Source organism: Motacilla alba, chromosome 13 (assembly GCF_015832195.1).
Source record: "Motacilla alba alba isolate MOTALB_02 chromosome 13, Motacilla_alba_V1.0_pri, whole genome shotgun sequence".
NCBI lineage: Eukaryota > Metazoa > Chordata > Aves > Passeriformes > Motacillidae > Motacilla > Motacilla alba.
The window spans coordinates 2209327-2345552 of NC_052028.1; the positions used below are offsets into that span (position 1 = coordinate 2209327).

General features: G+C 55.5%; 20 protein-coding genes and 1 pseudogene across 20 annotated transcripts in view; all 21 read right to left on the minus strand.

The window, feature by feature from the left end:
- The window catches only part of LOC119706644 (protocadherin gamma-B5-like), a 2614-nt gene extending 2599 nt beyond the window's left edge, over positions 1–15 (minus strand). The window contains exon 1 of the mRNA XM_038150561.1: positions 1–15. This exon is cut by the window's left edge and continues 2599 nt beyond it. The gene's annotated coding sequence lies outside the window, so the exon portion shown is untranslated.
- LOC119706656 (protocadherin gamma-A6-like) overlaps positions 1–13025 on the minus strand; it is a 206834-nt gene extending 193809 nt beyond the window's left edge. The window contains exons 1-2 of the mRNA XM_038150573.1: positions 10515–13025; positions 6384–8846 (exon numbers count right to left, since the gene is read on the minus strand). Coding sequence (XP_038006501.1) covers positions 6384–8846; positions 10515–12968 — 4917 coding nt within the window. The 5' untranslated portion in view covers positions 12969–13025. The remainder of the gene's footprint in view (positions 1–6383; positions 8847–10514) is intronic.
- Positions 13026–19354: 6329 nt separating this feature from the next.
- Positions 19355–22815, minus strand: LOC119706657 (protocadherin gamma-A2-like). Its single transcript, XM_038150574.1, has one exon. The coding sequence runs from the start codon at positions 21857–21859 to the stop codon at positions 19355–19357; it is 2505 nt and encodes an 834-aa protein (XP_038006502.1). The 5' UTR covers positions 21860–22815.
- Positions 22816–22976: 161 nt separating this feature from the next.
- On the minus strand, positions 22977–26125 carry LOC119706726 (protocadherin gamma-B5-like). Its single transcript, XM_038150670.1, has one exon. It carries the CDS (start codon positions 26003–26005, stop codon positions 23459–23461), a length of 2547 nt encoding a protein of 848 aa, XP_038006598.1. The 5' UTR covers positions 26006–26125; the 3' UTR covers positions 22977–23458.
- A 6812-nt stretch (positions 26126–32937) lies between these two features.
- On the minus strand, positions 32938–56542 carry LOC119706658 (protocadherin gamma-A5-like). Its single transcript, XM_038150575.1, has 3 exons — positions 54002–56542; positions 33029–33122; positions 32938–32955 (listed from the first exon to the last, which is right to left on the minus strand). Exons 1-3 carry the CDS (start codon positions 56356–56358, stop codon positions 32938–32940), a joined length of 2469 nt encoding a protein of 822 aa, XP_038006503.1. The 5' UTR covers positions 56359–56542.
- LOC119706647 (protocadherin gamma-B5-like) lies at positions 35578–39747 on the minus strand. The gene is made up of 2 exons (XM_038150564.1): positions 36937–39747; positions 35578–35856 (listed from the first exon to the last, which is right to left on the minus strand). Exons 1-2 carry the CDS (start codon positions 39412–39414, stop codon positions 35578–35580), a joined length of 2757 nt encoding a protein of 918 aa, XP_038006492.1. The 5' UTR covers positions 39415–39747.
- LOC119706648 (protocadherin gamma-A10-like) lies at positions 44119–46897 on the minus strand. Its single transcript, XM_038150565.1, has 2 exons — positions 44218–46897; positions 44119–44133 (listed from the first exon to the last, which is right to left on the minus strand). The coding sequence occupies exons 1-2, from the start codon at positions 46666–46668 to the stop codon at positions 44119–44121; spliced, it is 2466 nt and encodes an 821-aa protein (XP_038006493.1). The 5' UTR covers positions 46669–46897.
- LOC119706652 (protocadherin gamma-B5-like) lies at positions 46732–51817 on the minus strand. The gene is made up of 3 exons (XM_038150568.1): positions 49209–51817; positions 47681–47760; positions 46732–47095 (listed from the first exon to the last, which is right to left on the minus strand). The coding sequence occupies exons 1-3, from the start codon at positions 51669–51671 to the stop codon at positions 46732–46734; spliced, it is 2907 nt and encodes a 968-aa protein (XP_038006496.1). The 5' UTR covers positions 51672–51817.
- Positions 56543–59150: 2608 nt separating the features above from the next.
- LOC119706492 (protocadherin beta-15-like) lies at positions 59151–87411 on the minus strand. Its single transcript, XM_038150269.1, has 2 exons — positions 85990–87411; positions 59151–63048 (listed from the first exon to the last, which is right to left on the minus strand). Exon 2 carries the CDS (start codon positions 62843–62845, stop codon positions 60404–60406), a length of 2442 nt encoding a protein of 813 aa, XP_038006197.1. The 5' UTR covers positions 62846–63048; positions 85990–87411; the 3' UTR covers positions 59151–60403.
- Positions 65889–68890, minus strand: LOC119706495 (protocadherin beta-15-like). The gene has a single exon (XM_038150271.1). It carries the CDS (start codon positions 68332–68334, stop codon positions 65893–65895), a length of 2442 nt encoding a protein of 813 aa, XP_038006199.1. The 5' UTR covers positions 68335–68890; the 3' UTR covers positions 65889–65892.
- LOC119706494 (protocadherin beta-15-like) lies at positions 73205–75734 on the minus strand. Its single transcript, XM_038150270.1, has one exon. The coding sequence runs from the start codon at positions 75703–75705 to the stop codon at positions 73264–73266; it is 2442 nt and encodes an 813-aa protein (XP_038006198.1). The 5' UTR covers positions 75706–75734; the 3' UTR covers positions 73205–73263.
- Positions 78526–81295, minus strand: LOC119706496 (protocadherin beta-15-like). The gene has a single exon (XM_038150272.1). It carries the CDS (start codon positions 80965–80967, stop codon positions 78526–78528), a length of 2442 nt encoding a protein of 813 aa, XP_038006200.1. The 5' UTR covers positions 80968–81295.
- Positions 81430–85781, minus strand: LOC119706493 (annotated as a pseudogene).
- A 2595-nt stretch (positions 87412–90006) lies between the features above and the next one.
- LOC119706708 (protocadherin beta-15-like) lies at positions 90007–93090 on the minus strand. The gene has a single exon (XM_038150644.1). The coding sequence runs from the start codon at positions 92536–92538 to the stop codon at positions 90097–90099; it is 2442 nt and encodes an 813-aa protein (XP_038006572.1). The 5' UTR covers positions 92539–93090; the 3' UTR covers positions 90007–90096.
- A 2064-nt stretch (positions 93091–95154) lies between these two features.
- Positions 95155–98034, minus strand: LOC119706705 (protocadherin beta-15-like). The gene has a single exon (XM_038150640.1). The coding sequence runs from the start codon at positions 97795–97797 to the stop codon at positions 95356–95358; it is 2442 nt and encodes an 813-aa protein (XP_038006568.1). The 5' UTR covers positions 97798–98034; the 3' UTR covers positions 95155–95355.
- A 4371-nt stretch (positions 98035–102405) lies between these two features.
- Positions 102406–105289, minus strand: LOC119706694 (protocadherin beta-15-like). The gene has a single exon (XM_038150626.1). The coding sequence runs from the start codon at positions 105134–105136 to the stop codon at positions 102695–102697; it is 2442 nt and encodes an 813-aa protein (XP_038006554.1). The 5' UTR covers positions 105137–105289; the 3' UTR covers positions 102406–102694.
- A 2687-nt stretch (positions 105290–107976) lies between these two features.
- Positions 107977–110468, minus strand: LOC119706709 (protocadherin beta-15-like). The gene has a single exon (XM_038150646.1). It carries the CDS (start codon positions 110416–110418, stop codon positions 107977–107979), a length of 2442 nt encoding a protein of 813 aa, XP_038006574.1. The 5' UTR covers positions 110419–110468.
- Positions 110469–114620: 4152 nt separating this feature from the next.
- Positions 114621–117176, minus strand: LOC119706707 (protocadherin beta-15-like). The gene has a single exon (XM_038150643.1). It carries the CDS (start codon positions 117135–117137, stop codon positions 114696–114698), a length of 2442 nt encoding a protein of 813 aa, XP_038006571.1. The 5' UTR covers positions 117138–117176; the 3' UTR covers positions 114621–114695.
- Positions 117177–119934: 2758 nt separating this feature from the next.
- Positions 119935–122425, minus strand: LOC119706710 (protocadherin beta-15-like). The gene has a single exon (XM_038150647.1). It carries the CDS (start codon positions 122417–122419, stop codon positions 119978–119980), a length of 2442 nt encoding a protein of 813 aa, XP_038006575.1. The 5' UTR covers positions 122420–122425; the 3' UTR covers positions 119935–119977.
- Positions 122426–125197: 2772 nt separating this feature from the next.
- LOC119706704 (protocadherin beta-15-like) lies at positions 125198–127711 on the minus strand. Its single transcript, XM_038150639.1, has one exon. It carries the CDS (start codon positions 127698–127700, stop codon positions 125259–125261), a length of 2442 nt encoding a protein of 813 aa, XP_038006567.1. The 5' UTR covers positions 127701–127711; the 3' UTR covers positions 125198–125258.
- Positions 127712–127990: 279 nt separating this feature from the next.
- Positions 127991–136226, minus strand: part of LOC119706659 (protocadherin-16-like) — a 9240-nt gene continuing 1004 nt past the window's right edge. The window contains exons 1-3 of the mRNA XM_038150576.1: positions 134689–136226; positions 132931–133011; positions 127991–131425 (exon numbers count right to left, since the gene is read on the minus strand). The exon at positions 134689–136226 is cut by the window's right edge and continues 1004 nt beyond it. Coding sequence (XP_038006504.1) covers positions 128750–131425; positions 132931–133011; positions 134689–136226 — 4295 coding nt within the window. The 3' untranslated portion in view covers positions 127991–128749. The remainder of the gene's footprint in view (positions 131426–132930; positions 133012–134688) is intronic.

Genomic DNA, 136226 nt, shown 5'->3' on the forward strand with positions numbered 1-136226 from the left:
GGCACCGAGCTCGGCGCGCCGCCTCTCGCCGCCGCTGCCGCTGCCGCTGTGGCCGCTGCCGCTGCCGCTGTGGCCGGCGCCGGGCGAGCGAGCAGCCTGCGGGGGCAGGACGCTGCGGCGGCGGCGGCGGCGGCTGCAGCGGCGCTCGGCGGCGGCCAACAGCGACACCCGGAGGCGCCGCCGCGCCGCTGCAGCCGCCCGATGGCCGCGCTCGGCGGGGCCCGGCTTTGGGCGCGGCTCAGGCCCTAAACGCGATTTTAAATACATTTAAAACTCCCGCACGCTGTTTAACGCTTTCATGTCGGCTTTTGCTGTACCAACGGATGTAGGGAAGCAAACGTTGACGGCAAATCAAGAAATAAAGGAACTCAGTTTGTCTTAACAATATCAAGACACAGCTAAGGAAACAGGAAACTGTATATAAGCCTATAGCCAGGGAAATCTATAAGTACTCTGTCATGTACCTTAAATTCTGCTTTGCTGTCCTGGGTCGAATTAAGTTGAGGTATAGTTTGGTCTAAAGCAATGCTTTTATCTTTATGCTAAGCAAAACATTTCTCTTTTGTTTCTGATTCTGAACAGTTGCTTCTTTTGCATCTCCCTATTTCAGGACCTGATGACAGAAATGCAAATCGAACGACAGTCTTTCATAGACCCAAAGAATTCTCTGGCTTGAATCGATCCTTTGAAATAATTGAACCCACTCATCAGTCACAGGCAGGGGCATCCTTCACTGCACCAGCTTACTGAAAGGCCCATCCAACCCATCCTTGAAGCCTTCCAACGGTGGCACATCCATAATATTTCTGGGAAACTCATTCCAGTGTCTCACCATCCTCATCCTAAACATTTTGTCTAATCTACGCCTAAAGAAATCTCCTTCAATCTTTCTTACAACGATTTTTTTAGAAATTGAAAAGACACAAAAATTCTCCTCAAAGCTTTATTTTCTCAAGCTTAAGGACCTGAGTTTTGTCAGAGCTTCTTCATGGCAGAGATGTTACAGTTGTTTGACCATCTCTGTGGCCAAAGAAGCGCAGAGGGAGATGACCACCTTCCTCTTCTTGCTGGTCATCCGACTGGTTATGCAACCCCAGGTGCAAGCGGGGCAGCAAGTGGACATCCCCAGCTCATGTCCCGTTCAGCATCCAGCAGTGACCCAAAGCACTTCTCTGCAAGGCTGCTCTCTATCTCCTACTCTCTGTTTGGACTGGAGATTGCCCTGAGCCACGTGCAGGACCTTGCACTTGGCCCTCTGGAACGCCGTGACGTTTGCACAGCTCTGCTCCTCCAGCTCATCCATAAACACCAGCCCTGACCTGTCACTAAGGAGCTCAGCTCGGTGTCCCTGCGAATTCACCAAGGCTGTGCCTGATCCCATTGCTGTGAGGGTACGGAACAGCATTGAACCCAGTGCAGACAGCGCACAGCACTGCTCTCCACCTGGACACGCAGCCACCGTCTGTAACTCTCTGCAGCTGCCTCTCCAGCCTGCTCCGCAGCCATCTCACAGCCTCCAGCTGATTGCCCAGCATGTTCCTCTGGGCCATGGCCTGGGGGACACTGCACACCTTCTCCCACTGGCCCCTGCTCTGTGCGTGGCAATCTGGGCTGGGCTGGGCGGCCACTCTGCCCTTTGATGACTCCAGCAGAGATGATTCTGCATTTTACAGCACAGACCAAATGTTCCTGGCTGAGCACACCAGGAGTGCTCATGAAACCCTTCCTCTGCACAGCTGCAACATCACAGGTGTCAGTGGGAGCTGCACCTGCACTCGGGCAGCTGGCACAGAGGAGACCTTCCACATGGGATCAGACACCCTGAGCCTGAGCTCATCACAACAGACAAGAGTTACCAACAGAGGGAATTGTACAGAGCAGGCGCAGCAACATTTTGTAGGCCACACTTACTGAGCAACAGCAATTCCAATTGCATGGCACTCCATCAGGCACAAGCACGTGTTACGTATGGCACACAGCAGCAAGGGAAATCACCATCCCTTCTTCTGTGCTCTCACCTACAGAGGTCTCCTGTCTCTCTCCAATGCTGCACAGCTGTTGCTTTGCTACCGCCCCTTAACATCACTGGCAAAATTTATCACGAGGGAATAAAGCACCATGATCACATCAGGAAGGAAGGTACATTTATCTGCTCATCAGCATCCTGAGAAGAAACCCAAGGATTCTGAACTGCATGAATGATAAACAACCAAACTAAAAGACCAGCAGTCATCCAACAGAGAATGGCTCATCCAACTAACGGCTCAGAGGAAGTCTCCTGCCCTCTTCTATCCGAGATGCTGCCAAGGTGATGTTTACCTCCCTTCCCCCCAACAGTAACAGAACTCAAAGGTGCCCTCACCTCTCCTGCCCTTCACACCTGCTGTAGCATGAACAAGAGGCACCAACGCAGGATGCATTGCTGAGTGAAGCAAGGCTGATAATCACAAGGAAGCTTTCAGAGAAAGAGCGACAAGAATCAAAAAAGCCAAACCAAAACACATCTTAGACAAGCAAGGCAAGGAAGCATTAGAAGACAAGGGCCACTTAGAGAAATTCACCAGGAAATCTTCTTGGTCTTTGCTGTGGGCGTTGGAATTCATCTCTGTGAACACCTGGCAGTCACTGAGGCCTAAAGGTGCAAGTGCAGCCCTAAAGTCTTACGCTCGACTGCGCTGAAGTGGGGTTTGTTACAAAAAAAGAGTCACCAGCTCGCAGCAATTCTATTATGCGACCTCTCAAAGACACAAAATATCTCTTTTCCCATGTCACCCGTGAAAGAAATTCCAACAGATTCAACTTTTCCTTTTCCTTCACATTCCTCGCACACTAAATTCTGTCCTTGGTGGTTGAATTAGGTATGTGCTGCCAATCCAGAGTCATAATTCCAAAAGAAGAAGCACTGGCCAGCAATGGGTAAAAAGACCAAGACCTTACAGGAACCAAAGACCTGAAAGTCTAATTGCACCTACAAAGACACAGTGCATCTCTGTGCTCCTGGCAGTCACAAACGAATGATGAAACTTTCGTACAGGAATTATAAGCCATTCTACACAAGCATCACCCGCACAGTTTCTCAGGAAACACTTTACTGCTGGAGGAGTGGCAGTGTCTTTCAGGACAGGGATACCAGGATGAAAGAAACCAGCATAGACCTGGGCAATGACCTTGGCACAAGGCCGAAATCAAACCATTTTCCAGCCAAAGCCTCACTGACCCATCGATTTTCCACATTCCAATCAATTTTCTTGGTCTCCCGGATCTGCATTCGCAGCCTGGTTTTTGCATCATGGACAACACCCAGATTCTAACCACATATCAGCCACAGGGAAAAGTGCATTTCAGTCAGTCCCAGTGGAGGGAAGCAGAAATTTAGCTGATGTCCACCTTCAAGGTACGGATGAGAACTGCTCTCCCACCCGGAAAATGATAAGACATCGTTGGGTGTTTCACATTATCACAGAACCATCAAAGTTGGAAGAGACCTTCAAAGTCATCTAGCCCAGATCACCACCACCATAATCACCCTTGAACAACATCTCCAAGCATCACATCCAGAAGCCTCTCAAACACTTTCAGAGACGGTGACTCCACCGCTCTGGGCCTAAGTTATTCCACTGCCTGACCGTTCTTTCAGAGAAAAATATTCAATTAATAGCTGCCCTGAACCTCCCCTGGCACCAATTAAGGCCATTTCCTCTTGGCCTTTCACTTGAGAAGTGGCAGAAGAGACCAACCCCCACCTCACTACAACCTCATTTCAAGTGGTTGGAGAGAGCAATGAGGTCCTCCCTGAGCCTCCTCTTTTTTGAGACTAAACAACTCCTGCTCTCCTCATAAGCTTCACCCGCTTTTATTTGCTTGCAGGATTGCCAGGCACAATGAGGTCCAGCTTTACTCCCTCACAAGAAACAAACAATCAAATATGACACAAAAAAGACTGAGAAATCACCAGAAGTCCATGAACCATGGATTCACATTTCAGATCATCTCAGCTGTCATCGGTACACAAATGAAATTAGTTTGTAAGAAGTATTCAGGATGCTCACACAGGAGCTCACATCATCCACCCCAGGCACAGTCGTGTCTTAGACCCTGAAAACAAAACACAGCCACAGCTGTGGGCCTCGTCTAGAATCCAGAACAAACTGGAGCTTTACGCCTTCCTTTTAGCCGCTTCACTCTCCTGCACGGGCCCTGGCTTGGACAGATGAAACTCTTGCCTTATCCCAAACTCCACACAAAAGGAAAGTTAAATCTGCAGACAAATTCTGATGAAATAAAAGCTGCACACATAACTTCTCAGATCCCAAGCATCACAACAAAGATTATTCTGTTCCTCCCAGTACTTAGAAGAAATAGAAAATGCTTTAAAGACCATAAGGTATTAGTAGATCTATTAAAGACTCAGTCATCATAGTATCAGCTCAAAGGAACCATCACACATGAGCTCTCTGAAGGCTCTTAATGCAAAAGAGTGCTGAACCCAAAACTAGGCCATTTGAGTCCAAACCACCCAATGTCAAAACCAATTCTCCTTCAGAGTTATTTTCAGAAAGCCACATTTCAATCCCAGGAATCAACAGAACACGTGCCGTGTTTCCAGCTGTGCCTCCTCATACAGTGCACACCCAACCATCCCCTCAAACTCTGCACAACTCACATGGCTATCACAGATCTTCAAAACTGGCAGAGAGACTCCACCAAAACAAAAACTGCTCAGATGCCTCTTCACCATCGGTAATATTTGAGTTTTCAGTATGTGCATGCGTAAGCAAGAGTATTTATTACAGAGCCGTGTTTAAAAAAGGCCTATGGAAGTCTTTTTACAGCTGTAAACGTGAAAGGTGTGTACAGGACAGCCAGGCAATGACAACAGATCTTCCACGCATTTGCAGAGAGAAAGAACCATCTGCAGACCATCAAAGAGCAAGGACGGGAACAAACAGCCACAGAAAGGAGGAGATCATGACACACCCTTCTTGATCAGGTGGCTGAGAGTAGTCACTACTACAGGTGTTTACTAAGCAATGAATGCACCGACTGCACTTCCCAAACTCCCACATGACCTTTTATGATTTATGCCGTGAGCACGTAATGAAGCTGGTAAGTTACACTGTAATGACCACCTCCAAACACACACAAAGAACTCCCCAGGGCATTCCATACGGCCAGAATTACACGTCTTCTTGCCAAATATTTGGGGAAGGAGGACATCACATGGAGTGATGCTACAGGCGGGTAATGAAAAGATAAATGAGAAAAGCAGTCCCTTCCATCCTTCAACAGATCCTCAGGCAGAACTACAGGACTCAAATCTCCAATCCTTTACAATCCCAGGGTGGTCTTTGACCCATCTAACTTACATGCACATGACATATAAGGCCCAGTTTCCCAGACCACTTCTTTTCCCACCACCAACTTCACACAGATGCCTTCACATCTCTGGATAAAGGAAGCTGCTTTTCTCTGCTCACTACTCTGCTCTGAAGAAACCTCAGACTTCTAAACCACAAAGAGAAACAGTGCTCCAGGAGAGACAGGGGCAGTGAATGGCTGTATAGGGGCAACCACCCTCTCCTTATGTCTAACTCTGCACCTTGAACCCTTCCCCTCCCACCCTCCCCAAGGCTCTTGCCATGACCTGCATTTCACAGCCAAGGCACACCCAGTTACACCTGACAGCGCTCAGCCTTTAAAGACACCAAACCAACAAAGCCCCTCTGCCCTTTCCTCCTGTATCTCTCCTCCACATTCAGCCCCCCACAGGACAGCGGCTCTCAAGAGGATCCTTCATCTCCATAACAGTCACACAGACATCATCAAGGGAGCAGCTGTTCCCGGCCCATTCCCCTGCAGGATTGGACAAATGCAAAGACATTTCCTCCTGACCTCCATTTATCCACGAAGGCAGAGAAGGGTACAAACCATGAGCAGTGGAATCACACTCGGAGCTGTCAGTATCACACTAGAGAGGACTCTCACCCCAACCAAACACACGCAGGCTTGGCAAGACACCGGAACCAGCAAAGAACAAAAACTACTTATGCAACTCATCCATTCACAACAGCTGATACTGGAAGGATCATGGTGTTACACACGTCACGGCACAGAAGCTACTTGGTGCCTGATGAAACCACAAAGACCCACACGAACTTCTAGCCACCATCAACCTCACCAGATCTAACTCCCCAACAACTCCGAAAGCAGAGCGAGGAGCCACCGTCCACCTCCCTGCAGCAACAGGCACCAGCACATCGCTCAGCGACGCTACACCTGACTTGGAAGAGTATTTCCCAACTCAGGACAGAGAGGAGAGGGGAAAAGCGCAGGGATGCAACAGGAGGAAGCGTCGCGGACAGAACTCGACCGAAGAAACTCACCGAAGGAGGAGCGGGATCCGCGGGGAGGGCGCCGGTAGGGTCCTCGTCCCCGAGCAACGGCGCGGGCTCGTCGGGCGGCGGCCGGGCCGGGAGGGTGTCGCAGCAGGCGGCGGCCGAGAGGCGCAGCTGGCTCTTGCGCGAGTCGGCCGTGAGCGACACGTCGTGCGAGTAGGACTGCAGGAAGGCGCGCACGCCGTCGATGCCCACGAAGTGCGACACGGGCACGCCGCGCAAGGCGCCGCCGTCCGGCGGCAGCAGCTGGCGGCGGTGGCAGCGGCGCAGGCGCAGCGCCAGCAGCAGCAGCAGGAAGGCCACGAAGAGGCACGACACGGCGGCCACGGCCAGCACGAGCCAGCGCGTCAGGCTGGCGGCCGGCTCGCCCGGCGCCGCCGCCTCGTCGGCCGCGCTGCCCAGCTCGGCCAGCAGCTCGGCCACGCTCTCGGCCAGCACCACGCTCAGCGTGGCCGTGGCCGACAGCGCCGGCCGCCCGTGGTCCCGCACCAGCACCACCAGGCTGTGGCGCGCCGCGTCGCGGGCCAGCGGCGAGCGCGCCGTGCGCACCTCGCCGCTGTGCAGCCCCACGCGGAACAGCCCCGGCTCCGTGGCCTTGGCCAGCTCGTAGGACAGCCACGCGTTCTGCCCCGCGTCCGCGTCCACCGCCACCACCTTGGCCACCAGCGCGCCGGCCTCCGAGCGCCGCGGCGCCAGCTCCACGCCCGACCACGCGGCGCCCGAGCCCAGCGCCGCGGCCGCCGGCGGGTACAGCACCTGCGGCGCGTTGTCGTTCTCGTCCAGCACCTCCAGCCGCACCGACACGTTGCTGCCGAGCGCCGGCGCGCCGCCGTCCTCCGCACGCACCCACAGCTGCAGCTCGCGCAGCTGCTCGTAGTCCAAGGAGCGCAGCGCGTACAGCGCGCCCGTCTCCGCCTGCACCGACACGTACGACGACAGCGGCGCGCCCCGCACCCGCCCCTCCGCCAGCCGGTAGCGCACGCGCGCGTTCTGCCCCCAGTCCGCGTCCGTGGCGCGCACCGTCAGCACCAGCGCGCCCGCCGCGTTGTTCTCCGCCAGCCGCGCGCTGTAGCGCTCCTCCGCGAACACCGGCGCGTTGTCGTTCACGTCCAGCACCCGCAGCGCCAGCACCGCGCTGCTCTGCAGCGCCGGCCGCCCGCCGTCGGCCGCCCGCACCGTCACGTTGTACTCCGACACCTGCTCCCGGTCCAGCTCTCCCGCCGTCACCACGCTGTAGTAATTGCCCTGCGACCTTTGAAGCCGGAACGGAATATCTTTGTCGATCGAGCAGCGCACCTCGCCGTTCGCCCCCGAGTCCCGGTCCTGCACGTTCAAAAGGGCTACCACAGTTCCCGAGGGGGCGTCTTCCGAGATCTCGCTTAGTGCTGACCTCACGGAAATCTCTGGCACGTTGTCGTTGACGTCGGTCACAGTGATCACGACTTTCGTTATGTCAGAAAGGTCCCCGCCGTCTCGTACCTGTATCTCCAGTTCGTAGGCGGTACCTTCCTCGAAGTCTAAATTACGCATCAACGTGATCGCTCCCGTTTCAGCGTCCAGATGGAATATCTTTGATGCTTTCACAGAAACCATTTGATAGGAATATTGTACTTGTCCGTTCAGCCCTTCGTCGGCATCCGTGGCCGTCACGATCACAAGGGTGGAGCCCACGGGCACGTCCTCGGGCACACGCACCGTGTACTCCGCCTGGCTGAACACCGGCGCGTTGTCGTTCGCATCCAGCACGGTCACGCGGATCCGAGCCGTGCCCGTCCGTGCCGGATCGCCGCCGTCCATCGCCCGCAGCACCAGCTCGTGAAACGCCGCCTCCTCCCGGTCCAGCGCCTTCGCCAGCACCAGCTCGGGACGCTGATCGCCGCCGGGGCCCGCCTGCACGGCCAGCGAGAAGTGCTCGTCACCGCTCAGCTCGTAGCTCTGCAGGGAATTCCGGCCCGAGTCCGGATCGTGAGCCCGGGCAAGGGGAAACCGTGCACCGGGGGCTGTCGTCTCGCTCATTCTCAGCTCTGTTTCTGCCTCTCGAAAGCTGGGCGCGTTGTCGTTAATGTCCGTGATTTCCACTTCTATTTCATAAAACTTCATTTCCCCCTCCACTACCAGCTCACAGCGCAGCACGCATTGCTGCACGTCCTCGCACAGCTGCTCTCTGTCGATCCTCTCTGCCGTCACTAAATGTCCCGTCTTCCCGTGCACAGCGAAATACTGCGTCCGACCTTTGTTCAGGATGCGCACTCCGCGATCGCTGATCTCCGGCAGCTGCAGCCCCAGGTCCTTGGCCACGTCGCCCACGAAGGAGCCCTTGGGCATCTCCTCGGGCACCGAGTAGCGCAGCTGCCCCCACGCCGCCTCCCACGCTGCCAGCAGCACGGCCCAGAGCAGAGCTCGCTGCCGCCGGCCCCTGCGCCTCCCCGCCGCGCACATCGCCGCCGCCGGCTACTCTCCACCGCCGATCACCGATGACCCTCACGCTTTCAGGCTCCGCCGCCGTTGTCTCCCCTTCTCTGCAGGTCGGTTCCGAGCTACCGGGACGATCGCAGACCGCTCGGCCGCCGAGCTAGGAATCCAGCAATGGAGAGATCGAGCCGCTCCGCAGCGGGCGGTGCTGCGGCGCTCCGAGCTCCCTCTCGCTCCTCTCGGTCAACAGCGGCGCCCGCAGCCTCCTCCCGGCACTGCAGGCACCGAGCGCTGCCCGGCGCTGCGATCCTGCCCGGCCCACGGGCAGCTCGCGGCGTGGGGACACTCGCCACGGAGACGTCCACCCTGCTTCGCCTTTTCTCCAGCCGATTCCCGACCCTTAGTTGATCTTCACGGGGAGAAATACAGAGTTTCCCTGTCGTTATGCTTTTGCTACCGCTCGGGAAAAGTCACTTACTAACGTGCATATATCTTAAGTGAAAAAAATTCTCATAATACGACGCGCCTAGTATTATGAATCTTATCTTACGACCCCAAAAGTACAATCTCCATTACGAATTTTTGTAGCAATCATCATTGAATTCAACAGAGAAACGGGCTCTGAAGGAGGAAAAGTGATATTCAGACCGTCCCCCGGAGATCCACAGCTGTTAGACTCATTAACACGTATCTGCCTTAAGCAATTGACACGTATTGCTTTAAGTACTTCGTTTCTATCCCACTCCGCTGGTTTCAGCGAATCCAAACAAAAAAACCCCACCAAACAACTGCAGATTAAAACGAATGCCTGGGATAATTCACCGGTCTCTCTGGGCCACAATCCTTGCAGACACTTTATCTTAAAACATGACCTGCATTTTCCTCCTTCAGCAGGGAGGAAAGACCAATAACTTCCCTCTCCCGAAGAGAACATGAAAATTTCATAAAAGAAAAATAATAATGCCAGCACTAAGCATCAATTCCATTTTCCCTGTTCTGTCATTCAAAATCATCGTACCTGATTACACAGAATTAGTGAGCAAGATTAGAATGAGAAGCTGTAGGAAAAATACAAAACTCATGTCTTGATAAAATCTATCCAGCCATTAACGCTGCCATCTACATAGCAGCCTTATGCAAAGCATCAGAAGACACATGGTGGAACAGGAGAACATTGTCTAGGGAGCAGCAGCCTGTAATATTCCTTCTGGAAACAGCAATACCAACGATTTTGCTTTAGAGAAAAAATGCCTGGAAGAAAACAGCCGAGTGCTACCATTTGTGAATCAGCTTTCCAGCAAAACATGACACACCGTGGAGTTTTGATAAGGATTCTCAAGTAACCTCCAAAAGGACAAAAGCATTAGTCAACATTTGTTCAACTGCAAAACAGGTCCAAGTAAAAGAGTTTAGGGAAAAGGGAATTCGAAGAAAAAATTTGAAACACGAAGCATCTATACTAGTTTCTACAATTTATCGCGTTCATGACTCAAAAGGAGACCTCTGGTCAATACCTCTCATGTACTACCACCAAAAACCCAAATGCCACGACTGTCTGCTTGCTGAGAGGGGAAGGAGGATACAGTACATCATTCATTCCAGGACTAAAAAATTACCCGAACAACATCAGGGGGAAAAAAACAGAGGGAAAAGGGGACCATGCCATTGAAAAGCAAATGGAAAACAAGAGTATTCAGGTTTACAGACCTGCGGTATGTCTGGATTGGCGGGTTCTCCATCGGCGGCGCTGCTGCTCAGGCTCGGCTTGTCGCAGGAATCCCCGGCCAGAAGCTCCTCCGCCGACAGGATGGGCACCGGCGGCGGCGGCGGCGGCCAAGCGGCCTCGGGCGGGGCGCGGGCCGGCGGCGCCACGCACAGGTTGTAGGAGTAGGGCAAGGTGCCCTCGCAGAAGTCGGCCGGGAAGGCGGCGCCGGCCAGCGAGAAGCGCTGCGCGCCCAGGCAGCGCAGCACGGCGGGCGGCCCGGCCCGGCGCAGCCGCGCCAGCACGGCCAGCGCCACGCTCAGCACCAAGAGCGCCGACAGCAGCGCCAGCGCCAGCACCAGGTAGAACTGCAGCTCGGCCGCCGCCGCCGCCTCGGCGCCCGCCGGCCGCTCGCTCAGCTCCGGCAGCGCCTCCTGCAAGCTCTCGGCCAGCACCACGTGCAGCGTGGCCGTGGCCGACAGCGCCGGCTGCCCGTGGTCCTTCACCACGGCCACCACACGCTGCTTGGCCGCGTCCCGCTCGGACACGGCGCGCGCCGTGCGCACCTCGCCGCTGTGCAGCCCCACGCGGAACAGCGCCGGCTCCGACGCCGCCACCAGCTCGTACGACAGCCACGCGTTGCGCCCCGCGTCCGCGTCCACCGCCACCACCTTGGCCACCAGGTAGCCGGCCTCGGCCGAGCGCGGCACCACCTCGAAAGGCGCCGCCGCCCCTCCCGCCGCCTCTCCCGCCGCCGCCGCCGCCGGCCACAGCACCCTGGGCGCGTTGTCGTTGCGGTCCAGCACGAAGACGCGCACCGTGGCCGTGGAGCTGCGCGCCGGCGAGCCGCCGTCCTGCGCCCGCACGGCCACCGCGAACTCGCGGCACCGCTCGTAGTCCAAGGAGCGCTGCGCGTACAGCGCGCCGCTCCGCGCCTCCACCGACACGAGCGGCGCCGCGCCCGCCGCGCCCGCGCTGCCGCCCGCCAGCCAGTAGCTCACGCGCCCGTTGGCGCCCGCGTCCGCGTCCCGCGCCTGCACGCGCAGCACCAGCGCGCCCGCCGCGTTGTTCTCCGCCACGTACGCGCTGTACGCCGCCTCCTCGAACACCGGCGCGTTGTCGTTCACGTCCGACACCTCCAGCACCAGCTCCCTGCTGCTCCGCAGCGCCGGCCTGCCCCGGTCCCGGGCCACCACCGTCACGCGGTGCTCGCACGCCTGCTCGCGGTCCAGCGCGCTCGCCGTCACCACCTTGTACGAGCCGCCCGACGACGCCACCAGCGACAGCGGCGCCTCGCCCGACAGCTCCAACGACACCTGACCGTTCTCGCCCGAGTCCCTGTCCCGCACCTTCAGCAGAGCAACCACAGTTCCTACCGGAGCGTCCTCGGGCACCGGGCTAGACAGTGACAGAATGGTGATCTCCGGTGCATTGTCATTCACGTCCAGCACCTCCACCTCCACCTTAGAGTGTGCCACCAACCCCCCTCCGTCCTTTGCCTCCACAGCCAGGTTATACGTACTCGTCTCCTCAAAGTCTACTGCCTCCTGCAGCGTGATAGACCCACTCTCTGCATCGAGCACGAACTTCTGAAGCACCTTTGCCGGCATTTTCCCAAAGCCGTAGGTGATGTGGGCGTTGGTGCCTGTGTCGGCGTCTGTGGCCGACAGGTTCACTACTGCTGAACCTGGCGGCGCGTCCTCTCGCAGGCTCACGCGGTACCGGTCCTGCGCGAATATGGGTGGGTTGTCGTTGGCATCTGTCACGTTGACCCGAATCTGGACAGTCCCGGACCTCACAGGGTCCCCGGCATCAACTGCCGTCAGCACCAGCTCAAAGGAGCTTTGGCTCTCTCGGTCCAAGGCTCTCTCCAGAACTAATTCCAGTTTGTTTCCGTCCGGACTGTCCTTCATGGCCAGGGAGAAGGACGGGTTGCTGATGAGTTGGTAAGTCAGCAGCGAATTGCTGCCCACGTCTGCATCATGAGCCATCTCCAAAGGAAAACGAGTCCCGGGAAGAGTCCATTCACCAATCTCGAGATCCAGTACAGCTTTGCTGAAGACTGGGGAGTTGTCATTCACATCTTCAATGGACACCTCGACCTGGAAAATGTTCAGCGGGTTGTGCACCAGCGCCTCGAAGCTGACGGAGCAGGTCGCCGAGTCGCCGCACATCTCCTCCCGGTCCAGCCTCTCGTTCACGTACAGGTTCCCGTTCTCCTCATTCACCGTGAAGTATTGCTTCTCGTCGCTCAGCCGCAGCTTGCGCGCCGGCAGCTCGTCGGCGCTGAGCCCCAGGTCCCGCGCCAGCGGCCCCACGAGCGAGCCTCTGCCCAGCTCCTCGGCGATGGCGTAGCGGACCCGCTCGGCCGCCGCCCGGCAGCACACGCACAGCAGCACCGCGGCCAGCAGCGCTCGCCCGCCGCCCGGCCCGCGCCTCTGCCGCCGCCTCCCCGCCATTCTCTGCCCGCCGCGCTCGCCGCGCTCCTGCCTCCTGCCGCCGCCCCGCCGCCCTTCCAGCCGCTCTCGCCGCCCGCGGCCGACACCGCCGAAAGGCACCGAGCTCGGAGCGCCGCCTCTCGCCGCCTCTCCCGCCGCTGCTGCGGCCGCTGCCGCTGTGGCCGGCGCCGGGCGAGCGAGCAGCCTGCGGGGGCAGGACGCTGCGGCGGCGGCGGCGGCGGCTCCAGCGCCGCTCGGCGGCGGCCAACAGCGACACCCGGAGGCGCCGCCGCGCCGCTGCAGCCGCCCGATGGCCGCGCTCGGCGGGGCCCGGCTTTGGGCGCGGCTCAGCGGCTGCACCGGCCCCGGGGCCGCTCCCCGCTGCCAACCGCCCGCGCAGAAGAACTTCCGTAACTCCACTACGAGCCGTTTCTCTCTGAAATGTCCTGTCGCGTGCTTTCAGGGCATTCTTTGCAGTCACATTCTACAGTCAGAAGCAAATATTCATGGCAGGGCAGTATAGAATGGAATTCAGCCGCTCTTAATATAATCATGGGCCATTAACACCAGCAACAACCGACCATATGGGGAAGACTTCAAGAGCTTTTCCACACTTTTCCTGAATTTTCTTTTCATTATCTGGGGTGAATTATTTTGAGACATAGATCAGCCTAAATCAATATAAGCATCTCCTATGCCAAGATAGCAGAAAAATATTTACTCTTTTCTTTCAGACTCATTAAAGTTGGTTCATCTGCATCTCCATATCTGAGTGCCTGGCAATAAAATGTGTAAAGAATAGCTGTGTCCCTCATAGAGCCAAAAATATTTTGATTTCCAACTTCAACTTTTTTCTAAAGGCCATTTAACACACAGATCTGACATGAGCAGGAACCCTTTTGGCTAGACTTGAACGTTGGAGGCATGTCCAAAACTCCTCTGGGACACATCTTCCACTATCACACAACTCACACTAAAAAGCTTTCTCCTAATTAAAACCTCCTTTCTTTTAGTGGAAAATAACAGTCTGCTGTCCTAGGAGCACCAGACCTCATAGAAAGAGCTTGCCCCATCTTTCCTATAGGCTCATTTCTACATAATTATAAAAGTCTATGCAGAGGTATCATTTCTCTGTACTTCAAGAAACAAACTCCTTCAGTCCTTATGAATTGCAGAAATGTTCCAATCTTCAGAGCATTCCCATGATCCTTCTGGGAACTCTGGCCTGTCCATTGGGATATTGGCCCAACACCTGCATGCAGTCTATGTTCTCACAAAAAGAGTTCAGAGGGGGGGAAGAACCTCCCTGGACCTGCCGGGCAGAGTGCATGTCATGCACTGCAGGACACACTTGGAGGGAGCAGCAGGTGCCCATGGACAGCTCATGTCCCACCTTAGCACCCACCAATCACCCAAAGCGCTTCTCTGCAAAGCCCTTCCCTATCCCCCACTCTCTCTGGAAACTGGGGATTGCCCCAGCCCCGTGCAGCACCTGGCACTTTGATCCATTCCATGATGCTTGCACGGGGCCCCTTCTCCAGCCTGTCCCTGGCTGCCATCTCTGCCCTCCCGAGAATCAGCTCCAGTCGGTGTCAGCCGCCAGCTGCCTGAAGGTGACTCAATGCCATCGGCCACCAAGCTGCGGAACAGAACTGGGCCCAGTCAGGCCCTGGAGGGACAGCACAAGTCACTGCTCTCCACCTGGACACGCAGCCACCGTCTGTAACTCTCTGCAGGTGCCTCTCCAGCCTGCTCCGCAGCCATTTCACAGCCTCCAGCTGATTGCCCAGCATGTTCCTCTGGGCCATGGCCTGGGGGACACTGCACACCTTCTCCCACTGGCCCCTGCTCTGCGCGGGGCAATCTGGGCTGGGCTGGGCCCAGACTCTGCCCTTTGATGACTCCAGCAGAGATGATTCTGCATTTTACAGCACAGACCAAATGTTCCTGCGTGAGCACACCAGGAGTGCTCATGAAACCCTTCCTCTGCACAGCTGCAACATCACAGGTGTGAGTGGGAGCTGCACCTGCACTCGGGCAGCTGGCACAGAGGAGACCTTCCACATGGGATCAGACACCCTGAGCCTGAGCTCATCACAACCAGCATGGCAAGACTTGGAAACACATGGAAATGGACAGATGCAACAGCTTCTGGTAGGTCTCCCTTGCCCTACAGAAGCAACTCAAATCACACTGCCCTCCATCAGGCCCAGCCTGGTGTCATCCATGACATGTGACAAGCACGGCAATGACCGAGTTCTTCTCCAGCCTCACACACAGAGCTCCCCTCCCTGCTCTGTCTTCCACGCCAGGCCACTCTCAGGTTTTGCTTGTGGCCATCTCCTCCCTGCTCAAATCTATCATGAGGTGATCATGCACTGCAGCCACACCATGAACGGAGGTACAATTGTCTGCTCACCACCGTGAGGAGAAGGAGCTGAGGGATTCCAGAGCACACAAATGATAAACAACCCTACTAAAAGATCAGCAGTCATCCAACTGAGAATGGCTTACCACAACACTGGCTGAGAGGGAATCTGCTCCCCTTCTTTATCACATGCTCTGTTCCACAGAGATGCACCCTGTACTTATGTCATGTTTACATCTATTTCTCCCAACAGGAACAGAACAAAGTCAGTCTCACATCTCCTGCCTTCCACTCCCACTGCAGCAAGAGCAGGGGACATGAACAGAACATACATTGCTAATAAAACATGTCTTGTTGATAAATGTAAGTATACCCACAGAGTGAGTAAATCAAGATAAAATAAAAGAAGATTAAAAACCTGCAGAAATACTCAAGACATGAATCAGATAAGGCAAGGAAGCATTGGAAGACAACAAGAAGTCAAAGGTGCTCACACTGAAATGCTCTAAGCATTTATTGCAGGCCTTAAAATCCATCCCTGAGAGTACCTGAAACTCACTGAGATCTAAAACTTAAAGTGGGGCCCTAAAGATTTACAGAGCACAGCAGGATAGGGGGGTTCATTTGAAGAATTACTCCTCTCCTCAGCAACATTTTCTACTGCATGGCCTGCTCACCTTGCACAGCTAGGAAACTTTGCTATTCCCCACACACCGTTCAGCCCTGGGTGGCTGAAGAAAGGATGTCCTGAAAAACAACAGTCAGTGTTTCATATTTAAAAGTAATGACCAGAATTGTGGAAATGAGTTGCACCCTTCCTGGAAACTAAAGCCTGAAGGAAAGTGTAATTACAACTCCAAAGAAACTCTCTAGCACAGTGTGGCACAGAGATACACAAGGATAATGGAGAATTCAAACAGGATTAATTACCTCTTCCAGGAAAAAATTATTCTTATACACGAACAGATACTGTGGAAAATGTTACTGTTGGGGGACTGTCATTGTTGTTCATGACAGAAAAACCAGATTCAGAACAGCAATGGCTCTGCCCTTGGCACCAAGCACGAAATCAAACCATTCCTCTGCCAAACCCACACTGAGTCACCGATTTGCCCGGCACAGAACTGAGCTCTCACCCTCCTCACTCTGCATTCACAGCCTTCCCTTTCACCAGCAACACAAACCAACAGTTTGCCTCCACGTTGGCCACAGAGAAAGCAACGCCTTGGGCAAACATCCCTTCATGAAGTTGTATTTCTGGAAGGAAATATCCAAGGTCAGGCTGGCCGGGGCTCTGAGCAACCTGCTCTGGTGGAAGATGCCCCTGCCCATGGCACGGGAGCTGGAACAAGAGCAGCTTTAAGGTCTTTTGCAGCACAAACCATTCCATGATTCTGTGTTTCCAGGATAATATGATTACATGTACAGCTTCAAGGGATGGAGGAGAGATTCTCTCCCCACGGGAGAATTACATGGTTTGGAGTTCGCAGGATTGCCAGGAACAACTGGGAGGATCAGCTTTACTCTTTGACAAAAATACAAACAAACCAACAAACAACCCAAACCAAACCAAACCAAACAAATAATGAAAGAAAACCTCAACCAACCCAGCCAAGAATGGGAAAACACCAGGAGAGTATCAGTCATGGCCTCCCCTTGCAGATTGCTCAGCTGCAGTATATACACAGCCCAGGAAACTGGACTGGAACCAATACACAGGGGCCTCACACAGGAGCTCACTACACAGGCCCCAGACTGTCATGTCCTTGGATAGCAAGAGGAAGAAAAAGCTTGGAACCACAGCTGTGGGCCTCAGCTAACTCCTGGCACAAACAGAACTGGACACCATTCATTCCTGCATTTTGAACTGCAGCACAGTGAACTCCAGCACCAGCCCTGCCTCTGGAGACACAGACTTCTTCTCTCTCTCCAAACACAACAGGACAGCCAACTTTGCACACAGACACCACTGGAAGAAAACTCATCTGCACAGCTTCTCAAGCATCACAACTAGGAGTATTCTGTTCTCCCAGTTATTTGATCAAGTGGGAAATGTCATCTAGGCCATAAATTATTACCAGCTCTGGCACAGACCCACACACCCCAGTATCACCTCAAAGGCAACACCACCATGCTTCAGCACATGGACTCCTCACAGGATGTGTGACTACCACTCCCGATGCAAAGGAACATGGAGCCCAAACTGGGCCATTTCAGTCCAAAGCACACAACTGGAAATCATAAGGCTCCTCCTGACTCATTTTCAGAGGGCCAGCAATAGCCCTGGGCATCAGCACAACACATGCCATGTCTCCACCACGACCTCCTCCCACACCACACACCCAGCACTCCCTCCTAACCCTTCACAGCTCCCGTGCTCAGCACAGACCTTCACAATTTAGAAAGACTCCATCAAAAGAAGAGTTGCTCGGAGAGTATCTCCTTCCTATTGCTACGATTTGACATCTCACCATAGCCATGGGAAAAGAAAAGCATTTATTACAGAGACATTTTCAAGAAACATGTCTAGGGACGTCTCTCCCTTTTCACCTACAAACACGAAAGAACCATCTTCAGGTCATCAGAAGAATGAGACCCAAAGTCAACACCTGCAGAGTTGAAGAGCTCACAACACTCTTCTGGGTTATATAACTCAGAGTAGATGACCGACGACAGGTTAATAGCCATTGAATACGTAGCTCGCTCTTCTCATACACCATCCTACATAAGTACAAAATTAAACGTTGAAATGACACAATTATGTGAACATGCAAACACTGAGCAAGAACCTCACAGAGTTCTCCATACAGCTGGAATGCAGATCTTCTAGACAATTACTTTGGGAAGATGAACCTCACATTGCTTCATCCTAGAGATAGGAGCTGGACAGGGAATGGAGGAAAACATTCCCGGGAGTCTTTCAGCAGACATTCACGCACGGCTCACAGCACTCAGATTTCCAACCCTTCACACCATCCATGGTGTCCCTTCACCCAAATATCTCAAAAACATGTGACACGGGGGCCCAGCTCCACAGACCATTTTTCTTCCCACCACCAAGTTCAAACAGCTCTCTGTACATCTCTGTGCTGTGCCAGCTGCATTTGCTGCTCACTGAAGTTCTCTGAAGAGACTTCATGGGTCTCCAAGGAAAAGCCCAGCAGTCTCCAAGAGACACTGACTCAGGGAATATCTGCTCACAGGGAGCTATGACAACCTTGTATCTCCTGCTGCACCTTCAGTCTCTCCCTTCCCATCCAGGCAATTCTCTTGCCACGCTAAATCTTTTCTGGCCAAGGCTCATCCAGCCCCATCTGACAAAGCTCTACCTTAGAAAACAAGCACCAACCAAAGCAGTTCTGCCATTTCCTCCTGCAATTCCTCCTCCACATGCAGCCACCCTCAGGCTTTTCAAAGACACACAACTTGAAGAGGATCCTTCACCTTCATAACAGGCAGACACACATCATCAGGGACCACTTCTTGCCTGGTCCATTCCTCTCTTGAGGACAAAACCAAAGCATGGATGACGCAAACATTTTTCATGTGACCTCCACTGTGTATCCGGGACAGTGATGAAGGCTGAGAACAACGAGCAAAGAGGTTCCACACAAAGCCAACAGCATTTGGTTCGAGACACCTCTACCGTATTCGAGCACATGTGCTGTTAGAAAGACAAAGGAGCCTGCTATAAAGTTGTATTTCTATAAAGTCGTATTTCCTAATACCGTGGTCTGTCCGTTCACAACATCTAATACTAACAGCAACACAGATTCTACAGAGCACAGCAGACACAGGGGAACCACACCCGGAACCTCGTCAATATACAAACTTCCGAACTCAACAACAGCCTGGCAGGAACAGCCTTCTCCCTCTTTCATTCTGAACTAGCGGAAAGACTGAGGACCCACACCGTGTTCACATAACGACAGCAAAGTGCTCCAGCTTTCAGACCTTCACCGAAGGAAACTTTACCAAGGTTTTAGACAAAATCGCCTAGGAAAGGCAGAGAACAAGGCGGGGAAAGGGCACAAGAGCTTCAGAAGAAAGCGTGGTGGAGAAAATCTGCACCGAAGAAACTCACCGAGGGAGGGGCGGGATCCGAGGGCAGGGCGCCGGCAAGATCCTCGTCCCCGAGCAGCGGCGCGGGCTCGTCGGGCGGCGGCCGGGCCGGGAGGGTGTCGCAGCAGGCGGCGGCCGAGAGGCGCAGCTGGCTCTTGCGCGAGTCGGCCGTGAGCGACACGTCGTGCGAGTAGGACTGCAGGAAGGCGCGCACGCCGTCGATGCCCACGAAGTGCGACACGGGCACGCCGCGCAAGGCGCCGCCGTCCGGCGGCAGCAGCTGGCGGCGGTGGCAGCGGCGCAGGCGCAGCGCCAGCAGCAGCAGCAGGAAGGCCACGAAGAGGCACGACACGGCGGCCACGGCCAGCACGAGCCAGCGCGTCAGGCTGGCGGCCGGCTCGCCCGGCGCCGCCGCCTCGTCGGCCGCGCTGCCCAGCTCGGCCAGCAGCTCGGCCACGCTCTCGGCCAGCACCACGCTCAGCGTGGCCGTGGCCGACAGCGCCGGCCGCCCGTGGTCCCGCACCAGCACCACCAGGCTGTGGCGCGCCGCGTCGCGGGCCAGCGGCGAGCGCGCCGTGCGCACCTCGCCGCTGTGCAGCCCCACGCGGAACAGCCCCGGCTCCGTGGCCTTGGCCAGCTCGTAGGACAGCCACGCGTTCTGCCCCGCGTCCGCGTCCACCGCCACCACCTTGGCCACCAGCGCGCCGGCCTCCGAGCGCCGCGGCGCCAGCTCCACGCCCGACCACGCGGCGCCCGAGCCCAGCGCCGCGGCCGCCGGCGGGTACAGCACCTGCGGCGCGTTGTCGTTCTCGTCCAGCACCTCCAGCCGCACCGACACGTTGCTGCCGAGCGCCGGCGCGCCGCCGTCCTCCGCACGCACCCACAGCTGCAGCTCGCGCAGCTGCTCGTAGTCCAAGGAGCGCAGCGCGTACAGCGCGCCCGTCTCCGCCTGCACCGACACGTACGACGACAGCGGCGCGCCCCGCACCCGCCCCTCCGCCAGCCGGTAGCGCACGCGCGCGTTCTGCCCCCAGTCCGCGTCCGTGGCGCGCACCGTCAGCACCAGCGCGCCCGCCGCGTTGTTCTCCGCCAGCCGCGCGCTGTAGCGCTCCTCCGCGAACACCGGCGCGTTGTCGTTCACGTCCAGCACCCGCAGCGCCAGCACCGCGCTGCTCTGCAGCGCCGGCCGCCCGCCGTCGGCCGCCCGCACCGTCACGTTGTACTCCGACACCTGCTCCCGGTCCAGCTCTCCCGCCGTCACCACGCGGAAGTAATCCTCAAAAGACTTCTCCAGCCGGAACGGGATGTCCTCCTCGATCGAGCAGCGCACCTCCCCGTTCGTCCCCGAGTCCCGGTCCTGCACGTGCAGTAGCGCCACAACAGTTCCCGGCTGGGCGTCCTCCGATATTTCGTTAAGAGCCGACCTCACGGAAATCTCGGGTGCGTTGTCGTTGACGTCTGTCACAGTGATCACGACTTTCGTTATGTCGGAAAGGGAAATGTCCCCGCCGTCTCGAACCTGTATCTCCAGTTCGTAGGCGGTACCTTCCTCGAAGTCTAAATTACGCATCAACGTGATCGCTCCCGTTTCAGCGTCCAGATGGAATATCTTTGATGCTTTCACAGAAACCATTTGATAGGAATATTTTACTTGTCCGTTCAGCCCTTCGTCTGCGTCGGTGGCCGTGACGGTGACGAGGATGGAGCCCACGGGCACGTCCTCGGGCACACGCACCGTGTACTCCGCCTGGCTGAACACCGGCGCGTTGTCGTTCGCGTCCAGCACGGTCACGCGGATCCGAGCCGTGCCCATCCGGGCCGGATCGCCGCCGTCCGTCGCCCGCAGCACCAGCTCGTGAAACGCCGCCTCCTCCCGGTCCAGCGCCTTCGCCAGCACCAGCTCGGGACGCTGATCGCCGCCGGGGCCCGCCTGCACGGCCAGCGAGAAGTGCTCGTCACTGCTCAGCTCGTAGCTCTGCAGGGAATTGCGGCCCGAGTCCGGATCGTGAGCCCTGGCAAGGGGAAACCGTGACCTCGGGGCTGTCGTCTCGCTCATTCTCAGCTCTGTTTCTGCCTCTAGAAAGCTGGGGGAGTTGTCGTTAATGTCCGTGATTTCCACTTCGATGCCGTAAACCTGCATTTCCCCCTCCACTATCAGCTCACAGCGCAGCACGCATTGCTGCACGTCCTCGCACAGCTGCTCTCTGTCGATCCTCTCCGCCGTCACTAAATGTCCCGTCTTCCCGTGCAGACTGAAATACTGCGTCCTACCTTTGTTCAGGATGCGCACTCCACGGTCGCTGATCTCCGGCAGCTGCAGCCCCAGGTCCTTGGCCACGTCGCCCACGAAGGAGCCCTTGGGCATCTCCTCGGGCACCGAGTAGCGCAGCTGCCCCCACGCCGCCTCCCACGCCACCATCAGCAGCACGGCCCAGAGCAGAGTTCGCTGCCGCCGGCCCCAGCGCCTCCCCGCCGCGCACATCGCCGCCGCCGGCTACTTTCCACCGCCGGTCACGGATGACCCTCACGCTTTCAGGCTCTGCCGCCGTTGTCTCCCCTTCTCTGCAGGTCGGTTCCGAGCTACCGGGACGACCGCAGACCGCTCGGCCGCCGAGCTAGGAATCCAGCAATGGAGAGATCGAGCCGCTCCGCAGCGGGCGGGGCTGCGGCGCTCCGAGCTCCCTCTCGCTCCTCTCGGTCAACAGCGGCGCCCGCAGCCTCCTCCCGGCACTGCAGGCACCGAGCGCTGCCCGGCGCTTTGGTTCTTCCTCCCCCACGGGCAGCTCGCGGGGAGGGGACACTCGCCACGGAGACGTCCACCCTGCTTCGCCTTTTCTCCAGCCGATTCCCGACCCTTAGCTGATCTTCACGGGGAGAAATACAGAGTTTCCCTGTCGTTATGCTTTTGCTACCGCTCGGGAAAAGTCACTTACTAACGTGCATATATCTTAAGTGAAAAAAATTCTCATAATTCGACGCGCCTATTATTATGAATCTTATCTTACTACCCCAAAAGTACAATCTCCATTACGAATTTTTGTAGCAATCATCATTGAATTCAACAGAGAAACGGGCTCTGAAGGAGGAAAAGTGATATTCAGACCGTCCCCCGGAGATCCACAGCTGTTAGACTCATTAACACGTATCTGCCTTAAGCAATTGACACGTATTGCTTTAAGTACTTCGTTTCTATCCCACTCCGCTGGTTTCAGCGAATCCAAACAAAAAAACCCCACCAAACAACTGCAGATTAAAACGAATGCCTGGGATAATTCACCGGTCTCTCTGGGCCACAATCCTTGCAGACACTTTATCTTAAAACATGACCTGCATTTTCCTCCTTCAGCAGGGAGGAAAGACCAATAACTTCCCTCTCCCGAAGAGAACATGAAAATTTCATAAAAGAAAAATAATAATGCCAGCACTAAGCATCAATTCCATTTTCCCTGTTCTGTCATTCAAAATCATCCTACCTGATTACACAGAATTAGTGAGCAAGATTAGAATGAGAAGCTGTAGGAAAAATACAAAACTCATGTCTGGATAAACTCTATCCAGCCACTAACACTTCCATCTACGTAGCAGCCTTATGCAAAGCATCAGAAGACACATGGTGGAACAGGAGAACATTGTCTAGGGAGCAGCAGCCTGTAATATTCCTTCTGGAAACAGCAATACCAACGATTTTGCTTTAGAGAAAAAATGCCTGGAAGAAAACAGCCGAGTGCTACCATTTGTGAATCAGCTTTCCAGCAAAACATGACACACCGTGGAGTTTTGGTAAGGATTCTCAAGTAACCTCCAAAAGGACAAAAGCATTAGTCAGCATTTGTTCAACTGCAAAACAGGTCCAAGTAAAAGAGTTTAGGGAAAAGGGAATTCGAAGAAAAAATTTGAAACACAAAGCATCTATATTAGTTTCTATAATTTATCGCGTTCATGACTCAAAAGGAGACCTCTGGTCAATACCTCTCATGTACTACCACCAAATAACCAAATGCCACGACTGTCTGCCTGCTGAGAGTGGAAGGAGGATACAGTACTTCATTCCTTCCAGGACTAAAAAATTACCCGAACAACATCAGGGGGAAAAAAACAGAGGGAAAAGGGGACCATGCCACTGAAAAACACATGGAAAACAAGAGTATTCAGGTTTACAGACCTGCGGTATGTCTGGATTGGGGGCCACCTCTCTCTCGGCGGCGCTGCTGCTCAGGCTCGGCTTGTCGCAGGAATCCCCGGCCAGAAGCTCCTCCGCCGACAGGATGGGCACCGGCGGCGGCGGCCAAGCGGCCTCGGGCGGGGCGCGGGCCGGCGGCGCCACGCACAGGTTGTAGGAGTAGGGCAAGGTGCCCTCGCAGAAGTCGGCCGGGAAGGCGGCGCCGGCCAGCGAGAAGCGCTGCGCGCCCAGGCAGCGCAGCACGGCGGGCGGCCCGGCCCGGCGCAGCCGCGCCAGCACGGCCAGCGCCACGCTCAGCACCAAGAGCGCCGACAGCAGCGCCAGCGCCAGCACCAGGTAGAACTGCAGCTCGGCCGCCGCCGCCGCCGCCGCCTCGGCGCCCGCCGGCCGCTCGCTCAGCTCCGGCAGCGCCTCCTGCAAGCTCTCGGCCAGCACCACGTGCAGCGTGGCCGTGGCCGACAGCGCCGGCTGCCCGTGGTCCTTCACCACGGCCACCACACGCTGCTTGGCCGCGTCCCGCTCGGACACGGCGCGCGCCGTGCGCACCTCGCCGCTGTGCAGCCCCACGCGGAACAGCGCCGGCTCCGACGCCGCCACCAGCTCGTACGACAGCCACGCGTTGCGCCCCGCGTCCGCGTCCACCGCCACCACCTTGGCCACCAGGTAGCCGGCCTCGGCCGAGCGCGGCACCACCTCGAAAGGCGCCGCCGCCCCTCCCGCCGCCTCTCCCGCCGCCGCCGCCGCCGCCGCCGGCCACAGCACCCTGGGCGCGTTGTCGTTGCGGTCCAGCACGAAGACGCGCACCGTGGCCGTGGAGCTGCGCGCCGGCGAGCCGCCGTCCTGCGCCCGCACGGCCACCGCGAACTCGCGGCACCGCTCGTAGTCCAAGGAGCGCTGCGCGTACAGCGCGCCGCTCCGCGCCTCCACCGACACGAGCGGCGCCGCGCCCGCCGCGCCCGCGCTGCCGCCCGCCAGCCAGTAGCTCACGCGCCCGTTGGCGCCCGCGTCCGCGTCCCGCGCCTGCACGCGCAGCACCAGCGCGCCCGCCGCGTTGTTCTCCGCCACGTACGCGCTGTACGCCGCCTCCTCGAACACCGGCGCGTTGTCGTTCACGTCCGACACCTCCAGCACCAGCTCCCTGCTGCTCCGCAGCGCCGGCCTGCCCCGGTCCCGGGCCACCACCGTCACGCGGTGCTCGCACGCCTGCTCGCGGTCCAGCGCGCTCGCCGTCACCACCTTGTACGAGCCGCCCGACGACGCCACCAGCGACAGCGGCGCCTCGCCCGACAGCTCGCACGACACCTGACCGTTCTCGCCCGAGTCTCTGTCCCGCACTTTCAGCAGGGCCACCACGGTGCCCACCGGGGCGTCCTCAGGCACGGGACTCGAGAGGGACAGAATGGTGATTTCGGGCGCGTTGTCATTCTCATCGGTGATGTCGATCTGCACTTCACAGTCATCGGTGAGGCCACCGCCGTCCGTCGCCTCCAGCCGAAAGCTGTATTTACTCTGTTCCTCGAAATCGAGGGGACCCGCCGTCCTCACTTCGCCACTCTCACTGTCAATAGTGAACAGCGAGCGGATGCTCTCCGCGACGTTGCTGAAGGAATAAAAGACTCTCCCGTTAGCGCCCGCGTCCGCATCCTTCGCCTGCACCCGCAGCACCAGAGACCCCGCCGGCAGATTCTCTGCCACTCGCGCCTCGTAGACGCTTTTGCTGAACACGGGCGGGTTGTCGTTGGCGTCTGTCACATTGACCCGAATCTGGACAGTTCCGGACCTCGCAGGTTCCCCACCGTCCACTGCCGTCAGCACCAGCTCAAAGAAACTCTGCTTCTCCCGGTCCAGCGGTCTCTCCAGTACTAATTCCGGCTGCTTTTTTCCGCCTGCCTTTTCCTTCATGGACAACGTAAAAGACGGGTCGCTCGTCAGTTGATAAGTCAACAGCGAGTTGCTTCCTGAGTCTGCATCTCGCGCCATCTCCAAAGGAAAACGAGCACCGGTAGGGATCCATTCACCGATCTCGAGAGCCAGTACAGCTTTGCTGAAGACCGGGGAGTTGTCATTCACGTCCTCGATCGCCACATCGACTTGGAAAATGTTCAGCGGGTTGTGCACCAGCGCCTCGAAGCTGACGGAGCAGGTCGCCGAGTCGCCGCACATCTCCTCCCGGTCCAGCCTCTCGTTCACGTACAGGTTCCCGTTCTCCTCATCCACCGTGAAGTATTGCTTCTCGTCGCTCAGCCGCAGCTTGCGCGCCGGCAGCTCGTCGGCGCTGAGCCCCAGGTCCCGCGCCAGCGGCCCCACGAGCGAGCCTCTGCCCAGCTCCTCGGCGATGGCGTAGCGGACCCGCTCGGCCGCCGCCCGGCAGCACACGCACAGCAGCACCGCGGCCAGCAGCGCTCGCCCGCCGCCCGGCCCGCGCCTCTGCCGCCGCCTCCCCGCCATTCTCCGCCCGCCGCGCTCGCCGCGCTCCTGCCTCCTGCCGCCGCCCCGCCGCCCTTCCAGCCGCTCTCGCCGCCCGCGGCCGACACCGCCGAAAGGCACCGAGCTCGGCGCGCCGCCTCTCGCCGCCTCTCGCCGCCGCTGCTGCGGCCGCTGCCGCTGCCGCTGTGGCCGGCGCCGGGCGAGCGAGCAGCCTGCGGGGGCAGGACGCTGCGGCGGCGGCGGCGGCGGCTCCAGCGCCGCTCGGCGGCGGCCAACAGCGACACCCGGAGGCGCCGCCGCGCCGCTGCAGCCGCCCGATGGCCGCGCTCGGCGGGGCCCGGCTTTGGGCGCGGCTCAGCGGCTGCACCGGCCCCGGGGCCGCTCCCCGCTGCCAAACGCCCGCGCAGAAGAACTTGTTTTTTGTTGAGCGCAAAACCTAATGATTACAGCAACAACAGTCCTGCTATACCTAAAAAAAGGGGTTTTTTTGTGCCTGCAGGATACATTTAAACCAGTATTATGTATTGTCACAGACCTTTCCATCCTGTTGATGGAGGTGATATGAAAACAGAGAAGGAACAATTATGTGTGTTAGAACAATTAAGAAGCTTCTCTCTTGCTCTGAAAGAATTTAACTCCTAGCTCGAGTTTACAACCAGAATGCAGAGAGGCAGAATGAAATCCTGTCAACTTTAACCACTGCTTTCACCTTTTCCAAACCGATCAGTTTACACCAAAACTACAAATGCTTCATTTTCCTGTCCCCGTCTCTGCATCCCATTCAAAAGTGTGAATTCGATGGTACTTTATAAAGTCAAGGTTCAGTTCTGATTTAGGACAGGTATTAAAGCCGATAAGGAAATGTGAAACCCATTGTAAGTGGACCTGAACTCAAAGCACTATCACTGTCCATTCTTGCAGGAAAAAAGATACTGCAAATCATTAAACTGACTCCAATTCAGGAGAAAATCAAAGCCAGTGCCGGTGGTTGAAACTTCAAATTCTAAGGCCTGCCATAAGAATTGATTTTACATTTGTATTGGTTTAATTTTGGGAGCTGCTACACAAAAGTCCTATAATTGACCAACCCAGATGACAAAGGATAGTATGAATAGTAGTAAGTTTTTAAGAATTTCAAATGAATAGTATCAAAACCCCAAATCTCTATCTGACCTATCTTAGAAAGTTTTATCAGTCCTATGGTCTTCAGCTTTTTTGTCACAATTCTTCCTTAAAACGATCACCCCCACAGATGAGGAAAGGTCACTAAAATCTCAAGATTTAAGCTAGGTAAGAGGCACTGATTTCAAAGGGCTACTTCGTCTCTCTTGACTGCACCTAATGATTTTAGTAAATTTTAGACAATGCCTTTATTCAGAACAAGAAAAATGCTTCTAAGTGAAACCAAATCAAACACTTTCCACTCTCCCACGTGGAGCTGGTTATTCTCTGTTGTGCCACTTCTAGGCCTGAACTGTGTAGGAAGTCACAGAGGAACACACAGTCGGGTAGTCCTGAGAGACATAAGAGCAATCCCCAGGTAGGTGGGGTTGACCAGCAGCCCTCAACAGCCTGTACAATGTTCCAGAGCTTGCCAGAGTGAGATCAGAGGTGAGCACTGCTGTGCAATAAAGGTCCTTGACCCTTTTCTATGGTTATCACCCACTTGGAGTAAGCAGCAGGTAGGGCTGTGTGCAAGTGCTGTCCCCAAGGTTCTTCTTGCAAAGCAAGAACCTCAAATCTCTCACTCATTTCTGGTCCTTAAAAAACAAACCCAAAAGCTGTTACTGGCCCCTACAAGGTAAATACTGGACTCTTCTAAAGTACAGGCTGTTTTAGACATCTCTGCCTAAAAATGTAAAACTCCCAGAACACCCAAAAATCAGTAAGGTCTGAACCGAGGCCTGCAATCAAGGCCCATAGGTCTTACTTTGGACTACTTTGTAGGGGGGGGTCCATATCTGGAAATTCATCAGTTCTTATGAAATTTTCTACTCTGTGGCCTGTTAGCTTCCTAGAAATATGAAGCCAGAAGTCTAAAGGCAGTATCAAAGGCCTTTATGTGAATAGGACCATGGGAACCTCAGTTTTAGTTTCTGCATAATTTTACTCACATAAAATATTCTGTCTTGGTTTGGTTGGCAAGGCAGGTCAGTATTTAATGCAAAATAACACAAGCTACAGATGCAACAGAACAGTCTGCAGGTAGAAAACATGAACCATAACTTTCCAGGAAACAAAACCTGAAGGAAGATCCATGGTGGGAAAATGTCATTACTGCTTTCATGAAAATCTCCATCATAAAGTCCCAGAGAGGTATAAATGGAGAAAGGAATCTTCACACAGGAATTATAACCTGTTCTACTCATACATCAACATTCTCACGTCTCCAACTGTACAGAACTTGAAGGTCTGCTTCTGAGGCACATAACTGGCAAAAATAACTCATGAAATGATAATGCATCATGATCATGCCAAGGAAGAAGGTACATTTGTGTGCTTAGTGGTATTCTCAGAAGAATGACATGCAGTCATCCAACAGAGAATGGATCATCTTGTCAGACAATACCCTCTTCTTGACTCAGAGATGGGGTAACTAAGAGGCATTTTAAAAACATTTATTCCATTTGCAGTCTCATGAGAAGGGTGAGACAATACAGATGGTATAATTCACTCCATCACAATCAGAAGCCAACTATTTTTAATTACAATACACTGTAAGTGTTTCTTGGCCTATCAGCTTCTGCCACACCATGCTGTAGACATCTTAAAGCCAGTCATCTAAAACTACCCCTCGTGGGTCCTACTACAGTGCATCTTTCATAGTTCTATTTCTCCAAAGTGTCTCATCTTATTCACAAGGCCACCCTTTGAAACTTCTTTCTAGCTCCATTTCTCTCTCAACAATGTCTGTGCTATTCCATGGCATTTCGAAGTCAGCATTTCTTATCTCAAAGTTTGCATACGGATGCACAATGTGTGAGCCTTCTGTCAGGCCCTGAGAACTCTCTGCAAATCCATTTCCCACATTTTTTTCCCAAAGAAAAAAAGTTCTTTGATGGCTTTGTTCATTATTTGCTGTGTACAGTGAAGTACACAAGGCACTATCACTAATATTGTTACGATAACAATCCATGCATATAAACCCATCCTTTAGCCAAGATGCAAAACTCCATCCTTCAAACAAGTCATCTAACCATGATCTATTGTTTGTTTGAATTTGATTTGTTAAAATCTCTCCATTTTTGAAGTTGTTTGTGGAAGGGCCCTGAATGGTCAGATAAGTTCATACAACACAGTCTCTTAAAATCCTCACAACCTTGTCCATGTGCCAGGAAAAGAAAATCCATTGTGGTTTTGTTCTGTAAGGTTGCATGTGTGACAGCACTAACATCTGTCATCATGTCACTGATTGCAATGGAAGTAGCATTGAATTCTTGACTCAGCTAACACCTTAGTTGGTATAATTGTTTCAGTGCCTCATCTGAGGCAAGTTGAGGCAGAAATCAAGCTGATGCAACCCAATTTGCAGGGCCCCAGGGTCTGAAATTGCTATTACAGTTTTCCTCATAATGATGGGCAAACCTTTTTTCTCTGTGTCTTCTCTTGATGGCTTTTTAAACGTAGGTGTTATCACAGTGAGCTGTCTGATGTTACATGGGCTACTTTCAATTTTTGAAGGAATGTTTTGTTAGGTTCTATCACCACAAATGAGCCAGTGTCATTTTGGCAATTGCAGTGGGGACTCATCTAGGTCAGCATTTCACTTTTAGGGGGTACTGGGGTAGTACACTTGCACTACAAACTTGAGTTTCTGTACACAGGATGGTGGGGAGTAACATTCAATTGTGGATCTCTTTGGTACTGAAACTTAGCACAAAATTCTATTGCCAAAGACCTAAGAATTTTCAATTTCTGAGGTTTAGAAGGTGTTTTAAGAAGATTAAGGGTCCAATGATGCTAATTGGTTATGGGATTGGTCTTGTTGGCAGCCTTATGCTAATATTTGTCACAGTTGGGTATTGGCCACCCCTTAGGGCCTTCTGTCAGGCCCTAAAAACTCTCAACAAACTATTTCCCACATAATCTCATTATTTCCTTAGAGAGAATCTCTTCTCTCCTCTTACCCCGTGAACAGTTCCACGAAGATGCAGCTTCTTCTGAGGTCATGGGTAGGTCTATTAACCCATATCAATACTGAAACAGAAATGTACCCCCCTCTCCTGCTCTGCACACCAGCATTAATGTGACCAAAAAATACATTCCTAAATGAAGATATATCACTACTTTAACTAAATCTACACACACAGAAGATCAGAAAAGGGATGGGGGTGGGGCATGGGGTATGGGACAGGAAAAAAAAACCAAGACAAAACCAGATGATCAATGTAAAGAAGTGTTTTCAGAGGAACTGACAAGGAGGACACTCTAGTCTTCCCTGTCAGCATGGAAATTCATCCCCAAGAGCACCTGGAACTCACTGAGGTCTCAAGCTGAGAGTGTGAAGTTGAAGTCTTACTCTGGACCACACTGTACATGGTTGCAATTTTTTAAGCTGTCATCACCTCTCATTGATTTTTCTACTATGTGGTCTGCTCATCTTACACAAATAAGTAGCCGTAAGTTTAAAGGCCTTATTATAGGTCTCATTCTCAAAATAAATCTTCAGAGAATGTGCAATAGATTGTCTTTTACTTTCTGTTACTTTGTTCCTAGCATATGAAATTTTGTCTTAGTTCATTGAGGTATTTACTGCAAAAGAACATTCACAGCTTCTAACCCATTGTCCAGAAAGGAAAAAAAAAAGGAACCACAACATTCCAGGAGAGAAAGGCCTGAAAGAAAGCGTAATTACAACTGTGAAGAAGCTCTCCATCACAACATTCCAGAGAGATATAAGCTTACTTCACAAGGCAGAGATAATTTTACCAACAACAGATTTTGGATTAATTCAATTTGATCTCTCCCTGAAGTGCATCTGCCCTGCAATGTCAGGTGACTCTCCCCTTGAGCAGGGACAGGACAATGACAAAGCTTGCCATTCCCTAAAAAATACCTTGTATATTTTATCCATCTAGCAAGTAATAGAATGAACCTTACCATCAACCTTTGTTAAGATGCACTTCCATGAAGTCATATTGAAAACACTTTTTGAAAGTGTGAAAACACATATTGAAAACAGCTCGGATACTGATTCTTTAAGCAATTTAATTTGCTCATTTGCAATATCTGGACATGCATCATCCATCTAAATGCAGATTTATTGTACAAAAGCTATATTATAAGAAGACTACCATTGCTTTTCAGCACAGGGAGACCGGGATCATAGGGAAAAAATGGCAGAGGCATTGGTCATGGCGATTGATGGCGATTGATGAAAGAGACGTGGACTCCACGGTTTGCACACATGAAGCTGTTCAGCGATTTGCAAAGCTGAGTTGATATACCTTTCAGCAGTTATTAAAAATAGCACAACTATAACATGTAACTAGGTAACATTGCTTAATCCAAAGCCTAGTACTAACTAGTGCAGGTGTGTGTTATCCTATATGAGTTCTTCTGCCTACCAAGCACATCGTACCAAGCACGCTGCTAACTTCTGCCTGCCTGCTTCAAAGTTCTGCTTTCTGTTGCCAAGGCTTGTGACCTACTAATGCTAACATACACACTTTTGTCATGAGCTGTACAGTGCTCCCAGCTTGGCTTTCTAGCTGGATTCCTACACATTGGGACCAGAAATGATATCAAACCATTATTCAACCAAAACCACATTGATGCACCTGTGTATCAATGTCTTTGTCTTAGCAACTGCACAGCATCAAGGTGTAGATGGAAACTGCTCTGCCAGCCTTATAATTTGAATAAATACCTATTTTTAGGACTATCAGCCAAACAAATAACCAGTTTTAGAACACAGTAACAATGTGGAACAAAAGAAAGCAATGGGAAAGCCCCAACAGTGCAGGAGTCATAGCTTGACATTTATGGCTATGTCAAATAGTAGCAGTAGCAGCAGTTCTTTTGTAGTGGATAGAAAAGAAGATTATGTAACCTCTATAGGCAAAGATCTACAAGTAATCTTGTTGGAGAATAAGAATAGGAAAATGCACAGAAGCACAACAAAGGGAATAAAATACCAGGAAAATAATAAACATTTACAGCATTTCAAACTACACAAGAGCAAAGTCTTCCAGTTGCTCTGACTCTGTGCACACAGAATACCTCATCAGGCTGAAACACCATGAATCAAGGTAATCTATTTTGAAAACAGATACCACTGAAAGACATTTTCCACACAATATCTCCTTACGGAGAACAAGGATCCCAAAATAGATCCATGCACAGGACCTTGTCTGCTCAACACACTTCAAGTAACATGAAATGTTCTGAGCAGTATAAGCAATATGTAGCTCAGATAGAGACTCAATAATCGGAATATAAGCCTCAATAATCAGAATCAACACCGAGACACAATCGTTCTTCCTTAGCACATGGGTATTTTGGAAGATAACTCATTCTGCAGCCATTAAAACAATCTTTACACCTATGTCCAAAAACTACCTTTCATAGGGAGAGCTGTATAGGATACAACACTGGATAAAGTTGCGAGCACTGGTGATGAACAGCAGCAAACCCTTCTCTTGCATACTGCAAGAGACCCTCAGAGAAAAACTCCAAGGATTCACATCTATAGGCCCTGAAAAACACAAAGGATTTTAATGCAATTGGTAATATGCAAGCAATTTCTTACACATGTAAGAACTACCAAGTCTCAAAAGACGATAGAGGAGCTATCTTCCAGGAGATATTGGATGAGCGGACAGAATGAACAATAATAATGACGCGATTATTTAGATAATCCACGCCTTAAAATAGATCCAAGAACAAGCTGCATTATTTCTCCAGGCTCCGCCACCAGCAGAGTGAACACTGATTCTATGGGCATCTCCTGCCTAAGTCAGCGAAACTCCCTATGCACGACACAGACCAAAGAGGGGCAGAAGGGGGAATTGCCACGAAGGAAGTCTGGACAGAGAAACTCACCGGGAGAGAGGCGGAATCCGCGGGGAGGGCGCCGGCAGGGTCCTCGTCCCCGAGCAGCGGCGCGGGCTCGTCGGGCGGCGGCCGGGCCGGGAGGGTGTCGCAGCAGGCGGCGGCCGAGAGGCGCAGCTGGCTCTTGCGCGAGTCGGCCGTGAGCGACACGTCGTGCGAGTAGGACTGCAGGAAGGCGCGCACGCCGTCGATGCCCACGAAGTGCGACACGGGCACGCCGCGCAAGGCGCCGCCGTCCGGCGGCAGCAGCTGGCGGCGGTGGCAGCGGCGCAGGCGCAGCGCCAGCAGCAGCAGCAGGAAGGCCACGAAGAGGCACGACACGGCGGCCACGGCCAGCACGAGCCAGCGCGTCAGGCTGGCGGCCGGCTCGCCCGGCGCCGCCGCCTCGTCGGCCGCGCTGCCCAGCTCGGCCAGCAGCTCGGCCACGCTCTCGGCCAGCACCACGCTCAGCGTGGCCGTGGCCGACAGCGCCGGCCGCCCGTGGTCCCGCACCAGCACCACCAGGCTGTGGCGCGCCGCGTCGCGGGCCAGCGGCGAGCGCGCCGTGCGCACCTCGCCGCTGTGCAGCCCCACGCGGAACAGCCCCGGCTCCGTGGCCTTGGCCAGCTCGTAGGACAGCCACGCGTTCTGCCCCGCGTCCGCGTCCACCGCCACCACCTTGGCCACCAGCGCGCCGGCCTCCGAGCGCCGCGGCGCCAGCTCCACGCCCGACCACGCGGCGCCCGAGCCCAGCGCCGCGGCCGCCGGCGGGTACAGCACCTGCGGCGCGTTGTCGTTCTCGTCCAGCACCTCCAGCCGCACCGACACGTTGCTGCCGAGCGCCGGCGCGCCGCCGTCCTCCGCACGCACCCACAGCTGCAGCTCGCGCAGCTGCTCGTAGTCCAAGGAGCGCAGCGCGTACAGCGCGCCCGTCTCCGCCTGCACCGACACGTACGACGACAGCGGCGCGCCCCGCACCCGCCCCTCCGCCAGCCGGTAGCGCACGCGCGCGTTCTGCCCCCAGTCCGCGTCCGTGGCGCGCACCGTCAGCACCAGCGCGCCCGCCGCGTTGTTCTCCGCCAGCCGCGCGCTGTAGCGCTCCTCCGCGAACACCGGCGCGTTGTCGTTCACGTCCAGCACCCGCAGCGCCAGCACCGCGCTGCTCTGCAGCGCCGGCCGCCCGCCGTCGGCCGCCCGCACCGTCACGTTGTACTCCGACACCTGCTCCCGGTCCAGCTCTCCCGCTGTCACCACGCTGTAGTAGCTGCTGTGAGAGCTCTGCAAGCGGAACGGGACATCCCCGTCGAGCGAGCAGCGCACCTCACCGTTAGCCCCGGAGTCACGATCGTGCACATGTAGGAGAGCTACCACGGTCCCCGGCGGAGCGTCCTCAGAAATCTCGCTGAGGGCTGACCTCACCAAAATCTCTGGCATGTTGTCGTTGACGTCTGTGACAGAGATCGTGACTTTTGTCGTGTCAAAAAGAGCTCCCCCGTCATGTGCCTGCACCTCCAGTTCATAGGAATTGCTTTCTTCGAAGTCAAGGCTTCTCAATAACGTGATCTCTCCGGTCTCATAATCCAGATGAAAAATATCTGGTGCAATGTCCGACAGTTTTTTCAACGAGTATTTCACGTGTCCATTCAGCCCTTCGTCGGCGTCGGTGGCCGTGACAGTGACGAGGATGGAGCCCACGGGCACGTCCTCGGGCACACGCACCGTGTACTCCGCCTGGCTGAACACCGGCGCGTTGTCGTTCGCGTCCACCACGGTCACGCGGATCCGAGCCGTGCCCGTCCGGGCCGGATCGCCGCCGTCCGTCGCCCGCAGCACCAGCTCGTGAAACGCCGCCTCCTCCCGGTCCAGCGCCTTCGCCAGCACCAGCTCGGGACGCTGATCGCCGCCGGGGCCCGCCTGCACGGCCAGCGAGAAGTGCTCGTCACCGCTCAGCTCGTAGCTCTGCAGGGAATTCCGGCCTAAGTCTGGGTCGTGAGCATCGGCCAGGGGAAACCGCGACCCCGGGGCTGTCATCTCGCTCATTCTCAGTTCTATTTCTGCCTCTCGGAAGCTGGGCGCGTTGTCGTTAATGTCCGTGATTTCCACTTCTATTCCATAGAACTTCATTTCTCCCTCCACTATCAGCTCACAGCGCAGCACGCATTTCTCCACCAGCCGGCACAGCTGCTCTCTGTCGATCCTCTCCGCCGTCACTAAATGTCCCGTCTTCCCGTGCAAAGCGAAATACTGCGTCCGACCTTCAGAGACAATTTGAAAGCCGCGATCGCCTAGCGCCGGCAGCTGCAGCCCCAGGTCCTTGGCCACGTCGCCCACGAAGGAGCCCTTGGGCATCTCCTCGGGCACCGAGTAGCGCAGCTGCCCCCACGCCGCCTCCCACGCTGCCAGCAGCACGGCCCAGAGCAGAGCTCGCTGCCGCCGGCCCCAGCGCCTCCCCGCCGCGCACATCCCCGCCGCGGCACCGCAACACCGCGAGAAGCTCCCCACCACAGACTCGCGATCCGAGCTCCTGCACCGAACTGTTTCTGCCGTCCCCTCCGCCTCGCTCAGCACGGTTTCTCAGAGCGAGAACGATCGCAGACCGCCCGCCGCTGATCCTGCCAGGCCGGCAGAAACGGTTCGATCCTGCCCGCAGCGGGCGGGGCTGCGGCGCTCCGAGCTCCCTCTCGCTCCTCTCGGTCAACAGCGGCGCCCGCAGCCTCCTCCCGGCGCTGCAGGCACCGAGCGCTGCTCGTTCGTCTCTTGCTCTCGGGCAGCTCGCTGGGATGGCTCAGTAGTCGAACACACACTGCTTTTCTTCTGCTGAACTCTACTTGATCACCCAGCTGATGACGACCAGGCACAAGCAACACGCCTCCCGTGCTTATGTTATTTCCACCACAAGGACAAATGTTTTTATCGTGGTGATATCACATGCATATAAATCTCTCCTAATATTACGATTGAAAAACCACGATTTCTATTGCGCAAATCGGGAAACACAAATTCGCGCACAAAGCTTTTATACTACTCGTGTTTGAGGATCTCATTCCTTATTCTTTCCACGGATCAAAACAGTGTTACGGTCTAGGGAAACCACTCAAAGAGTCGCAAGCCACGAATCCCACACTGAAGGGACGGTGCTTACTTTGCACCCTCACATTAGACTACCATGAAAATTCTACATTGCTCCCCATTCACCGGCTACGAGTTCGGATTTTTTTGTTAAATCCTTACTTAGCGCAGAACCAACAGTGCTTTGACGACTCAGTCAAAGAAGACTTTTGAGATTCCAATTTCACCCAACTCAGCAGAGGAAGCTTTTCTACAGCAGCCATGACTCAAAAGATGGGAACAAACACAGAGAGGTGGAACTTTCATATTCAAGGAGCCACATGCAACTTTCCTTAGGGAGTCATACACCGAAAAATATTTACCAGCGGAGTTTTGTCCACCTACTAAGAGTGGAAAAACGGAGCTAAGGGATAAAAACATAGGGAAGGAAAGCTCTCCAATCCAAGCTCGTTATCTACGTCTAATTCTACACAAAAAGAATCCTCCATAGCTTACTATGACAAAGCTATTCATAGCACATGTTTGTCCCTATGGAAAGTCATTCATCTGATCCAGACTATCAGATGAATCAAAAGTACTTCAAAGGTCTACAAACATTTTAGGCACCAGAAATAGATAGGAAAGGACTTCCCACTGATCATACATGTCTAAAGGCAGATGCGGCTGCAACTGCCGCTTGTGAAGGCATGAAGGAAAAGGAAACACTACAGAAACAACTATTTATTCTTTTCATGGAAAGCGGAAACGGGCATTAAGGACCCAGAAAATAACAAACCATCCTCATGAGGGTGCTGCTTCTACCACGCCTTTGGGGAAAGGATCAAAGAGGAAGAGGGCGCAGACTTACTGACCTGCGGGACATCCCGGTCAGGGGGTACCTCCCCCACAACGGCGCTGCTGCTCAGGCTCGGCTTGTCGCAGGCATCCCCGGCCAGAAGCTCCTCCGCCGACAGGATGGGCACCGGCGGCGGCGGCCAAGCGGCCTCGGGCGGGGCGCGGGCCGGCGGCGCCACGCACAGGTTGTAGGAGTAGGGCAAGGTGCCCTCGCAGAAGTCGGCCGGGAAGGCGGCGCCGGCCAGCGAGAAGCGCTGCGCGCCCAGGCAGCGCAGCACGGCGGGCGGCCCGGCCCGGCGCAGCCGCGCCAGCACGGCCAGCGCCACGCTCAGCACCAAGAGCGCCGACAGCAGCGCCAGCGCCAGCACCAGGTAGAACTGCAGCTCGGCCGCCGCCGCCGCCGCCGCCTCGGCGCCCGCCGGCCGCTCGCTCAGCTCCGGCAGCGCCTCCTGCAAGCTCTCGGCCAGCACCACGTGCAGCGTGGCCGTGGCCGACAGCGCCGGCTGCCCGTGGTCCTTCACCACGGCCACCACACGCTGCTTGGCCGCGTCCCGCTCGGACACGGCGCGCGCCGTGCGCACCTCGCCGCTGTGCAGCCCCACGCGGAACAGCGCCGGCTCCGACGCCGCCACCAGCTCGTACGACAGCCACGCGTTGCGCCCCGCGTCCGCGTCCACCGCCACCACCTTGGCCACCAGGTAGCCGGCCTCGGCCGAGCGCGGCACCACCTCGAAAGGCGCCGCCGCCCCTCCCGCCGCCTCTCCCGCCGCCGCCGCCGCCGCCGCCGGCCACAGCACCCTGGGCGCGTTGTCGTTGCGGTCCAGCACGAAGACGCGCACCGTGGCCGTGGAGCTGCGCGCCGGCGAGCCGCCGTCCTGCGCCCGCACGGCCACCGCGAACTCGCGGCACCGCTCGTAGTCCAAGGAGCGCTGCGCGTACAGCGCGCCGCTCCGCGCCTCCACCGACACGAGCGGCGCCGCGCCCGCCGCGCCCGCGCTGCCGCCCGCCAGCCAGTAGCTCACGCGCCCGTTGGCGCCCGCGTCCGCGTCCCGCGCCTGCACGCGCAGCACCAGCGCGCCCGCCGCGTTGTTCTCCGCCACGTACGCGCTGTACGCCGCCTCCTCGAACACCGGCGCGTTGTCGTTCACGTCCGACACCTCCAGCACCAGCTCCCTGCTGCTCCGCAGCGCCGGCCTGCCCCGGTCCCGGGCCACCACCGTCACGCGGTGCTCGCACGCCTGCTCGCGGTCCAGCGCGCTCGCCGTCACCACCTTGTACGAGCCGCCCGACGACGCCACCAGCGACAGCGCCGCCTCGCCCGACAGCTCGCACGACACCTGACCGTTCTCGCCCGAGTCCAGGTCGTTCACGTTCAGCAGAGCCACCACGGTGCCCACCGGCGCGTCCTCGGGAACCGGGCTAGACAGTGACAGAATCGTGATTTCGGGCGCGTTGTCATTCACGTCCAGCACCTCCACCTCCACCTTGCAGTGCGCCACCAAACCGCCACCGTCCGTCGCCTCCACAGCCAGGCTAAACGCGCGCGTGTCCTCGAAGTCCAGCTCCTCCTGCAGACTGATCGTCCCCCTCAGGGCATCCACTCTGAACTTCTGAAGCACTTTAGCCGGCATTTCCCCGAAGCCGTAGGTGATCCGGGCGTTGGTGCCGGCATCCGCGTCTGAGGCAGACACGTTCAGCACTATGGATCCCGGAGGCGCGTCCTCGCGCAGGCTGACGCGGTACCGGTCCTGCGCGAACACGGGTGGGTTGTCATTGGCGTCGGTGACGTTGATCCAGAGCTGGGCGGTGCCACTCCGGGGCGGGTCTCCGCCGTCCAGAGCAGTCAGCGTCAGACGCAGGCTCGGTTCGCTCTCTCGGTCCAGCGAGTGGCGCAGCACCAGCTCCGCGGATTTGCTGCCGTCCTGGCCCTCTTTGACCTCCACTGTGAAGTACCCGTTAGCCTCCAGCTCGTAGCCTTGTAGGGAGTTACTGCCCACGTCCGGATCCTCTGCCATGCCCAAGTAAAATCGGGCGCCGGGAGAAGTAAACTCGTTGATCTCCAGCTGAAATTTCTCTCGCAGAAAGCGCGGTGTGTTGTCATTCACGTCCCGAATGTCCACCTCGACGCGGAAAATGTTCAGCGGGTTGTGCACCAGCGCCTCGAAGCTGACGGAGCAGGTCGCCGAGTCGCCGCACATCTCCTCCCGGTCCAGCCTCTCGTTCACGTACAGGTTGCCGTTCTCCTCATCCACCGTGAAGTATTTCAGCTGCTTCTTGCCGGCAGACGCCACCTGCAGCTTGCGCGCCGGCAGCTCGTCGGCGCTGAGCCCCAGGTCCCGCGCCAGCGGCCCCACGAGCGAGCCTCTGCCCAGCTCCTCGGCGATGGCGTAGCGGACCCGCTCGGCCGCCGCCCGGCAGCACACGCACAGCAGCACCGCGGCCAGCAGCGCTCGCCCGCCGCCCGGCCCGCGCCTCTGCCGCCGCCTCCCCGCCATTCTCTGCCCGCCGCGCTCGCCGCGCTCCTGCCTCCTGCCGCCGCCCCGCCGCCCTTCCAGCCGCTCTCGCCGCCCGCCGCCGACACCGCCGAAAGGCACCGAGCTCGGCGCGCCGCCTCTCGCCGCCTCTCGCCGCCGCTGCTGCGGCCGCTGCCGCTGCCGCTGTGGCCGGCGCCGGGCGAGCGAGCAGCCTGCGGGGGCAGGACGCTGCGGCGGCGGCGGCGGCGGCTCCAGCGCCGCTCGGCGGCGGCCAACAGCGACACCCGGAGGCGCCGCCGCGCCGCTGCAGCCGCCCGATGGCCGCGCTCGGCGGGGCCCGGCTTTGGGCGCGGCTCAGCGGCTGCACCGGCCCCGGGGCCGCTCCCCGCTGCCCACCGCCCGCGCAGAAGCTCCTCATTAACGACAAGCGGCAACCCTTGTGATTTTAGCAGCAATATCCGTGTGATAACGATCTAATTATTTGTAGCTGCAATAGACGTGGAAACAAGTCTTACACCTGTCATAGATTTTTGCACTCGCTGGTTTGAGATGGCACGAAAATCAGAAAAGAAATACGTGTTCCAAAATACGAATTGGTTCTCTTATGCACAATCAAAGAATTGAAGCCAAAAGCTATAAAGTAGATTGCTGAGATTCTTTACAATTTAATTGTTCCAGTGGTACCCGAGATATTTTTTGCCCATCATCTGTGATAAACTGGTGTAAATCAAAAGGACATTTGTCCGGTGAATACCACTTGCAGAGAAATGTGAAGCCCAGAAGCAGTGGATGTGCCCTCCAAAAATGGCAGTGCACATACATACCCGGCAGAGAATAAGAAAGTGCAAAGCAGTGCAGCCTCTGCCCTGTGTCCATCCTTACACTGACTCTCCTCCCATCCAGAAAACCTTCTCTGCTTTTGGTGGAAACTCAAAAATAAGGCCTGCTACAATAATTGATTTAATACTTCCATTGTTTTGATTTTCCTAACCTCTAGGCAAAAGTCCCAACCTCCCCACAATCCGTTTTAGGACTGCAAAATCGGCTGAATGGTTTTCAATGAATTCTGATGATTCATATACAAACCTCAAAGTTCCATCTGACCCCATCAGAGAGGGGGAGATTTCAGTGCTGTGATTTTCTGGTGCTTTACCACAACACAGCCTTAAAAATTCTTTCCCAGAACATGTGGAAACTCCCTGAGGCCTCAAGGTGCAAGCTAGGCAAGCTGCAGGAATATTAAAGGACTACGAGGTCTCTCTGACTGGACTAAAGGACTTCACTGAGCAGCAGAACAACAGAAATCCTTGGCACTCATTAAATCAAAGAAGCCAAACCAAATACCTCCCACTGCTATACACAGGGCCAGTCATTGTCTACGCTGACACACCAGGGCCTGTGCAGTGCAGGAAATCACAGAGAGCAGCACGCAGCTGTGTAGACCTCAGAGACACAAGGAGAAGCCCCAGGTAAGTGGAATTGGACAGCAGCATTTTACAGCTACCCACTTGAGTTAAGCAATTCTTCATTTTCCTCACGCACAACATTCTCTCTTCCTTTGGTTCTCAAGGGAAGGTACTACTTTCTGCAAAGCAGCACTCCCAAGTGGGAAGGAAACATGCACCATGGCCTTCCAGGAAACAGAGCCTGAGCTGAGATCCAAGGTAGAAAATGTAATTACCACTTTCATGAACTCTTTATCAAGCTATGCACTTCCCCTCTTCTATCACATGCACAGATCCACAAAGATGTGACTGCTCCTGAGGTCATCTTTACCTCTCTTAATGTATGACAAAATTAGAACACAGATGTACCCCCTCACATATCCTTATTCCACATCAGCTGTAATACCATGTCAAGAAAAGAAAACCACACAAGCAATGCAGGGATGCATCAGGAGTGCTTTCAGAGAAACTCACCAGGAGAAATCTCAGGCATCTCTGTGGGCAAGGAAACTCATCCCTGAGAGCACCCGGAACCCACCGAGGTCTCAGGCTGGAAGTGAGACCTTGAAATCTTGTTCTGGACTACCAGTGTCACTTCATTTCATCAAACACCCAAGAGCTCTCATCCACTTTTCTACTGTGTGGCCTGCTCATACCCCACAAATGTGAAGGCCTAAGTTTAAAGGCCTATGTTTGAAGGCCTAGGTTTGAAGGCCTAAGTTTGAAGACCTGTGTTTGAAGGCCTAAGAAGGTTGAAGGCCTAAATTTAGGGGCCTATGTTTGAAGGCCTAATTTGAAGGCCTATGTTTGAAGGCCTAGGTTTGAAGGTCTAAGTTTAGGGGGCTAACTTTGAAGGCCTAAGTTGTGTCAGCTGTTACAGGTACACAAGAACCATATCTAATATCTAGAGGTAAGGCACTCCAAGTAATTCCTGTAGAGAAAAAGCAAAGAAAAATGCACAGAACCGTAACTGTGTGATCCATATAACAGCTAGGGAAAACTGAACATTTACACCAACCCTTCAGATATTGCAGCAACTCTTTCACCTGCCCTGTCTCTGTGCAGTCAGAATGCTCAGACATCACCCAACAGGGACCCCTTTGCAGACAGACACCACTGGAAGAAGTTTGCCACACAACTTCTCCTTATGGAGAACAGGGATCACAGCACAGGTCCACACATCTGGACCCTGCTCATCACTGATACTTGAAGAAATGTAACATGTTCTAACAGTCATAGGCAATATGCAGGTCAGTTAAAGACTCAGATCAGGATCTACTCAAAGACATCACACATTCCTAAGCATTCCTGAGCACGCGGACAGTTTTGAATAGATGTCATTCTGCAACCATTAATGGGAAGTTTATGCCCACATCCAAGAGTTACCACTCACAGGGAAGAGCTGTATCAGACACGACAGAGGACAAAATGAGTGACTTTCTGGCACGTGCTGCAAATAAAAAGCCCCAACCCAGACTTTGCTGGTAAATTAGACTCTCCCCTCCCCGTAATGCTACCGATTTCAATACCAACAAAACGTCAGCAGTAACATCAACAAGCAAGAGCCATTAATAACACCTGAAGGCCTGGCCAAGGCTTGGGAAAGCTTAGTGCAAACACAGTGAAGCTCTACACCACAATTGTAACAAGGACATACAGCTGGGAAAATGACGTTTCCCACAGCACTTCTTAGACACAGAATCCCTGAAGCGTGCACTTCCCTGGCATTGCTTGCAGACAAATTCATTGGAGGATTGCCATCCTTCCCTGGACACAGGAAGAGGGCACGTGGTGTAAGTGGCACAGGCCTTGGCACAAGGCATGGCATGAAGGCACACCCAGATTAGTGGATCCTAGAACCCCCCTTTGCCTGCTTAGGGGCCAGTCTCTCCCTGGGGCCAATCGCTCCCTGACTGTTCACCCTGAGTATGTTCCAAGTAAGATCAGTGATTCTAGAGACATTTTCACACAGAGTTTCAGACACATACAGGACCATCTTTAGCTGGTCGTGACAAACATGTCAAGAGTTTAATTATCCCTTACAGAGAGCACCCCATTACAGGAAAGCAAACTCATGACTCCACAGCTTGGCTGTTTATAATCTGAGCATATTAATGTATTGCAGTCCAGCAATGAACCATGGAAGTTAAAAAAACATCTGCTTTCTCTCCAACAGTGCTTCCTCACACACTGCATCTGCAAGAGTCTCCTCAAACTTGTTACAGATTGTATGGGTCTCTCTGATCTTTACCATTAGCAGATGTACTCCACTGCAAGAAAAGTTGCAGAGACAACTTACCATGCCTAACATTAAACTTCTTAAAGTGTGCCAGTGAGAAATAAGACAATTTCTCCCATTAAAAATTAAGGAAACACATCTATGAATGTCTTTCCCCGTCGAGTTGTAAAAATGAAAGGCATGTATGGGACACCAGACAAACGTAAGAGATGTGATTGATACTATCAGATTTAAATGCCCAGCTTGAGATCAGTACAAAGAACAAGACAAGAAGATAACATATGCAGAAATGAACAGATCCAGCTCATCTAGATTACAGCTTTTGGAGAAAATAAATAATCTAGGTATTAAAAACAGGGATGTAAGGAATTTCCTTGTTGCAAAGCTCCCATAGTGACATTTCAGATTAGAATATATAAGGTGGTTAATTACATATATTTGCTATACATTAAAAACATTACAATAACCTGTAAACACACCTGTTCTCAATAGACCTTCAGTAATATCTGTTAAGCCACACATCTTTGGGAAGGAGAAAATTGCATTATATTACACTACAGATCAACACTGAAAACTTATCTTATCTCTTAACAGTCTTTTACACACAAGGCCCAGTATTTGCATCTCCTACCTCTAAATCTTGCATGTTGTGTCTCGACCTCAATACTTTGAAAGAAGTTTCCATCAAAATGCCAGTTTTTCAGACGGTTGCCCTTCAACATGCACCAGGATAACCTACAGCCTTCAAACAGGTATCTTTACACCTCTATACTAAGAGGGAAGAAATATTTGTCTGCCAAATACATCTGAGAGGAGAAGGAGGAAGGAGGAGAAACACCACCTGTCCTTCAAAAGATACTGAAGCAGTGAGGATCATATGGTACAGAAGCAAGTTCATTTGAAAAACTCTCCAGCCAAGAGCAGTCTCCCTTATCATGCATCCCTCAAAACTGGAAAGCCAAGACCCATCCTCAGGTCCACAGTTTTGTAGCAAGAAGCCACGTGACCAGCACGTCCCTAAAAGATACTTTGCCCTCATTGTCAGCAAACATCTTTCTGCAGGACACAAAAAATGCCGGAAAAGAGTAGAGAAGCAAGAGAAGAAATAATAGCGGAGAAAAATTCGTACGGGAAACTCACCGGGACGGAGGCGGGATCCGCGGGGAGGGCGCCGGCAGGGTCCTCGTCCCCGAGCAGCGGCGCGGGCTCGTCGGGCGGCGGCCGGGCCGGGAGGGTGTCGCAGCAGGCGGCGGCCGAGAGGCGCAGCTGGCTCTTGCGCGAGTCGGCCGTGAGCGACACGTCGTGCGAGTAGGACTGCAGGAAGGCGCGCACGCCGTCGATGCCCACGAAGTGCGACACGGGCACGCCGCGCAAGGCGCCGCCGTCCGGCGGCAGCAGCTGGCGGCGGTGGCAGCGGCGCAGGCGCAGCGCCAGCAGCAGCAGCAGGAAGGCCACGAAGAGGCACGACACGGCGGCCACGGCCAGCACGAGCCAGCGCGTCAGGCTGGCGGCCGGCTCGCCCGGCGCCGCCGCCTCGTCGGCCGCGCTGCCCAGCTCGGCCAGCAGCTCGGCCACGCTCTCGGCCAGCACCACGCTCAGCGTGGCCGTGGCCGACAGCGCCGGCCGCCCGTGGTCCCGCACCAGCACCACCAGGCTGTGGCGCGCCGCGTCGCGGGCCAGCGGCGAGCGCGCCGTGCGCACCTCGCCGCTGTGCAGCCCCACGCGGAACAGCCCCGGCTCCGTGGCCTTGGCCAGCTCGTAGGACAGCCACGCGTTCTGCCCCGCGTCCGCGTCCACCGCCACCACCTTGGCCACCAGCGCGCCGGCCTCCGAGCGCCGCGGCGCCAGCTCCACGCCCGACCACGCGGCGCCCGAGCCCAGCGCCGCGGCCGCCGGCGGGTACAGCACCTGCGGCGCGTTGTCGTTCTCGTCCAGCACCTCCAGCCGCACCGACACGTTGCTGCCGAGCGCCGGCGCGCCGCCGTCCTCCGCACGCACCCACAGCTGCAGCTCGCGCAGCTGCTCGTAGTCCAAGGAGCGCAGCGCGTACAGCGCGCCCGTCTCCGCCTGCACCGACACGTACGACGACAGCGGCGCGCCCCGCACCCGCCCCTCCGCCAGCCGGTAGCGCACGCGCGCGTTCTGCCCCCAGTCCGCGTCCGTGGCGCGCACCGTCAGCACCAGCGCGCCCGCCGCGTTGTTCTCCGCCAGCCGCGCGCTGTAGCGCTCCTCCGCGAACACCGGCGCGTTGTCGTTCACGTCCAGCACCCGCAGCGCCAGCACCGCGCTGCTCTGCAGCGCCGGCCGCCCGCCGTCGGCCGCCCGCACCGTCACGTTGTACTCCGACACCTGCTCCCGGTCCAGCTCTCCCGCCGTCACCACGCGGTAGTAATCTTCATAGGATTTCTCCAGCCGGAATGGGACATCACCGTCGAGCGAGCAGCGCACTTCACCGTTGGCCCCCGAGTCGCCATCCTGCACGTGCAGCAGAGCCACAACTGTCCCGGGCTGAGCATCCTCGGAGATTGCACTCACGGCGGAGGATATTGTTAGCTCGGGCACATTGTCATTTACATCTGTCACGGAGATTGCGATTTTCGCTGTGTCAAAAAGCTCCCCTCCATCATGTGCCTGGACCTCAAGTTCGTGGGAGGAGGTTTCCTCGAAATCCAGGTGGTCCTTAACAGTTATTTCTCCTGTCTCAGCGTCGAGATTAAATAGTTCTGAAGCTCGGTCTGAAATTTTATGAAAGCTGTATTTCACCTGTCCATTCAGCCCCTCATCTGCGTCAGTGGCATCAATAGTGACGAGGATGGAGCCCACGGGCACGTCCTCGGGCACACGCACCGTGTACTCCGCCTGGCTGAACACCGGCGCGTTGTCGTTCGCGTCCAGCACCGTCACGCGGATCCGAGCCGTGCCCGTCCGGGCCGGATCGCCGCCGTCCATCGCCCGCAGCACCAGCTCGTGAAACGCCGCCTCCTCCCGGTCCAGCGCCTTCGCCAGCACCAGCTCGGGACGCTGATCGCCGCCGGGGCCCGCCTGCACGGCCAGCGAGAAGTGCTCGTCACCGCTCAGCTCGTAGCTCTGCAGGGAATTCTGGCCTAAGTCTGGATCATGAGCCCTGATAAGGGGAAACCGTGCACCGGGGGCTGTCATCTCGCTTACTCTCAGCTCTTTTTCTGCTTGTCGAAAGCTGGGCGCGTTGTCGTTAATGTCCGTGATTTCCACTTCGATGCCGTAAACCTGCATTTCTCCCTCCACTATCAGCTCACAGCGCAGCACGCATTTCTCCACCAGCGGGCACAGCTGCTCTCTGTCGATCCTCTCTGCCGTCACTAAATGTCCCGTCTTCCCGTGCAGAGCGAAATGCTGCGTCCTACCTTTGTTCAGGATGCGCACTCCGCGGTCGCCTAGCGCCGGCAGCTGCAGCCCCAGGTCCTTGGCCACGTCGCCCACGAAGGAGCCCTTGGGCATCTCCTCGGGCACCGAATAGCGCAGCTGCCCCCACGCCGCCTCCCACGCTGCCAGCAGCACGGCCCAGAGCAGAGCTCGCTGCCGCCGGCCCCAGCGCCTCCCCACCGCGCACATCTCGGCCGCTTGCCGCTCCCTGCCGCCGCTTGCTGCTCTGCTACCCGCGCCTGCTGAGGTTTCCTACAGGACTCTCTGCTCACCGGCCCCTGTAGTAGCCTTTTTTTCACTCTCTCCTGCACGGATCCGCACTGTGAGGACGACCGCAGATCCGGGCGACCGACCCAGGAATGCAGCGAGCGAGCGACTGAGCCGCTCCGCAGCGGGCGGGGCTGCGGCGCTCCGAGCTCCCTCTCGCTCCTCTCGGTCAACAGCGGCGCCCGCAGCCTCCTCCCGGCACTGCAGGCACCGAGCGCTGCCCGGCGCTGCGATCCTGCCCGGCCCACGGGCAGCTCGCGGGGAGGGGACAGTCGCCACCGAGACATCAGGTTCCAGCCTGCGGCAATTTTCTTCTTTGGATTTTCTCCATACGGTCTCGTATTTGATCCTTCAGGTGATCCCAACCGACAGGAAGGCGGAATCCACCCTTGGTATCAGTATTTCTCCCGCGCCGAAAAATCACTTGCTAATATCAAAATACGTTCTGTAATAATTTTTTGTAACGCGCAGAATATACTAAATCTAATTCAATTAGGAAAATAAAACCTAAAATTTAGGCATTGTTCTTGAATTTCTGGCGCAGGGGAAGAAATAAAATAGCTGCTCTGAGACACATCACGGGATAATCAGATGCACAGTCCCGCCCTCAGAGAAGCAGAGCTCATTAACTCAAGTGGCGGATTTTCATTCAATACGGACCACGGTCTAAGTTATATTATCTACTCCATTTGCAGTGACTTAGATAAGACATTTAAAGGCGCAAGAAGATGGGGTCGATCCACTGAAACTGACCCCCGTAACACCGTGGAGCTGCACTGGATGTTGGTTGCTCTGCCACCCGCCCAGTGCTCTGCTTTTGCTCAGTAGAAGACTTTTCTTTTGGCCTCGTGCAGGAGGAATCTCCCCTGCTGCTCGAAAATCATTCTCCCCCACCCCGCGGTTTCTGGCTGTGAGTCACTTGACCGCTCCGCACTGACGGCACTGCAGCTGAGCCTGAGGCAGGAAGCACCTGCGGGGAACCTGGCCCGAACCATCTGCTCGTCTCACCGCAAACTGCGGGGCCAACGGTAAGAAGAACCACAGGTAAATCTGCCTTGGCTACTGTCCCTACTCTGCGGCCCACCATAGCAAAAGCGATGGGGACAGCAGACAGATAACAATTGTCTTTAATGTGTGATTTCCCCTTTCTTAAGAAGCCACGTAAATTTAGAGTTTGTATAGCTTATACACATTTAAATTTAAACAATAAGTCGATAGTTTTAACCATCTGGAAATTTTTTTTTCCTTTCGTCAGAAATCACGGTGCAATTGCTTCATGTTTCTATAAAAGTATTTGCCTAATCACTCAATCATCACTTTGGTTGAACAACTTTTAAACTAAATAAAGGTGCAAAAAGACTTTATTCTAATGCTCAGTTTCTGTAGTTTTGCAGACTTGCTTGTCATTTTTGGTATATGTAGAGGCCTGTCCTGGTAAACAGGCAGATAAAAGAACGAGAGACCTAATTCCTCGGTTTAGTATTCCAAGATCCATGTGATCCACCAGGTCCAAACACCTCCCTTAGAGAGGAAGGGATAGGATAAAAGAGAGGCTATGAAAAGAAAAAAAAAAAAAGAAGAAGAAAAAAAAAAAGATGCGGGGTATGGTTTGGGTTTGATGTGCTTTGATTTTGAGGCCCAATTCTCCACCATCACCAAAAAGAGGGATGAAAAAAAAAAAAAAAAGACAGAAGGAACTGCAGAGAAAAATAATGACTGGAATAAGTAACCAAACGCGCCTACCATTCCTGAAGAAAACTTATCCCCAAATATGCTCGATACTCTTCCAGGAGGGAGGAGCAACCTGTGATTTCTCCTTTCATGTTGAAAACGCACACAACTCAGGAAAAAAAAAACAAAACTAAACAAACCATACCGAACCAAACCAAACCAAACCAAATAATAAGGAAACACACGCCCCCTCCTCCCAACACCCCCGTGTGTTAATTCCCTTTTTGGAATTCTGTCATAGAGAATCAGCGGATCGCTTTCTGCAGAGCAAGAATCCGTGTTCTCCATCGAACTGACAAATAATTGTTCACAAACCTTTCTAAAATCATGAGTGAATAATATATACCCATCCCATCAATGCTGCCTTTTCTGCAGCAGAATTCCCTCAAAATATGGGACAATACACGGCAATTTTGGAAAAAGGATTGAAACCCTGGTTTGCATCAGACAAATAATATCAGGGGAAAGCAATAGTCAGCCGCACTAGACCTAGCCATATGTGAAGCAACCTTCTCTCAAAACTTGGGAGGGCCAACAGAAGAGGGTTAGAACAACGTGTAACTTCTCAACCATTAGAGCCAGATGCATGCTCCCTTTCGGAGTAAATACCGAAATAGTATTGACGTACAGAAAATGCCCAGGTCTTGACAAGCGTGTCAATGCCGAGAAAAAGAGGAAATGTGTTAAAGAAAGGCTAAAAAAGAACAGCAGGAGCTTAAGGTTTTACAGACCTGCAGGGCGTCGGGCTCAGCGGGCACCTCCCCCACCACGGCGCTGCTGCTCAGGCACGGCTTGTCGCAGGAATCCCCGCCCAGAAGCTCCTCCGCCGACAGGATGGGCACCGGCGGCGGCGGCCAAGCGGCCTCGGGCGGGGCGCGGGCCGGCGGCGCCACGCACAGGTTGTAGGAGTAGGGCAAGGTGCCCTCGCAGAAGTCGGCCGGGAAGGCGGCGCCGGCCAGCGAGAAGCGCTGCGCGCCCAGGCAGCGCAGCACGGCGGGCGGCCCGGCCCGGCGCAGCCGCGCCAGCACGGCCAGCGCCACGCTCAGCACCAAGAGCGCCGACAGCAGCGCCAGCGCCAGCACCAGGTAGAACTGCAGCTCGGCCGCCGCCGCCGCCTCGGCGCCCGCCGGCCGCTCGCTCAGCTCCGGCAGCGCCTCCTGCAAGCTCTCGGCCAGCACCACGTGCAGCGTGGCCGTGGCCGATAGCGCCGGCTGCCCGTGGTCCTTCACCACGGCCACCACACGCTGCTTGGCCGCGTCCCGCTCGGACACGGCGCGCGCCGTGCGCACCTCGCCGCTGTGCAGCCCCACGCGGAACAGCGCCGGCTCCGACGCCGCCACCAGCTCGTACGACAGCCACGCGTTGCGCCCCGCGTCCGCGTCCACCGCCACCACCTTGGCCACCAGGTAGCCGGCCTCGGCCGAGCGCGGCACCACCTCGAAAGGCGCCGCCGCCCCTCCCGCCGCCTCTCCCGCCGCCGCCGCCGCCGCCGCCGGCCACAGCACCCTGGGCGCGTTGTCGTTGCGGTCCAGCACGAAGACGCGCACCGTGGCCGTGGAGCTGCGCGCCGGCGAGCCGCCGTCCTGCGCCCGCACGGCCACCGCGAACTCGCGGCACCGCTCGTAGTCCAAGGAGCGCTGCGCGTACAGCGCGCCGCTCCGCGCCTCCACCGACACGAGCGGCGCCGCGCCCGCCGCGCCCGCGCTGCCGCCCGCCAGCCAGTAGCTCACGCGCCCGTTGGCGCCCGCGTCCGCGTCCCGCGCCTGCACGCGCAGCACCAGCGCGCCCGCCGCGTTGTTCTCCGCCACGTACGCGCTGTACGCCGCCTCCTCGAACACCGGCGCGTTGTCGTTCACGTCCGACACCTCCAGCACCAGCTCCCTGCTGCTCCGCAGCGCCGGCCTGCCCCGGTCCCGGGCCACCACCGTCACGCGGTGCTCGCACGCCTGCTCGCGGTCCAGCGCGCTCGCCGTCACCACCTTGTACGAGCCGCCCGACGACGCCACCAGCGACAGCGGCGCCTCGCCCGACAGCTCGCACGACACCTGACCGTTCTCGCCCGAGTCTCTGTCCCGCACTTTCAGCAGAGCCACCACGGTGCCGACCGGGGCATCCTCGGGCACGGGGCTCGAGAGCGACAGAACTGTGATCTCAGGAGGATTGTCATTCACGTCCAGCACCTCCACCTCCACCTTGCAGTGCGCCACCAAACCGCCACCATCCGTCGCCTCCACAGCCAGGCTGAACGCTCGCGTATCCTCGAAATCCAGTGCCTCGTGTAGTGTGATCATTCCTGTCTCTCCATCCACCATGAACTTCTGAAGCACTTTATCTGCCATTTCTCCGAATCCATAGGTGATGTGGGCATTGGTACCGGCGTCGGCATCGGAGGCAGACACGTTCAGCACCGTCGATCCCGGAGGCGCGTCCTCGCGCAGGCTGACGCGGTACCGGTCCTGCGCGAACACGGGTGGGTTGTCATTGGCGTCGGTGACGTTGATCCAGAGCTGGGCGGTGCCAGTCCGGGGCGGGTCTCCGCCATCCAGCGCAGTCAACACTAGGCTTAGGCTGTGTTCTCTCTCTCGGTCCAGCGCGTGGCGCAGCACCAGCTCCACGAACTTGCTGCCGTCCTGGCTTTCTTTCACCTCCACTGCGACGAACTTATTGGCCTCCAGCTCGTAGCTTTGCAGTGAGTTACTGCCCACGTCTGGATCCTCTGCCCTGCCCACGTAAAATCGGGCGCCGGGAGAAGTCAACTCGTTGATCTCCAGCTGGAAGTTTTCTCTCAAGAAATGTGGTGCATTGTCATTCACGTCCTCGATCTCCACATCGACTTGGAAAATGTTCAGCGGGTTGTGCACCAGCGCCTCGAAGCTGACGGAGCAGGTCGCCGAGTCGCCGCACATCTCCTCCCGGTCCAGCCTCTCGTTCACGTACAGGTTCCCGTTCTCCTCATTCACCGTGAAGTATTGCTTCTCGTCGCTCAGCCGCAGCTTGCGCGCCGGCAGCTCGTCGGCGCTGAGCCCCAGGTCCCGCGCCAGCGGCCCCACGAGCGAGCCTCTGCCCAGCTCCTCGGCGATGGCGTAGCGGACCCGCTCGGCCGCCGCCCGGCAGCACACGCACAGCAGCACCGCGGCCAGCAGCACGACCCGCCCAGCGCCTGCCCAGCCCTGCGCTGCCGATCTGACCTCCATTCCCTGCTTTCCTGAAGGGTATTCTGTGGACGGGTAAAAATTAGTCTTTCCGAGCAGCTCAACCAGTATTCGAGAGAAATAAATAGCAGAAATCCCTGTTGCCGGTCGGAGGACGGGCTGAGTCGAGCGGTTCCTGTTGTTCTCCCTGCACTGCGCAGTGCGGAGCAGCGCTACGCGGGCGCCGGGGAGGAGCCGACGGCCGAGCAGCTTCTCCGCCTTGGCCAACAGTGACACCCTGAGCCCGTGCCTGAGAAGCGCAGCGTCCAAGAAAAAGAACAGCCCGAAGGTCCTGCCCTGCATTCGCTTTCATCGGGAAGGATTGGAAAATACAGACATTGTCAGCAGCGAGAAACAGAAAGCCTATCCGCACTGAAACCGTGCATCTAGGAATTCCTGTTGTCTGAATTGCTTACACTTGCAAGTCTTCTGTCGGACAGATCGTCTCCCTTTTCTTGAGAGATGTGGGCAGGATCTTGGTCTCTGTGCCGCTGTCAGCTTACTGAGCTCTAGGGTGGGGTGCTCAGTGTTCCCTCTGCCATCGTGCCGCCTCCGTGAGGGAAAAGGCTAGGCGGATCGAGCACTGAAACACTGCTTCGGGTTTATTTACGATGGCTGAGAGACCCTCAGATAACACTAAGCCTTTCAGCTTTGAACAGTGGTCGTTGATGGACAAGCGAAACCGGGAATCCCAAGCTCTGAGAACACCACAGCGGTCACATCACGCCTGATCGACATTCAAAGCTCAGCATCATCTTATCAGTACCCATACAACCCAACCCCGAATTACTTTTATGTGTGTATCCCACAATCCACTCCCTGATATCCTAAACAGGCAGCTACTGTAGCTGGTCTCAGGTGTTAAAGAACATTTCCTGGGAAATGGCGGCGGCAGCTATGGTTGTTTGAACAACCAAGAGTAAACAGACAGATTCCTTGTAAAAAGCCTTTTTTATCTTACCTATTAATTAGATCCTGGTCTCTTTTACAGTAAAGAAAAAAATCTCAAGAGCCGCAAATAAAAAATAACAACAAAAAATCCTGAAGGAAGGCTGTGTATCATCACAGCCCCTTATGCAAAAGACAAGGAGAGGTTAGAAAACTCTCCACACTGTCTACTCCATAGAGTTGCTCTGGCTAGTTCTCCGGTCCTGGGTCTCTGAGTTGTCAATGTCAACCTATCCTCCCCGGATCAATAATGTCTCGTTAGAAAATATGTTTTGCTGCTAACGGTGGTAGTTCAGCTCGTGAAGGATAATTCCTTTCCCGACAGCTGAACCGATACACGATTTATAGTAACAAATTCTCATTCTGCCAGAACAAGACATGGATTTGGATTTGTAATGTTTCAGAAGCATGCAAGACTGTAAGCATCTCCAGAAGAGCTTGAGAGATGGAGGTGGTTGTTTACATGGGGGCAGGGGAATTCTGTAGAAATATGTCGCAGTCAATTCACTGCCTCCTACATGGTGAGAATTGCCTGCAACAACCCAGACACACATTTTCATGCATCACGCACTGAAACACTGTTCAAATCTGTGTTTTCAAGATTAATTCACATTCCAAAAGTAGCTTTACTATAAATCGATAGTGATGAATCATACTTTGCATTTAAGTATTGTTTCATCTATATTGTAGTAAATAGACTTGATTTCGATGACAATGCCTGCACAGTAATCGACCATTTGTATCGAATCCAAAGCTTAAGTCACGAAACCCAGGTGTGGTAAAAAAACTCGATCAGAAGAATTCTTAATCAATTAATACGAGTCTCTTCAAATGCACTTAAGAACGATTGAATAATTCGTTTGTTGAAGGAGGATATGGAAGAAATCTGGGACTTCAATGTGTCGGCTTTCAAGTTACAAGATCCCCGAATTCAAACGGAATTGGAGAGCTGATACAGGGAATTACACTGAATTGCTTGGAACCGGGGGCTAGCAAGTATTTAGACAATTTCAAAGAAGGGTTAGTAAAGGACCAAGAAAATGAGATTTCCTTATGAAATTAGACATGCAACAGAACCGTCCAGCCGGGGGAAATGTAGGCAAAGAGAGCTCTTGCAAGTGGTAAAGAACCTGGCAAATAAAACACACAAGGCAGACTCAGCACGCATTCAGGAGATGACATTCATGAGCGGGTGACTATCTTAAAACATGGTTTCTAAAACTGTGAATCATCTGTGGCTACCCTAAGAATCCTAAACACCGCATCCACTAAATACAGTTAAAAATTAACGTACCTGAAAGGCAACTGGCCCACTGCTTTCTGTAACTTGATCTCCTAAAGGGACGAGATCACCCGAAGCTTCATCCGGTGCTCTGGCCGGGAGGGTGTCGCAGCAGGCGGCGGCCGAGAGGCGCAGCTGGCTCTTGCGCGAGTCGGCCGTGAGCGACACGTCGTGCGAGTAGGACTGCAGGAAGGCGCGCACGCCGTCGATGCCCACGAAGTGCGACACGGGCACGCCGCGCAAGGCGCCGCCGTCCGGCGGCAGCAGCTGGCGGCGGTGGCAGCGGCGCAGGCGCAGCGCCAGCAGCAGCAGCAGGAAGGCCACGAAGAGGCACGACACGGCGGCCACGGCCAGCACGAGCCAGCGCGTCAGGCTGGCGGCCGGCTCGCCCGGCGCCGCCGCCTCGTCGGCCGCGCTGCCCAGCTCGGCCAGCAGCTCGGCCACGCTCTCGGCCAGCACCACGCTCAGCGTGGCCGTGGCCGACAGCGCCGGCCGCCCGTGGTCCCGCACCAGCACCACCAGGCTGTGGCGCGCCGCGTCGCGGGCCAGCGGCGAGCGCGCCGTGCGCACCTCGCCGCTGTGCAGCCCCACGCGGAACAGCCCCGGCTCCGTGGCCTTGGCCAGCTCGTAGGACAGCCACGCGTTCTGCCCCGCGTCCGCGTCCACCGCCACCACCTTGGCCACCAGCGCGCCGGCCTCCGAGCGCCGCGGCGCCAGCTCCACGCCCGACCACGCGGCGCCCGAGCCCAGCGCCGCGGCCGCCGGCGGGTACAGCACCTGCGGCGCGTTGTCGTTCTCGTCCAGCACCTCCAGCCGCACCGACACGTTGCTGCCGAGCGCCGGCGCGCCGCCGTCCTCCGCACGCACCCACAGCTGCAGCTCGCGCAGCTGCTCGTAGTCCAAGGAGCGCAGCGCGTACAGCGCGCCCGTCTCCGCCTGCACCGACACGTACGACGACAGCGGCGCGCCCCGCACCCGCCCCTCCGCCAGCCGGTAGCGCACGCGCGCGTTCTGCCCCCAGTCCGCGTCCGTGGCGCGCACCGTCAGCACCAGCGCGCCCGCCGCGTTGTTCTCCGCCAGCCGCGCGCTGTAGCGCTCCTCCGCGAACACCGGCGCGTTGTCGTTCACGTCCAGCACCCGCAGCGCCAGCACCGCGCTGCTCTGCAGCGCCGGCCGCCCGCCGTCGGCCGCCCGCACCGTCACGTTGTACTCCGACACCTGCTCCCGGTCCAGCTCTCCCGCCGTCACCACGCGGTAGTAATCTTCAAGAGATTTCTGCAGACGGAACGGGGCGCCTCCATCGAGTGAGCAGCGCACCTCGCCGTTAGCCCCGGAATCCCTGTCTCTCACGTGCAGCAGGGCTACCACAGTTCCCGAGGGTGCGTCTTCCGAGATCTCAGTCAGTGCCGACCTCACGGAAATCTCCGGCACATTGTCATTGACATCTGTTACAGTGACCACGACTTTTGTCGTAGCAAAAAGGCCTCCCCCATCATGCGCCTGCACCTCTAGTTTGTAAGAGTCGCCTTCCTCGAAGTCCAGGCTCCGCAACAAAGTGATCGTTCCTGTGTCGCTATCCAGCTGGAAAGTCTGTGAAGATTTCTCTGTGATTTTCTTAAACAAGTATTTAATTTCCCCGTACAGCCCCTCATCCGCGTCGGTGGCCGTGACGGTGACGAGGACAGAGCCCACGGGCACGTCCTCGGGCACACGCACCGTGTACTCCGCCTGGCTGAACACCGGCGCGTTGTCGTTCGCGTCCAGCACGGTCACGCGGATCCGAGCCGTGCCCGTCCGGGCCGGATCGCCGCCGTCCATCGCCCGCAGCACCAGCTCGTGAAACGCCGCCTCCTCCCGGTCCAGCGCCTTCGCCAGCACCAGCTCGGGACGCTGATCGCCGCCGGGGCCCGCCTGCACGGCCAGCGAGAAGTGCTCGTCACCGCTCAGCTCGTAGCTCTGCAGGGAATTCCGGCCCAAGTCCGGATCGTGTGCGTCTGTTAGTGGAACCCGCGACCCCGGGGCTGTTGTTTCGATAATTTTAAGCTCTGTTCCTGCCTCTTGGAAGCTGGGCGCGTTGTCGTTAATGTCCATGATCTCCACTTGTATTCCGTAAACCTGCATTTCCCCCTCCACTATCAGCTCACAGCGCAGCACGCACTGCTGCACATTCTCGCACAGCTGCTCTCTGTCGATCCTCTCTGCTGTCACTAAATGTCCCGTCTTCCCGTGCACAGTGAAATACTGCGTCCGACCCTCTGAGACAACGCGGACGCCGCGATCGCCTAGCGCCGGCAGCTGCAGCCCCAGGTCCTTGGCCACGTCGCCCACGAAGGAGCCCTTGGGCATCTCCTCGGGCACCGAGTAGCGCAGCTGCCCCCACGCCGCCTCCCACGCTGCCAGCAGCACGGCCCAGAGCAGAGCTCGCTGCCGCCGGCCCCAGCGCCTCCCCGCCGCGCACATCGCCGCCGCTGCACCTCAACACCGCGAGCAGTTCACCCCGCCGACCGCTGATCTGCAACCCGCTCCGGCTCCCGCTTCTGCTCCGATTCCTTCTCTGGCTCCCCGTTCCCGGCCGCTGCCGCTGGCCCCTCCGCCTCGCTGCAGTGCCGATCCGCACTGCGGGGACGATCCCAATCTGGCGTCTGCCAGCTCGGAGAGGGAGCGGGCGAGGGATCCTGCCCGTAGCGGGCGGGGTTGCAGCGCTCCGAGCTCCCTCTCGCTCCTCTCGGTCAACAGCGGCGCCCGCAGCCTCCTCCCGGCGCTGCAGGCACCGAGCGCTGCGGTCCCGCCTCGCCCACGGGCAGCTCGCGGGGACAGCACAGCGCCTCGGAGATATCGGGTCCCAGAGGGGACCTCCTGCCTCTGCTCTTCTCCAGCCCATCTCTTGTTCGAGCAGCTGATCAAGACTGGTAAGAAGGCAGAGGCATCTTTGTGCTGTTTCTACTGCACAGGAAAATGTTTTTGTAATGGTGATACAATATTGATATAAAGTTCTCCTAACAAGCAGAAGTATTACTAGTCGTAGTCCAATAGTTTAAAACCACGATTTCCCCCACTAATGGCCCAGCTTTTTCAGCAGTCATGGTTGGATGACCTTTTTATTCCCCTCACCTTTTCTACCAATATATCTTAATGTTGGAATGCCATTAGCAACCTCAGATTTCCAAACCCCATGTGATAGCAGAAGACAGAAGTTGACTTTTCCGTGTTCAAGTTCCTCAGGTGGTCTCGAATCTGATCTCTCACAGTGAGAGGGACCTTTCCCCCCAGTCCCTGCCTTGAACTCCATCCACTTGACAGGTGTGGAAGAGTCCTTGTCAGCGATGACTGAGGCAGAGATGTGGCTGAGTACCTCAGCCTTCTCGTGGTCTGTTTTTATCAGATTGTCAGTTGTGTTCATCAGGAGACACACAGGGTTGGTTGTTGTTTTTTTTTTTTGACCTTTTTCTTCAGTCTGACTTACCTGTAGAAGCCTCTCCTGCTATTCTTTGCATTCCTTGCAGAGTCCAGCTCCAGCCATGCCTTGGCCGACCTGACCCCATCCCAATCAGCCTGCATCCCAAAACTCTTCCCAGAACACCTGTCCCTGAGCCCACTGCTGCTCATTTCTTTCTTGTCCCTTAGTTTGACCAGCAAATCTTCCCTCAGCCAGGCTGGTCTGTTCCCTTTTTCCCCCCGATTTCTTACTCATAGGTTCTAGAGGGCAAGCATTGTATGCAAAGCATCCCTAAAGATTGCCAGGTCTGTTCTGCTCCCTGTCCTTCAGGGCACTTTCCCCTGAGGGGCCCCACTGACTAAATCCTTTAAGAGCTGGAACTTTGCTTTCCTAAAATTCGTGGTCCTGACTTTACTCTTTGCCTGATCCATGTCCCTCAGGACTATGAACTCGACTGGTGAATGATCATGGCAGCCCAGGCTGCCTCCAGTCTTGGTATCTCTGATTAGCTCATCTGTGTTGATGACCAACAAGTCCAGAAAAACGTTTCTTCTGGTAAGAGGGCTGGACTCAATCCTTCCTAAAGGGCACCTCCAGTCAGCTTCTCGGGAGAACTCAGCAGTGTGTTCAGGCCTTTCAAGACGGGACACTGCGTCCCCCTCTCACAGGGTAAAAGCCACAATAAACCATCTGTTGATGCCTCAGACACTTGAAGCCTCAAACTGGAATGACCCAAACCCCAGAGGTTTAACCACAGAAGGTGATGGTCCCTAGTGATCTCAGTAGGAGACACACACCAACTCTCTTTTAGAACACACACTGGTGGAAGAGATTTGCACAGGTAATCTTACATCCCTTTAGATGTGGAGAATATTTAACGAAAGTAACTTCACACAGGAATTCAGCCACACACAGGATGCCAAGCAGATCTGGTCCTTTCCTGATCTTTTCCACCAGGAAAGGAGGTGTGCCCCCCTGTTCCACTCAGTCAAGACACTACAGGGCTTTCACACAGCAAACCAGTTTTATTCATAATTTTTAGAGTTATGGTAAAAGAAGTTTGCATGCAGAATTCTTGCTCACAGGTGGCTTTCTCACCAGTGGGAAGGGGGACCTGCCTGCCGGTTCCTTGGTTAAATGAGATGAATCTAACCCTCCATCAATGTCTTTGTGGAGCAGAACACAGCACAGCAGAGGCCTGTGTCTTCCCAGATTAACTGGATTGTGGATCATTTCATCCTTGATGTTCATCAGTCTTCTGGTCAGCATCACTACAGCATTTCCTCCCCAGCACTTACCTTTTCCTCTGGGCCTTGTGGAAATAGTCCTGCTGTAGTCCTCTGCATTTCATGATACCAAAGCTTCATCCTGGTAGCAGTTTTTATTCTTTTATTGAACTGCCAAATTCACACCTCCAGGCACTCCCTAAAAATACTTCCCAAGGGAAGTACTTCCTGGTTTTGTGCCATTCTTTTCCAAAATTCCTGCATTTGAAATGTTACAAACACCTCGTAGTTGCCATCTGTGGATGCAGCTGTCGGGAGATTTGAGAGAGTCACTCCCTGGCATCACAGCTTTACAGAGCCAGAGCACACCTAGGGCCTGTGTGGAGGTAGGGCCCTCCCCTGACCTGCCTGGGCTCCATCTCAGCCTAGAGGTCAGTTCTCAAAAGAACCAGAGAGGCCTGATAGTAATTCCATTGTCCTCCCAATTTTCCTGAATGCTTTATCAGCTGCATCTTGAAACTGGAGAGGTGTGCCCACCCACCCACTAGCTAGGCCAAATGAAAAATACAAAGAATGTCTCCACACAAGGCATTCAGATGTTCTCTTTTCTTCAGTTTTACAGTCAGGGGTATCCAAGTTCACAATATTAAACTTTATAACTTTAACAAAACACAGCGTGAGGCTTCCTGAATATTCCGTGCACCAAGACATCATTCAAGCAATCAGTTATTACATGTGGGGTGGCAGTCCTTAAGCAGAAAAAGAAAGACAATGCTCAAACTCAGTTCAGAGAGTAGCAGGAGAAAGGCAAAAAAGGAGAATGCAAATGCTCTAACACAAATGGAGAAAATCATATGGGGACAGCTTTCTACTCCCAACAAGAAACCACTGTACACAGGAACAATAAGAAGACCAGCATCAATCTCCTTTTTACCATTTCATGTTGATTCTACCCTTCAGAAAATGCTCTTTGAAGGACTTACAGAGTTTTCATGAAATATTCCCAAAGGAAATGAACAGTTTTAAAAACTTCTATGGCTGTAGTAAACCAAACACCATTTGTGCTGTTATATTTCTGTATTTCAAGGAGATAGAACACTGAGCACTGCTTTATAGGGCAAAGGTAATATTTTGTCATACATTTTAGTGCTCTTCTCTGCCCTGGAGAGGATGACACTCCTCTCAGAGGGTACTCAGAGGGTCAGAATACTTTCTAGCCAGCTGAGCTGCAATTGCCTGCATTGCAGAGGTTGGATGGGAGCAACTCCACCAGGCAGCACGAGTGAATCATCTGCAGACACACAGTGGCTGCACTGACTGACAAAAGGAAACCGAAGCACATGGAACCCAGGCATCTCAGACAGAGGCATTCAGAGCCCAGGGGAGAAAGAGCCCAACTCTCACACAACATTGTGACACTGTACTCTCAAAACATTTGCTTTCCTGAGCTGGGAAAGGGGTTTTCTAAATTTTAAGAAGAAGATCTGGCATAGTGTGCCAAAGTGTGCCCTTGTGCCACAGGACAGAAGAAAATCTCCACTGTATTGTTGGACAGAAAGGGAGACAACAGCATAGCTGGAGTGCTAACCCGTTTGTAAAACCTCCCAGAAATCACCATAACAGCTGAAACATACTATTACCGCAGAGAGAGAACCAAAGTTTCTTTTGTATGTTGTTTGCGTTTTGGAGTGGCAGAAAATTTTTATTCTGACTCAGAATTTTCAGAAGGTCGATTACACCAAATGAAAACAAATATTTAGACTAGAAGTACCAATGTCACTTGCTGCAGCCTGGATCCCCTCCTCCCATGGGCCAAGAAGCCTCTGTCTGTGCAGACCCTGGGCTAGTTGAAGGAAAGAGCGTTGAACTGTCCTGCAGAGAGAGTCCCAGCACTGTCTGGGGCCATGTCCTCGGTGCTGACAGGGACACCGGGGAAATCCTGCTCCTCACGCGGGCCCTGGCCCACGGCGCAGCGCTGCGGGGGCAGGCTGGGCAGGATGGGCTTGAGGAATTTGAACTCGCTGTTGCCCGAGCCCGTTGTGAGGCTGAGCTCGTAGCAGTAGGCGCGGGGCAGGGTCCCTGCAGCGGCTGCATCGGCCGGGCCGCTCTGCAAGGTGTCGGCAGCATAAAGCACGTGGCCAGCCTTCAGCTCCTTGCTCCTGCACGCCTTGCGAGCCACCAAGACTGCGGTGGAGATGAGGAAGAGCAGGGAGACAAAGACCAAGGCAAGGATTAAATAGGCGGTCAGGGAGCCGCCCTGATCCTCGCTGGCCGGGCTGCTGTGCGGCAGGCGCACGTCCGACAAGTCCTTGAGCAGGAGAGCGCTCAGAGCTGCCGTGGCCGACAGCGGGGGCTTGCCGTTGTCCCTGACCAGCACAACGAGCTGCTGCCTCACGCTGTCCCTCTCCGTCACCGGCCTCCTCAGACGCACCTCCCCGCTCTGGGCGCCCACGGAAAACAGCCCCGGCTCGGTGGCCCTCAGCAGGTGGTACGAGAGCCAGGAGTTCTGGCCCGAGTCGGCATCGACGGCCACCACTTTGCTGACGAGGTAGCCCGCCTCAGCCGACACGGGCACCAGCTCACTGGAGGCTGGGCCGCTCTCCTGGGCTGGGTAGAGCACCAGCGGGGCGTTGTCGTTCTCGTCCAGCACCACAAGGCGGACGGTGACGTTGGCTCTGAGCGGAGGAGAGCCCGCGTCAGAGGCACTGACCGTCACCTCGGTCTGCCGCAGGCGCTCGTAGTCCAGGGGCCGCAGCACAAACACGTGTCCCTTCTCCGAGTTCACAGAGATGCAGGAGCACGAGGGCCGCTCTGCGCCTGCCTCTGGTGCCAGGGAATAGGTCACCTTGGCGTTGAGCCCCACGTCGGCGTCTGCAGCGCTCACGGCTCCAACAAACGCCGTGGGCACGTTGTTCTCACGCACGTACATGGTGTAGGAGGTCTGGTTGAAGACGGGCGCGTTGTCATTGACATCCGAGATGTCCACGGTGAAGCTCTGCGTGCTTGTGAGAGGAGGCGAGCCCGCATCCGCTGCCGTGACACTGAGGACGTACCGAGGCGTCTCCTCGCGGTCCAGCGCGCTCACCGTCACCAGCTCATAGTAATTCTTATAGGCTGGCCGCAGCGAGAAGAAGAGCTGATCCTCCAGGGCACAGGAGATCTTCCCGTTGGCACCGGAATCCCGGTCCCTGACCGTAAACAGGGCAACCACTGTGCCGGGCTCTGTGTTCTCGGGGAGGGGACTGCTGAACGAGCTGACCACCACCTCTGGGGCATTGTCATTCACATCCACCACCTCCACCAGCACCTTGCAGATTGCTGAAAGGCCTCCTCCATCTGTGGCTTTCACACTGAGCTCATGACTTTCTGATGCCTCAAAGTCCAGAGGTTTAGTGAGTTTGATTTCCCCAGTCATGGGATCAATCACAAATGCTGACTCGCTCTGATCAACCACTTCACTGAGTTGATAAGAAATTTGCCCATTAACTCCTGCATCCGGATCAGTTGCCAGCACAGTCAGAACCACAGAGCCCTCCGGCATGTTCTCCAAAACCCTTCCAATGTACTCCTCCTGTGTGAAGATGGGAGCATTGTCATTTGCATCCAGAATGACAATTTTAACTTGAGTGGTTCCACTTCTTGGAGGAGAGCCCCCATCTACAGCCATAACACTGAAACTCATCTCTGCCTGCTCCTCTCTGTCTAGTGACCTCTCCAAGACAAGTTCAAGATACTTCTTGCCTGTAATCCCAGCACCAAAGGAGACACTGAAATACTCATTCTCGGGAGCAATGCTGTACGCCTGGACTGTGTTGCTGCCTATATCAAGGTCCCGAGCAACCTCCAGAGGGAAACGAGACCCAGGCTCGCTCGTTTCAGGGATCCTAAAAGTGACTCGATCTTCTCGGAAAACAGGCGAATGGTCATTGATGTCCTGCAGAGTCACCTCGACCCGAAAGAACTGCAGGGGGTTGTCGAGCAGCAGCTCGAAGGGGAGCATGCAGGTGGCGGACTGGGCGCACAGCTGCTCGCGGTCCAGCCTCCCCGCCACGACGAGGCGGCCGGAGGCGCGCTCTAAGGCGAAATGCTGCCGGCCGTCCTCCGAGAGCAGGCGGGCGCGGCGAGCCGAGAGCTGCGCCGGCGTCAGCCGCGCGTCCTCCGCCAGCTTGCCCACCAGGGAGCCGCTCGGCGCCTCCTCGGCTACGGAGTAGCGGATGGGCTCGGCGCGAGCGAGCGGCAGCGACACGAAAGCACAGAGACAAAGCACTTGCCTTGCGAGCGCCATGGCGCGGCGGCGGCGGCGGCGGCCGGGGTCGGTGTCGGTGTCGGTGTGGCGGGTGTGCCGGGCGATTCCCCGCGGAAAGCGGCCAAGTGCGGGGCGGGCGCCTTCCCTCGCTGTCGGAGCTTCCGGCCGGCGGCCGTAACGCAGCCGGGGTGTCCCGGCAGCGGCTGACACGGGGCAGCGCTCGCTGCCGCAGCCGCTGCCACCTCCGCCCGGCTGCTCTGGGCTGATCTGCGCTCGGCTTCACTGACCTGGGCTGTGCTCGGCTGCCTGGTCTATAGCGAAATGAACTACACTGTGCTGGGCTGGTCTGCGCTGCGCTGCGCCGAGCCCATCTGTCTGTCAGTCTGCGCTGCGCCGAGCCTGTCTGTCTGTCAGTCTGTCTGCGCCGAGCCTGTCTGTCTGTCTGGCTGCGCTGGGCTCAGCTCACTCGGGCTGCGCTGCGCCGAGCCTGTCTGTCTGTTAGTCTGCGCTGCGCCGAGCCTGTCTGTCGGTCAGTCTGCGCTGCGCCGAGCCTGTCTGTCTGTCAGTGTGCGCTGCGCCGAGCCTGTCTGTCTGTCAGTGTGCGCTGCGCCGAGCCTGTCTGTCTGTCTGGCTGCGCTGGGCTCAGCTCGCTCGGGCTGCGCCGCTCCGGGCTCGGCCGCCTCCGCTGCCGCAGCCGCTCGGCGCCGCCTTGGCCGAGGGCACCACCCAGCGGTGCGCGCTGGGACTGCAGCCGCCGCCGCCCGCAGCCCGCGCTGCCGCTCGGCCCGGCCCGCGATCCCGAACGCACCGAGACAGCCGTATTGTGGTGCGGCATTTAAACCAATTCAATTCAAATGGTTTCTCCCGGCCTCCCCCCCATTGCTATGGGTTGGTTCAGCCCCCGTTTTCCTGCCATGTTTCTGATTGGTCCCCTGCTCCGCAAGTTGAGTTTATCATTTATATTCCTCCACCCCTGTTGCTGTTGCTTTTTGCTTAGTTATTCTATTGATCCCTCCCTATGGCCTTGTCTGTCACCTAGGGACTTCGCTCCTTATTCCAGAATGTTCCCTCAAGCACGCTAGGTGATTGGACAAAAGGAAAATACCCTATCCTATCATGCCTATCCTATCCTATCCTATCATGTCCTATCATATCCTCCTCACCCTATCATTCATTTGCTAGCCAAGCTGTCCGTTACACTAGCACCTCCCTTTTAGTCTGCCCCTCTTGGTTCATTTAATGTAACCTCCCTTTACTCCACCCCCTATATAAGTCTCTTGTAAACGGGTCTTTTGCTCTGTTGGTCTCCCGGGTGAACTCTCAGGAGTGCACCCCGACTTAAGACCTTCTTTTCACCGCCTCGCCCTTCCTTCCGCCGTCGCCTGACTCCTGCAAGGCACTGCTTGGAGCCTGGGGTCGCTTTTCCCGAAGCTCATCCAGGTAGTGCCCCTCCCTGCCACTGGGGCTGTGTGTCGGCTCCCATCTGGCACAAGCCTCCTCCCAGGACTGGGAGTAGAGCATTCTGCGGACACAGCACGGCACAGCCGGGGCAGGAACGGAACGCGGCGGCAACCACGGCAGCCTATGGCCGACACTCAGCCCGGGAGGACAGAGCCTCATCCCTCAGAAGGTGAAATCGCCCAGGGATAGGGCGATGGTGACAGCACTTGCATGCCAATGAACACTCTCCTGGCCGCATCTCTCTGCTCAGCAACTCTACCCACCCAACATTGCTGCAGTGAACGGACACTTTGAGAAAAAGACTCCCAGAATTTTGAAAAATCTTCAGAGGGCTTTCCCAGAAAAAACGTCTCTAAAAAGACTTCTGTCTCCACAAAAAGAATTGAGGTGTTCTCTTTGTTTTAGTCTGACATATTGTTTTTAGTAGTTAGACCCAGAGGTATACCAGTTTACAATGTTAAACTGAATCACTTCAGCACAACATCCCACCAGGCTTTCTGAATAGTCCATGCATCACAAACGTTATTCAAACAACCAGTAATTATAGGTCAGGTGGCAGTCCTTCTCTAGCGGAAAAGGCTAACAGTGCCCAATACAGGTAAGAGAGTAGAAGAAATAAGGGCAAAATTCAGAATGTAGATGCTCTAGCACAAATCAACACAGTCATGTGGGGATACTTTCTAGTCCAACAAGAAGCCACTGAATTCAGAAACAGAAATGAGAAACAAAACTCAAAGTCCTGTTTTCAAGTTCTTTGATCTTCGGATTATTATCATTGATGGACATGTGGCATTTTCATGTAGACAAACAATGGATATGTTTTCATGACTGTACAGTTATAGGCTGTCTAAACTCAGATTGTCCTGACACTGCTGTATTTCCAAGGTAATCTCAAGGAGACAGAACACCAAACCCGAACTTATAGGCCAGGGGGAAATTTTCTGGAGTGTTTTGCTGCTCTGCTGTGCCCTGAAAAGAATCAAAACTCCAGCCTTCTTGCCTGCAAAGCTGGAAATGACTGCAGTGCAATGGCTGGATGGGAGCAACACCCATCTTCACTGGGCAGCGCTAACGAAGCATCTGCAGATACGCAATGGTCATGCAGACAGATACACTGAGAACAAAGCGTAACACACGGAGCCCACACATCCCAGAAAGAGACATCCAAAAGCCCAGAAAGAGAAAGTTCTCTGCTAACAGAACATTGTGACACAGTATTCAGAACGACCTTGCATTCATGGGAAAAGGGCTTTGCGTCATTTCTGCAAACGTGATATCAGTGTTCACAACTGTGCCATTGAGCTATAACAAGAATAGGAAATCCAAGGTCAGATCAAACAGGAAGAGACACAAGAGCAAAGTTATGAGTGCGTTATTAAAGCCTATCAGCAAAGGATGGGAAAGAGGTGAAATATCCAATAGTCTGAGAGAAAGAACCCGAGTATCTTTTTTTCCTTATTTGTGTTTTTAGAGCAAAAGAAAAATTTCACTCTGACTTAGAATTTGCAGTAAATAGGCTACATGGAGCAAGAAAAAATTTACTCTGGAGGAATAATTTCCACATGCTGCAGACTGGATCCCGTCCTCCCATGAGCCAAGAAACCTCTGTCTGCGCAGACCCTGGGCTAGTTGAAGGAAAGAGCGTTGAACTGTCCTGCAGAGAGAGTCCCAGCACTGTCTGGGGCCATGTCCTCGGTGCTGACAGGGACACCGGGGAAATCCTGCTCCTCACGCGGGCCCTGGCCCACGGCGCAGCGCTGCGGGGGCAGGCTGGGCAGGATGGGCTTGAGGAATTTGAACTCGCTGTTGCCCGAGCCCGTTGTGAGGCTGAGCTCGTAGCAGTAGGCGCGGGGCAGGGTCCCTGCAGCGGCTGCATCGGCCGGGCCGCTCTGCAAGGTGTCGGCAGCATAAAGCACGTGGCCAGCCTTCAGCTCCTTGCTCCTGCAGGCCTTGCGAGCCACCAAGACTGCGGTGGAGATGAGGAAGAGCAGGGAGACAAAGACCAAGGCAAGGATTAAATAGGCGGTCAGGGAGCCGCCCTGATCCTCGCTGGCCGGGCTGCTGTGCGGCAGGCGCACGTCCGACAAGTCCTTGAGCAGGAGAGCGCTCAGAGCTGCCGTGGCCGACAGCGGGGGCTTGCCGTTGTCCCTGACCAGCACAACAAGCTGCTGCCTCATGCTGTCCCTCTCCGTCACCGGCCTCCTCAGACGCACCTCCCCGCTCTGGGCGCCCACGGAAAACAGCCCCGGCTCGGTGGCCCTCAGCAGGTGGTACGAGAGCCAGGAGTTCTGGCCCGAGTCGGCATCGACGGCCACCACTTTGCTGACGAGGTAGCCCGCCTCAGCCGACACGGGCACCAGCTCACTGGAGGCTGGGCCGCTCTCCTGGGCTGGGTAGAGCACCAGCGGGGCGTTGTCGTTCTCGTCCAGCACCACAAGGCGGACGGTGACGTTGGCTCTGAGCGGAGGAGAGCCCGCGTCAGAGGCACTGACCGTCACCTCGGTCTGCCGCAGGCGCTCGTAGTCCAGGGGCCGCAGCACAAACACGTGTCCCTTCTCCGAGTTCACAGAGATGCAGGAGCACGAGGGCCGCTCTGCGCCTGCCTCTGGTGCCAGGGAATAGGTCACCTTGGCGTTGAGCCCCACGTCGGCGTCTGCAGCGCTCACGGCTCCAACAAACGCCGTGGGCACGTTGTTCTCACGCACGTACATGGTGTAGGAGGTCTGGTTGAAGACGGGCGCGTTGTCATTGACATCCGAGATGTCCACGGTGAAGCTCTGCGTGCTTGTGAGAGGAGGCGAGCCCGCATCCGCTGCCGTGACACTGAGGACGTACTGAGGCGTCTCCTCGCGGTCCAGCGCGCTCACCGTCACCAGCTCATAGTAATTCTTATAGGCTGGCCGCAGCGAGAAGAAGAGCTGATCCTCCAGGGCACACGAGATCTTCCCGTTGGCACCGGAATCCCGGTCCCTGACCGTAAACAGGGCAACCACCGTGCCGGGCTCTGTGTTCTCGGGGAGGGGACTGCTGAACGAGCTGACCACCACCTCTGGGGCATTGTCATTCACATCCACCACCTCCACCAGCACCTTGCAGATTGCTGAAAGGCCCCCTCCATCTCTGGCCCTCACACTGAGCTCATAACTTTGTGCTGCCTCGAAGTCCAGAGGTTTTGTGAGTTTAATTTCCCCAGTAATGGCATCAATGACAAATGCTGAGTCGCTCTGTCCCATTGCCTGGCTGAGTTGATAGGAGATGTCCCCATTAACTCCTGCATCCGGATCAGTTGCAAGCACAGTCAAAACCACAGAGCCCTCTGGCATGTTCTCCAGAACCTTCGCAGTATAACCATCTTGTGAGAATTTTGGAGCATTGTCATTTACATCCAGAATGATGATAGATATCTCAATGGTCCCACTTTTGGGAGGCGATCCGCCGTCCACAGCAATAACACTGAAACCCATCTCTGCCTGCTCCTCTCTGTCTAGTGGCTTATGTAAAAGAAGTTCAAGGTATTTGTCACCATTACTCCGACTTCCAGAGGAGACACTGAAGTACTCCGTCTCTGGAGAGATGCTGTACGCCTGGACTGTGTTGCTGCCTATATCAAGGTCCCGAGCAACCTCCAGTGGGAAACGTGAACCTGTCTCGCTGGTTTCTAGGATCTCAAAAGCGACTCGTTCCTCGGGGAAGACGGGAGAATGGTCATTGATGTCCTGCAGAGTCACCTCGACCCGAAAGAACTGCAGGGGGTTGTCGAGCAGCAGCTCGAAGGGGAGCATGCAGGTGGCGGACTGGGCGCACAGCTGCTCGCGGTCCAGCCTCCCCGCCACGACGAGGCGGCCGGAGGCGCGCTCTAAGGCGAAATGCTGCCGGCCGTCCTCCGAGAGCAGGCGGGCGCGGCGAGCCGAGAGCTGCGCCGGCGTCAGCCGCGCGTCCTCCGCCAGCTTGCCCACCAGGGAGCCGCTCGGCGCCTCCTCGGCTACGGAGTAGCGGATGGGCTCGGCGCGAGCGAGCGGCAGCGACACGAAAGCACAGAGACAAAGCACTTGCCTTGCGAGCGCCATGGCGCGGCGGCGGCGGCGGCGGCCGGGGTCGGTGTCGGTGTCGGTGTGGCGGGTGTGCCGGGCGATTCCCCGCGGAAAGCGGCCAAGTGCGGGGCGGGCGCCTTCCCTCGCTGTCGGAGCTTCCGGCCGGCGGCCGTAACGCAGCCGGGGTGTCCCGGCAGCGGCTGACACGGGGCAGCGCTCGCTGCCGCAGCCGCTGCCACCTCCGCCCGGCTGCGCTGAGCTCTTCTAAACTGACCTGAGCAGGGCTGAGCCTGTCTGTCTGTCAGTCTGCGCTGCGCCGAGCCTGTCTGTCTGTCAGTGTGCGCTGCGCCGAGCCTGTCTGTCTGTCTGGCTGCGCTGGGCTCAGCTCGCTCGGGCTGCGCCGCTCCGGGCTCGGCCGCCTCCGCTGCCGCAGCCGCTCGGCGCCGCCTTGGCCGAGGGCACCACCCAGCGGTGCGCGCTGGGACTGCAGCCGCCGCCGCCCGCAGCCCGCGCTGCCGCTCGGCCCGGCCCGCGATCCCGAACGCACCGAGACAGCCGGGGCACGAACGGAACGCGGCGGCAACCAGGGCAGCCTGAGGCCGAGGCTGAGCTTAGGAGGACAGAGCCTCATCCCTCGGCAGACGAAATTGCACAGGGATAGGGCGATGGTGACAGCATCGGCTTGCCAATGAACACTCTACTGGCCGTATCTCCACACTCAGGGACTCTACCCCCTCAGCACTGTTTCAAAGGACAAAGGACACAGTGAGAAACTAACTCGTAGACCTTTCAAATGCCTTGAAGAAGGTTTCACATAAAGAATGTGTCCACAAATAATTCTGTCTCCACAAATGAACTTGCGCTCTCTCTTTCAGTCTAACACATATTTTTCAGTCTCTAAACCCACTTATAGCAATTTACAACATTAAACTGTATCACTCCAGCACATCACACTGTGAGGGAGGCTTTCTGAGTATTTCATGCACCACAGACATCATCCAAACAAGCAGTTATTCTAGGTGGGGTGGCAGTCCTTCTCTAGAGGAACACGCTCAGTACAGTGCTCAGCACATTTCAGAGGAGAAAGGGCAAACATGGGAATGCAACAGCTCTGACACAAACACAGAAAATCACGAGGGGACAGCTTTCTAGTCTCATCAAGGAGCCTTGGGATTCAGGAAAAGCAACGAAAAGACCAAACACAGCGACTTTTTTTTTAAAGTTATTCTTAGGAAGAGCCTGAATGACAGATGCAGGACTCCAGGCGGCTCTTGAAAATGCAGTTTATTTTATCCAAGATGTTACAGCAGCCCAGGGTCGTGGCTAACAGAGCCTGTGCCTACAGCTGTCATCTCCAGCTGCAGACAAGCCTGAAGACCGTTTCATTTTGGTTACAATGCATTATATACTTTTCTTTGCTGAGCATCTTAATACATAAGAACCAATCTATACCTTAACTTTTACCTATAGCCTGTCATAACTACTGTAATTACCATACTCATGTTACTAATCTCCAATCACTGAAAGTTTGTATGTCACAGTTTAAGCTAGAAGATGATTTTCAGTTCTCTTGCAGTGGAAAATTCTGAGACCTTTTTTCTACTTGCAACATTGGTTCGTCTGTTTGCCTGTGCTATCTTTCTGCTGGGTAAAAACATCTTCTGTTAGAGGTGGGTTTGTCCTTTGCTGTAAGGTATAAAAACCTCTTCTAACTAACATACTCTTTGCCTTCTTAGTTATCCAGTAAGACTGGATCAGCAACGCTTTTCTTCTATATCAAAAGTTGCTTCCATTTCTCCAGATTCCACATTCAAAAATCTTTCTGCCAAGCATGCATATCTGTGAGACTTTCTTGTCAAAACTTCTTCCTTCACCACACTTCTTGAGTCCACCCTCCAATAATTGGGTTTTAGTAGTTGTGAATTTTTGTTTCAATGCATGCAATGACGATGAGCATGTTTCTACAGCTCTGCTCAGTTCCAGTCCAGCCTAACACTGTTTGTGCTGCTGTATTTCCAAGGCAATCCTGAGGTGACAGAACACCCAAGCCCTTCTTGTACGCCAAAAGGTGATTTTGTTGTGCACTTTGCTGCCCTGCTCTGAGCTGGATAAGGGAGATGAGACTGCTGTTGCTAAAGGGTCAAAGTGCCTCCTTCCCTGTTCAGCTGGCACTGCCTGCGCTGCAATGGCTGGGTGGGAGCAACTCCCTGCTCCACCAGGCTGCACTACTGAAGCACCTGCAGACATTCGGTGTCTGAATGAACAAGAAAGTTTGTCTTGTCTGTCATAGTGACGAGAAAGCAAAGCACAGAGAGAACACATCTCAAACAGAGACATCCAGAATCCGGGGAAGAAGGGGTCTAGCCCTGAAGTGTAAAAAGGGCTTTCTGCACCTCACTGAGGAAATGTTTGGTGTGACAAATTGTGACATTGTTAAAAGCTCAGAATAAAAACATCCTATGACGTTTCAGACAGCAAGAGGAACACGAACATAGCCATGAGTGCTAAGCACACACATACAGCCTGTCAGAAATGGCAGTAACAGAGCTGAAACAAATTACTAAATAAGTGAGAGAAGCTTCCCCTCCTTGACTCCCGTCCTTGTTCTTTGGAGTGGCAGACTGGGTTTATTGTGAAGAGAATTGGAAGAAAGATTGTTGAACCAACTGCAAACACAGCTTAATTCTGGAGGAATCATTGCCACGTGCTGCAGCCTGGATCCCCTCCTCCCATGGGCCAAGAAGCTGTCGGGTCTCCTGCTCACTCAGGGACGCCAGATGTGGGGTTTCGCGTCCCGGATTGTGGTGACCCCAAAAGATGGAAAAGTCTCTCCTCCAACCTGTGCCTTCAAAGAAAGACTCAGTAGTCTTCTGTTGTCCATTCTCAAGGTTGTGTATTGTTGGTTATCTAAAGGATTCTCCTCCTGAACTGCTGTGGCCCCTTCAGCAGCTCAGACAAAGGCACACTGCCCTCCCAGGGGGCTGGTGCCATCTTTTATATCATATATTACGTACTACATGTTTATACCTTTTCCCCAATGCCTACTATCTATATTGAATGGTGACTTCCTACTCTAAACCAATCTGTGAGTGCCAACATCACCAATGACATGGAGGCTGGGAAGGAGAAAGGAGGAGCACAGGGCACACCCAAATCCCTCCATCTTAGAACCCCTGACCCCCATGTACAAAACTTGGACCCCTGCGTACAAGGCTTAAAACCCCCCTGTACAGCACTCAAAAATCCTTCCTTTCACTTTGTGATTATCTCTGCTATGCTATCTAACTTGTGTGTGTGGCTTGTAATTCTTCCTACAGAGTTAGTAATTTGCTCCATGGGCTAAGATCGAAAACCCACGTGTGTCTTTGGCTGCATGCCAGGGTCTCAGAGCCCCCTGCCAGTGGCTCTGGCCATCCAGGACACCCAGAGGGATGTTCTGGATTCCAACAGAAGCCACATTCTTAGCTGGCGAAACCAAGGCGAGATAAAGCGTTGGTGACAGCACGGGCATGCCACTGAACACTCCTCTGGCTGCATCTCCCTGCTCAGGAACTGGACCCACCCAGCACTGCTTCAGACAAGGGATACAGTGACACAGTCAGTCGCAGAATACTGAAAAGCCTTGTCAGGGCTTTCCCTGAAATAACGTATCCAGGAAGAATTCTGTCTCCGCAAAATGGGGTTACAGTGCTCTCTTTATTTTAGTCTAACACATATTTTTCAGTTTGTAACCCAAGAGTTATACCAATTCACAACGAGAAACTGAATCACTTCAGCACAACACAGCGGGAGGGAGGCTTTCTGATTATTTCATGCATCACAGTCATCATTCAAACAGCCAGTCATTCTAGATGCGGTGGCAGTCCTCTAGAGGAACAGGCAATGTAAGACTCAAAGTTCAGAGAGCAGGAGAAAGGGCAAAACAGAGAATCCAAATGCTCTTACACATATCGGGAAAGTCATAAGAGGCCAGCATTCCAGTCCCAACAAGAAAACACTGGATTCTGAAACAAGAATGGGGAAGCAAAACTCCAAGTCCTTTTTCCAATTGTTTTCAAACTTTCATGTTCTGGACTTTACCTTCAGAGAATTCTCTGATGGACACGAGGCATATTTTAATGCCCCCAAAGAGAATGAATTCATGTTCATGACCCTGTACAGTTATCCCCTGTGCAAACACAGCTTGACCTGACACTGCTGTATTTCCAAGGCAATTCCAAGGAGACAGAACACCAAATGCACACTCACAGGACAAAGGAAGATATTGTTGTGCGTTTTGCTGCTCTGCTGTGTTTTGCTGTGCTCTGCTCTGCTCTGCTCTACCCCGGAAGGATCCAAACTCCAGTCAACTTTCACGCAGAGCTGGAATTGCCTGCACTGCAATGGCTGGATGGCACAAATTCACCCTTTCAGTGGGCAGCGGGAGTGAAGCATTGGCAGATGCACAGTGGTGGTACAGACAGACACACTGAGAAGAAAGTGTAACACACAGAGCCCACCCATCTCAGGCAGAGACATCCAAAAGCACCATGCTAATAGAACATTGTGACACAGTATTCAGAACGACCTTGCTTTCCTGGGAAAAGGGCTTTGCGTCACTTCAGGAGGTGTGAGATTTGTCTACGCAACACTGCTAATGAGCTATAGCAAAGAATAAGAAGTCTAAGGTCTGCTCTGAAAGCAAGAGAAAAAAGAGCATATTTGGGAGTCCATGATTAAAGCCTATCAGAAATGACTGTGACAGAGCTGAAATATACGATAGTCTGTAGAAATTAATCCAAGTGTATTCTATTCCCTATTTGTTGTTTTGGAGTGGAAGACAAATTTTACTAAAAAAAGGAATTTTAAGGATATTAACTCTGTCAATTGGGAACATATTTACTCGCAAGGATCGAGTGCCCCTTCCTGCAGCCTGGATCCCCTCCTCCCAAGAGCCAAGAAGCCTCTGTCTGTGCAGACCCTGGGCTAGTTGAAGGAAAGAGCGTTGAACTGTCCTGCAGAGAGAGTCCCAGCACTGTCTGGGGCCATGTCCTCGGTGCTGACAGGGACACCGGGGAAATCCTGCTCCTCACGCGGGCCCTGGCCCACGGCGCAGCGCTGCGGGGGCAGGCTGGGCAGGATGGGCTTGAGGAATTTGAACTCGCTGTTGCCCGAGCCCGTTGTGAGGCTGAGCTCGTAGCAGTAGGCGCGGGGCAGGGTCCCTGCAGCGGCTGCATCGGCCGGGCCGCTCTGCAAGGTGTCGGCAGCATAAAGCACGTGGCCAGCCTTCAGCTCCTTGCTCCTGCACGCCTTGCGAGCCACCAAGACTGCGGTGGAGATGAGGAAGAGCAGGGAGACAAAGACCAAGGCAAGGATTAAATAGGCGGTCAGGGAGCCGCCCTGATCCTCGCTGGCCGGGCTGCTGTGCGGCAGGCGCACGTCCGACAAGTCCTTGAGCAGGAGAGCGCTCAGAGCTGCCGTGGCCGACAGCGGGGGCTTGCCGTTGTCCCTGACCAGCACAACGAGCTGCTGCCTCACGCTGTCCCTCTCCGTCACCGGCCTCCTCAGACGCACCTCCCCGCTTTGGGCGCCCACGGAAAACAGCCCCGGCTCGGTGGCCCTCAGCAGGTGGTACAAGAGCCAGGAGTTCTGGCCCGAGTCGGCGTCGACGGCCACCACTTTGCTGACGAGGTAGCCCGCCTCAGCCGACACGGGCACCAGCTCACTGGAGGCTGGGCCGCTCTCCTGGGCTGGGTAGAGCACCAGCGGGGCGTTGTCGTTCTCGTCCAGCACCACAAGGCGGACGGTGACGTTGGCTCTGAGCGGAGGAGAGCCCGCGTCAGAGGCACTGACCGTCACCTCGGTCTGCCGCAGGCGCTCGTAGTCCAGGGGCCGCAGCACAAACACGTGTCCCTTCTCCGAGTTCACAGAGATGCAGGAGCACGAGGGCCGCTCTGCGCCTGCCTCTGGTGCCAGGGAATAGGTCACCTTGGCGTTGAGCCCCACGTCGGCGTCTGCAGCACTCACGGCTCCAACAAACGCCGTGGGCACGTTGTTCTCACGCACGTACATGGTGTAGGAGGTCTGGTTGAAGACGGGCGCGTTGTCATTGACATCCGAGATGTCCACGGTGAAGGTCTGCGTGCTTGTGAGAGGAGGCGAGCCCGCATCCGCTGCCGTGACACTGAGGACGTACCGAGGCGTCTCCTCGCGGTCCAGCGCGCTCACCGTCACCAGCTCATAGTAATTCTTATAGGCTGGCCGCAGCGAGAAGAAGAGCTGATCCTCCAGGGCACACGAGATCTTCCCGTTGGCACCGGAATCCCGGTCCCTGACCGTAAACAGGGCAACCACCGTGCCGGGCTCTGTGTTCTCGGGCAGGGGGCTGCTGAACGAGCTGACCACCACCTCTGGGGCATTGTCATTCACATCCACCACCTCCACCAACACCTTGCAGATTGCTGAGAGCCCCCCACCATCTCTGGCCCTCACAATCAGCTCATGACTTTGTGCTGCCTCGAAGTCCAGAGGTTTTGTGAGTTTAATTTCACCACTCATAGAATCCATCATGAATGGGTTGTCAATCTGATTCACTGCTTGGCTGAACTCATAGGTGATGTCTCCATTAACTCCTGCATCTGGATCAGCTGCATGTACACTCAAAACCACAGAGCCTGCAGGTGAGTTTTCCAAAACCTGCCCAACATAGATTTTCTGTGTGAAGACAGGAGAGTTGTCATTTACATCTAGAACAACAATGTTGATTTGCATGGTCCCTTGCCTGGGTGGTGAGCCACCATCCACGGCAATAACACTGAAACCCATCTCTGCCTGCTCCTCTCTGTCGAGTGGCTTCTCCAAGGTCAGTTCCACAGTTCTGTCATTCTCACTGTGACTTCCATAGGAGACACTAAAGAACTCGTTCTCGGGAGAGATGCTGTACGCCTGCACTGTGTTGCTGCCAATATCGAGGTCCCGAGCAACCTCCAGAGGGAAACGAGACCCAGGCTCGCTTGTCTCTAGGATCCTAAAACTGACTCGTTCCTCCGGGAAAATTGGAGAATGATCATTGATATCCTGCAGAGTCACCTCGACCCGAAAGAACTGCAGGGGGTTGTCGAGCAGCAGCTCGAAGGGGAGCATGCAGGTGGCGGACTGGGCGCACAGCTCCTCGCGGTCCAGCCTCCCCGCCACGACGAGGCGGCCGGAGGCGCGCTCTAAGGCGAAATGCTGCCGGCCGTCCTCCGAGAGCAGGCGGGCGCGGCGAGCCGAGAGCTGCGCCGGCGTCAGCCGCGCGTCCTCCGCCAGCTTGCCCACCAGGGAGCCGCTCGGCGCCTCCTCGGCTACGGAGTAGCGGATGGGCTCGGCGCGAGCGAGCGGCAGCGACACGAAAGCACAGAGACAAAGCACTTGCCTTGCGAGCGCCATGGCGCGGCGGCGGCGGCGGCGGCCGGGGTCGGTGTCGGAGTCGCGGGTGTGCCGGGCGATTCCCCGCGGAAAGCGGCCAAGTGCGGGGCGGGCGCCTTCCCTCGCTGTCGGAGCTTCCGGCCGGCGGCCGTAACGCAGCCGGGGTGTCCCGGCAGCGGCTGACACGGGGCAGCGCTCGCTGCCGCAGCCGCTGCCACCTCCGCCCGGTTGCGCTGAGCTCTTCTAAGCTGACCTGAGCTACTTTGGGCTGAGCCTGTCTGTCAGTGTGCGCTGCGCCGAGCCTGTCTGTCTGTCTGGCTGCGCTGCGCCGAGCCTGTCTGTCTGTCAGTGTGCGCTGCGCCGAGCCTGTCTGTCTGTCAGTGTGCGCTGCGCCGAGCCTGTCTGTCTGTCAGTGTGCGCTGCGCCGAGCCTGTCTGTCTGTCTGGCTGCGCTGGGCTCAGCTCGCTCGGGCTGCGCCGCTCCGGGCTCGGCCGCCTCCGCTGCCGCAGCCGCTCGGCGCCGCCTTGGCCGAGGGCACCACCCAGCGGTGCGCGCTGGGACTGCAGCCGCCGCCGCCCGCAGCCCGCGCTGCCGCTCGGCCCGGCCCGCGATCCCGAACGCACCGAGACAGCCGGGGCACGAACGGAACGCGGCGGCAACCAGGGCAGCCTGAGGCCGAGGCTCAGCCCACATCGGCCAAGCAGGAGCAGGATTCCTTCCACGGCAGGAGAAACAGCACGGGCGATGTCGGAACCCAGGACATTCTTCTGACTGCTCAGGATGGCCCGAGCCCCTTCCAGGGGCCTCTGAGACCCTGCATGAAGCCGAAGCCAGCTGTGACTTAGATTTTGGCCCATGGAACAAATGAGTAACTTTGTATGAGGAATTACAAGTCACAAAAGTTTAAGTCGCATAATAATTGTTGTCTTAGAGCAAAAAGTAGAATTTTGGGGATTCTTAGAATGGAGGTTTGGGGTCCCAAGATGGAGGGATTTGGGCGTGCCCTGTCCTTCTTCTTTCTTCTTTCTAACCTCAGTGATGTGGGTGCTGTTGGCACTTTTAGATTGGTTCTCAGTAGAAACTGACTAACACAGGTGATAGGTATTGGAACATCAGTACAAACATAGTACCCGTAGTTTTCAGTATAAAAGACAACAGCAGCCCGGGAGGTGTGCAGTGTGCCTCTGGCTGACCTGCTGAACAGATCTCGGTGGGCCAGAGAAAGAATGTAAGAGATGAGAAATAATAAACCACCTTGAGAACTAGAGTCGAAGAGTTGTGACTCCTTCTTTGACAGCTGGGCTGGGAAAAAAGACTTTCAAACGCATCTCGGGGTCATCCTGATAGGGGAGACTCCCAGAAGGGGATGAGCGATAGTGACGGCACAGGCATGCCAATGAACACTCTCCTGGCTGCATCACCCCACTCAGGAACTGTGCCCACACAACATTGCTTCAGACAAGGGACACAGTGAGAAAGTAAGCTGCACAATTTCGAAAAGTCTTGAGAGGGCTTTCCCAGAAGGAATGTATCTACAAAGAATTCTGTCTCCACACAAGGACTCAGGGTGTTCGCTTTATTTCAGTCTAACACATATTTTCAGTTTCTCCTCCCAGAGTTATTCCAATTTACAACATTAAACTGTATCACTCCAGCACATCACACTGTGAGGGAGGCTTTCTGAGTATTTCATGCATCACAGACATCACTTAAACAGCCAGTTATTCTAGGTGGGGTGGCAGTCCTTCTCTAGAGGAACACGCTCAGTACAGTGCTCAGTACATTTCAGAGGAGAAAGGCAAACATGGGAATGCAACAGCTCTGACACAAACACAGAAAATCATGTGGGGACAGCTTTCCAGGACCATCAAGGAGCCTTGGTATTCAGGAACAACAAGGAAAAGACCAAACTCAAAGTCTTTTGTTCTAAAGTTCTTCTTGACTGCACCTTCCAATAATTGGGTTTTAGTATTTGTGGACTTTTTCCTTCCATGCATTCAATAACAATGGACATGTTTCTACAGGTCTGTTGAGTTACAGTCTATGCTAACATTGTTTGTGCTGCTGTATTTCCAAGGCAATCCTGAGGTGACAGAACACCCAAGCCCTTCTTGTAGAGCAAAAGAAGATTTTGTTGTGCCTTTTGCAGCTGTGCTGTGAGCTAGATAAGGAAGATGGGACTGCTGTGGCTAAAGGGTCCATATCACCTCCTTCCCAGCCGGGCTGGAGCTGCCTCTGTTGCAATGGCTGGGTGGGAGCAACTCCCTGGTTCACCAGGCAGCACTACTGAAGCACCGGCAGATCTTCAATGTCTGCATGGAAAAATATGGTGACAAGAGAGCAAAGCACACAGAGCCCACACCTCAGAAAGAGATCCAGAACCAGTGAAGAAAAGGCCTAATGCTCACATGATATTGTGACTCAGTACTCAAAAGGTTCCTGGTTTTCCAGAGCTGGGAAGATCTTTTTTTCCATTTCAGTGAGGATATGATTCATTAGGCCAGCAGTGATACAGCCTTAAAGATCAGAACAAAAAGATCCTCTGGCTTGTCACACAGCAAGAGAAAGCAGACCATAGGTTGAGGGCTAAACACACACATAAAGCCTGTTAGAAAAGGCAGAAGCAAAGGTGAAGAAACCCATTAAAAGCTAAGTAAGAAAACCTTGGCTTCTTTTATATCCTTCCCTGCTTTTTGGACTGGCAGACATTTATTTTGAAGAGAATTTTGGGAAGTCAGTTAAACCAATTGAAAATTTCTATAGACGACCCATTACCACATGCTGCAGCCTGGATCTCCTCCTCCCAAGAGCCAAGAAGCCTCTGTCTGTGCAGACCCTGGGCTAGTTGAAGGAAAGAGCGTTGAACTGTCCTGCAGAGAGAGCCCCAGCACTGTCTGGGGCCATGTCCTCGGTGCTGACAGGGACACCGGGGAAATCCTGCTCCTCACACGGGCCCTGGCCCACGGCGCAGCGCTGCGGGGGCAGGCTGGGCAGGATGGGCTTGAGGAATTTGAACTCGCTGTTGCCCGAGCCCGTTGTGAGGCTGAGCTCGTAGCAGTAGGCGCGGGGCAGGGTCCCTGCAGCGGCTGCATCGGCCAGGCCACTCTGCAAGGTGTCGGCAGCATAAAGCACGTGGCCAGCCTTCAGCTCCTTGCTCCTGCACGCCTTGCGAGCCACCAAGACTGCGGTGGAGATGAGGAAGAGCAGGGAGACAAAGACCAAGGCAAGGATTAAATAGGCGGTCAGGGAGCCGCCCTGATCCTCGCTGGCCGGGCTGCTGTGCGGCAGGCGCACGTCCGACAAGTCCTTGAGCAGGAGAGCGCTCAGAGCTGCCGTGGCCGACAGCGGGGGCTTGCCGTTGTCCCTGACCAGCACAACGAGCTGCTGCCTCACGCTGTCCCTCTCCGTCACCGGCCTCCTCAGACGCACCTCCCCGCTCTGGGCGCCCACGGAAAACAGCCCCGGCTCGGTGGCCCTCAGCAGGTGGTACGAGAGCCAGGAGTTCTGGCCCGAGTCGGCATCGACGGCCACCACTTTGCTGACGAGGTAGCCCGCCTCAGCCGACACGGGCACCAGCTCACTGGAGGCTGGGCCGCTCTCCTGCGCTGGGTAGAGCACCAGCGGGGCGTTGTCGTTCTCGTCCAGCACCACAAGGCGGACGGTGACGTTGGCTCTGAGCGGAGGAGAGCCCGCGTCAGAGGCACTGACCGTCACCTCGGTCTGCCGCAGGCGCTCGTAGTCCAGGGGCCGCAGCACAAACACGTGTCCCTTCTCCGAGTTCACAGAGATGCAGGAGCACGAGGGCCGCTCTGCACCTGCCTCTGGTGCCAGGGAATAGGTCACCTTGGCGTTGAGCCCCACGTCGGCGTCTGCAGCGCTCACGGCTCCAACAAACGCCGTGGGCACGTTGTTCTCACGCACGTACATGGTGTAGGAGGTCTGGTTGAAGACGGGCGCGTTGTCATTGACATCCGAGATGTCCACGGTGAAGGTCTGCGTGCTTGTGAGAGGAGGCGAGCCCGCATCCGCTGCCGTGACACTGAGGACGTACCGAGGCGTCTCCTCGCGGTCCAGCGCGCTCACCGTCACCAGCTCATAGTAATTCTTATAGGCTGGCCGCAGCGAGAAGAAGAGCTGATCCTCCAGGGCACACGAGATCTTCCCGTTGGCACCGGAATCCCGGTCCCTGACCGTAAACAGGGCAACCACCGTGCCGGGCTCTGTGTTCTCGGGGAGGGGACTGCTGAACGAGCTGACCACCACCTCTGGGGCATTGTCATTCACATCCACCACCTCCACCAGCACCTTGCAGATTGCTGAGAGCCCCCCACCATCTCTGGCCCTCACAATCAGCTCATGAATTTCTGCCACCTCGAAGTCCAGAGGTTTTGTGAGTTTAATTTCCCCAGTAATGGCATCAATCACAAATGCTGAATCACTCTGGCCAACCACTTCATTAATTTCATAGGAGATGTCCCCATTAACTCCTGCATCTGGATCAGTTGCCAGCACAGTCAGAACCACAGAGCCCTCTGGCATGTTCTCCAGAACCTTCCCAGTATAACGACCTTGTGAGAATTTTGGAGCATTGTCATTTGCATCTAGAATGGTAATAGAGATCTCGATGGTCCCACTCCTGGGAGGCGATCCACCGTCCACAGCAATAACACTGAAACCCATCTCAGCCTGCTCCTCTCTGTCTAGTGACCTCTCCAAGACAAGTTCAAGATGTTTGTCACCACTAGACTGACTTCCATAGGAGACACTGAAATACTCGTTCTCTGGAGAGATGCTGTACTCCTGGACTGTGTTATTGCCAATATCGAGGTCCCGAGCAACCTCCAGAGGGAAACGTGAACCTGGCTCGCTCGTTTCAGGGATCCTAAAACTGACACGATCTTCTCGGAAAACAGGCGAATGATCATTGATGTCCTGCAGAGTCACCTCGACCCGAAAGAACTGCAGGGGGTTGTCGAGCAGCAGCTCGAAGGGGAGCATGCAGGTGGCGGACTGGGCGCACAGCTGCTCGCGGTCCAGCCTCCCCGCCACGACGAGGCGGCCGGAGGCGCGCTCTAAGGCGAAATGCTGCCGGCCGTCCTCCGAGAGCAGGCGGGCGCGGCGAGCCGAGAGCTGCGCCGGCGTCAGCCGCGCGTCCTCCGCCAGCTTGCCCACCAGGGAGCCGCTCGGCGCCTCCTCGGCTACGGAGTAGCGGATGGGCTCGGCGCGAGCGAGCGGCAGCGACACGAAAGCACAGAGACAAAGCACTTGCCTTGCGAGCGCCATGGCGCGGCGGCGGCGGCGGCGGCGGCGGCCGGGGTCGGTGTCGGTGTCGGTGTGGCGGGTGTGCCGGGCGATTCGCCGCGGAAAGCGGCCAAGTGCGGGGCGGGCGCCTTCCCTCGCTGTCGGAGCTTCCGGCCGGCGGCCGTAACGCAGCCGGGGTGTCCCGGCAGCGGCTGACACGGGGCAGCGCTCGCTGCCGCAGCCGCTGCCACCTCCGCCCGGCTGCGCGGAGCTCTTCTAAGCTGAGATGAGCTAGGCTGAGCTGAGCTGAGCTGGGCTGAGCTGGGCTGAGCTGCGCCGAGCCTGTCTGTCTGTCAGTGTGCGCTGCGCCGAGCCTGTCTGTCTGTCAGTCTGCGCTGGGCTGAGCCTGTCTGTCGGGTCAGTCTGCGCTGCGCCGAGCCTGTCTGTCTGTCAGTGTGCGCTGCGCCGAGCCTGTCTGTCTGTCAGTCTGCGCTGGGCCGAGCCTGTGTGTCTGTCAGTCTGCGCTGCGCCGAGCCTGTCTGTCTGTCAGTCTGCGCTGCGCCGAGCCTGTCTGTCTGTCTGGCTGCGCTGGGCTCAGCTCGCTCGGGCTGCGCCGCTCCGGGCTCGGCCGCCTCCGCTGCCGCAGCCGCTCGGCGCCGCCTTGGCCGAGGGCACCACCCAGCGGTGCGCGCTGGGACTGCAGCCGCCGCCGCCCGCAGCCCGCGCTGCCGCTCGGCCCGGCCCGCGATCCCGAACGCACCGAGACAGCCGGGGCACGAACGGAACGCGGCGGCAACCAGGGCAGCCTGAGGCCGAGGCTCAGCCCACAACGACCAACCTACATTGCCCGGTAGGACAAACCTGACAGAGAGGTTTGGGAGGTGGTAAAAACACGGGTATGCCAATGAACACTCTCCCGTCTGCGTCTCCACTGTCAGGCAATGTACCCACCCAGCGTGGCTTCTGTCAAGGGACAGTGTAAGAAAAAGCCTCGCAGACTTTTGAATAGCCTTGCAGAATTTTTCCAGGATAGAAAGTGTCTTAGGAACTTCTGTTTTCACAAAATGAGTTAGTACATCCTCTTTATTTCAGTCCTACACATTTTTTTCACATATTAAACTCAGAGGTGCACCAGTTTATAATATTAATGTCTATAACTTGGGCAGAATACAGCGTGAGGAAGTTTTTCTGAATATTCCATGCATCACAGACATTATTCAAACAACCAGTTATTCTAGAAAGGGTGGCAGTCCTCCTCTAAAGGAACAGGCTCAATACAGTGCTCAGTACATTTCAGTGGCTAAAAGGAGACTGGGCAAACATGGGAATGCAAATGCTCTAACAAAAACACAGGAAATCATCTGGGGACAGGTTTCTAGTCCCATCATGGAGCCTTGGGATTCAGGAGCAACAATGAATAGCGCGATCTCAACGTCTTTTTTTTAAAGTTCTTTTGGACTCCACTTTCCAATTATTGTCTTTTAGTATTTGTGGATTATTCCTTCAATCCATTCAATGACAATGAACATGTTTCTGTTACATGGTACAGCTCGGTTCAGTTCCAGTCCAGCCTAACACTGTTTGTGCTGCTGTATTTCCAAGGCAATCCTGAGGTGACAGAACACACAAGCCCTTCATGTAAGCTGAAGGAAGGTTTTGTTTTGCATTTTGTTGCGCTACTGTGAGCTAGATAAGGAAGACAAGACTGCTGCTGTCAAGGGGTCCAAACCCCCTCTTTCCCAGCTGCACTGGCGCTGCCTGTGCTGCAGTGGCTGCGTGGGAGCAAATCCCTGCTTCACCAGGCAGCACCACTGATGCATCTGCAGATATTTATTGTCTGCATGGAAACACATAGAGACAAGAAAGCAAACCACACACCGCTCACATCTCATGAAGAGACATCCAGAATCCTGGGAAGAAAGGGCCTAGTGCTCCCATGACATTGTGACTCAATGCTCACAATTTCCCTGCTTTCCTGTAACACAAAAAGGGCCTTTTTGCATTTCAGTGAGGATATGATTCGTTAGGGCAACATTGATACTGCCTTAAAGATCAGAATAAAAGGATCCACTGTCTTGTCAGACAGCAAGAAAAACAAGAGTATAGCTGTGACCAGTAAGCACACACATCAAGCGTGCCAGAAATGGCAGTAAGAGAGCTGAAACAAATTACTAAATAAGCGAAGAACCTTGCTCTCTGTACTCCCGTCTTTGTTCTTTGGAGTGCTAGACATTAATTCTGAAGAGAATTTTCAATAATTTGGTGAAATGAATTTCAAATACAGGTATAAACTTGAGGAATCATTGCCACATGCTGCAGCCTGGATCCCGTCCTCCCATGGGCCAAGAAGCCTCTGTCTGTGCAGACCCTGGGCTAGTTGAAGGAAAGAGCGTTGAACTGTCCTGCAGAGAGAGCCCCAGCACTGTCTGGGGCCATGTCCTCGGTGCTGACCGGGACACCGGGGAAATCCTGCTCCTCACGCGGGCCCTGGCCCACGGCGCAGCGCTGCGGGGGCAGGCTGGGCAGGATGGGCTTGAGGAATTTGAACTCGCTGTTGCCCGAGCCCGTTGTGAGGCTGAGCTCGTAGCAGTAGGCGCGGGGCAGGGTCCCTGCAGCGGCTGCATCAGCCAGGCCACTCTGCAAGGTGTCGGCAGCATAAAGCACGTGGCCAGCCTTCAGCTCCTTGCTCCTGCACGCCTTGCGAGCCACCAAGACTGCGGTGGAGATGAGGAAGAGCAGGGAGACAAAGACCAAGGCAAGGATTAAATAGGCGGTCAGGGAGCCGCCCTGATCCTCGCTGGCCGGGCTGCTGTGCGGCAGGCGCACGTCCGACAAGTCCTTGAGCAGGAGAGCGCTCAGAGCTGCCGTGGCCGACAGCGGGGGCTTGCCGTTGTCCCTGACCAGCACAACGAGCTGCTGCCTCACGCTGTCCCTCTCCGTCACCGGCCTCCTCAGACGCACCTCCCCGCTCTGGGCGCCCACGGAAAACAGCCCCGGCTCGGTGGCCCTCAGCAGGTGGTACAAGAGCCAGGAGTTCTGGCCCGAGTCGGCGTCGACGGCCACCACTTTGCTGACGAGGTAGCCCGCCTCAGCCGACACGGGCACCAGCTCACTGGAGGCTGGGCCGCTCTCCTGCGCTGGGTAGAGCACCAGCGGGGCGTTGTCGTTCTCGTCCAGCACCACAAGGCGGACGGTGACGTTGGCTCTGAGCGGAGGAGAGCCCGCGTCAGAGGCACTGACCGTCACCTCGGTCTGCCGCAGGCGCTCGTAGTCCAGGGGCCGCAGCACAAACACGTGTCCCTTCTCCGAGTTCACAGAGATGCAGGAGCACGAGGGCCGCTCTGCGCCTGCCTCTGGTGCCAGGGAATAGGTCACCTTGGCGTTGAGCCCCACGTCGGCGTCTGCAGCACTCACGGCTCCAACAAACGCCGTGGGCACGTTGTTCTCACGCACGTACATGGTGTAGGAGGTCTGGTTGAAGACGGGCGCGTTGTCATTGACATCCGAGATGTCCACGGTGAAGGTCTGCGTGCTTGTGAGAGGAGGCGAGCCCGCATCCGCTGCCGTGACACTGAGGACGTACCGAGGCGTCTCCTCGCGGTCCAGCGCGCTCACCGTCACCAGCTCATAGTAATTCTTATAGGCTGGCCGCAGCGAGAAGAAGAGCTGATCCTCCAGGGCACACGAGATCTTCCCGTTGGCACCGGAATCCCGGTCCCTGACCGTAAACAGGGCAACCACCGTGCCGGGCTCTGTGTTCTCGGGGAGGGGACTGCTGAACGAGCTGACCACCACCTCCGGGGCATTGTCATTCACATCCACCACCTCCACCAGCACCTTGCAGATTGCTGAGAGCCCCCCACCGTCTTTGGCCCTCACACGGAGTTCATGATGCTCTGCTGCCTCAAAGTCCAGAGGTTTTGTGAGTTTAATTTCCCCCATAATGGGATCAATGACAAATGCTGAATCACTCTGTCCCACTGCCTGGCTGAGTTGATAGGAGATGTCCCCATTAACTCCTGCATCCGGATCAGTTGCCAGCACAGTCAGAACCACAGTGCCCTCTGGCATGTTCTCTAGAATCTTTCCTATGTACTCCTCCTGTGTGAATACTGGAGCATTGTCATTTACATCCAGAATGACAACATCAATTTCGGTGGTGCCACTCCTGGGAGGAGAGCCCCCATCTACTGCAATAACACTGAAACTCATCTCTGCCTGCTCCTCTCTGTCTAGTGGCTTTTCCAAAACAAGTTCAAGATACTTCTTGCCTGTAATCCCAGCACCATAGGAGACACTAAAGAACTCGTTCTTGGGAGCAATACTGTACATCTGGACTGTGTTGCTACCTATATCGAGGTCTTGAGCCTCCTCCAGAGGGAAACGAGACCCAGGATCAGTCTTTTCCGTGATGTCAAAAGTCACTCGTTCCTCGGGGAAGACGGGGAGAATGATCATTGATGTCCTGCAGAGTCACCTCGACCCGAAAGAACTGCAGGGGGTTGTCGAGCAGCAGCTCGAAGGGGAGCATGCAGGTGGCGGACTGGGCGCACAGCTGCTCGCGGTCCAGCCTCCCCGCCACGACGAGGCGGCCGGAGGCGCGCTCTAAGGCGAAATGCTGCCGGCCGTCCTCCGAGAGCAGGCGGGCGCGGCGAGCCGAGAGCTGCGCCGGCGTCAGCCGCGCGTCCTCCGCCAGCTTGCCCACCAGGGAGCCGCTCGGCGCCTCCTCGGCTACGGAGTAGCGGATGGGCTCGGCGCGAGCGAGCGGCAGCGACACGAAAGCACAGAGACAAAGCACTTGCCTTGCGAGCGCCATGGCGCGGCGGCGGCGGCGGCGGCGGCGGCGGCCGGGGTCGGTGTCGGTGTCGGTGTCGGTGTCGGTGTCGGTGTCGGTGTCGGTGTCGGAGTCGCGGGTGTGCCGGGCGATTCCCCGCGGAAAGCGGCCAAGTGCGGGGCGGGCGCCTTCCCTCGCTGTCGGAGCTTCCGGCCGGCGGCCGTAACGCAGCCGGGGTGTCCCGGCAGCGGCTGACACGGGGCAGCGCTCGCTGCCGCAGCCGCTGCCACCTCCGCCCGGCTGCGCGGAGCTCTTCTAAGCTGAGATGAGCTGGGCTGGGCTGAGCCGAGCCTGTCTGTCAGTCTGCGCTGGGCCGAGCCTGTGTGTCTGTCAGTCTGCGCTGGGCCGAGCCTGTCTGTCTGTCAGTCTGCGCTGCGCTGAGCCTGTCTGTCTGTCAGTGTGCGCTGCGCCGAGCCTGTCTGTCTGTCAGTCTGCGCTGCGCCGAGCCTGTCTGTCTGTCTGGCTGCGCTGGGCTCAGCTCGCTCGGGCTGCGCCGCTCCGGGCTCGGCCGCCTCCGCTGCCGCAGCCGCTCGGCGCCGCCTTGGCCGAGGGCACCACCCAGCGGTGCGCGCTGGGACTGCAGCCGCCGCCGCCCGCAGCCCGCGCTGCCGCTCGGCCCGGCCCGCGATCCCGAACGCACCGAGACAGCCGGGGCACGAACGGAACGCGGCGGCAACCAGGGCAGTCTGAAGAGCACTCTCAGACCAGGAGGACAAAGTCGCATCCCTCAGCAGGAGAAACCGCACAGGGATAGGGCGATGGTGACATCACGGGTATGACAATGAACACTCTCCCGGCTGCATCTCCACGCTCTGGCACTGTACCCACCCAACACTGCTTCAGTCAAGGGACACAGTGCGACAGTTACTCGCCGAATTTTGAAAAGTCTTGAGAGGGCTTTCTCGGAAAAAAAAAACTGTCTAAAAGAATTCTGTCTCCACAAATGAACTAGCATGCTCTCTTTCAGTCTAACACATATTTTTCAGTCTCTAAACCCACTTACAGCAATTTACAACATTAAACTGTATCACTCCAGTATATCTCACTGTGAGGGAGGCTTTCTGAGTATTTCATGCACCACAGACATCATCCAAACAAGCAGTTATTCTAGATGGGGTGGCAGTCCTTCTCTAGAGGAACACGCTCAGTACAGTGCTCAGTACATTTCAGAGGAGAAAGGGCAAACATGGGAATGCAACAGCTCTGACACAAACACAGAAAATCATTCAGGGACAGCTTTCTAGTCTCATCAAGGAGCCTTGGGATCCAGGAAAAGCAACGAAAAGACCAAACTCAACGACTTTTTTTTTAAAAGTTCTTCTTACTAAGAGCCTGAATGACAGATGAAGGACTCCAGGCGGCTCTTGAAAATGCAGTTTATTTTATCCAAGATGTTACAGCAGCCCAGGGTCGTGGCTAACAGAGCCTGTGCCTACAGCTGTCATCTCCAGCTGCAGACAAGCCTGAAGACCGTCTAATTTTGGTTACAATGCATTATATACTTTTCTTTGCTGAGCATCTTAACACATAAGAACCAATCTATACCTTAACTTTTACCTATAGCCTATCATAACTACTGTAATTACCATACTCATGTTACTAATCTCCAATCACAAAAAGTTCGTAATCCACAGTTTAAGCTAGAAGATGATTTTCAGTTCTCTTGCAGTGGGAGATTCTGAGACCTTTTTTCTACTTGCAACCTTGGTTCGTCTGTTTGCCTGTGCTATCTTTCTGCTGGGTAAAAGCATCTTCTGTTGGAGGTGGGTTTGTCCTTTGCTGTAAGGTATAAAAACCCCTTCTAACTAACATACTCTTTGCCTTCTTAGTTATCCAGTAAGACTGGATCAGCAACGCTTTTCTTCTATATCAAAAGTTGCTTCCATTTCTCCAGATTCCACATTCAAAAATCTTTCTGCCAAGCATGCAAATCTGTGAGACTTTCTTGTCAAAACTTCTTCCTTCACCACACTTCTTGAGTCCACCGTCCAATAATTGGGTTTTTGTAGTTGTGAATTTTTATTTCAATGCATGCAATGACGATGAGCATGTTTCTACAGCTCTGTTCAGTTCCAGTCCAGCCTCACACTGTTTGTGCTGCTGTATTTCCAAGGCAATCCTGAGGTGACAGAACACCCAAGCCCTCCTTGTACGCCAAAAGGTGATTTTGTTGTGCACTTTGCTGCCCTGCTCTGAGCTGGATAAGGGAGATGAGACTGCTGTTGTTAAAGGGTCAAAGTGCCTCCTTCCCTGCTCAGCTGGCACTGCCTGCGCTGCAATGGCTGGGTGGGAGCAACTCCCTGCTCCACCAGGCTGCACTGCTGAAGCACCTGCAGACATTTGGTGTCTGAATGAACAAGAAAGTTTGTCTTGTCTGTCATAGTGACGAGAAAGCAAAGCACAGAGAGAACACATCTCAACCAGAGACATCCAGAATCCAGGGAAGAAGGGGTCGAGTCCTGAAGTGTAAAAAGGGCTTTTTGCACTTCACTGAGGAAATGTTTGGTGTGACAAATTGCGACATTGTTAAAAGCTCAGAATAAAAACATCCTATGATGTTTCAGACAGCAAGAGAAACAAGGACATAGTTGTGAGTGCTAAGCACACACATACAGCCTGTTAGAAATGGCAGTAACAGAGCTGAAACAAATTACTAAATAAGTGAGAGAAGCTTCCCCTCCTTGACTCCCGTCCTTGTTCTTTGGAGTGGCAGACTGGGTTTATTCTGAGGAGAATTGGAAGAAAGATGGTTGAACCACCTGCAAACACAGCTTAATTCTGGAGGCATCATTGCCACGTGCTGCAGCCTGGATCCCCTCCTCCCATGGGCCAAGAGCCGCATTCTTAGCTGGCGAAACCAAGGCGAGATAAAGCGTTGGTGACAGCACGGGCATGCCACTGAACACTCCTCTGGCTGCATCTCCCTGCTCAGGAACTGTACCCACCCAGCACTGCTTCAGACAAGGCATACAGTGACACAGTCCGTCGCAGAATACTGAAAAGCCTTGTCAGGGCTTTCCCTGAAATAACGTATCCAGGAAGAATTCTGTCTCCGCAAAATGGGGTTACAGTGCTCTCTTTATTTTAGTCTAACACATATTTTTCAGTTTGTAACCCAAGAGTTATACCAATTCACAACGAGAAACTGAATCACTTCAGCACAACACAGCGGGAGGGAGGCTTTCTGATTATTTCATGCATCACAGTCATCATTCAAACAGCCAGTCATTCTAGATGCGGTGGCAGTCCTCTAGAGGAACAGGCAATGTAAGACTCAAAGTTCAGAGAGCAGGAGAAAGGGCAAAACAGAGAATCCAAGTGCTCTAACACATATGGGGAAAGTCATAAGAGGCCAGCTTTCCAGTCCCAACAAGAAAACACTGGATTCTGAAACAAGAATGGGGAAACAAAACTCAAAGTCCTTTTTCCAATGGTTTTCAAACTATCATATTTGGGACTTTTCCTTGAGAGAATTCTCTGATGGACACGAGGCATATTTTAATGCCCCCAAAGAGAATGAATTCATGTTCATGACCCTGTACAGTTATCCCCTGTGCAAACACAGCTTGACCTGACACTGCTGTATTTCCAAGGCAATTCCAAGGAGACAGAACACCAAATGCACACTCACAGGACAAAGGAAGATATTGTTGTGCGTTTTGCTGCTCTGCTCTGTTTTGGTGTGCTCTGCTGTGCCCCGGAAGGATCCAAACTCCAGTCAACTTTCACGCAGAGCTGGAATTGCCTGCACTGCAATGGCTGGATGGCACAAATTCACCCTTTCAGTGGGCAGCGGGAGTGAAGCATTGGCAGATGCACAGTGGTGGTACAGACAGACACACTGAGAAGAAAGTGTAACACACAGAGCCCACCCATCTCAGGCAGAGACATCCAAAAGCACCATGCTAATAGAACATCGTGACACAGTATTCAGAACGACCTTGCTCTCCCGGGAAAAGGGCTTTGCGTCACTTCAGGAGGTGTGAGATTTGTCTACACAACACTGCTAATGAGCTATAGCAAAGAATAAGAAGTCCAAGGTCTGTTTTGAAAGCAAGAGATAAAAGAGCATATTTGGGAGTCCATGATTAAAATCCATCAGAAATGATTGTTGCAGAGCTGAAATATACCACGGTCTGCAGAAATTAATCTGAGTGTCTTCTATTCCTTATTTGTTGTTTTGGAGTGGAAGACAAATTTTACTAAAAAAGGAATTTTAAGGATATTGACTAGGACAGTTGGGAAGACATTTGCCCTGGAGGAATCATTGCCCCTTCCTGCAGCCTGGATCCCCTCCTCCCAAGAGCCAAGAAGCCTCTGTCTGTGCAGACCCTGGGCTAGTTGAAGGAAAGAGCGTTGAACTGTCCTGCAGAGAGAGTCCCAGCACTGTCTGGGGCCATGTCCTCGGTGCTGACAGGGACACCGGGGAAATCCTGCTCCTCACGCGGGCCCTGGCCCACGGCGCAGCGCTGCGGGGGCAGGCTGGGCAGGATGGGCTTGAGGAATTTGAACTCGCTGTTGCCCGAGCCCGTTGTGAGGCTGAGCTCGTAGCAGTAGGCGCGGGGCAGGGTCCCTGCAGCGGCTGCATCGGCCAGGCCGCTCTGCAGGGTGTCGGCAGCATAAAGCACGTGGCCAGCCTTCAGCTCCTTGCTCCTGCACGCCTTGCGAGCCACCAAGACTGCGGTGGAGATGAGGAAGAGCAGGGAGACAAAGACCAAGGCAAGGATTAAATAGGCGGTCAGGGAGCCGCCCTGATCCTCGCTGGCCGGGCTGCTGTGCGGCAGGCGCACGTCCGACAAGTCCTTGAGCAGGAGAGCGCTCAGAGCTGCCGTGGCCGACAGCGGGGGCTTGCCGTTGTCCCTGACCAGCACAACGAGCTGCTGCCTCACGCTGTCCCTCTCCGTCACCGGCCTCCTCAGACGCACCTCCCCGCTCTGGGCGCCCACGGAAAACAGCCCCGGCTCGGTGGCCCTCAGCAGGTGGTACAAGAGCCAGGAGTTCTGGCCCGAGTCGGCGTCGACGGCCACCACTTTGCTGACGAGGTAGCCCGCCTCAGCCGACACGGGCACCAGCTCACTGGAGGCTGGGCCGCTCTCCTGCGCTGGGTAGAGCACCAGCGGGGCGTTGTCGTTCTCGTCCAGCACCACAAGGCGGACGGTGACGTTGGCTCTGAGCGGAGGAGAGCCCGCGTCAGAGGCACTGACCGTCACCTCGGTCTGCCGCAGGCGCTCGTAGTCCAGGGGCCGCAGCACAAACACGTGTCCCTTCTCCGAGTTCACAGAGATGCAGGAGCACGAGGGCCGCTCTGCGCCTGCCTCTGGTGCCAGGGAATAGGTCACCTTGGCGTTGAGCCCCACGTCGGCGTCTGCAGCACTCACGGCTCCAACAAACGCCATGGGCACGTTGTTCTCACGCACGTACATGGTGTAGGAGGTCTGGTTGAAGACGGGCGCGTTGTCATTGACATCCGAGATGTCCACGGTGAAGGTCTGCGTGCTTGTGAGAGGAGGCGAGCCCGCATCCGCTGCCGTGACACTGAGGACGTACCGAGGCGTCTCCTCGCGGTCCAGCGCGCTCACCGTCACCAGCTCATAGTAATTCTTATAGGCTGGCCGCAGCGAGAAGAAGAGCTGATCCTCCAGGGCACACGAGATCTTCCCGTTGGCACCGGAATCCCGGTCCCTGACCGTAAACAGGGCAACCACCGTGCCGGGCTCTGTGTTCTCGGGGAGGGGACTGCTGAACGAGCTGACCACCACCTCCGGGGCATTGTCATTCACATCCACCACCTCCACCAGCACCTTGCAGATTGCTGAAAGGCCCCCTCCATCTCTGGCCCTCACAATCAGCTCGTGACTTTGTGCTGCCTCGAAGTCCAGTGGTTTTGTGAGTTTAATTTCCCCAGTAATGGGATCAATCACAAATGCTGAATCACTCTGTCCCACTGCCTGGCTGAGTTGATAGGAGATGTCCCCATTAACTCCTGCATCTGAATCAGTTGCCAGCACAGTCAGAACCACAGAGCCCTCTGGCATGTTCTCCAGAACCTTCCCAAGATAACGATCTTGTGTGAAGATGGGAGCATTGTCATTTACATCTAGAATGGTAATAGAGATCTCGATGGCCCCACTCCTGGGAGGAGAGCCCCCATCCACAGCAATAACACTGAAAACCATCTCTGCCTGCTCCTCTCTGTCTAGTGCCTTTTCTAAAACAAGTTCAAGATATTTGTCACCACCAGTCCGGCTTCCATAGGAGATACTGAAATACTCGTTCTCTGGAGTAATACTGTACGCCTGGACTGTGTTGCTGCCAATATCAAGATCTAGAGCAACCTCCAGAGGGAAACGTGAACCAGGATCAGTCTTTTCCGTGATGTCAAAAGCGACTCGTTCCTCGGGGAAGAGGGGAGAATGATCATTGATGTCCTGCAGAGTCACCTCGACCCGAAAGAACTGCAGGGGGTTGTCGAGCAGCAGCTCGAAGGGGAGCATGCAGGTGGCGGACTGGGCGCACAGCTGCTCGCGGTCCAGCCTCCCCGCCACGACGAGGCGGCCGGAGGCGCGCTCTAAGGCGAAATGCTGCCGGCCGTCCTCCGAGAGCAGGCGGGCGCGGCGAGCCGAGAGCTGCGCCGGCGTCAGCCGCGCGTCCTCCGCCAGCTTGCCCACCAGGGAGCCGCTCGGCGCCTCCTCGGCTACGGAGTAGCGGATGGGCTCGGCGCGAGCGAGCGGCAGCGACACGAAAGCACAGAGACAAAGCACTTGCCTTGCGAGCGCCATGGCGCGGCGGCGGCGGCGGCGGCGGCCGGGGTCGGTGTCGGTGTGGCGGGTGTGCCGGGCGATTCCCCGCGGAAAGCGGCCAAGTGCGGGGCGGGCGCCTTCCCTCGCTGTCGGAGCTTCCGGCCGGCGGCCGTAACGCAGCCGGGGTGTCCCGGCAGCGGCTGACACGGGGCAGCGCTCGCTGCCGCAGCCGCTGCCACCTCCGCCCGGCTGCGCTGAGCTCTTCTAAACTGACCTGGCCTGGGATGGGCTGAGCCTGTCTGTGTGTCAGTCTGCGCTGCGCCGAGCCTGTCTGTCAGTCAGTCTGCGCTGCGCCGAGCCTGTCTGTCTGTCAGTGTGCGCTGCGCCGAGCCTGTCTGTCTGTCAGTCTGCGCTGCGCCGAGCCTGTCTGTCTGTCAGTGTGCGCTGCGCCGAGCCTGTCTGTCTGTCTGGCTGCGCTGGGCTCAGCTCGCTCGGGCTGCGCCGCTCCGGGCTCGGCCGCCTCCGCTGCCGCAGCCGCTCGGCGCCGCCTTGGCCGAGGGCACCACCCAGCGGTGCGCGCTGGGACTGCAGCCGCCGCCGCCAGCAGCCCGCGCTGCCGCTCGGCCCGGCCCGCGATCCCGAACGCACCGAGACAGCCGGGGCACGAACGGAACGCGGCGGCAACCAGGGCAGCCTGAGGCCGAGGCTCAGCTCACAACACCCAAGCAGGATTCCTTCCACGGCAGGAGAAACAGCACGGGCGATGTCGGAACCCAGGACATTCTTCTGACTGCTCAGGATGGCCCGAGCCCCTTCCAGGGGCCTCTGAGACCCTGCATGAAGCCGAAGCCAGCTGTGACTTAGATTTTGACCCATGGAACAAATGAGTAACTTTGTATGAGGAATTACAAGTCACAAAAGTTTAAGTCGCATAATAATTGTTGTCTTAGAGCAAAAAGTAGAATTTTGGGGATTCTTAGAATGGAGGTTTGGGGTCCCAAGATGGAGGGATTTGGGCGTGCCCTGTCCTTCTTCTTTCTTCTTTCTAACCTCAGTGATGTGAGCGATGTTGGCACTTTTAGATTGGTTCTCAGTAGAAACTGACTAACACAGGTGATAGGTATTGGAACATCAGTACAAACATAGTACCCGTAGTTTTCAGTATAAAAGACAACAGCAGCCCGGGAGGTGTGCCGTGTGCCTCTGGCTGACCTGCTGAACAGATCTCGGTGGGCCAGAGAAAGAATGTAAGAGATGAGAAATAATAAACAACCTTGAGAACTACAGTCGAAGAGTTGTGACTCCTTCTTTGACAGCTGGGCTGGGAAAAAAGACTTTCAAACGCATCTCGGGGTCATCCTGATAGGGGAGACTCCCAGAAGGGGATGAGCGATAGTGACGGCACAGGCATGCCAATGCACACTCTCCTGGCTGCATCACCCCACTCAGGAACTGTGCCCACACAACATTGCTTCAGACAAGGGACACAGTGAGAAAGTAAGTTGCACAATTTCGAAAAGTCTTGACAGGGCTTTCCCAGAAGGAATGTATCTACAAAGAATTCGGTCTCCACACAAGGACTCAGGGTGTTCGCTTTATTTCAGTCTAACACATATTTTCAGTTTCCCATCCCAGTGTTATTCCAATTTACAACATTGAACTGTATCACTCCAGCACATCACAGTGTGAGGGAGGCTTTCTGATTATTTCATGCATCACAGACATCACTTAAACAGCCAGTTATTCTAGGTGGGGTGGCAGTCCTTCTCTAGAGGAACACGCTCAGTACAGTGCTCAGTACATTTCAGAGGAGAAAGGCAAACATGGGAATGCAAATGCTGTGACACAAACACAGAAAATCATGTGGGGACAGCTTTCCAGGCCCATCAAGGAGCCTTGGTATTCAGGAACGACAAGGAAAAGACCAAACCCAAAGTCTTTTTTTCTAAAGTTCTTCTTGACTGCACCTTCCAATAATTCTGTTTTAGTATTTGTGGACTTTTTCCTTCCATGCATTAATTAACAATGAACGTGTTTCTACAGGTCTGTTGAGTCACAGTCTATGCTAACATTGTTTGTGCTGCTGTATTTCCAAGGCAATCATGAGGTGACAGAACTCCCAAGCCCTTCTTGTAGGCCAAAAGAAGATTTTGTTGTGCCTTTTGCAGCTCTGCTGTGAGCTAGATAAGGAAGATGGGACTGCTGTGGCTAAAGGGTCCATATCACCTCCTTCCCAGCCGGGCTGGAGCTGCCTCTGTTGCAATGGCTGGGTGGGAGCAACTCCCTGCTTCACCAGAGAGCACTACTGAAGCACCTGCAGATCTTCAATGTCTGCATGGAAAAATATGGTGACAAGAAAGCAAAGCACACAGAGCCCACACCTCAGAAAGAGATCCAGAACCCAGGGAAGAAAAGGCCTAATGCTCACATGATATTGTGACTCAGTATTTAAAAGATTCCTGGTTTTCCAGAGCTTGGAAGATTTTTTTTTGCATTTCAGTGAGGATATGATTCATTAGGCCAGCAGTGATACTGCCTTAAAGATCAGAACAAAAAGATCCCCTGGATTGTCAGGCAGCAAGAGAAAGCAGACCATAGGTTGAGGGCTAACCACACATAAAGCCTGTTAGAAAAGGCTGTAGAAAAGGTGAAACCCATTAAAAGCTAAGTAAGAAAACCTTGGGTTCTTTAATATCCTTCCTTGCTTTTTGGACTGGCAGACATTTACTTTGAAGAAAATTTTGGGAAGTCAGTTAAACCAATTGAAAGTCTCTATAGATGACCCATTGCCACGTGCTGCAGCCTGGATCCCCTCCTCCCAAGAGCCAAGAAGCCTCTGTCTGTGCAGACCCTGGGCTAGTTGAAGGAAAGAGCGTTGAACTGTCCTGCAGAGAGAGTGCCAGCACTGTCTGGGGCCATGTCCTCGGTGCTGACAGGGACACCGGGGAAATCCTGATCCTCACGCGGGCCCTGGCCCACGGCGCAGCGCTGCGGGGGCAGGCTGGGCAGGATGGGCTTGAGGAATTTGAACTCGCTGTTGCCCGAGCCCGTTGTGAGGCTGAGCTCGTAGCAGTAGGCGCGGGGGAGGGTCCCTGCAGCGGCTGCATCGGCCGGGCCGCTCTGCAAGGTGTCGGCAGCATAAAGCACGTGGCCAGCCTTCAGCTCCTTGCTCCTGCACGCCTTGCGAGCCACCAAGACTGCGGTGGAGATGAGGAAGAGCAGGGAGACAAAGACCAAGGCAAGGATTAAATAGGCGGTCAGGGAGCCGCCCTGATCCTCGCTGGCCGGGCTGCTGTGCGGCAGGCGCACGTCCGACAAGTCCTTGAGCAGGAGAGCGCTCAGAGCTGCCGTGGCCGACAGCGGGGGCTTGCCGTTGTCCCTGACCAGCACAACGAGCTGCTGCTTCACGCTGTCCCTCTCCGTCACCGGCCTCCTCAGACGCACCTCCCCGCTTTGGGCGCCCACGGAAAACAGCCCCGGCTCGGTGGCCCTCAGCAGGTGGTACGAGAGCCAGGAGTTCTGGCCCGAGTCGGCATCGACGGCCACCACTTTGCTGACGAGGTAGCCCGCCTCAGCCGACACGGGCACCAGCTCACTGGAGGCTGGGCCGCTCTCCTGCGCTGGGTAGAGCACCAGCGGGGCGTTGTCGTTCTCGTCCAGCACCACAAGGCGGACGGTGACGTTGGCTCTGAGCGGAGGAGAGCCCGCGTCAGAGGCACTGACCGTCACCTCGGTCTGCCGCAGGCGCTCGTAGTCCAGGGGCCGCAGCACAAACACGTGTCCCTTCTCCGAGTTCACAGAGATGCAGGAGCACGAGGGCCGCTCTGCGCCTGCCTCTGGTGCCAGGGAATAGGTCACCTTGGCGTTGAGCCCCACGTCGGCGTCTGCAGCACTCACGGCTCCAACAAACGCCGTGGGCACGTTGTTCTCACGCACGTACATGGTGTAGGAGGTCTGGTTGAAGACGGGCGCGTTGTCATTGACATCCGAGATGTCCACGGTGAAGCTCTGCGTGCTTGTGAGAGGAGGCGAGCCCGCATCCGCTGCCGTGACACTGAGGACGTACCGAGGCGTCTCCTCGCGGTCCAGCGCGCTCACCGTCACCAGCTCATAGTAATTCTTATAGGCTGGCCGCAGCGAGAAGAAGAGCTGATCCTCCAGGGCACAGGAGATCTTCCCGTTGGCACCGGAATCCCGGTCCCTGACCGTAAACAGGGCAACCACCGTGCCGGGCTCTGTGTTCTCGGGGAGGGGACTGCTGAACGAGCTGACCACCACCTCTGGGGCATTGTCATTCACATCCACCACCTCCACCAGCACCTTGCAGATTGCTGAAAGGCCCCCTCCATCTGTGGCTTTCACACTGAGCTCATGACTTTGTGCTGCCTCGAAGTCCAGAGGTTTTGTGAGTTTAATTTCCCCAGTCATGGGATCAATCACAAATGCTGAATCACTCGGTCCCACTGCCTGACTGAGTTGATAGGAGATGTCTCCATTAACTCCTGCATCCGGATCAGTTGCCATCACAGTCAGAACCACAGAGCCCTCTGGCATGTTCTCCAAAACCTTCCCAATATAACGATCTTGTGAGAATATAGGAGCATTGTCATTTGCATCTAGAATGGTAATAGAGATCTCGATGGTCCCACTCCTGGGAGGAGAGCCACCATCCACGGCAATAACACTGAAATCCATCTCTGCCTGCTCCTCTCTGTCTAGTGGCTTTTCTAAAACAAGTTCAAGATATTTGTCACCAGTAGTCCGACTTCCATAGGAGACACTGAAGTACTCGGTCTCTGGAGAGATGCTGTACGCCTGGACTGTGTTGCTGCCAATATCAAGGTCCCGAGCAACCTCCAGAGGGAAACGTGAACCCGAGTCGCTCGTCTCTGGAATCTTAAAAGTCACTCGTTCCTCGGGGAAGACGGGAGAATGATCATTGATGTCGTGCAGAGTCACCTCGACCCGAAAGAACTGCAGGGGGTTGTCGAGCAGCAGCTCGAAGGGGAGCATGCAGGTGGCGGACTGGGCGCACAGCTGCTCGCGGTCCAGCCTCCCCGCCACGACGAGGCGGCCGGAGGCGCGCTCTAAGGCGAAATGCTGCCGGCCGTCCTCCGAGAGCAGGCGGGCGCGGCGAGCCGAGAGCTGCGCCGGCGTCAGCCGCGCGTCCTCCGCCAGCTTGCCCACCAGGGAGCCGCTCGGCGCCTCCTCGGCTACGGAGTAGCGGATGGGCTCGGCGCGAGCGAGCGGCAGCGACACGAAAGCACAGAGACAAAGCACTTGCCTTGCGAGCGCCATGGCGCGGCGGCGGCGGCGGCCGGTGTCGGTGTCGGTGTCGGTGTCGGTGTCGGTGTGGCGGGTGTGCCGGGCGATTCCCCGCGGAAAGCGGCCAAGTGCGGGGCGGGCGCCTTCCCTCGCTGTCGGAGCTTCCGGCCGGCGGCCGTAACGCAGCCGGGGTGTCCCGGCAGCGGCTGACACGGGGCAGCGCTCGCTGCCGCAGCCGCTGCCACCTCCGCCCGGCTGCGCTGAGCTCTTCTAAGCTGAGCTGAGCTGGGCTGGGCTGAGTCGAGCCTGTCTGTCAGTCTGCGCTGGGCCGAGCCTGTGTGTCTGTCAGTCTGCGCTGCGCCGAGCCTGTCTGTCTGTCAGTGTGCGCTGCGCCGAGCCTGTCTGTCTGTCTGGCTGCGCTGGGCTCAGCTCGCTCGGGCTGCGCCGCTCCGGGCTCGGCCGCCTCCGCTGCCGCAGCCGCTCGGCGCCGCCTTGGCCGAGGGCACCACCCAGCGGTGCGCGCTGGGACTGCAGCCGCCGCCGCCCGCAGCCCGCGCTGCCGCTCGGCCCGGCCCGCGATCCCGAACGCACCGAGACAGCCGGGGCACGAACGGAACGCGGCGGCAACCAGGGCAGCCTGAGGCCGAGGCTCAGCTTACAACACCCAAGCAGGAGCAGAATTCCTTCCCCGGCAGGAGAAACAGCACGGGCGATGTCGGAACCCAGGACATTCTTCTGACTGCTCAGGATGGCCCGAGCCCCTTGCAGGGGCCTCTGAGATCCTGGCATGAATCCAAAGCCACCTGTGACTTAGATTTTGACCCATGGAACAAATGAGTAACTTTGTATGAGGGATTACAAGTCACAAAATTTAAGTCGCATAATAATTGTTGTCTTAGGGTGAAAAGTAGAATTTTAGGGATTCTTAGAATGGAGCTTTGGGGTCCCAAGATGGAGGGATTTGGGCATGCCCTGTCCTTCTTCTTTCTTCTTTCTAACCTCAGTGGTGTGGGTGATGTTGGCACTTTTAGATTGGTTCTCAGTAGAAAGTGACTAACACAGGTGATAGGTATTGGAACATCAGTACAAATATAGTACCCGTAGTTTTCAGTATAAAAGACAACAGCAGCCCGGGAGGTGTGCCGTGTGCCTCTGGCTGACCTGCTGAACAGATCTCGGTGGGCCAGAGAAAGAATGTAAGAGATGAGAAATAATAAACAACCTTGAGAACTACAGTCGAAGAGTTGTGACTCCTTCTTTGACAGCTGGGCTGGGAACAAAGACTTTCAAACGCATCTCGGGGTCAACCTGATAGGGGAGACTCCCAGAAGGGGATGAGCAATAGTGACGGCACAGGCATGCCAATGAACACTCTCCTGGCTGCATCACCCCACTCAGGAACTGTGCCCACACAACATTGCTTCAGACAAGGGACACAGTGAGAAAGTAAGCTGCACAATTTCGAAAAGTCTTGACAGGGCTTTCCCAGAAGGAATGTATCTACAAAGAATTCTGTCTCCACACAAGGACTCAGGGTGTTCGCTTTATTTCAGTCTAACACATTTTTTCAGTTTCTCCTCCCAGAGTTATTCCAATTTACAACATTAAACTGTATCACTTCAGCACATCACACTGTGAGGGAGGCTTTCTGATTATTTCATGCACCACAGTCATCATCCAAACAAGCAGTTATTCTGGATGGGGTGGCAGTCCTTCTCTAGAGGAGCAGGCTCAGTACAGTGCTCAGTACATTTCAGAGGAGAAAGGGCAAACATGGGAATGCAACAGCTCTGACACAAACACAGAAAATCATGCAAGGACAGCTTTCTAGTCTCATCAAGGAGCCTTGGGATTCAGGAAAAGCAACGAAAAGACCAAACTCAACGACTTTTTTTTTTTAAAGTTCTTATTACTAAGACCCTGAATGACAGATGAAGGACTCCAGGCGGCTCTTGAAAATGCAGTTTATTTTATCCAAGATGTTACAGCAGCCCAGGGTCGTGGCTAACAGAGCCTGTGCCTACAGCTGTCATCTGCAGCTGCAGACAAGCCTGAAGACTGTTTAATTTTGGTTACAAAGCATTATTAACTTTTCTTTGTTGAGCATCTTAATACATAAGAACCAATCTATACCTTAATTTTTACCTATAGCCTATCATAACTACTGTAATTACCATACTCATGTTACTAATCTCCAATCACTAAAAGTTCGTATGTCACAGTTGAAGCTAGAAGATGATTTTCAGTTCTCTTGCAGTGGGAAATTCTGAGACCTTTTTTCTACTTGCAACATTGGTTCGTCTGTTTGCCTGTGCTATCTTTCTGCTGGGTAAAAACATCTTCTGTTTGAGGTGGGTTTGTCCTTTGCTGTAAGGTATAAAAACCCCTTCTAACTAACATACTCTTTGCCTTCTTAGTTATCCGGTAAGACTGGATCAGCAATGCTTTTCTTCTATATCAAAAGTTGCTTCCATTTCTCCAGATTCCACATTCAAAAATCTTTCTGCCAAGCATGCATATCTGTGAGACTTTCTTGTCAAAACTTCTTCCTTCACCACACTTCTTGAGTCCACCGTCCAATAATTGGGATTTAGTAGTTGTGAATTTTTGTTTCAATGCATCCAATGACGATGAGCATGTTTCTACAGCTCTGTTCAGTTCCAGTCCAGCCTAACACTGTTTGTGCTGCTGTATTTCCAAGGCAATCCTGAGGTAACAGAACACCCAAGCCCTTCATGTACGCCAAAAGGTGATTTTGTTGTGCACTTTGCTGCCCTGCTCTGAGCTGGATAAGGGAGATGAGACTGCTGTTGCTAAAGGGTCAAAGTGCCTCCTTCCCTGCTCAGCTGGCACTGCCTGCGCTGCAATGGCTGGCTGGGAGCAACTCCCTGCTCTACCAGGCTGCACTACTGAAGCACCTGCAGACATTCGGTGTCTGAATGAACAAGAAAGTTTGTCTTGTCTGTCATAGTGATGAGAAAGCAAAGCACAGAGAGAACACATCTCAACCAGAGACATCCAGAATCCAGGGAAGAAGGGGTCTAGCCCTGAAGTGTAAAAAGGGCTTTTTGCACCTCACTGAGGAAATGTTTGGTGTGACAAATTGTGACATTGTTAAAAGCTCAGAATAAAAACATCCTATGACGTTTCAGACAGCAAGAGGAACACGAACATAGCTGTGAGTGCTAAGCACACAGATAAAGCCTGTTAGAAATGGCAGTAACAGAGCTGAAACAAATTACTAAATAAGTGAGAGAAGCTTCCCCTCCTTGACTCCCGTCCTTGTTCTTTGGAGTGGCAGACTGGGTTTATTCTGAGGAGAATTGGAAGAAAGATGGTTGAACCACCTGCAAACACAGCTTAATTCTGGAGGAATCATTGCCACGTGCTGCAGCCTGGATCCCCTCCTCCCATGGGCCAAGAGCCGCATTCTTAGCTGGCGAAACCAAGGCGAGATAAAGCGTTGGTGACAGCACGGGCATGCCACTGAACACTCCTCTGGCTGCATCTCCCTGCTCAGGAACTGTACCCACCCAGCACTGCTTCAGACAAGGCATACAGTGACACAGTCTGTCGCAGAATACTGAAAAGCCTTGTCAGGGCTTTCCCTGAAATAACGTATCCAGGAAGAATTCTGTCTCCGCAAAATAGGGTTAGAGTGCTCTCTTTATTTTAGTCTAACACATATTTTTCAGTTTGTAACCCAAGAGTTATACCAATTCACATCGAGAAACTGAATCACTTCAGCACAACACAGCGGGAGGGAGGCTTTCTGATTATTTCATGCATCACAGTCATCATTCAAACAGCCAGTCATTCTAGATGCGGCGGCAGTCCTCTAGAGGAACAGGCAATGTAAGACTCAAAGTTCAGAGAGCAGGAGAAAGGGCAAAACAGAGAATCCAAATGCTCTAACACATATGGGGAAAGTCATAAGAGGCCAGCATTCCAGTCCCAACAAGAAAACACTGGATTCTGAAACAAGAATGGGGAAACAAAACTCAAAGTCCTTTTTCCAATGGTTTTCAAACTTTCATGTTTGGTACTTTACTTTCAGAGAATTCTCTGAGGGACACGAGGCATTTTTTAATGGCCCCAAAGAGAATGAATTCATGTTCATGACTCTGTACAGTTATACCCTGCGCAAACACAGCTTGACCTGACACTGCTGTATTTCCAAGGCAATTCCAAGGAGACAGAACACCAAATGCACACTCACAGGACAAAGGAAGATATTGTTGTGCGTTTTGCTGCTCTGCTGTGTTTTGGTCTGCTCTGCTCTGCTCTGCCCCGGAAGGATCCAAACTCCAGTCAACTTTCACGCAGAGCTGGAATTGCCTGCACTGCAATGGCTGGATGGCACAAATTCACCCTTTCAGTGGGCAGCGGGAGTGAAGCATTGGCAGATGCACAGAGGTGGTACAGACAGACATCCTGAGAAGAAAGTGTAACACACAGAGCCCACCCATCTCAGGCAGAGACATCCAAAAGCACCATGCTAATAGAACATCGTGACACAGTATTCAGAACGACCTTGCTTTCCAGGGAAAAGGGCATTGCGTCACTTCAGGAGGTGTGAGATGTGTCTACGCAGCACTGCTAATGAGCTATAGCAAAGAATAAGAAGTCCAAGGTCTGCTCTGAAAGCAAGAGAAAAAAGAGCATATTTGGGAGTCCATGATTAAAATCCATCAGAAATGATTGTTGCAGAGCTGAAATATACCACGGTCTGCAGAAATTAATCTGAGTGTCTTCTATTCCTGATTTCTTGATTTGGAGTGGAAGACAAATTTTACTAAAAAAGGAATTTTAAGGATATTGACTATGACAGTTGGGAAGACATTTGCCCTGGAGGAATCATTGCCCCTTCCTGCAGCCTGGATCCCCTCCTCCCAAGAGCCAAGAAGCCTCTGTCTGTGCAGACCCTGGGCTAGTTGAAGGAAAGAGCGTTGAACTGTCCTGCAGAGAGAGTCCCAGCACTGTCTGGGGCCATGTCCTCGGTGCTGACCGGGACACCGGGGAAATCCTGCTCCTCACGCGGGCCCTGGCCCACGGCGCAGCGCTGCGGGGGCAGGCTGGGCAGGATGGGCTTGAGGAATTTGAACTCGCTGTTGCCCGAGCCCGTTGTGAGGCTGAGCTCGTAGCAGTAGGCGCGGGGCAGGGTCCCTGCAGCGGCTGCATCGGCCAGGCCGCTCTGCAAGGTGTCGGCAGCATAAAGCACGTGGCCAGCCTTCAGCTCCTTGCTCCTGCACGCCTTGCGAGCCACCAAGACTGCGGTGGAGATGAGGAAGAGCAGGGAGACAAAGACCAAGGCAAGGATTAAATAGGCGGTCAGGGAGCCGCCCTGATCCTCGCTGGCCGGGCTGCTGTGCGGCAGGCGCACGTCCGACAAGTCCTTGAGCAGGAGAGCGCTCAGAGCTGCCGTGGCCGACAGCGGGGGCTTGCCGTTGTCCCTGACCAGCACAACGAGCTGCTGCTTCACGCTGTCCCTCTCCATCACCGGCCTCCTCAGACGCACCTCCCCGCTCTGGGCGCCCACGGAAAACAGCCCCGGCTCGGTGGCCCTCAGCAGGTGGTACGAGAGCCAGGAGTTCTGGCCCGAGTCGGCATCGACGGCCACCACTTTGCTGACGAGGTAGCCCGCCTCAGCCGACACGGGCACCAGCTCACTGGAGGCTGGGCCGCTCTCCTGCGCTGGGTAGAGCACCAGCGGGGCGTTGTCGTTCTCGTCCAGCACCACAAGGCGGACGGTGACGTTGGCTCTGAGCGGAGGAGAGCCCGCGTCAGAGGCACTGACCGTCACCTCGGTCTGCCGCAGGCGCTCGTAGTCCAGGGGCCGCAGCACAAACACGTGTCCCTTCTCCGAGTTCACAGAGATGCAGGAGCACGAGGGCCGCTCTGCGCCTGCCTCTGGTGCCAGGGAATAGGTCACCTTGGCGTTGAGCCCCACGTCGGCGTCTGCAGCACTCACGGCTCCAACAAACGCCGTGGGCACGTTGTTCTCACGCACGTACATGGTGTAGGAGGTCTGGTTGAAGACAGGGGCGTTGTCATTGACATCCGAGATGTCCACGGTGAAGCTCTGCGTGCTTGTGAGAGGAGGCGAGCCCGCATCCGCTGCCGTGACACTGAGGACGTACCGAGGCGTCTCCTCGCGGTCCAGCGCGCTCACCGTCACCAGCTCATAGTAATTCTTATAGGCTGGCCGCAGCGAGAAGAAGAGCTGATCCTCCAGGGCACACGAGATCTTCCCGTTGGCACCGGAATCCCGGTCCCTGACCGTAAACAGGGCAACCACCGTGCCGGGCTCTGTGTTCTCGGGGAGGGGGCTGCTGAACGAGCTGACCACCACCTCTGGGGCATTGTCATTCACATCCACCACCTCCACCAGCACCTTGCAGATTGCTGAAAGGCCCCCTCCATCTCTGGCCCTCACAATCAGCTCGTGACTTTGTGCTGCCTCGAAGTCCAGAGGTTTTGTGAGTTTAATTTCCCCAGTAATGGGATCAATCACAAATGCTGAGTCGCTCTCTCCCACTGCCTGGCTGAGTTGATAGGAGATGTCTCCATTAACTCCTGCATCCGGATCAGTTGCCAGCACAGTCAGAACCACAGAGCCCTCTGGCATGTTCTCCAGAACCTGCGCAGTATAACCATCTTGTGAGAATTTTGGAGCATTGTCATTTACATCTAGAATGATGATAGAGATCTCGATGGTCCCACTTCTGGGAGGCGATCCACCGTCCACAGCAATAACACTGAAACCCATCTCTGCCTGCTCCTCTCTGTCTAGTGGCTTATGTAAAAGAAGTTCAAGATATTTGTCACCATTACTCCGACTTCCAGAGGAGACACTGAAGTACTCGGTCTCTGGAGAGATGCTGTATGCCTGGACTGTGTTGCTGCCTATATCGAGGTCCTGAGCAACCTCCAGTGGAAAACGTGAACCTGTCTCGCTGGTTTCAGGGATCTCAAAACTGACTCGATCTTCTCGGAAAACAGGGGAATGATCATTGACGTCCTGCAGAGTCACCTCGACCCGAAAGAATTGCAGGGGGTTGTCGAGCAGCAGCTCGAAGGGGAGCATGCAGGTGGCGGACTGGGCGCACAGCTGCTCGCGGTCCAGCCTCCCCGCCACGACGAGGCGGCCGGAGGCGCGCTCTAAGGCGAAATGCTGCCGGCCGTCCTCCGAGAGCAGGCGGGCGCGGCGAGCCGAGAGCTGCGCCGGCGTCAGCCGCGCGTCCTCCGCCAGCTTGCCCACCAGGGAGCCGCTCGGCGCCTCCTCGGCTACGGAGTAGCGGATGGGCTCGGCGCGAGCGAGCGGCAGCGACACGAAAGCACAGAGACAAAGCACTTGCCTTGCGAGCGCCATGGCGCGGCGGCGGCGGCGGCGGCGGCCGGGGTCGGTGTCGGTGTCGGTGTCGGTGTGGCGGGTGTGCCGGGCGATTCCCCGCGGAAAGCGGCCAAGTGCGGGGCGGGCGCCTTCCCTCGCTGTCGGAGCTTCCGGCCGGCGGCCGTAACGCAGCCGGGGTGTCCCGGCAGCGGCGGAGACGGGGCAGCGCTCGCTGCCGCAGCCGCTGCCACCTCCGCCCGGCTGCTCTAGGCTGATCTGCACTCGGCTTCACTGACCTGGGCTGTGCTCGGCTGCCTGGTCTATAGCGAAATGAACTACACTGTGCTGGGCTGGTCTGGCTGCGCTGGGCTGAGCCTGTCTGTCTGTCAGTGTGCGCTGCGCCGAGCCTGTCTGTCTGTCAGTGTGCGCTGCGCCGAGCCTGTCTGTCTGTCAGTGTGCGCTGCGCCGAGCCTGTCTGTCTGTCTGGCTGCGCTGGGCTCAGCTCGCTCGGGCTGCGCCGCTCCGGGCTCGGCCGCCTCCGCTGCCGCAGCCGCTCGGCGCCGCCTTGGCCGAGGGCACCACCCAGCGGTGCGCGCTGGGACTGCAGCCGCCGCCGCCCGCAGCCCGCGCTGCCGCTCGGCCCGGCCCGCGATCCCGAACGCACCGAGACAGCCGGGGCACGAACGGAACGCGGCGGCAACCAGGGCAGCCTGAGGCCGAGGCTCAGCCCACATCGGCCAAGCAGGAGCAGGATTCCTTCCACGGCAGGAGAAACAGCACGGGCGATGGCGGAACCCAGGACATTCTTCTGACTGCTCAGGATGGCTCGAACCCCTTCCAGGGGCCTCTGAGACCCTGCATGAAGCCGAAGCCAGCTGTGACTTAGATTTTGACCCATGGAACAAATTAGGAACTTTGTATGAGGAATTACAAGTCACAAAAGTTTAAGTCGCATAATAATTGTTGTCTTAGAGTGAAAAATAGAATTTTGGGGATTCTTAGAATGGAGGTTTGGGGTCCCAGGATGGAGGGATTTGGGCATGCCCTGTCCTTCTTCTTTCTTCTTTCTAACCTCAGTGATGTGAGCGATGTTGGCACTTTTAGATTGGTTCTCAGTAGAAACTGACTAACACAGGTGATAAGTATTGGAACGTCAGTACAAATATAGTACCCGTAGTTTTCAGTATAAAAGACAACAGCAGCCCAGGAGGTGTGCCGTGTGCCTCTGGCTGACCTGCTGAACAGATCTCGGTGGGCCAGAGAAAGAATGTAAGAGATGAGAAATAATAAACAACCTTGAGAACTACAGTCAAAGAGTTGTGACTCCTTCTTTGACAGCTGGGCTGGGAAAAAAGACTTTCAAACGCATCTCGGGGTCATCCTGAAAGCGGAGACTCCCAGAAGGGGATGAGTGATAGTGACGGCACAGGCATGCCAATGCACACTCTCCTGGCTGCATCACCCCACTCAGGAACTGTGCCCACACAACATTGCTTCAGACAAGGGACACAGTGAGAAAGTAAGCTGCACAATTTCGAAAAGTCTTGAGAGGGCTTTCCCAGAAGGAATGTATCTACAAAGAATTCTGTCTCCACACAAGGACTCAGGGTTTTCGCTTTATTTCAGTCTAACACATATTTTCAGTTTCTCATCCCAGAGTTATTCCAATTTACAACATTAAACTGTATCACTCCAGCACATCACAGTGTGAGGGAGGCTTTCTGATTATTTCATGCATCACAGACATCACTTAAACAGCCAGTTATTCTAGGTGGGGTGGCAGTCCTTCTCTAGAGGAACACGCTCAGTACAGTGCTCAGTACATTTCAGAGGAGAAAGGCAAACATGGGAATGCAAATGCTGTGACACAAACACAGAAAATCATGTGGGGACAGCTTTCCAGGCCCATCAAGAAGTCTTGGTATTCAGGAACAACAAGGAAAAGACCAAACTCAATGTGTTTTTTTCTAAAGTTCTTCTTGATTGCACCTTCCAATAATTCTGTTTTAGTATTTGTGGACATTTTCCTTCCATGCATTCAATAACAATGAACATGTTTCTACAGGTCTGTTGAGTTACAGTTTACGCTAACATTGTTTGTGCTGCTGTATTTCCAAGGCAATCCTGAGGTGACAGAACACCCAAGCCCTTCTTGTCCACCAAAAGAAGATTTTGTTGTGCCTTTTGCAGCTCTACTGTGAGCTAGATAAGGAAGATGGGACTGCTGTGGCTAAAGGGTCCGTATCACCTCCTTCCCAGCCGGGCTGGAGCTGCCTCTGTTGCAATGGCTGGGTGGGAGCAACTCCCTGCTTCACCAGAGAGCACTACTGAAGCACCTGCAGATCTTCAATGTCTGCATGGACAAATATGGTGACAAGAAAGCAAAGCACACAGAGCCCACACCTCAGAAAGAGATCCAGAACCCAGTGAAGAAAAGGCCTAATGATCACATGATATTGTGACTCAGTACTCAAAAGGTTCCTGGTTTTCCAGAGCTTGGAAGATTTTTTTTGCATTTCAATTAGGATATGATTCAATATGCCAGCAGTGATACTGCCTTAAAGATCAGAACAAAAAGATCCTCTGGCTTGTCAGACAGCAAGAGAAAGCAGACCATAGGTTGAGGGCTAAACACACACATAAAGCTTGCTAGAAAAGGCAGTAGCAAAGGTGAAACCCATTAAAAGCTAAGTAAGAAAACCTTGGCTGCTTTTATATCCTTCCTCGCCTTTTGGACTGGCAGACATTTACTGTGAAGAAAATTTTGGGAAGTCAGTTAAACCAATTGAAAATTTCTATAGATGACGCACTGCCACGTGCTGCAGCCTGGATCCCCTCCTCCCAAGAGCCAAGAAGCCTCTGTCTGTGCAGACCCTGGGCTAGTTGAAGGAAAGAGCGTTGAACTGTCCTGCAGACAGAGTGCCAGCACTGTCTGGGGCCATGTCCTCGGTGCTGACCGGGACACCGGGGAAATCCTGCTCCTCACGCGGGCCCTGGCCCACGGCGCAGCGCTGCGGGGGCAGGCTGGGCAGGATGGGCTTGAGGAATTTGAACTCGCTGTTGCCCGAGCCCGTTGTGAGGCTGAGCTCGTAGCAGTAGGCGCGGGGCAGGGTCCCTGCAGCGGCTGCATCGGCCAGGCCGCTCTGCAAGGTGTCGGCAGCATAAAGCACGTGGCCAGCCTTCAGCTCCTTGCTCCTGCACGCCTTGCGAGCCACCAAGACTGCGGTGGAGATGAGGAAGAGCAGGGAGACAAAGACCAAGGCAAGGATTAAATAGGCGGTCAGGGAGCCGCCCTGATCCTCGCTGGCCGGGCTGCTGTGCGGCAGGCGCACGTCCGACAAGTCCTTGAGCAGGAGAGCGCTCAGAGCTGCCGTGGCCGACAGCGGGGGCTTGCCGTTGTCCCTGACCAGCACAACGAGCTGCTGCCTCACGCTGTCCCTCTCCGTCACCGGCCTCCTCAGACGCACCTCCCCGCTTTGGGCGCCCACGGAAAACAGCCCCGGCTCGGTGGCCCTCAGCAGGTGGTACGAGAGCCAGGAGTTCTGGCCCGAGTCGGCATCGACGGCCACCACTTTGCTGACGAGGTAGCCCGCCTCAGCCGACACGGGCACCAGCTCACTGGAGGCTGGGCCGCTCTCCTGCGCTGGGTAGAGCACCAGCGGGGCGTTGTCGTTCTCGTCCAGCACCACAAGGCGGACGGTGACGTTGGCTCTGAGCGGAGGAGAGCCCGCGTCAGAGGCACTGACCGTCACCTCGGTCTGCCGCAGGCGCTCGTAGTCCAGGGGCCGCAGCACAAACACGTGTCCCTTCTCCGAGTTCACAGAGATGCAGGAGCACGAGGGCCGCTCTGCGCCTGCCTCTGGTGCCAGGGAATAGGTCACCTTGGCGTTGAGCCCCACGTCGGCGTCTGCAGCACTCACGGCTCCAACAAACGCCGTGGGCACGTTGTTCTCACGCACGTACATGGTGTAGGAGGTCTGGTTGAAGACGGGGGCGTTGTCATTGACATCCGAGATGTCCACGGTGAAGGTCTGCGTGCTTGTGAGAGGAGGCGAGCCCGCATCCGCTGCTGTGACACTGAGGACGTACCGAGGCGTCTCCTCGCGGTCCAGCGCGCTCACCGTCACCAGCTCATAGTAATTCTTATAGGCTGGCCGCAGCGAGAAGAAGAGCTGATCCTCCAGGGCACAGGAGATCTTCCCGTTGGCACCGGAATCCCGGTCCCTGACCGTAAACAGGGCAACCACTGTGCCGGGCTCTGTGTTCTCGGGGAGGGGACTGCTGAACGAGCTGACCACCACCTCTGGGGCATTGTCATTCACATCCACCACCTCCACCAGCACCTTGCAGATTGCTGAAAGGCCCCCTCCATCTCTGGCCCTCACAATCAGCTCGTGACTTTGTGCTGCCTCGAAGTCCAGTGGTTTTGTGAGTTTGATTTCCCCAGTAATGGGATCAATCACAAATGTTGTGTCACTCTGGCCAACCACTTCATTAAGTGTATAGGAGATGTCCCCATTAACTCCTGCATCCGGATCAGTTGCCAGCACAGTCAGAACCACAGTGCCCTCAGGCATGTTCTCCAAAACCTTCCCATTATACACCTCCTGTGTGAAGATGGGAGCATTGTCATTTACATCCAGAATGACAATTTTAACTTGGGTGGTTCCACTTCTTGGAGGAGAGCCCCCATCCACAGCAATAACACTGAAACTCATCTCTGCCTGCTCCTCTCTGTCTAGTGGCTTTTGCAGGACCAATTCAAGATACTTCTTACCTGAAACCGCAGTCCCATAGGAGACACTGAAGTACTCATTCTCTGGAGAGATGCTGTATGACTGGACTGTGTTATTGCCAATATCGAGGTCCTGAGCAACCTCCAGTGGAAAACGTGAACCTGGCTCGCTCGTTTCAGGGATCTCAAAACTGACACGATCGTCTCGAAAAACAGGCGAATGATCATTGATATCCTGCAGAGTCACCTCGACCCGAAAGAACTGCAGGGGGTTGTCGAGCAGCAGCTCGAAGGGGAGCATGCAGGTGGCGGACTGGGCGCACAGCTGCTCGCGGTCCAGCCTCCCCGCCACGACGAGGCGGCCGGAGGCGCGCTCTAAGGCGAAATGCTGCCGGCCGTCCTCCGAGAGCAGGCGGGCGCGGCGAGCCGAGAGCTGCGCCGGCGTCAGCCGCGCGTCCTCCGCCAGCTTGCCCACCAGGGAGCCGCTCGGCGCCTCCTCGGCTACGGAGTAGCGGATGGGCTCGGCGCGAGCGAGCGGCAGCGACACGAAAGCACAGAGACAAAGCACTTGCCTTGCGAGCGCCATGGCGCGGCGGCGGCGGCGGCGGCGGCCGGGGTCGGTGTCGGTGTGGCGGGTGTGCCGGGCGATTCCCGGCGGAAAGCGGCCAAGTGCGGGGCGGGCGCCTTCCCTCGCTGTCGGAGCTTCCGGCCGGCGGCCGTAACGCAGCCGGGGTGTCCCGGCAGCGGCGGAGACGGGGCAGCGCTCGCTGCCGCAGCCGCTGCCACCTCCGCCCGACTGCGCTGAGCTCTTCTAAGCTGACCTGAGCTGGGCTGGCATGAGCCTGTCTGTCTGTCAGTCTGCGCTGCACCGCGTCAGTCTGTCTGTCAGTCTGCGCTGCGCTGAGCCTGTCTGTCTGTCAGTCTGCGCTGCGCCGAGCCTGTCTGTCTGTCAGTCTGCGCTGCGCCGAGCCTGTCTGTCTGTCTGGCTGCGCTGGGCTCAGCTCGCTCGGGCTGCGCCGCTCCGGGCTCGGCCGCCTCCGCTGCCGCAGCCGCTCGGCGCCGCCTTGGCCGAGGGCACCACCCAGCGGTGCGCGCTGGGACTGCAGCCGCCGCCGCCCGCAGCCCGCGCTGCCGCTCGGCCCGGCCCGCGATCCCGAACGCACCGAGACAGCCGGGGCACGAACGGAACGCGGCGGCAACCAGGGCAGCCTGAAGAGCACTCTCAGACCAGGAGGACAAAGTCGCATCCCTCAGCAGGAGAAACAGCACAGGGATAAAGCGATGGTGACAGCATCGGCTTGCCAATGAGCACTCTCCCGGCTGCATCTCCACGCTCTGGCACTGTACCCACCCAACATTGCTTCAGACAAGGGACACAGTGCGACAGTTACTCGCCGAATTTTGAAAAGTCTTGAGAGGGCTTTCTCGGAAAAAATCTATCTACAAAGAATTCTGTCTCCACAAATGATCTAGGGTGCTCTCGTTCAGTCTAACACATATTTTTCAGTCTCTAAACTCACTTATAGCAATTTACAACATTAAACTGTATCACTCCAGCACATCTCACTGTGAGGGAGGCTTTCTGAGTATTTCATGCACCACAGACATCATCCAAACAAGCAGTTATTCTAGGTGGGGTGGCAGTCCTTCTCTAGAGGAACACGCTCAGTACAGTGCTCAGTACATTTCAGAGGAGAAAGGGCAAACATGGGAATGCAACAGCTCTGACACAAACACAGAAAATCACGAGGGGACAGCTTTCTAGTCTCATCAAGGAGCCTTGGCATTCAGGAAAAGCAACGAAAAGACCAAACACAACGACTCTTTTTTAAAAGTTCTTCTTACTAAGACCCTGAATGACAGATGCAGGACTCCAGGCGGCTCTTGAAAATGCAGTTTATTTTATCCAAGATCTTACAGCAGCCCAGGGTCGTGGCTAACAGAGCCTGTGCCTACAGCTGTCATCTGCAGCTGCAGACAAGCCTGAAGACCGTTTCATTTTGGTTACAATGCATTATATACTTTTCTTTGCTGAGCATCTTAATACATAAGAACCAATCTATACCTTAACTTTTACCTATAGCCTATCATAACTACTGTAATTACCATACTCATGTTACTAATCTCCAATCACTAAAAGTTCGTAATCCACAGTTTAAGCTAGAAGATGATTTTCAGTTCTCTTGCAGTGGGAAATTCTGAGACCTTTTCTCTACTTGCAACATTGGTTCGTCTGTTTGCCTGTGCTATCTTTCTGCTGGGTAAAAACATCTTCTGTTTGAAGTGGGTTTGTCCTTTGCTGTAAGGTATAAAAACCCCTTCTAACTAACATACTCTTTGCCTTCTTAGTTATCCAGTAAGACTGGATCAGCAACGCTTTTCTTCTATATCAAAAATTGCTTCCATTTCTCCAGATTCCACATTCAAAAATCTTTCTGCCAAGCATGCAAATCTGTGAGACTTTCTTGTCAAAACTTCTTCCTTCACCACACTTCTTGAGTCCACCATACAATAATTGGGTTTTAGTAGTTGTGAATTTTATTTCAATGCATTCAATGACGATGAGCATGTTTCTACAGCTCTGTTCAGTTCCAGTCTAGCCTAACACTGTTTGTGCTGCTGTATTTCCAAGGCAATCCTCAGGTGACAGAACACCCAAGCCCTTCTTGTACGCCAAAAGGTGATTTTGTTGTGCACTTTGCTGCCCTGCTCTGAGCTAGATAAGGAAGATGAGACTGCTGTTGCTAAAGGGTCAAAGTGCCTCCTTCCCTGCTCAGCTGGCACTGCCTGTGCTGCAATGGCTGGCTGGGAGCAACTCCCTGCTCCACCAGGCTGCACTACTGAAGCACCTGCAGACTTTCGGTGTCTGAATGAACAAGAAAGTTTGTCTTGTCTCTCATAGTGACAAGAAAGCAAAGCACAGAAAGAACACATCTCAACCAGAGACATCCAGAATCCAGGGAAGAAGGGGTCTAGCCCTGAAGTGTAAAAAGGGTTTTTTTGCATTTCACTGAGGAAATGTTTGGTGTGACAAATTGTGACATTGTTAAAAGCTCAGAATAAAAACATCCGATGACATTTCAGACAGCAAGAGGAACACGAACATAGCTGTGAGTGCTAAGCACACAGATAAAGCCTGTTAGAAATGGCAGTAACAGAGCTGAAACAAATTACTCAATAAGTGAGAGAAGCTTCCCCTCCTTGACTCCCGTCCTTGTTCTTTGGAGTGGCAGACTGGGTTTATTCTGAGGAGAATTGGAAGAAAGATGGTTGAACCACCTGCAAACACAGCTTAATTCTGGAGGAATCATTGCCACGTGCTGCAGCCTGGATCCCCTCCTCCCATGGGCCAAGAGCCGCATTCTTAGCTGGAGAAACCAAGGCGAGATAAAGCATTGGTGACAGCACGGGCATGCCACTGAACACTCCTCTGGCTGCATCTCCCTGCTCAGGAACTGTACCCACCCAGCACTGCTTCAGACAAGGCATACAGTGACACAGTCCGTCGCAGAATATTGAAAAGCCTTGTCAGGGCTTTCCCTGAAATAACGTGTCCAGGAAGAATTCTGTCTCCGCAAAATGGGGTTAGAGTGCTCTCTTTATTTTAGTCTAACACATATTTTTCAGTTTGTAACCCAAGAGTTATACCAATTCACAACGAGAAACTGAATCACTTCAGCACAACACAGCGGGAGGGAGGCTTTCTGATTATTTCATGCATCACAGTCATCATTCAAACAGCCAGTCATTCTAGATGCGGTGGCAGTCCTCTAGAGGAACAGGCAATGTAAGACTCAAAGTTCAGAGAGCAGGAGAAAGGGCAAAACAGAGAATCCAAATGCTCTAACACATATGGGGAAAGTCATAAGAGGCCAGCATTCCAGTCCCAACAAGAAAACACTGGATTCTGAAACAAGAATGGGGAAACAAAACTCAAAGTCCTTTTCCCAATGGTTTTCAAACTTTCATGTTCTGGACTTTTCCTTGAGAGAATTCTCTGATGGACACGAGGCATTTTTTAATGGCCCCAAAGAGAATGAATTCATGTTCATGACTCTGTACAGTTATACCCTGCGCAAACACAGCTTGACCTGACACTGCTGTATTTCCAAGGCAATTCCAAGGAGACAGAACACAAAATGCATACTCACAGGACAAAGGAAGATATTGTTGTGCGTTTTGCTGCTCTGCTGTGTTTTGGGGTGCTCTGCTCTGCTCTGCCCCGGAAGGATCCAAACTCCAGTCAACTTTCACGCAGAGCTGGAATTGCCTGCACTGCAATGGCTGGATGGCACAAATTCACCCTTTCAGTGAGCAGCGGGAGTGAAGCATTGGCAGATGCACAGTGGTGGTACAGACAGACACACTGAGAAGAAAGTGTAACACACAGAGCCCACCCATCTCAGGCAGAGACATCCAAAAGCACCATGCAAATAGAACATCGTGACACAGTATTCAGAACGACCTTGCTTTCCAGGGAAAAGGGCTTTGCGTCACTTCAGGAGGTGTGAGATTTGTCTACGCAACACTGCTAATGAGCTATAGCAAAGAATAAGAAGTCCAAGGTCTGCTCTGAAAGCAAGAGAAAAAAGAGCATATTTGGGAGTCCATGATTAAAGTCCATCAGAAATGACTGAAACAGAGCTGAAACCTTCCATGGTCTGTAGAAATTAATCTGAGTGTATTCTATTCCTTATTTGTTGTTTTGGAGTGGAAGACAAATTTTACTAAAAAAAGGAATTTTAAGGATATTGACTATCACAGTTGGGAAGACTTTTGCCCTGGAGGAATCATTGCCCCTTCCTGCAGCCTGGATCCCCTCCTCCCAAGAGCCAAGAAGCCTCTGTCTGTGCAGACCCTGGGCTAGTTGAAGGAAAGAGCGTTGAACTGTCCTGCAGAGAGAGTCCCAGCACTGTCTGGGGCCACGTCCTCGGTGCTGACCGGGACACCGGGGAAATCCTGCTCCTCACGCGGGCCCTGGCCCACGGCGCAGCGCTGCGGGGGCAGGCTGGGCAGGATGGGCTTGAGGAATTTGAACTCGCTGTTGCCCGAGCCCGTTGTGAGGCTGAGCTCGTAGCAGTAGGCGCGGGGCAGGGTCCCTGCAGCGGCTGCATCGGCCGGGCCGCTCTGCAAGGTGTCGGCAGCATAAAGCACGTGGCCAGCCTTCAGCTCCTTGCTCCTGCACGCCTTGCGAGCCACCAAGACTGCGGTGGAGATGAGGAAGAGCAGGGAGACAAAGACCAAGGCAAGGATTAAATAGGCGGTCAGGGAGCCGCCCTGATCCTCGCTGGCCGGGCTGCTGTGCGGCAGGCGCACGTCCGACAAGTCCTTGAGCAGGAGAGCGCTCAGAGCTGCCGTGGCCGACAGCGGGGGCTTGCCGTTGTCCCTGACCAGCACAACGAGCTGCTGCCTCACGCTGTCCCTCTCCGTCACCGGCCTCCTCAGACGCACCTCCCCGCTTTGGGCGCCCACGGAAAACAGCCCCGGCTCGGTGGCCCTCAGCAGGTGGTACGAGAGCCAGGAGTTCTGGCCCGAGTCGGCATCGACGGCCACCACTTTGCTGACGAGGTAGCCCGCCTCAGCCGACACGGGCACCAGCTCACTGGAGGCTGGGCCGCTCTCCTGGGCTGGGTAGAGCACCAGCGGGGCGTTGTCGTTCTCGTCCAGCACCACAAGGCGGACGGTGACGTTGGCTCTGAGCGGAGGAGAGCCCGCGTCAGAGGCACTGACCGTCACCTCGGTCTGCCGCAGGCGCTCGTAGTCCAGGGGCCGCAGCACAAACACGTGTCCCTTCTCCGAGTTCACAGAGATGCAGGAGCACGAGGGCCGCTCTGCGCCTGCCTCTGGTGCCAGGGAATAGGTCACCTTGGCGTTGAGCCCCACGTCGGCGTCTGCAGCGCTCACGGCTCCAACAAACGCCGTGGGCACGTTGTTCTCACGCACGTACATGGTGTAGGAGGTCTGGTTGAAGACGGGCGCGTTGTCATTGACATCCGAGATGTCCACGGTGAAGGTCTGCGTGCTTGTGAGAGGAGGCGAGCCCGCATCCGCTGCCGTGACACTGAGGATGTACCGAGGCGTCTCCTCGCGGTCCAGCGCGCTCACCGTCACCAGCTCATAGTAATTCTTATAGGCTGGCCGCAGCGAGAAGAAGAGCTGATCCTCCAGGGCACACGAGATCTTCCCGTTGGCACCGGAATCCCGGTCCCTGACCGTAAACAGGGCAACCACCGTGCCGGGCTCGGTGTTCTCGGGGAGGGGACTGCTGAACGAGCTGACCACCACCTCTGGGGCATTGTCATTCACATCCACCACCTCCACCAGCACCTTGCAGATTGCTGAGAGCCCGCCTCCATCTGTGGCTTTCACACTGAGCTCATGACTTTCTGCTGCCTCGAAGTCCAGAGGTTTTGTGAGTTTAATTTCACCAGTAATGGGATCAATCACAAATGCTGAATCGCTCTGTCCCACTGCCTGACTGAGTTGATAGGAGATGTCCCCATTAACTCCTGCATCTGGATCAGTTGCCAGCACAGTCAGAACCACAGAGCCCTCTGGCATGTTCTCCAGAACTTTCCCAATATAACGATCTTGTGTGAATATGGGAGCATTGTCATTTACATCTAGAATGGTAATAGAGATCTCAATGGTCCCACTCCTGGGAGGAGAGCCCCCATCTACTGCAATAACACTGAAACCCATCTCCGCCTGCTCCTCTCTGTCTAGTGACTTTTCCAGGACAAGTTCAAGATATTTGTCACCACTAGTCCGACTTCCATAGGAGACACTGAAATACTCGTTCTCTGGAGAAACACTGTATGTCTGAACTGTGTTGCTGCCAATATCTAGGTCTACTGCCACCTCCAGAGGGAAACGAGAGGCCGGGTCACTCCTTTCCAGGATCTTAAAAGCGACTCGTTCCTCGGGGAACTGGGGAGAATGATCATTGATGTCCTGCAGAGTCACCTCGACCCGAAAGAACTGCAGGGGGTTGTCGAGCAGCAGCTCGAAGGGGAGCATGCAGGTGGCGGACTGGGCGCACAGCTGCTCGCGGTCCAGCCTCCCCGCCACGACGAGGCGGCCGGAGGCTCGGTCTAAGGCGAAATGCTGCCGGCCGTCCTCCGAGAGCAGGCGGGCGCGGCGAGCCGAGAGCTGCGCCGGCGTCAGCCGCGCGTCCTCCGCCAGCTTGCCCACCAGGGAGCCGCTCGGCGCCTCCTCGGCTACGGAGTAGCGGATGGGCTCGGCGCGAGCGAGCGGCAGCGACACGAAAGCACAGAGACAAAGCACTTGCCTTGCGAGCGCCATGGCGCGGCGGCGGCGGCGGCCGGTGTCGGTGTCGGTGTCGGTGTCGGTGTCGGTGTGGCGGGTTTGCCGGGCGATTCCCCGCGGAAAGCGGCCAAGTGCGGGTCGGGCGCCTTCCCTCGCTGTCGGAGCTTCCGGCCGGCGGCCGTAACGCAGCCGGGGTGTCCCGGCAGCGGCTGACACGGGGCAGCGCTCGCTGCCGCAGCCGCTGCCACCTCCGCCCGGCTGCGCTGAGCTCTTCTAAGCTGACCTGAGCTGGGCTGGGCTGCGCCGAGCCTGTCTGTCTATCAGTCTGCGCTGCGCTGAGCCTGTCTGTCTGTCAGTCTGCGCTGCGCCGAGCCTGTCTGTCTGTCAGTGTGCGCTGCGCCGAGCCTGTCTGTCTGTCAGCCTGCGCTGCGCCGAGCCTGTCTGTCTGTCAGTGTGCGCTGCGCCGAGCCTGTCTGTCTGTCTGGCTGCGCTGGGCTCAGCTCGCTCGGGCTGCGCCGCTCCGGGCTCGGCCGCCTCCGCTGCCGCAGCCGCTCGGCGCCGCCTTGGCCGAGGGCACCACCCAGCGGTGCGCGCTGGGACTGCAGCCGCCGCCGCCCGCAGCCCGCGCTGCCGCTCGGCCCGGCCCGCGATCCCGAACGCACCGAGACAGCCGGGGCACGAACGGAACGCGGCGGCAACCAGGGCAGCCTGAGGCCGAGGCTCAGCCCACATCGGCCAAGCAGGAGCAGGGTTCCTTCCACGGCAGGAGAAACAGCACGGGCGATGGCGGAACCCAGGACATTCTTCTGACTGCTCAGGATGGCCCGAGCCCCTTGCAGGGACCTCTGAGAGCCTGCATGAAGCCGAAGCCAGCTGTGACTTAGATTTTGACCCTTGGAACAAATTAGCAACTTTGTATGAGGAATTACAAGTCACAAAAGTTTAAGTCGCATAATAATTGTTGTCTTAGAGTGAAAAATAGAATTTTGGGGATTCTTAGAATGGAGGTTTGGGGTCCCAGGATGGAGGGATTTGGGCATGCCCTGTCCTTCTTCTTTCTTCTTTCTAACCTCAGTGATGTGGGTGATGTTGGCACTTTTAGATTGGTTCTCAGTAGAAAGTGACTAACACAGGTGATAAGTATTGGAACATCAGTACAAATATAGTACCCGTAGTTTTCAGTATAAAAGACAACAGCAGCCCAGGAGGTGTGCCGTGTGCCTCTGGCTGACCTGCTGAACAGATCTCGGTGGGCCAGAGAAAGAATGTAAGAGATGAGAAATAATAAACCACCTTGAGAACTACAGTCGAAGAGTTGTGACTCCTTCTTTGACAGCTGGGCTGGGAAAAAAGACTTTCAAACGCATCTCGGGGTCATCCTGAAAGCGGAGACTCCCAGAAGGGGATGAGCGATAGTGACGGCACAGGCATGCCAATGCACACTCTCCTGGCTGCATCACCCCACTCAGGAACTGTGCCCACACAACATTGCTTCAGACAAGGGACACAGTGAGAAAGTAAGTTGCACAATTTTGAAAAGTCTTGACAGGGCTTTCCCAGAAGGAATGTATCTACAAAGAATTCTGTCTCCACACAAGGACTCAGGGTGTTCGCTTTATTTCAGTCTAACACATATTTTCAGTTTCTCATCCCAGAGTTATTCCAATTTACAACATTAAACTGTATCACTCCAGAATATCTCACTGTGAGGGAGGCTTTCTGATTATTTAATGCATCACAGACATCACTTAAACAGCCAGTTATTCTAGGTGGGGTGGCAGTCCTTCTCTAGAGGAACACGCTCAGTACAGTGCTCAGTACATTTCAGAGGAGAAAGGGCAAACATGGGAATGCAAATGCTCTGACACAAACACAGAAAATCATGTGGGGACAGCTTTCCAGGCCCATCAAGAAGTCTTGGTATTCAGGAACAACAAGGAAAAGACCAAAGCCAAAGTCTTTTTTTCTAAAGTTCTTCTTGACTGCACCTTCCAATAATTCTGTTTTAGTATTTGTGGACTTTTTCCTTCCATGCATTCAATAACAATGAACATGTTTCTACAGGTCTGTTGAGTTACAGTTTACGCTAACATTGTTTGTGCTGCTGTATTTCCAAGGCAATCCTGAGGTGACAGAACACCCAAGCCCTTCTTGTCCACCAAAAGAAGATTTTGTTGTGCCTTTTGCAGCTCTGCTGTGAGCTAGATAAGGAAGATGGGACTGCTGTGGCTAAAGGGTCCGTATCACCTCCTTCCCAGCCGGGCTGGAGCTGCCTCTGTTGCAATGGCTGGGTGGGAGCAACTCCCTGCTTCACCAGGCAGCACGACTGAAGCACCTGCAGATCTTCAATGTCTGCATGGACAAATATGGTGACAAGAAAGCAAAGCACACAGAGCCCACACCTCAGAAAGAGATCCAGAACCCAGTGAAGAAAAGGCCTAATGCTCACAAAGTATTGTGACTCAGTACTCAAAAGGTTCCTGGTTTTCCAGAGCTGGGAAGATATTTTTTGCATTTCAGTGAGGATATGATTCATTAGGCCAGCAGTGATACTGCCTTAAAGATCAGAACAAAAAGATCCTCTGGCTTGTCAGACAGCAAGAGAAAGCAGACCATAGGTTGAGGGCTAACCACACATAAAGCTTGTTAGAAAAGGAAGTAGTAAAGGTGAAACCGATTAAAAGCTAAGTAAGAAAACCTTGGCTTCTTTAATATCCTTCCTTGCTTTTTGGACTGGCGGACATTTATTTTGAAGAAAATTTTGGGAAGTCAGTTAAACCAATTGAAAGTCTCTATAGATGACCCATTGCCACGTGCTGCAGCCTGGATCCCCTCCTCCCAAGAGCCAAGAAGCCTCTGTCTGTGCAGACCCTGGGCTAGGTGAAGGAAAGAGCGTTGAACTGTCCTGCAGAGAGAGTCCCAGCACTGTCTGGGGCCACGTCCTCGGTGCTGACAGGGACACCGGGGAAATCCTGCTCCTCATGCGGGCCCTGGCCCACGGCGCAGCGCTGCGGGGGCAGGCTGGGCAGGATGGGCTTGAGGAATTTGAACTCGCTGTTGCCCGAGCCCGTTGTGAGGCTGAGCTCGTAGCAGTAGGCGCGGGGCAGGGTCCCTGCAGCGGCTGCATCGGCCAGGCCACTCTGCAAGGTGTCGGCAGCATAAAGCACGTGGCCAGCCTTCAGCTCCTTGCTCCTGCACGCCTTGCGAGCCACCAAGACTGCGGTGGAGATGAGGAAGAGCAGGGAGACAAAGACCAAGGCAAGGATTAAATAGGCGGTCAGGGAGCCGCCCTGATCCTCGCTGGCCGGGCTGCTGTGCGGCAGGCGCACGTCCGACAAGTCCTTGAGCAGGAGAGCGCTCAGAGCTGCCGTGGCCGACAGCGGGGGCTTGCCGTTGTCCCTGACCAGCACAACGAGCTGCTGCCTCACGCTGTCCCTCTCCGTCACCGGCCTCCTCAGACGCACCTCCCCGCTTTGGGCGCCCACGGAAAACAGCCCCGGCTCGGTGGCCCTCAGCAGGTGGTACGAGAGCCAGGAGTTCTGGCCCGAGTCGGCATCGACGGCCACCACTTTGCTGACGAGGTAGCCCGCCTCAGCCGACACGGGCACCAGCTCACTGGAGGCTGGGCCGCTCTCCTGGGCTGGGTAGAGCACCAGCGGGGCGTTGTCGTTCTCGTCCAGCACCACAAGGCGGACGGTGACGTTGGCTCTGAGCGGAGGAGAGCCCGCGTCAGAGGCACTGACCGTCACCTCGGTCTGCCGCAGGCGCTCGTAGTCCAGGGGCCGCAGCACAAACACGTGTCCCTTCTCCGAGTTCACAGAGATGCAGGAGCACGAGGGCCGCTCTGCGCCTGCCTCTGGTGCCAGGGAATAGGTCACCTTGGCGTTGAGCCCCACGTCGGCGTCTGCAGCACTCACGGCTCCAACAAACGCCGTGGGCACGTTGTTCTCACGCACGTACATGGTGTAGGAGGTCTGGTTGAAGACGGGGGCGTTGTCATTGACATCCGAGATGTCCACGGTGAAGGTCTGCGTGCTTGTGAGAGGAGGCGAGCCCGCATCCGCTGCCGTGACACTGAGGACGTACCGAGGCGTCTCCTCGCGGTCCAGCGCGCTCACCGTCACCAGCTCATAGTAATTCTTATAGGCTGGCCGCAGCGAGAAGAAGAGCTGATCCTCCAGGGCACACGAGATCTTCCCGTTGGCACCGGAATCCCGGTCCCTGACCGTAAACAGGGCAACCACCGTGCCGGGCTCTGTGTTCTCGGGGAGGGGACTGCTGAACGAGCTGACCACCACCTCTGGGGCATTGTCATTCACATCCACCACCTCCACCAAGACCTTGCAGATTGCTGAAAGGCCTCCTCCATCTCTGGCCCTCACAATCAGCTCATGACTTTGTGCTGCCTCGAAGTCCAGAGGTTTTGTGAGTTTAATTTCCCCAGTAATGGCATCAATGACAAATGCTGAGTCACTCTGGCCAACCACTTCATTAAGTTGATAGGAGATGTCCCCGTTTTGTCCTACATCTAGATCAGTTGCCAGCACAGTCAGAACCACAGTGCCTTCTGGCATGTTCTCCAAAACCTGCCCTGTGTACACCTCTTGTGAGAATATGGGAGCATTGTCATTTACATCCAGAATGACAATTTTCACTTGGGTGGTTCCACTCCTGGGAGGAGAGCCCCCATCTACAGCAATAACACTGAAACTCATCTCTGCCTGCTCCTCTCTGTCTAGTGGCTTTTCCAGGACCAATTCAAGATACTTCTTGCCTGAACCCGCAGTACCATAGGACACACTGAAGTACTCGTTCTCTGGAGAGATGCTGTATGCCTGGACTGTGTTATTGCCAATATCGAGGTCCCGAGCAACCTCCAGAGGGAAACGTGAACCCGAGTCGCTCGTTTCTAGGATCTCAAAACTGACTCGATCTTCTCGGAAAACAGGCGAATGATCATTGATATCCTGCAGAGTCACCTCGACCCGAAAGAACTGCAGGGGGTTGTCGAGCAGCAGCTCGAAGGGGAGCATGCAGGTGGCGGACTGGGCGCACAGCTGCTCGCGGTCCAGCCTCCCCGCCACGACGAGGCGGCCGGAGGCGCGCTCTAAGGCGAAATGCTGCCGGCCGTCCTCCGAGAGCAGGCGGGCGCGGCGAGCCGAGAGCTGCGCCGGCGTCAGCCGCGCGTCCTCCGCCAGCTTGCCCACCAGGGAGCCGCTCGGCGCCTCCTCGGCTACGGAGTAGCGGATGGGCTCGGCGCGAGCGAGCGGCAGCGACACGAAAGCACAGAGACAAAGCACTTGCCTTGCGAGCGCCATGGCGCGGCGGCGGCTGCGGCCGGTGTCGGTGTGGCGGGTGTGCCGGGCGATTCCCCGCGGAAAGCGGCCAAGTGCGGGGCGGGCGCCTTCCCTCGCTGTCGGAGCTTCCGGCCGGCGGCCGTAACGCAGCCGGGGTGTCCCGGCAGCGGCGGAGACGGGGCAGCGCTCGCTGCCGCAGCCGCTGCCACCTCCGCCCGACTGCGCTGAGCTCTTCTAAGCTGACCTGAGCTGGGCTGGCATGAGCCTGTCTGTCTGTCAGTCTGCGCTGCACCGCGTCAGTCTGTCTGTCAGTCTGCGCTGCGCTGAGCCTGTCTGTCTGTCAGTCTGCGCTGCGCCGAGCCTGTCTGTCTGTCAGTCTGCGCTGCGCCGAGCCTGTCTGTCTGTCTGGCTGCGCTGGGCTCAGCTCGCTCGGGCTGCGCCGCTCCGGGCTCGGCCGCCTCCGCTGCCGCAGCCGCTCGGCGCCGCCTTGGCCGAGGGCACCACCCAGCGGTGCGCGCTGGGACTGCAGCCGCCGCCGCCCGCAGCCCGCGCTGCCGCTCGGCCCGGCCCGCGATCCCGAACGCACCGAGACAGCCGTGTTGTGCTGCGGCATTTAAACCAATTCAATTCAAATGGTTTCTCCCGACCTCACCCCCATTACTATGTGTTGGTTAAGCCCCGGTTTTCCTGCCATGTTTCTGATTGGTCCCCTGCTCCGCAAGTTGAGTTGGTCATCTATATTCCTCCACCCCTGTTGCTGTTGCATTTTGCTTAGTCATTCTGTTGATCCCTCCCTAAGGCCTTGTCCATCACCTAGGGACTCCGCTCCTTATTCCAGAATGTTCCCTTAAGTACGCTAGGTGATTGGACAAAAGGAAAATACCCTATCCCATCATTCCTATCTTATCATGTCCTATCATATCCTCCTCACCCTATCAGTCATTTGCTAGCCAAGCTGTCCGTTACACTAGCACCTCCCTTTTAGTCTGCTCTTCTTGGTTCATTTAAGGTAACCTCCCTTTACTCCACCCCCTATATAAGTCTCTTGTAAACTGGCTCTTTTGCTCGTTTGGTCTCCCGGGTGAACTCTCTGGAGTTCGCCGTGACTTAAGACCTTCTTTTCACCACCTTGCCCTTCCTTCCGCCGTCGCCTGACTCCTGCAAGGCACTGCTTGGAGCCTGGGGTCGCCTTTCCCGAAGCTCATCCAGGTAGTGCCCCTCCCTGCCACTGGGGCTGTGTGTCGGCTCCCATCTGGAACAAGCCTCTTCCCAGGACTGGGAGTAGAGCATTCTGCGGACACAGCACGGCACAGCCGGGGCAGGAACGGAACGCGGCGGCAACCACAGCAGCCTATGGCCAACGCTCAGCCCGGGAGGACAGAGCCTCAACCCTCAGAAGGCGAAATCGCCCAGGGATAGGGCGATGGTGACAGCACTTGCATGCCAATGAACACTCTACTGGCCGCATCTCTATGCTCAGCAACTCTACCCACCCAACATTGCTGCAGTGAACGGACACTTTGAGAAAAAGACTCCCAGAATTTTGCAAAATCTTCAGAGGGCTTTCCCAGAAAAAACGTCTCTAAAAAGACTTCTGTCTACACAAAAAGAATTGAAGTGTTCTCTTTATTTCAGTCTGACATATTGTTTTTAGTAGTTAGACCCAGAGGTATACCAGTTTACAATGTTAAACTGAATCACTTCAGCACAACATCCCACCAGGCTTTCTGAATAGTCCATGCATCACAAACGTTATTCAAACAACCAGTAATTATAGGTCAGGTGGCAGTCCTTCTCTAGCGGAAAAGGCTAACAATGCCCAATACAGGTAAGAGAGTAGAAGAAGTAAGGGCAAAATTCAGAATGTAGGTGCTCTAGCACAAATCAAGTCAGTCATGTGGGGCTACTTTCTAGTCCAACAAGAAGCCACTGAATTGAGAAACAGAAATGAGAAACAAAACTCAAAAGTCCTGTTTTCAAGTTCTTGATTTGATCTTCAGATTATTATCATTGATGGACATGTGGCATTTTCATGTAGACAAAGACAATGGATATGTTTTCATGACTGTACAGTTATAGGCTGTCCAAACTCAGACTGTCCTGACACTGCTGTATTTCCAAGGTAATCTCAAGGAGACAGAACACCAAACCTGAACTTATAGGCCAGGGGGAAATTTTCTGGAGTGTTTTGCTGCTCTGCTGTGCCCTGAAAAGAATCAAAACTCCAGCCTTCTTGCCTGCAAAGCTGGAAATGACTGCAGTGCAATGGCTGGATGGGAGCAACACCCATCTTCACTGGGCAGCGCTAACGAAGCATCTGCAGATACGCAATGGTCATGCAGACAGATACACTGAGAACAAAGCGTAACACACGGAGCCCACACATCCCAGAAAGAGACATCCAAAAGCCCAGAAAGAGAAAGTTCTCTGCTAACAGAACATTGTGACACAGTATTCAGAACGACCTTGCATTCCTGGGAAAAGGGCTGTCTGTCATTTCAGCAGGTGTGTTATTAGTGTACACAACTCTGCCATTGTGCTATTACAAGAATAGGAAATCCAAGGTCGGATCAAACAGGAAGAGACACAAGAGCAAAGTTATGAGTGCGTTATTAAAGCCTATCAGCAATGGAGGGGAAAGAGGTGAAATAACCAATAGTCTGAGAGAAAGAACCCGAGTATCTTTTTTTCCTTATTTGTGTTTTTAGAGCAAAAGAAAAATTTCACTGACTTAGAATTTGCAGTAAATAGGCTATGTGGAGCAAGAACAAATTTACTCTGGAGGAATCATTTCCACATGCTGCAGCCTGGATCCCCTCCTCCCAAGAGCCAAGAAGCCTCTGTCTGTGCAGACCCTGGGCTAGTTGAAGGAAAGAGCGTTGAACTGTCCTGCAGAGAGAGTCCCAGCACTGTCTGGGGCCATGTCCTCGGTGCTGACAGGGACACCGGGGAAATCCTGCTCCTCACGCGGGCCCTGGCCCACGGCGCAGCGCTGCGGGGGCAGGCTGGGCAGGATGGGCTTGAGGAATTTGAACTCGCTGTTGCCCGAGCCCGTTGTGAGGCTGAGCTCGTAGCAGTAGGCGCGGGGCAGGGTCCCTGCAGCGGCTGCATCGGCCAGGCCGCTCTGCAAGGTGTCGGCAGCATAAAGCACGTGGCCAGCCTTCAGCTCCTTGCTCCTGCACGCCTTGCGAGCCACCAAGACTGCGGTGGAGATGAGGAAGAGCAGGGAGACAAAGACCAAGGCAAGGATTAAATAGGCGGTCAGGGAGCCGCCCTGATCCTCGCTGGCCGGGCTGCTGTGCGGCAGGCGCACGTCCGACAAGTCCTTGAGCAGGAGAGCGCTCAGAGCTGCCGTGGCCGACAGCGGGGGCTTGCCGTTGTCCCTGACCAGCACAACGAGCTGCTGCTTCACGCTGTCCCTCTCCGTCACCGGCCTCCTCAGACGCACCTCCCCGCTTTGGGCGCCCACGGAAAACAGCCCCGGCTCGGTGGCCCTCAGCAGGTGGTACGAGAGCCAGGAGTTCTGGCCCGAGTCGGCATCGACGGCCACCACTTTGCTGACGAGGTAGCCCGCCTCAGCCGACACGGGCACCAGCTCACTGGAGGCTGGGCCGCTCTCCTGGGCTGGGTAGAGCACCAGCGGGGCGTTGTCGTTCTCGTCCAGCACCACAAGGCGGACGGTGACGTTGGCTCTGAGCGGAGGAGAGCCCGCGTCAGAGGCACTGACCGTCACCTCGGTCTGCCGCAGGCGCTCGTAGTCCAGGGGCCGCAGCACAAACACGTGTCCCTTCTCCGAGTTCACAGAGATGCAGGAGCACGAGGGCCGCTCTGCGCCTGCCTCTGGTGCCAGGGAATAGGTCACCTTGGCGTTGAGCCCCACGTCGGCGTCTGCAGCGCTCACGGCTCCAACAAACGCCGTGGGCACGTTGTTCTCACGCACGTACATGGTGTAGGAGGTCTGGTTGAAGACGGGCGCGTTGTCATTGACATCCGAGATGTCCACGGTGAAGGTCTGCGTGCTTGTGAGAGGAGGCGAGCCCGCATCCGCTGCCGTGACACTGAGGACGTACCGAGGCGTCTCCTCGCGGTCCAGCGCGCTCACCGTCACCAGCTCATAGTAATTCTTATAGGCTGGCCGCAGCGAGAAGAAGAGCTGATCCTCCAGGGCACACGAGATCTTCCCGTTGGCACCGGAATCCCGGTCCCTGACTGTAAACAGGGCAACCACCGTGCCGGGCTCTGTGTTCTCGGGGAGGGGACTGCTGAACGAGCTGACCACCACCTCTGGGGCATTGTCATTCACATCCACCACCTCCACCAGCACCTTGCAGATTGCTGAAAGGCCCCCTCCATCTGTTGCCCTTACAGTGAGCTCATGATTTTCTGCTTCCTCGAAGTCCAGAAGTTTTGTGAGTTTAATTTCCCCCTTAATGGGATCAATGACAAATGCTGAATCACTCTGTCCCACTGCCTGGCTGAGTTGATAGGAGATGTCCCCATTAACTCCTGCATCCGGATCAGTTGCCAGCACAGTCAGAACCACAGAGCCCTCTGGCATGTTCTCCAAAACCTGCCCTGTGTACACCTCCTTTGTGAAGATGGGGGGATTGTCATTTACATCCAGAATGACAATTTTAATTTCGGTGGTGCTACTCCTGGGAGGAGAGCCCCCATCCACAGCAATAACACTGAAACTCATCTCTGCCTGCTCCTCTCTGTCTAGTGGCTTTTCCAGGACCAATTCAAGATACTTCTTGCCTGAAACCGCAGTACCATAGGACACAGTAAAATACTCGTTCTCGGGAGCAATGCTGTACTCCTGGACTGTGTTGCTGCCAATATCGAGGTCCTGAGCAACCTCCAGAGGGAAACGTGAACCCGAGTCGCTCGTCTCTGGAATCTTAAAAGCGACTCGTTCCTCGGGGAAGACGGGAGAATGATCATTGATGTCGTGCAGAGTCACCTCGACCCGAAAGAACTGCAGGGGGTTGTCGAGCAGCAGCTCGAAGGGGAGCATGCAGGTGGCGGACTGGGCGCACAGCTGCTCGCGGTCCAGCCTCCCCGCCACGACGAGGCGGCCGGAGGCGCGCTCTAAGGCGAAATGCTGCCGGCCGTCCTCCGAGAGCAGGCGGGCGCGGCGAGCCGAGAGCTGCGCCGGCGTCAGCCGCGCGTCCTCCGCCAGCTTGCCCACCAGGGAGCCGCTCGGCGCCTCCTCGGCTACGGAGTAGCGGATGGGCTCGGCGCGAGCGAGCGGCAGCGACACGAAAGCACAGAGACAAAGCACTTGCCTTGCGAGCGCCATGGCGCGGCGGCGGCGGCGGCCGGTGTCGGTGTGGCGGGTGTGCCGGGCGATTCCCCGCGGAAAGCGGCCAAGTGCGGGGCGGGCGCCTTCCCTCGCTGTCGGAGCTTCCGGCCGGCGGCCGTAACGCAGCCGGGGTGTCCCGGCAGCGGCGGAGACGGGGCAGCGCTCGCTGCCGCAGCCGCTGCCACCTCCGCCCGACTGCGCTGAGCTCTTCTAAGCTGACCTGAGCTGGGCTGGCATGAGCCTGTCTGTCTGTCAGTCTGCGCTGCACCGCGTCAGTCTGTCTGTCAGTCTGCGCTGCGCTGAGCCTGTCTGTCTGTCAGTCTGCGCTGCGCCGAGCCTGTCTGTCTGTCAGTCTGCGCTGCGCCGAGCCTGTCTGTCTGTCAGTGTGCGCTGCGCCGAGCCTGTCTGTCTGTCTGGCTGCGCTGGGCTCAGCTCGCTCGGGCTGCGCCGCTCCGGGCTCGGCCGCCTCCGCTGCCGCAGCCGCTCGGCGCCGCCTTGGCCGAGGGCACCACCCAGCGGTGCGCGCTGGGACTGCAGCCGCCGCCGCCCGCAGCCCGCGCTGCCGCTCGGCCCGGCCCGCGATCCCGAACCCGTAGCGGCGGCTCCAGTCTCAGGATGCGCTCACATCCTCCGGGGAGAGAAGTGCTAGGGAGGATAGGCATACAGTATCCCTGAGAGAGTCCTGGCGCCGTAGCATGGTCGGCAGCTCTTCAGCTTTCAGTCTTCTCCCCTCGCTGGCCCGAACTCGCGGTTTGGTTCTGCTGCTGTCCAGCGATAGGCACGTACGTGGCTTTCCAGACACGCGACGGGTAGAGAGGCTCAACGATTTTCCAGGGCGGTATGAGGCAGAGGCTGAACTCGGAGGGAGTGAGCCGCCTTTTGCGGCAGGAGAAACCGGCCTGGAGCCTAAGCAGGGAGAGCACGCCTATAACAGCAGGGAACGGCGCTTCAACTACGGGGGTTATCTTAGGCTGAGGACGGGGAAGGGAGGTGCGTCCCAGCACGGCTCAGGCATGGACGCACACGCCTACTGGCCAGTGTTTCGGCTAAAAGGGAGGAGTGGCTGTGCTCCCCGCCTGGGCTTCCCGGTCGCAGGCAGGCTGCGAGTGGCGTAGGGGCTCCCCGTCCTTGTCCAGTCCCGCCTCAGCATTGATATGAGGGCTGGGCAGGATGGGCCTCAGGAACTGGAATTCGCTCCTCCCCGAGCCGCTGGTCAGACACATTTCGTAGCGGTAAGCCGGCGACAGAGTGCCCGTGCTGCCAACGCCCAAGCCGTCGCTGGCGAAATCTCCGTCCGCGTAGCCGCTGGGAGAGGGAGGAGGAAGTTCTGCCCGGCCGCGAGCTTTGCAGAGCGAGTTCGCCGTTAAGGCGAGGACGGACAAGAGGAAAAGGGACGAGACGCAGCACAGGGAGGCGATGAGGTAAGTGGTGAGCATTTCCTCCTCGGCTACCTGCGGCTGCTGTCCGCTTGCAGGGTCGAGGCCAAACTGGTGGAAGGCATCGGAGAAATCGTCCACCAGTGCCACGGCGAGGGTGGCGGTGGCAGAGCGCGGCGGCCGCCCGCGGTGCCGCACCAGCACGATGAGCCTCTGCCGGGCCGCGTCCCTCTCTGTCACGGCCCGCGCCGTGCGCACCTCGCCGCTGTGCAGCCCCACGCGGAACAGCCCCGGCTCCGTGGCCTTGGCCAGCTCGTAGGACAGCCACGCGTTCTGCCCCGCGTCCGCGTCCACCGCCACCACCTTGGCCACCAGGTAGCCGGAGGGTGCCCAGCGCGGCACCAGCTCTCCGGCCGCGCTGCTCTCGGGGCCCGGGTGCAGCAGCACGGGCGCGTTGTCGTTCTCGTCGCGCACGACGATGTGCAGCACGGCCTGGGCGCTGAGCGGCGGGGAGCCGCCGTCGGCTGCGCGCACTGTCACCTCGAAGGCGCGCACCTTCTCGTAGTCCAGTGGGCGCAAACTCCGGACGGTTCCACTCTCCGCGTCCACTGACACGAACGATGCGGCGGCGAGGGTGCCTGTCGGTGGCGGCACTAGCGAGTACCTCACGCGGGCGTTCTCTCCCGCGTCAGGGTCTGTGGCACTGAGGCGGCCCAGGCTCCTCCCCGCGGGCTCGTTTTCGCTCATTACCATGGTGTAAATGGCCTGGGTGAAGGTGGGTGCATTGTCGTTCACATCCAAGAGCCGCACGAGCAGGGTTTTGGATGCCGAGAGGGCGGGGGAGCCCTCGTCTCGAGCTCGCACCGTCACGTTGTATTCCTCCACCTGCTCCCGGTCCAGCGTCTCTGATGTCACCAGCGCGTACGCGTCGGCTGCCAGCAGCGTGATCCTGAAGGGTTGCTCTCCTGTCAGCTCGCAGGTCGTCCTGCCATTGTCCCCCGAGTCCCGGTCCCGCACGTTGAAGAGGGCCACCACGGTGTTCGGAGGGGCGGCTTCGGAGAGGGTGCTGGTGAGCGAGGTAATGATTACCTCGGGGGCATTATCGTTCACGTCCTTCACCTGCACCTCCACCTTGCAATGCGTGGACAGGCCCCCTCCATCTAAGGCCTGAACATCTATCTCGTAAGTTTTTGTTTCTTCATAATCCAAAGCCTTTTTTAGTCGAATCTGACCTGTCTTTGGGTTTATTTTAAATGTCTCGAAATTTTCCTCTGAATTTTGAACTATGGAATAGACGATTTCTCCATTTGTGCCTGAATCTAAATCGCTAGCAGACACTACCACCACAAGGGTCTCCTGGGAGCTATTTTCCGTTACGGAGACTTTATACAGACTTCGAGTAAATACCGGGATGTTGTCGTTTATATCCAGTACTACCACGCGGATTAACGCTGTGCCAGACCGCGGTGGATTCCCACCATCCACACCCGTGATGCTGAAAGCAACTTCTGCCTGCTGCTCCCGGTCCAGAGCTCGATCCAACACCAGCTCGGCATACTTCCTACCGTCACTCCGCCGCCGGGTGTAGACAAGGAAATACCCGTTCGAGCTAATACTATAATGCTGAAGACTATTGTTCCCCACGTCTGGATCGTGAGCGCTTTCCAACAAAAAACGAGTCCCCGGCACTGTCGACTCCGGAATCTTTAAAACAATCTCTTTGTTTAAGAACACAGGAGCATGATCATTTATGTCGGTGAGTCTTACCTCAGCTCGGAAGGACTGCAGTGGGCTCTCCAGCAGCACCTCGAAACGCACCAAGCAGGGCTCGCTCTGTCCACACAGCTCTTCCCGGTCCATTTGCTCTCTCACCACCAAATCCCCGGTGTGCTGGTTCAGCTGCAAATACTGCTTTTCTCCTTCAGGTACGACTCGAGCCTGACGAGCCAATAATTCCTCACCGGTTAGTCCCAAATCCTTAGCGATATTCGCCACAAAAGAGCCTCTCTCCGCCTCTTCGGGCACAGAGTACCGAGCGGTTTCTGCTCTCACCCCCGAGACGCAGAGGACAAGGATCAGAGCCACCGCTCGCACCGGGAGCGGTTCCTCGCTCTTCCTCGGCTTCATTCCCTTCCAGAGACCCGATCTGCTCTCCTGTAAGCGGGATGGAGCTGCCGGTACAGCCTGCCGACCCCCGAGCGGAGCAGCCCGAGATGGTGCAGCCCCGCCCGCCCCAGTCGCGGCGGTGGCGGAACTCTGGAGCTGCGCGGAGCTTCCGCGGTCAGCAGCGGCACCAGGCGGCCGATCTGCAGAAGGACTCGAAGATTTCCCACAGCAGAGCCTGGAAAGCAGAGATTAACGGCTCCTTTTCTCTCTTCCTAAATCAAAGCATAGAGGTTTAAATGTCCATACAACCGTATTCAAAGTAAGGCCTCCGGCTGAATGAGCAATACCTCTGTTTACCTTCTACTTCGAAACAAAGTTTATGTAAAGCTGGGTCGTTCCTTTTGTTTTGGTTTCCCCTCTCTTCCCCCAGTGTGAACGCTTTGAGTAGATTACTTTCTGGCTGTTCAGCTAGAACAGCTGTGTGTTGTTACAGGGGTCCAGCCACCAGGTGAGGTGGTCTTTTAACCACGGCAGCAATCGCCAGAGTCGTTCTCGGAATGGGCAGAGATTGTTCCCGCAGTTCATGACCTCTCCTGCTGGGATCCTTGGGGATTGGGCTGGAGGCAGCATCTCAGACCTCAGCTCCACTCAGAAAAAAACTCCTCCGCCTTGCTCCGACTTCTGAGACCGTCCTATTTCCCAGGTCGTTCTGATTTCCCCTGCATAAATTCGACTCCAGATGCACGGATTTATTCCCGAAATCCTGCTCTTGAGTTGGCTATTTCCTCGGCCATGACTGTGGCAAGTGATCTCGAGACAGCACACTCACCCGAGGGAGTTCCAAGTAGATTTTATTGTTTTCTGTCATCACTCATTTGACGCTTTAAAATGGTTCAACGACAGGAATTATCCTACATTACTTTATAGTTTAATAGTGACCGACAAAAGAAAACCAGAAAGCTTCTTGACATCCTATATTCTACACTGTCCTAAGCTAATTGTAAATGGTTTCGTCTACTTTACTGAAAAACCACAAACAATACTTTTAATTATCTTGGTTTTTAAAAACCGTGAAATAATATTTTCAACTTTATGGAAAAAAATGAAGGAAGAAAGAATACATTGCTCAAAGCCCACTCTTGACAACTATGAGAGCCTGTTAGCTCCTGGTCAAATATACCAAGTGTGCTAATGCCAGCACTTCAGAGTACAAACAGCTTCTGCTTATTTTGTAAGAAATTCCTTTGCAAGCACCACTTAATTTTGCATAATATCTGTTTCGCCTGGTGATGAATACACGGCAGAAATTAAGACATTATTACAAAGCTATCTCCATAAAAATAAAGAAATAAAGCACGAAAGGAACCCCCCCAGAGCAGGCAGTGTAACAAGAAGCTGAAGATCTGCTGCCAGTTTTCAGTATTCCTCGACGTATGCAGAAACAGTAGCACTCTCACAGTCATACATTATTATGTATGATAATTAATGATAATTATTATCATAATAGATAATTACATAATCAACATGCAGCACGGTTCTCCTCCATCGACATCACAATTACAAAATACCTACATGAATAAAGTGCTGCTCAAGGGGAAAGTACTCTCACAGAGAAGGTTACATCTCCCTGGTACTTCTTAGGGAGGTGTTTGGTCTCTTTGTTCCCTTTGCCCTGTGAGGACAGACAAACTTCTCTTTCTCTTCATTTATTGATGGGTGAGCCAGGGGTTTTGTTCGGAACTGACATTTAGCTCCAGCTCCCTGTTTGCAGGGCAAACTGCACCTGCAGCTCTGGGCCCCGTATCTTCAGAGAGGGGAGCACTGCCCTGCAAAGAACAGAGAGAGCAGTTGTCATTCGGAGTTGCAGGAAAGCAGGCGCCACCGAGAAGCTCAGAGGATGTGTCTTACACTGCACCACCTCTGTCACACCACTCCTCTCTACTGAGAGCCAAAGAGAAAGCAAGACTTGATGGATCTCTGACCTGAATGGAGAACACCTGAAGTCAGAAACCATCCTCCAGAAACGTATTATTGCAAAACCTTAATGAGCCTCTATAAAACTTCTACGAGTTTTCCATAATTTAAAATGGTGAAAGACCCAAACAGAAGCCACTTTCTCACAAACAGTAAATGTGGTTTAATGCTGGTATATCAAGAAGGGTCCTTGTTTTCCCTGAAGCTACTGTGATTCTCACAATCTGCAGTAAAGAGAGTCCAAGTCACCGGAGGTTATGAAGTATGACAATATTAACTGATCCTGATGGTGTTTGTGTTTCTCCAACCTCTTATATGTTCATCATCCTGTCTACTGTGAAATGCTAGATGGATCCTTGGACACTCTCCATGGAGCCCCCACAGAATCCCATACTAAGAGGTGACTGACTCTGATAACCACACTTTTGTGGCCAGCACTATCTATGCAAGTCACAAAAACATAAGGGAATTTCATGGCAGAGGTTCCCATCTCTGTAGCCTCCAGCAGTTTGTAAGACAGCTTTAGTTCAGCACTGCCACCACCCTGGTGAATGGCGCATGGCAGCACCAGGCGCCAGCTCCCAAAAGCAATGCAGGGGACATCATTGGCGACACCCTTTGCACAGCTGTCCCTGCAGTCTCATTTGACGCTGGACAGGCCACTACATTCCTGTTACTGCCACCTCAGGGAGGACGTATCCCTAGGAATGGTGTCATTCCTGCTCTACATCCCTACGGGCTCTACACCACATGTCTGTAGGGACATGGTTTGTGGTAATTGGGAGTGGGGCTGCGGCCCAGCCTCATCCCTAATGGGCTACAGCTGTGCAGGACAGGTGCCCAGTACTGAAGGCAATGAGACCTGGCGTGGCCAGGTGCACTGAGCAACCACAAAGGTGGAGAGGGAACACAGGTGCAATGCATGAACTACGAAGGGTATAAAAGGTTGGGCTAAAGAACCAGGAGGGCTCATGCTTGGAGCCTTCTAAAGTGGTCTGGGGTTACTCTGTATGGGCTGATGTTTGAAGCCTTCTGAAATTGTATAGTGATGCTCTGTGTATTGTGGCCTTCTTAGCTGTGACACATCTCTACCTGTACTTTTCACCTTCTCATGGCCCAAATTCTCCCCTTTGAGGTGACACCAAAGACTTGATCTATCACGAATACTCAGCATAGATATGGCTGCAGCTGCCCAGAAAGGTGGTGGGTGATCCACACCTGGAAATATCCAAGGTCAGGTTGGATAGAGCGCTGAGCAACCTGGACTTAATGACTTTTAAATGTCCATTCCAACCCAAAATGCTCTATCCTTCTATGATGCAGAGAGGCATGGTTAGTCAGCATTTGGGGAGGAGCTGATCCGGCTAGATCCTCCTGGGAGGCCTCTCCAGCAGTTCTGAGATTCCTTCTATCATCTCCTCCCGCCCCAGGGACTTCTCCACTAGCAGTTCTGCAGCTTCAATAGTCCTTGCTCGCAGGGCTTGTCACACCTCCCTCCCGCCTGCCCGCTGGCCCTGCCAGTCCCTCACCTGTGCAGTCCAGTCGCCCTCGCCCCCGAGGCTGGCCGCATCCCGCGAGCACACCGAGCTCCGCTGCTGGCCGGGCCCGGGGGGCAGCCCGGCGGGGAAGCAGGGGAAGAGCGGCCTGAGGAAACGGAACTCGCTGTTGACGGTGCCGGCGGCGAAGCAGAGGTCGTACACGTAGCTGCGGGGCAGGGAGCCCGCGCTGCTCTCCGTGGCTGTCGTCGGGAACGTGGGCAAAGTCTCCGCCTCGCTCCGCCTGGCCCGCCGCACCTTCACTACCACGGCGGCCACCGCGGTGGCGAGGAACAGCGCCGACACGCAGACCAGGGAGGCGATGAGGTAAAGAGTAAGCGGCCCGTCGGGCTCGGCGGCCGGCGCCTCCTCGCTCACCCGTAAATGGGCTTCGGAGAAGCCGTCCACCAGTGCCACGGCGAGGGTAGCGGTGGCAGAGCGCGGCGGCCGCCCGCGGTGCCGCACCAGCACGATGAGCCTCTGCCGGGCCGCGTCCCTCTCTGTCACGGCCCGCGCCGTGCGCACCTCGCCGCTGTGCAGCCCCACGCGGAACAGCCCCGGCTCCGTGGCCTTGGCCAGCTCGTAGGACAGCCACGCGTTCTGCCCCGCGTCCGCGTCCACCGCCACCACCTTGGCCACCAGGTAGCCGGAGGGTGCCCAGCGCGGCACCAGCTCTCCGGCCGCGCTGCTCTCGGGGCCCGGGTGCAGCAGCACGGGCGCGTTGTCGTTCTCGTCGCGCACGACGATGTGCAGCACGGCCTGGGCGCTGAGCGGCGGGGAGCCGCCGTCGGCTGCGCGCACTGTCACCTCGAAGGCGCGCACCTTCTCGTAGTCCAGTGGGCGGAGGATATAAACATCCCCGTTTTCAGCGTTGACCGACACTTCGGGCTGCTCTTTGCCCTCCTGCTGCACCAGTGCGTAATTCACACGGGCATTTATTCCTGCGTCGGCGTCCGTGGCTTTCATGCTGCCGATGCGGAGCATGGGGCTGTTGTTCTCCGTGACAGACATGGTGTAAACCTCCTGGGTGAACTCTGGGGGGTTATCGTTCACATCGGATATCTGCACGAAGATGCTTTCCTGAGAGCTCAGCCGCTTCCTGCCCCAGTCCGTGGCTGTGATGGTGATGTTGTACTCCGCCGTCCTCTCCCTGTCCAGAGCCGCGTTTGTTCTCAGTTCGTAGTAATTATCAAAAGTGGGGCTGAGACTGAACGGCAAGTCCCCGTCGATGGAACACTCCGTCCTGCCGTTGTCCCCGGAGTCCCGGTCCCGCACACTGAACAGAGCCACCACGGTGCGTGGCGGGGCGTCCTCGGGAATGGAGGCGCTGAGGGAGGTGAGCGCTATCTCCGGGGCGTTGTCATTCACGTCCAGGACCTCCACCTGCACTTTGCAATGCCCAGACAGCTCTCCGCCGTCCGTGGCTTTCACCACCATCTTGTGGGATTTTGCTTCCTCAAAATCCAGCTTGCCCGCGACTCGTATTTCACCGGTGATCGGGTTCAGCTGGAAGAGCTGCCGGGATCGCTCCG

Coding starts and splice junctions, on each gene's coding strand:
- LOC119706657 (XM_038150574.1), bottom strand. CDS start 21,859: ATGTGCGCGGCGGGGAGGCGCTGGGGCCGGCGGCAGCGAACTCTGCTC.
- LOC119706726 (XM_038150670.1), bottom strand. CDS start 26,005: ATGGCGGGGAGGCGGCGGCAGAGGCGCGGGCCGGGCGGCGGGCGAGCG.
- LOC119706647 (XM_038150564.1), bottom strand. CDS start 39,414: ATGGCGGGGAGGCGGCGGCAGAGGCGCGGGCCGGGCGGCGGGCGAGCG. Junction 35,857..36,936: donor CTGACCGGGATGTCCCGCAG/GTCAGTAAGTCT, acceptor GGTCGTCATCAG/CTGGGTGATCAAGTAGAGTT.
- LOC119706648 (XM_038150565.1), bottom strand. CDS start 46,668: ATGTGCGCGGTGGGGAGGCGCTGGGGCCGGCGGCAGCGAGCTCTGCTC.
- LOC119706652 (XM_038150568.1), bottom strand. CDS start 51,671: ATGGAGGTCAGATCGGCAGCGCAGGGCTGGGCAGGCGCTGGGCGGGTC. Junction 47,761..49,208: donor CTGAGCCCGACGCCCTGCAG/GTCTGTAAAACC, acceptor TTGGCCCCGCAG/TTTGCGGTGAGACGAGCAGA. Junction 47,096..47,680: donor GCTCAGCTGCAGTGCCGTCA/GTGCGGAGCGGT, acceptor GATCACCTGAAG/GATCAAATACGAGACCGTAT.
- LOC119706658 (XM_038150575.1), bottom strand. CDS start 56,358: ATGTGCGCGGCGGGGAGGCGCTGGGGCCGGCGGCAGCGAGCTCTGCTC. Junction 33,123..54,001: donor GCCGCCGCCTGCTGCGACAC/CCTCCCGGCCAG, acceptor CTGCTGCGACAC/CCTCCCGGCCCGGCCGCCGC.
- LOC119706492 (XM_038150269.1), bottom strand. CDS start 62,845: ATGGCGCTCGCAAGGCAAGTGCTTTGTCTCTGTGCTTTCGTGTCGCTG.
- LOC119706495 (XM_038150271.1), bottom strand. CDS start 68,334: ATGGCGCTCGCAAGGCAAGTGCTTTGTCTCTGTGCTTTCGTGTCGCTG.
- LOC119706494 (XM_038150270.1), bottom strand. CDS start 75,705: ATGGCGCTCGCAAGGCAAGTGCTTTGTCTCTGTGCTTTCGTGTCGCTG.
- LOC119706496 (XM_038150272.1), bottom strand. CDS start 80,967: ATGGCGCTCGCAAGGCAAGTGCTTTGTCTCTGTGCTTTCGTGTCGCTG.
- LOC119706708 (XM_038150644.1), bottom strand. CDS start 92,538: ATGGCGCTCGCAAGGCAAGTGCTTTGTCTCTGTGCTTTCGTGTCGCTG.
- LOC119706705 (XM_038150640.1), bottom strand. CDS start 97,797: ATGGCGCTCGCAAGGCAAGTGCTTTGTCTCTGTGCTTTCGTGTCGCTG.
- LOC119706694 (XM_038150626.1), bottom strand. CDS start 105,136: ATGGCGCTCGCAAGGCAAGTGCTTTGTCTCTGTGCTTTCGTGTCGCTG.
- LOC119706709 (XM_038150646.1), bottom strand. CDS start 110,418: ATGGCGCTCGCAAGGCAAGTGCTTTGTCTCTGTGCTTTCGTGTCGCTG.
- LOC119706707 (XM_038150643.1), bottom strand. CDS start 117,137: ATGGCGCTCGCAAGGCAAGTGCTTTGTCTCTGTGCTTTCGTGTCGCTG.
- LOC119706710 (XM_038150647.1), bottom strand. CDS start 122,419: ATGGCGCTCGCAAGGCAAGTGCTTTGTCTCTGTGCTTTCGTGTCGCTG.
- LOC119706704 (XM_038150639.1), bottom strand. CDS start 127,700: ATGGCGCTCGCAAGGCAAGTGCTTTGTCTCTGTGCTTTCGTGTCGCTG.